This window comes from Stenella coeruleoalba (assembly GCF_951394435.1).
Source record: "Stenella coeruleoalba genome assembly, chromosome: 1".
Taxonomy (NCBI): domain Eukaryota; kingdom Metazoa; phylum Chordata; class Mammalia; order Artiodactyla; family Delphinidae; genus Stenella; species Stenella coeruleoalba.
The window spans coordinates 158,949,088-159,093,266 of NC_137169.1; the positions used below are offsets into that span (position 1 = coordinate 158,949,088).

The following is a 144,179-nucleotide window of genomic DNA, read 5'->3' on the forward strand; positions in this document are numbered from 1 at the left end:
TACCAACATCACTGACCTGACCTTGTCTCAGGTATCTATCAGGATCTACTAGAATCATTCTAGTGAAAGGTAACTAGACGTCCAAAGGACTTAAAAGATACACTATAACCTTTGTATACTTTATATACCTGGTGAAACAAAAATGTCACCTGAGTGGTCCCCTTCCCTAGAAATACCAGTATGTTTTTCCAGTGCATGGCAGAACTTTGCAGGTAAAACTGGGATAAAGGTGAAGAACAGTCTTAAAATTCTAGTCCTTGAACAGCACCTAACACACAACAGGTTTTCAATAATCTTAGCAACAGTATTCACAAATAATGACCATCAGCGTAACTGCTCTTTTGTGCCAAAATACATTACCATATTACTTTTTTTCCTTCAGCTTTACAACTTGGGTTCTATTATTGTTTCCATTTTACAGATTAGGAAAGTGAGGCTCAGAGATGCTAAGTCACTTGGGCAAGGTCACAGAGCTTGTAGGAGATAAACTGCACCCTTACTGTTGGATCCTACAAACCAGACCATAATTTAAGTCCTTCAAAATATACCTCAGAACATTTGAGTAAATTAATGAATAAATCCTTCTAGTCAGACTGACCAGATTATTATATCAGCTATAAGTGGAGGAAAGTCATAATCATAGTTAGACAGTTAATACAGTAATTTACTTGCTTTGAATTTTCTAAATGATGTTTAGCTGGTAGTTTCATGATGATAACCATCGAATAAAAACAGGCATATTTTGGTGTTTGGAATAAGATCTCATATTGAGTAAAATACATATTGATTCCTAGACCTATATGATGTGAGTAACAGATGACATTGAGATGCCATCTAGAAGTACTCCTGTGCAGTTCATCATGTCAGCCCAGCTAATAATTTTAGAATGTTCAGAGTGAATAATATATGCAGCCATAAAGCATATTTCTAATCAATGCAAATAATATTTTTCCTATGCTAAACCCAGAGTTAAGTTATAACACGCATCATAAGATTAATGGGCCATTTTTTCTTCATCACTTTGCTAAATTACTTAGTCTGGAAACCATTCAGAAGGTTGCGAATTGGAGCTGAGCAGTGGTAGTGAGACTGTGCCTCTGATGAGGAAACTATTTCCACCCCGACCCCTACCACTCCCTTCTTGGGAAAGAAGGCAACATTTCTCCTAGAAAAAGTCACAGGTTCATAAGCTGGCTTGTATAACACGTTTGGAGGAATAGTGTGTCTTTTAAGCAGAGCCTATCTCGGCATATAAAATAATTTTTACCTACCATTTAATGAAATTAACTCTCACTTTGAGGCTAGGTCTTTGGCCATTTGACTCCTGGATCACGTCTATGGATATATTTTTTTCTTGAGATGAAGTGTGAACCCAAAATAGTATCCATCATTCAGTCTATCTAGCTGATGTACATCATCTGAAGCACAAGCTCCCTGAGGCCAGGCACTTTATCTGCTCTATCAGTGTAGCCCTGATGCCTAGTGTCTAGCTTTTGGAGATTCTTAATAAACATTTGTACTGAATAAGGTATGTATATGGTGAGCAAAAGTTGGCTTCCCATTTTACAGTCAAGAGTATCCCACTCATGTTCTGTGAACACTGGATAGCAGAATCTTACTATGTTATTTTTCTGTTCCCTTTGCAAGTTTCCTGAAAGGGCATTCCTGTCCTTAGAATGTCCATCTCCTCCTGTCTTCCTGGAGAATAACTCTTCTTTCTTAAATACTTAGTCCCATTATAGACTCTTTAAGATTGAATGTATTACCTCCTTACAAACAGAAAAATGCAGTGCTTTTTTTTTTGGACATTTATCACCAGAAAATTATTCTAACACCTGAAATTCTGGACCTAAAATGCCTGGACTAGTGGTTCTCAAAGTCTGGTACCCAGGCCAGCACATCAGCTGCACGTAGGAATTTTTAGAAATGAAAGTCTTGGGCCCTGCTCCAGACCTACAGACTCAGACTCTCTGGGGGTGGGGCCCACTACCTGTTTCAGCAAGCTCTCTTGGTGATGCTGATGCATACCCAAGTTGGAGACCCACTGCTTAGACCTAGAGCTTAAGGTTTAGGCTTTGGACAGATCTGAGTCCTAAACACTACTGAGACACTGGAGTGACCATGAGCAAGTTACTTCTGGGAACCTCTTACCATCTGTGTGCCTTGCTTAGCTAATAGTGATTTTAATTAATTAGAATAATGCACACGGTGTACTCAAGAGAGTAACCAAAGCATACTTTATGTTCCATAAATTCTAGTTGTTTACCATTATCATCAATCAGAGCTTACTGACACATCCTGAAGACATTCTTCTAATAAGTGTAATAATGTGGTTTATAAAATTAACAGCTTAGAAGAGCATATTACGAAGTTCATCAGACAGGGTCTCAGCAGGAAATCAGGGGTACATCAGTAAGGATAAATTGAGCCCAATGTAGAGAATCAAGAGAGAGTGTAGTGCCCTGGGTTCAGTAAAAGTGTGGCTACTTTATAGGAGATGAAAGAGAAAGGAAGCCTTGCTGGAGAGAGAGTCCTGCCCAAAGATGCTGTGACGCCCCACAGAGAAGCACTATACGTTAGTTGGGGGATGCAGCCAACTCCCAGCAATTTGGCAAGAATTAATACCCTAACTTCACTCCCCTCCTTCGTTCCCTACAATCTTCTATTGGTACTCTTCATTGGTGAGCCAAAAGGAAGCCAGAGCAAGGACACTTACTAAGATAGGCCATGCAAGCCATCCATATAGAGTTGGGTGGAGAAAGGATGTGGAAGGGCAAAGAGGACATATTTCCCACAGGTGGTGAGCGAGCTGTAAAATCACTCGCCCTTCTAACATCATTGCCATTGCAGGAGCACGGAGGAGCAAGTGGTTAGTTCTGACTTGGCAGATCCAGGAGACTTCAGGACAGAACTGGTATATGAGTTGGGCTTTAAAGGTAGATTTGAATTTTAATGGAGAGTATGGAGTAAGAAATGGTGAAGAACCAAGGGAAAGGGAGATTCATTGCAAATGGAGAAAAGAAAAGTGGCATAAAGATAAGAAAAGTCAAGACTTATGGAAGAGATAGCAAATACTCTGCGTGTGACTGGAGCAGAGAATGGGTAGACGAAGGCTGGAAGTTAAGATGAAGTCATCCTTGAATAACATTAAAGTTTCCTCCTTTAACCTCAATTTCCACCTTCTACTCCCTTCACTAACATTGGAAAATTAAAAGTGAATTTGACTGGGTTGGTGACAATGGCAGTATGAAGCAAAGAGAGGAGAATAAGAGTGAAAATTTTAGTAGTACCTTGGTGAAGCTGGGTAAATGATGGGTGGTGGTGTCACGTCAAAGCATGGGCAAGTGATTGTGACAAATATAGGCTTACTTCTTGACTATATGACTTCAGTTAAGGTACTTAAGCCCTCTAGGCTGCAGTCTCCCAACCTGTAAAATGGGGATAAAACCTCACTTCCTCCAAGGTTTCTGTGAGGATCTAATGAGAAATGGAAGTAAGAGTTGAGTCCAGTAATCAGTTTTTAATACATATAAACTAATGTGAGGATAAGGGTAAGAATACTTGCTATCATTTATTGAATACTTATTATGTGTCCAATATTGTGCTAGTCTATTTACATATCTTTTCTCACTTAGCTTTCTTTTCTCTTATCTGCCTTTCTATAGGCAAGAGATAACTGATGGCTCAGTTATGAGGAAACCCAGTTGTGAGGAAAATGTCAGAGGGAAAATGTACCAGAAAGTTAATTCCTAATGGATCTGTCAGCCTTAAACAGAGCATGTCTGTGCTAAAATGTGTAAAATATCTGTGCTAAAACTACTCAGTTGGACAAGTTTTGATAAAGTATTAACTTAATGAATAGGCATAAACAGCTTGGAGCTTTCTGGAGGGTATGTGGTAATATTAGTATTGGTGTGATGACTTTTGAAAGTTCTATGGCGTATAGAAGTCAAAAAGAAGACCCGGAAAGGGGGAAAACTCTCTCTGAAAGTTATTGGGGAAGTCTGGCTAGTAAGACTCCGAAAGGGAGAATCAGTAAGAGGCCAGGTTATTCATAGGCCTTCTAAGAATGTGTCCATGAGAAATATTTACAATGATTGGATGCCGGAATAAAGGAGAACACTGGCTCCATAAATGGTAACTTATTTTATACAAACAGGCTAATGATAAAAATAATGAAAATCTGATGGATTTTTGAGAGTTTCATTGACCAAACTGAGACAAAAGTGCATAACAGCTAGATGCTCATAGTTTTAATCAGTTCACTTTGGAGTCAAGCAAAGAGAGCACCTGAAATGATAAGGGACGTTTATGCAAGGTCACAAAGATTTTTGGTGGTGCATTTGGGATATAAACCCATTTCCGTAAGAATTCTTTCAGAAGTCAAATGTTTGCTTGTCAAAAATAGCATGAACTTACTTCCAGGAAAAGTTCCTAAGAAAAAATAATTTGAGTAATGAAGAACACTGATGTAACAGTTAATTTAAGAACCCAGAAATAGAGGTAAAGAGTAAAGCAATTATGGGTTAAGAGTCTGCATAAATTCCCCTGGAAGGGGGATATGGTCAGAGATGGCAATTTGAAAACAGTGAGTCACCAAAAGTAAAAGTTTAAATTACAAGCTGTTTTGGGGGTCTTCAAGAGAGATTTTATAGATTGAACAACAACAGCAGCGAGGATAAGATATAACGCTCTCACGTAGACTGCAGCCTGAAAAGAAAGCATTGCAGAAAAGCCACATCATCCTGAATTTACATTTCCGTGCATTTGAATAGATTGGAGAGCAGTAAAGTTGTTTTAAGAGCGAGTGATTTAAGTCAGCCAGCTTGTGAATAATACGAGATATTTTTGCATTTACATTAACTTATGTCCATAAATAACGAATTTTAACAATGAACAAAATCCATAATCCTGATAATGCTGAGAAAACTGGAAAGATACCTTTACCTTGAAAAGACAGGATAAAGAAGACAGCATAGAAATTTAGGGAGATTGCAGTTTTGGAAAAATCATATTAACATTTATTAGCTGCTACAGCTTTGAAATGTGATGATTTAAAGAAAGAAGTAGACTCTTGATTTCTAAAAGGTAATGTGTTGGCTGAAAGAGAAGAGAATCTTGTTGAGACCTAAAGTGTTCTTTTAAGGATATATTTCAATGTCATTTCAAAAAATAAACACATTTCCCATAACAAAATAGTGAGGTTACTGGAATAATGCAGGTGAAAGCTTTTTGGCCCGAAGGAGTTCCATCCTTTGGAACAAAGTTTTATTGTTGAACACACCATGACCCAGGCCTGTGAGTGCCAGCACAGTGGCTGTTTTTACAAGATCTGGTACAATATTCACAGTAGTTCTGGCCTTAGCACTAGGCAAGGATCATTCTTTTTGTATCTTCCTGATTGCTTCCTCTACAGAAATGGGATAATGCCTCCTCTTCTAAACTGGAAAGTAGTTTCTTCCCTCAATAAAACTAGTTTCTTCTCCAGGTTGAGCTTTTCCAACTCTTAGAGGTCTAAAATGAATGATATGAAACATACTATATTTGCATCTATTTTTATTTAAGAGTTATCTAAGGAGATTTATCTAATTAAATAGGAATTTCCTAACAGATGCCAAAATAAACAATCAACAAGTTTTCTTTAGAGATCATATATATTATATAACAAGATCCACCTAAGAGTTAAAATATAAATAGGTATAAAATTTAACTATTTGAAGATAATTTTTCTTCTTACCACTGAAGCAATAAGCAGGTAGTAGTACAATTTGGGGAAAACAATATTTCTGGCTTTTGTTTGTTTTATTTTAATTTGTGATATTCATGAGATCTTTTATGAAGCCTTTGGGTATATAGTAAAATTAATGGGTTTTTAACTTTGTATTGACTCGTATTTTTGTAGGTTTTAAATTTTTCTTCTGGCTTTAATTTATACTATCTCCTTTTACTTTTTCATTTAGAAATAATGTATTTTTCTCAGGATTGCAATCTCAGTGCAGTCCTCTACTTTTCTGTTTGTTGGACGTTCTCTTAGACGTCTACATTTTTGTCTAGTTAGTACATTTCTAGTTTTTTATACAATTGATAAGAACTCTTTAATCTTATGAATTCTTTATATTTTCTCTTTGGAGACAAGACTTATAGGGATTTCCTTGGGCTTAAACTAGAAATAAAAACGAATTTGCACATGAAATGTTGAAGGCTTTGTTACAAAGTGGGTTAACATTATATGTATGTTTGAAATAAACTACTTCAACCAGAGCACCTAGCTGTTAACCTCCAGATTAATATCTATCATAAAATATGTGCATGCCTCCAACACATGGCATTGCCTCCTATTACTGTATGTCCAGGAGAAATTGTTTTGTCTTGTAGCAAAAGACATTAGCTCTTTGCACATTTTTTTTTTTTTTAATGACAGCTATCCAAAAATCAAGCTGAACCCTTGTATGTGAGGACAGAAAAGGACAATGTTTAGACAGGTCTAATATCCAGTTGTACCTTTCAGTCACTTAGAGAGAAGGCTTAGACCCCTGAAGCCCAAAGTCACAGGTTTTTTAGGATTATGGTGGTATATACCTCCAGTTTATAGAAAAGAAATGCGTTGTAGAAAATCCAAGTTAAATTAGGACTAAAATCCAAGTTAAATCTAGAACTAAAGTTTTACTGCCCCAAATACTTGTAAACTCTAGGTTACTGCTCTGTTGTCCATTTCATCAGTTGCAGAATATTCAAGTTCATCTTTCAATGCTAACAAGAACATAAAAATGCATTATGTCTAAAAGCAGAACATGATTGCCAAGCCAGATCTGCGCATTACCTGAGAGTCTGGGGGGCCACCCAAGCGGCATCTACTTGTTTGCTACTGACCTTCAGTTAGACTTGCTCAAGAATTGTTACAATGTAATAACATACACCCTTAGGTACTCGTGAGTTTATTGAAAACACACAGCAAATGTGCGGCACACACACACACATACCCACCAGCACACCAGCATGCACCTACTCTAGAGCCTAGAATTTTAAGAGTCAGAACTTTTTATTTGCTTCTGGATTAAGATGGACCCTGTATTTCCTCAGCATGCTAATTAGAAACTCTATAAACAATTCAAAACCAGCTTCTTAAAATTCTGTTTTAAAAAAATTGATGTTAAATATTATCCTCAGAGAGTTCTACTCTGACTTTTCAAATTGTTTTTTTCTCCCTTCATGGGATAAACAGTTAGGGTTTCTTTTTGTTTGTTTTTTTATCTCTCATTGTAAAAAATTCTATCTTAAAAGCTGATTTATTATTTCTTCCTTAGCATGGATGACATGGGAACAAAGATGATATTTCATCAGTCTTGTTTTTATTTAAGTTGAAAGGTTATATATTTCTACTATCTACTGCAATAATGCTAAATATTTTTATAGTGCTTGTAAATCTTATGACAGTATTTTTTTAGCTTGTATTTAAGGCGTTTACTCAAAAGGGACCATGTGCCTCAGTTCATGTCACCCTATCATCAGTGTGTATGGTCACTCTATTTTCTAATACTTTTAAGATTGGTTTTGGCCCCGACGTTCCTCTGCCAGATTTATTTCCTTTATTTTCCCCTATATAGCACCATTTGGACCATTTAATATGTAATTTCCCAACTCACCTTTCATAGTTATTTTAAACATGTGTATATATTTGAAATACCGAATTGTTTTGTATTTTCTAATTTTTGCAAAAGTAGTATCGACTAAAAATCACATCCTATTCTTTTATTTTTTCTACACAAAATTATTGTTTTAAAATGTGTCTGTGTTGCTCCATAGAAATTATTGCTTCTGGCCACTGTCTAATATTCCACCATACGTTAATACCATGTTTTGCTTATCCATTACCCTGGTGATACATACTTAGGCTATTTTCAACATTTTATGTCCACCATAAAGCATTAATACACTCTTTCCACATGTCCCCTTGAGTAACAGTGCAGAGTAGCAGGGCAGCCGTGGAATGGCTGAGGTAGAAGTCATATATATGCCTTATTTCACAGATTCCTCCCCAGAATAGCTGTACCATTTTCCCGCACAAGCAATACTTGGAATTTCTCTCTTGCCATATCCTTTGTCACCACATGCTGTTAATCTGCATTTTTTAAAATTAATTAAGTTATTTATTTTTGGCTGCACTGGGTCTTCGTTGCTACACTCAGGCTCTCTCTAGTTGCAATGAGAGGGGTCTACTCTTCGTTGCGGTGCGCAGGCTTCTCATTGCAGTGGCTTCTCTTGTTGCGGAGCACAGGCTCTAGGCGCGCGGGCTCAGTAGTTGTGGCTCCCAGGCTCTAGAGCGCAGGCTCAGTAGTTGTGATGCGCAGGCGTAGTTGCTCCACGGCATAATTTGCATTTTAACTTCTGGAAAATTGGCATGTGTGGATTCATAGGAAGTAAGGTGTTTTAATTCTGCATTGCTCTGATTCTAGAAAAGTTAGGTCTTCATATACTTTCTTGCTATTCATGTTTTCCATTCTATGAATTGCCTATCATGACCTTTGCTCATTTTTCTATTGAGTATTCTGTGTCTTTAGAGATGTAGAAGTTTTTGTATTCAGATGTTGAGTCCTTTATTGGGTTTTAGATAATGTATATGTCTTCTACCCATCAACTGTTTTTCAGTCTGACTTTGGTATCCTTTATTGTACATAAAATTCTAATTTTTTATTAAAGTATAATTGATTTACAATATTATGTTAATTTCAGGTGTACAACATGGTGATTCAATATTTTTATAGATTATGCTCCATTGAAAGTTATTATAAAATATTGGCTATAAATTCCCCATGCCCTACAATATATCCTTGTATCTCGTTTATTTTATACATAGTTGTCTGCACTTCCTAATTCCCAGTCTGTCTCTTGCCCCTCTCGCTTCCCTCTCCCCACTGGTAACCACGAGATTGTTTTCTATATCTGTGAATCTGTTTCTGTTTTGTTGTATTCTTTCGTCTTATTTTTTAGATTCTACTTATAAGTGATATCATTACAGTATTTGTCTTTGTCTGACTTATTTCACCAAGCATAATACCCTCCAGGTCCATCTATGTTGTTGCAAATGGCAAAATTTAATCATTTTTTATGGCTGAGCAGTGTTCCATTGTGTATATATGGCACGTATTCTTTATTCATTTATCTGTTGATGGACACTTAGGTTGCTTCCATATCTTGGCTATTGTAACCAATGCTGTTATAAACACTGGATGTGGGTGCATGCATCTTTTCAAATCAGTGTTTCTGTTTTCTTCAGATATATACCCAGGAGTGGAATTACTGGATTATATGGTTGTTCTGTTTTGTTTTTGTTTTTATTAACATCTTTATTGGAGTATAGTTGCTTTACAATGGTGTGTTAGTTTCTGCTTTATAACACAGTGAGTCAGCTATACATATACATATGTCCCCATAACTTCTTCCTCTTGTGTCTCCCTCCCACCCTCCCTATCCCACCCCTCTAGTGGCTACATCAGTTAACATTCCCACCAACAGTGTACCAGGGTTCCCTTTTCTCCACATCCTCGCCAAGGCTTGTTAGTTTTGTTCTTTTTTATGATAGCCATTCTGACATGTGTGAGGTGATCTCTCATTGTGGTTTTGATTTGCATTTCCCTGATGGCTAGTGATGTTGAGCATCTTTTCATGTGCCTGTTGGCCATCTGTATGTTTTCTTTGGAAAAATGTCTATTCAGCTCTTCTGCCCATTTTTTTAAATCAGATTTTTTATATTAATAAATTTATAATTTTAATATAGTTAAATTCATCACTCTTGCTTCATACAATGTATGCTTCTTTATTTTTCAAAGATCTAGTTCATCTCTTACCCTGAAATCACAAATATATTACCTTGCAATTTCTTTTATTCTCTCTAGATTTTATTTTTCACATTTAGATATTAAAACTATTGTATTTTAGTTTTGTACATTAGGTGGAATTATATAACATAATGGTTAATAGAATGATTTCTGTGGGGTTTGAGTTCCAGCTCCACCATGTACTTCTTAGGCTAGTCATTTTATCTCTCATACCTCAGTTTCTCCACCTGTAAAATGAGGATAATAGTTTATGCCTTGTGGATTTTTTTGTGAAGATTAGGTGAGCTATATAGGACTGGGTACAACATAAGTGATATCACTAGGTTAAGATCCAGTCTCATATCTCTTTTTAAAATGAGACTGTTTCCCCAAAAGCTGTAATTCAACTTCCTCCATTGGACTATGATTCCATCTCTTTCATGTGCCAACTTCCTATCTGTGTATAGCTCTATTTCTAGGCCACCTGTTTGATTTGTTTTCTTGTTTACCGTTTCCTCCAAGGGCATCACACAGTTCTTATCTATCATGACTTCTCAATATATCTTAATGTATAGGGCACATCCTCCATTTTGAGCTTATTTTTCAAAACTACCTTAGCTGTATGGAGAACTTTATTCTTCCAGATACATTTTATTTTATTTTATTTTAATTTTTTTATAGAAGGTAGAGCAATCTGCTCTTTTTTTTTTTTGGCTGCATTGGGTCTTCATTGCTGCGTGAGCTTTGTCTAGTTGCAGCGAGGGGTGGGGCAGGAGGCTACTCTTTGTTGTGGTGCACAGGCTTCTCATTGCAGCGGCTTCCCTTGTTGCGGAGCACAGGATCCAGGCTCGTGGGCCTCAGTAGTTGTGGCTCGTGGGCTCTAGAGTGCAGGCTCAGCAGTTGTGATGCACCATCTTAGTTGCTCCGTGGCATGTGGGATCTTCCTGGACCAGGGATTGAACCCATGTTCCCTCCATTGGCAGGCGGATTCTCAACCACTGCACCACCAAGGAATTCCCCCAGATACATTTTAGAATCACTTTTTTACGTTGTCCCTCAAAAAAAAATAAAAGAGCTTGGCCTTTTATTACAGTTGCATTTAATTTTATAGATTAATATAAGGACATTTATATTATTATAGTAAGTCATCTTATCCATACCTGTGATATATATTTCTTTTACTCATGTGTCCTCTAGTAAAGTTTTCATTATGAAGATTTTCTGCATAATTTATTAGGTGAAACCCCATACTCTCTATAGGTTTTGTTACTATGGTAAATTCATCTTGTATTGTATCTGGATATTGATGCTATGGAGGAACACAATTGATTTTGGTGTATTAATTTTTTTCCAGCCCCTATGTTGAGCTCTTTTCTTAGAGTTAATAGCTTATTGATTTTCCTGTGTTTCCCATTAAATACATAATCAGAACAATCTATAAATATGACATTTTTATCTATATTCTTCTAAACCTTCTCTCTCTTTCTATTTCTCTCAATACACAGCTCCAAAAAGGTCAGTTCCAATAGACCGGTAATGTTAGAAATCTTTATCTCAATTCTCTCCTTAAAGGAAATGCTAATTTTTTAAAAAAATTAGTAGTATAATAATTTTTGTTAGTGTATACATGTGCCATGTATTTTTGGTATATAGCCTTTATCGAGGAAAGATAGTTATTATTTGGATCTAGTTTTATAAAATTTACCCTACCCAATAGATTTTGAACCTCATGGGATGCTTTTTATCTCCTCTATCTAAAAAGAATGACGATATGATTTTCTCCTTTTATTTAACTAATACAGTGAATCACATGAATTGATTGGCTGATACTGAACCAACCTTGCATTCTCAAGGATAAACCCACTTGACCAAATCGTATTATAGTATAGATCGTAATATAGTATAGTGTAGTATAGTATAGTATAGTATAGTATAGTATAGATTATAGTATAGATACAGCCTTTGCTGTATTACAAACCACCTCAAAACTTAGTGGCGGGGACTTCCCTGGTAGTCCAGTGGTTAAGACTCTGCGCTCCCAATGCAGGGGGCATGGGTTCGATCCCTGGTGGGGGAACTAAGATCCCACATGCTGCACGGTGCAGCCAGACCAAAATAAAAATAAAAAAAAAAAAAAAAAAAAAAAAAAAACTTAGTGGCTTAGGGAGATCAGCTTGGTGCTTTGTGACCACCTAGAGGGGTGGGATAGGAAGGGAGGGAGACACAAGAGGGAAGAGATATGGGAACATATGTATATGTATAACTGATTCACTTTGTTATAAAGCAGAAACTAACACACCATTGTAAAGAAATTATACTCCAATAAAGATAAAAAACGAAACAACGACAGCAAAAAACTTAGTGGCTTAAAATAGCAATTACTTGGCCATTTGGGACTGGATTCATCTGGGTAGTGTTTTACTTTTGGTTTTATCTGGGCTCCTTCATGCAGTTTTTGTCAACTGATGGATCAGCTGAGTGAGAGCTGGTCTGAGACAGCCTCCCTCACAGGTTTGGTGGTTGGCATGGACAGTGGGAGCACCTGGTCCACTTGTCTTCAGAACCTAGTGGGCTAGTCCTCGGCAACTGAGCCATCAAGCTCTTTTGCTATTGTCTCATCATGTAGGTTGAGTATGCCAAAGCCCAGTCCTGCTGAAGTGGTGACTCAGGAATGAGGGTGTCAGAAGGGGATTGTACCATAATTTTTGAAACATCCTATCACAGTGTTTTTAATATACATTAAAACTCTGTGGAATAATATCGTATTTAGGCTTTTGACTTATATTTTTAATAAGGAAAATTTGATTGTAATGTTTTTTTTATATTGCCCCTGTTTGGTATAATATTCTTCTTGCACCTCTAGCCCCATTATTCTAGCTTGGGTTACTTAAAATGTATTGAAGGGGAGAGAAATGAGTATTGCATCTTAAATAAAATAGTCTTGGACAAGTGGTTCCCACTTATCACTGAGGTTGTTCAAAAGGCTGCACTCTCACAGTGGACTGTTGAACCCTTATGCACACCAAGCATTACATCTCACTTATACCTTACTAGCATTCTTGTGCTGGTTCCTTGATTTTAATTTAAAAAGTAATAAGTCCTTGAAAAAATACAAAGTAAGAAGCAAAAACCCTCCATCACCCTAGTCTCTTTCCCTCACAGGGGAAGCAACTATAAAGTTAAGATGTCAATTTAAAAATATATTTACAAGATGAAAATTATTCTTAAAAGTCCTTGGGGGCATTTAATCATTGAAGGGTATGCTGAAGAAGATAAGTAACAGTTTGACCTCCAATCCAGAGACTATTGGCAATAAGTGTAAACAGTGCTCTAACAACATGGCCTGATAGAACTATAGAACTAAAGAAAAAGCTAGGATTGGGATTATTGGGCCCGAATTCACATTGTTCCTAATGAAGAACCTTAAAATCATGAAATATTGACTGATCTCTAATTCTAAGTCATTTCAGAATGCTATTTTCTATGTCGAAGAGTGGAGTTTGAGAGAGAAATAAGAAGGAATAAAGTCCAATTTGGTTTTAAAGAATCATGGAGAAATGAAGATTATTTCTTTCACAATTTCCCTGTAGATAGAGCTCTTCTATGACTGACTGTTTCACTAAAGCAGGGAAATACAGGGTGTTATCCAGAAAATCATATCAGTTTACTTCAAGTCAGTCCTCTTCTGGGCAAACACATCTTTAACTTCATTTGTATTATATAGTATTTTAAATTATGAATTGTTTTGTCTTCTCAGGTCAGTTTCTTTTAGCCACGTGGGTTTGTTCTCTGTTTATTCCTTCCTCCTTCCCTCTGTTCCTTCTTCTCTCCTGTACTCCCTTTTTTATTAGTGAATTGGAAAGACGATTTCCTTATATATGCTCAACTATGCAATAGCAAAACCCCAAAATATAACTAACATTTTATGAAGAAGACAATAACGAAAAAAATTATAGTGGAAAAATCTTAGGAAACTGGAAGGAATTTGGGGGTCTTTTCTGTCTCGAAGTAGATTTGGAATGTGAATTTCAGGTTCTCTTTTTTAATGCAGGGTTGCTAGTTGAGCCTTTATTTTGTTTCCAGAAAAGCAATCAGCTTACATATTTTTTTTAACAAGGTTTTCTTCACCTTTGGAAATTAGTAATGATCAAAAAGAATATTATATAGTTAAGTGATGTCTAATTTTTTCCTCATGAGTTCACCGTACTTCAGGTTATAGCCCTGATCTGTTTAATCCTCCAACAATCCTGAGAGGGAGCCAAGGGGCAGATATGTTCTTTCCTCATTTCACAGATGAGAAAACTGAGGTTCAAAGATTCAAAGTGAGGTTAAGTGCTTCTGCCAAGGTCATTCTCTGAGGTGAAGCCGGAGCCGGGAATAGCACCTCATCCTCTTGTTTTCTCTCATGTGATTCTCCATCCGCTGACCCACTCTGACTATAAAAATGCACTGTACCAGGCCTCACACAGTCCCTGAAACGTCCTTTTAGTAGGACACCATGGTAGTGACAAGATTGAACAGATATAAAGAATGCTGTAAAAGAGGACCTGTCTTTTTTGTTGACTCCATTCCATAAAATTCCACAGCCACACTGCATGAGAAACATGAGACATCCATTAAGATCATGTACCCATTAGTTCCCAAAATCTAGCTAGAACTAGATTTTGCCGAAATTGAAGACACATCTTGTGGCCTGACTGCTGAAAATGAGTGTCTCAGGAGTCAGAGAGGCATTGCTGCTCAACGAAGTCAAGAATGCCCTTTGCTAATTGTTTCTCCTCCATTTCTGAGGGAATTTAAATTCATGATCGGCACCATATATTATACTTCAATACTATTCACCATCCATCTTGTACGTATTTGCAGGAAAGAATGTTGCCCAAGTCATTATATCCCGCCATGATTCACAGTCGTATGACCTTAGGTGGCAGCTCAGCAGGAGCTTACCGGTGCCTTAAATCATCCCTGTTGTGGACATACAAGAGCGTGACCTCTGACTTCCCAAGCTGTCTCTTCATGAAATGAAAATGGAACTGCGAGTTTAGGGGAAAGTTTTGAAAGTGCCTGGCTCTTGTAGTCATCTAATGAGGTCCTCATTTCTAGCTGCTAAACATGCCCTTTAATTGGTGGTCACTCGAAAATCAATGATAATATAACTGTCCAACTCTTTGGAGCTATTTTTCTCTCTGCTTTCTATCCTGCAAGTGCACGATAAAAGAAACCACCCATTCAGCCATTATCTTGTGTCACTTACTATTCAGAGATCAGTCTTCCTTTATGTGCTCCTTCAGGAAAGACCTGGGTTGTATTTTTCACTTGCCTCTCAGGCAGAGAGTAGAGTCCTTGGCACAGATTAAGTCCTCAGAAATGTTAGATGGGTGGATGGGTGGGCAGTGGATTGCAGCACATGAGCAACTACAGTAACATTGTGATTTTTTACTGTACATGACAAGGAAATGACCTCAGTTGGGGAAATAAATGCCTAGCACATATGCCACCACTTTCCCCTTCCATCTTCATTACAGTCCTTACTAATCTATTATGACATTTTTTCCCATTGGGTCTAGACATGACCTCAGGATGCTTGTAGAATATAAACAGTCCTGTGCAATGTAAACCTTGTATAATGTAAACAATGCTTTACTGTTTGATTTGAGTTGGGACACGAGAATAGTCCTATTTTCCGTCCATAACATAGACGTTGGAAATAATAGCTAATGCTTATGTAAACATATAGATTCATAGGATAGAAAAAATAATTTTTAAGAAATGACCTAGTACAGACTCAGGGGGAAAATATATGTTACCTTGATTATAGAAATTTGGTTCAGCCACTCAGCTTCAACCTTCAAAAATCATGTCACTTTTTATTTTAAACCAACATATGAATCCAAGGTATAGCAAAATAAACCATAAACCTTGCAGAACAGGGCCCTTCTAGATACGATCTCGTTAGGACCTGATCCTCCATGGTTGTATCTACACAGAGGGGTAATGCCAGGTCCCCTACTGGGAAGTTGAATTGGAGGAAGAGATAGACATAGAGGTACTATGGGTAATTATAGACTGACATGGTCATCAAGAAGTCCTATGAAAAATAATTTCTGGTGAGTATAGAGTAAATCAGCAATGAGAAATGGAGAGGATTGGAATTAAGTAGACTCATCACTAGTCCGTGGTTATTACCAGTGTACCAGTTTAGCAATGAATTACTCAAGGTAATTGATGCTAGGTAGTCTAACAAACACTCCTGAAAGCCAAGTGTCTTAACTTAATAAATGTTTATTTCTCTTGTCAGAGACCAGTGTGAATTAGGTGGTTCATTCTTAGCAGATTGCTTTCAAATAGTGAATCAGGAACCCATGCCCCCTCCACCTTGAGGTGTTGTCTTAAATGCATGACTACCTAAAACTACAGCAGAAGGGAACATGGGCAATCATGCATAATATCTCCTGGCCAGGCCTGAAAGTGGTAGACCCATGCCCTTTCAACAAGAATGCAAAAACTTGACCTCTGCCTGGCTCCAAGGGAGGTTAGAAAAGGTCATTGTTCCGTGTGTCCAGGAAGAGGAGAATGAAATGCATCTCACTGTCTCATCCATAGCTAAAGGCAGGTAATCTGTGAGAGAGAGCAATGTTTGCAGATGGTGATACATGAAGATTGAGGAAGATTGATTTCTCAATCATTGAGGAGTACTGTTCCATCTAACTGAGTTCTGAATGGTAATAAAGTCATCCACTGAAAACTTACCAATCTAGTTTGTGTGCAAGATATTATGAATTATAGTCTTACCGTTAATTTAGCAGACCCACAAATATTTACATCTACCAAGCACCGTGCTGGCAACTGCAGCTTACCAGTACTTCTTTCCTGGGCCCTGGATAATTTCCAGTAGTTGGTGTCAGGATCTAAGCTATCCACTTGATGTGGACACTAGTCCCCTCGTAGCCCTCTCACAGGAGCCTTTAACCATTCGTGGCCAAAAACAAAGGAAATGGGAAGAGTTACTGCTCTGCTTATCAGAAAGTGTCTCCTAAGGTCTTGTCTCCTAAATCATTTTTCTGGCCCCTTTATAGTAATTCTTTCTTTATTCACATTTCTTGGCCTACTGAACACTATAATCAAATCCTCCCTCGATTTTCTTTTTTCTGAAGTATATAAAACTACATTTTCTTCAGCCTTTTTTAAAAAAATGGTAATTATCTTGTTTATTTGTATTTGGAAAATCTAATGAGATCACATATTTAAAAATCACATACTATCAAAAGATAAATAGTAGTAGTAATTCCTTCTGGAATATTTTTCCCCCTCATCCAACCAACGTTAGGTCCCTTACCCCCTTTCTTAGCAACTTTTATTAATTTCTTAAGTGTCTATCAGAAGTCTTTTGTGGCAAAGGTACACGTGTATGTTTCAGAGGTTACTGTTGTCATGAATTCACAGAAGCCGGAGCCTGGAAAGCATTAAGTGGTCCTGAGCACCCCATTCCAATGAGAGAGCGTAGCAGTGCTCAAACGGCTGGGTGTCCTATAATTCAACTCAATTCTGGCACTATCTACCTGTAGATAGCATCAGATCTCTCATGTTAAGGGCTCAGTGCAGCAGGAATGCACACACACACTTCAGGTGCCAGTCACCAAGTATATGTTGTCACCTGTGCTTCTGACCCTTGTACCACAGATCAGAGGTTCCCACGACCCCCTTCTTAGCTTTAATTAATTTGCTCAAGTGACTCATAGAACTCACAGAAATATTCTATTAACTAGATTAACCGGTGTATTATAAAATGATAAAACTCAGCAACAGCCAGATAGAGAACATGTATAGGACGAGGTATGGGGAGAAAGCATGGAGCCCACTCTCCCCAAATCTCCACGTGCTCACCAACTGGGAAGCTCCCTGAACCCTGTCCTTGGGGGTTTATGGAGGCTTCAGTACACAGGTGTGACTGAATGACTCATTGGCAATGGGCGATTGAGCTCAATCTTAAGTGGCTCTTCCCTGCCCTGAGGGCAAGGGGGTGGGACTGAAAGTTCCAACCTCTAATCACAAGGTTGGCTCCACAGGCTGCCTGCTCCCATCCTTAGATGCTTTCCAAAGATCACCTTGTTAACATAACAAAAGACACCATTATCATCTCATCACTTAGGAAATCCCAAGGGTTTTAGAAACTCTGTGGCAGAAACTGGGACAGAGACCAAAAATATAATTCTTATTACTCCTAAAGCACAGTTATCTAGGTAAATGTATCACCCCAAACAGGCAGTAGTCACCAGGGAAAATAAGTTAATTGCCAGTCTTTTCTATTACTTTTTAAAAATCAGATTTAAGAAGAGAATTTTTTTAATGGCCAGTGAAAATGTCTCTTACTTTCTAGCTCTTGCCTTTTTCTACTTATTATTTATTTTTTCAATTTTTAGTTTAGTTTTGAAAAGTGTCTTTAAGTTATTTTAAGGCTAGAACCGAACCTTCCAGGGTTAAAAAAGTATTGCGTCACTTGAAAGAGATTATTTTAGACTTAGTGAAATGGATTTGATGCTAGAGAACATGTGACATCATACATTTGACCTTTTTGAAATGATTTACATTATATCAGCTACATTTTAAGTCCAGCAACTGCAACCCAAAAAAAGAAAAAAAAAAAAAACCCTACTAATTAAGGAAACTTTGCAGATTGATGGCATTAGATTATCAATTAAGATCTCAGTTTTAAACCAGATTTTTCCTCTAAATAGGGATCCAAAGAACACTAACTAGTTTTAGGGTCAGTCTAATTAGTCAGACAGCCTTCTGATTGTTTAGTGCCTTCACTTGAAGTTTGTTAAATATTTTTGAATATCACCTATGCTCCCATGGGATATTAGTGAATGCGAAGTCAACAAAAAAGAAAAAGTAAGAAAAAGCATTTTGTAGTAAAATAAACTTGAGAAATCCTGGGTTCAGGAAATTTAAACATGTTTCGTGACTGGAGGACTTATGAGATGTGGAATGAGCTATAATGTGCTCTGTGAATTTCACTGTTAAGTAGAGTTTGGTCTGAAGTGTTTTTAAACTTTATTTGGCTCTACAACCCTTTGTCAGTGGAACATTTTAAAGGACTCTTTGTTTCTAGCAACTTTGGAAAATGCTGTTCTGGTCTCAGTTAAGCCCTTGAAATCTTAGCATTTGGAAGGAGATCCACATACAAGCTCATCCAATTTCTGGTACAGAAATCTACCATGTATCCATGCTGTAGGCTCACTCAGCTGTGGATGAGTATTTTGATAACAAAATGCTCACTACCCATAAATCAGCTGATTCTATAGTCGGAATGCTGGTCTGTTAGGAGGTTTTAACTTTTTAAGTGCCTTTTACTATTAGAAAATTTTAAGTTTTAAAATTTTGTCTATTGGACCTAGATCTGATCTCTGGATTAAGAGAAGTCCTACTCAAGTAAAAGAATCCTTATTTTTCAAGGATGATTTGTACATGAAAAAAAAAATCCATATACTTAAAATCATCTGTAAATAGTGACTGAAGAGTAATTGAAAATACATTTGAAAATAATTTTCATTTGAAATTTATGTCAAAATATGTTATTATATAAACGAATCCAGTATATTTTCTCTTATAGCCAGTAAAATTTAGGTTAAATTTTAATTAAGCACAAGTGCTACAATTAAAAACAAGAATTACATTCTGTTTCGAGTGATTATTTCAGCAAAACTGGTTTATGGGACAGTAAACTGTCCTTCACTGCATGTTCAATGTTAGCAGCTGAAACAGGCTAATTCTGGTAAAAATTCAACAGTTTTCCAAGGCCTTCTCTTAATTATTTGATACTCAATTGTTTTTTCTTTTACTTCTATTGTATCTCTTTTTTAAATTGTTAACTACACATCCTCATTTATCAATGGCTTTGTATGTTTAACCCAGCAGATCTCTGGTATTATTTACAATGGCTTCATGATATTATATCTTTAAAATTCAGAATTTCACTTTAAAGTTGATTTGAATTTTATTTCTATTATACGGTATTATGTTTATGTTATGAATCCATCAGTGAGTAGTTTTCTGAAACAGGATGAGCAGTTTGCTGACTTAGAAGGGCTGGAATCTATAGACACCTTAAAATTAGGATGTAGATAACGAATAGTTGGATGACAAGAAACCCTGTTATATGAAAACAGGAATAATAATGAGTGTTCCAAATCTTATCTTTTCTGTTCTTACTTTTCTCCAAAGGTTAGTTCTAGAGTCCTTAATTCTCTATTCAGTATTAAATGATTGACTATTTGCAGCCTTCCCACCATTCTCCCCACTTCTAGGTCTGAGTTTGATACACCTTTTGGTTTCATCCTTTCTTTGTGAAGTAGTGTTCCTAGTCAAGCCAGAAGGCTGTTCCATTAACGGTTTAGCATTTTAGTGATTTTAGTAGTAAGGGTAAGGATAAGTGGTCTTCAGCCCGTCACAGTCTTCCACCCAACCTTTCTTCAGATGAATTTCCTGCAGTAGAAAAATTAGACAACCAGGCTGAATGATTGAGTCCCTGACCATGACTAGCAATGAACTACTCAGCCCTGGCTTCCTGGGCATGCCATCCTTCGAAAACAGCCTGCCAGATGGAATCTCAGTCCCCTAGCTTGGCATTCAAGATACTCATACTCTAATCCACCAAAATCCACTTCCAGTAGTTCTCCCCACTTCTTTCATACAGCAAATATCCATTCACCCAACTGCATTCACTTATCTGGAGTACAAGTTCTTTTCCTTATGTTCCAATATATCCCTATTTCATCTGCCTAGGAAGTCTTTCAACTTCTTCACAAGCCTAAATCCTACATGGTCTTTACTTTCCTACCTTTACAACTTGACCTTAAGAAAATTTTTGCTTTCCAAGATCTATAAGTCAATCAATCAATAAACCATTAATAAGTTCATAGGCTGCTTCAATACAGTTCTCCTCAATACAAATATAGTTGTCAATCCTTAATAATAACAGCTTACATTTGATCACATAGAAATCTATTTTAACTCACATATTTGTTATCTAAAATGATAGTATAGCACTCTTCATTTTGTTGGTTATTTTCACGTGTTTTAATGTCAGTATCACCTCTTTGAAGACTTAAAGTATATGTTGTCCATTTTTCCAGTATTTTAGTATCCTGCCCTGTTTTACACTTAGTGGGTGTTCAATAAATGACTTCGACACTTCACAGAATGGAGAAAATTTTCCCAAATCCTACAAGCGTTGAGCCTCTCTGACTTTGCACGTCACTTGTTAATGGCAGCTGGGTAGTTGTGTTTGATAGAAATTCAAGAAAAAATTTCTACGTGTTTCAAGACCAAAGCCACAGTCATATGAGGACCTTAGTCAGCATGATGAATATATTCTTAAACATATACAATGGAGAATTGCACTTTTATGATTTTGTGATGAATCACATGTAAAACAGTCATTCACATTTTATTTATTTATTTATTTATTTTATTTTTAAATATCTTTATTGGAGTATAATTGCTTTACAATGGTGTGTTAGTTTCTGCTTTATAACAAAGTGAATCAGCTATACATATACATATATCCCCACATCTCCTCCCTCTTGCATCTCCCTCCCACCCTCCCTATCCCACCCCTCTAGGTGGTCACAAGGCACTGAGCTGATCTCCCTGTGCTATGTGGCTACTTCCCACTAGCTGTGTATTTTACATTTGGTAGTGTATATATGTCCATGCCACTCTCTCTTTGTCCCAGCTTACCCTTCCCCCTTCCTATGTCCTCAAGTCCATTCTCTATGTCTGCGTATTTATTCCTGTCCTGCCCCTAGGTTCTTCAGAAGCATTTTTTCTTTCTTTCTTTCTTTTTTTTTTAGATTCCATATATATGTGTTAGCATATGGGATTTGTGTTTCTCTTTCTGACTTACTTCACTTTGTATGACAGACTCTAGGTCAATCCACCTCACTATGAATAACTCAATTTCGTTTCTCTTTACAGCTGAGTAATATTCCATTGTATATATGTGCCACATCTTCATTATCCATTCATCTGTCGCTGGACACTTTGGATGCTTCCGTGTCCTGGCTATTGTAAATAGAGCTTCAGAGAACATTGTGGTACATGTCTCGTTTTGAATGATGATTTTCTCAGGGTATATGCCCAGCAGTGGGATTGCTGGGTCTTATGGTAGTTCTATTTTTAGTTTTTTAAGGACCCTACATACGGTTCTCCATGGTGACTGTATCAATTTACATTCCCACCAACAGTACAAGAGTGTTCCCTTTTCTCCACACCCTCTCCAGCATTTATTTTTGGTAGATTTTTATGATGATGGCCATTCTGACCGGTGTGAGGTGATACCTCATTGCACTTTTGGTTTGCATTTCTCTAATGATTAGTGATGTTGAACATCCTTTCATGGGTTTGTTGTCAATCTGTATATTTTCTTTGGAGAAATGTCTGTTTAGGGCTTCTGCCCATTTTGGGATTGGCTTGTTTGTTTTTTTGATGTTGAGCTGCATGAGCTGCTTGTATATTTTGAGATTAATCCTTTGTCAGTTTCTTCATTTGCAAATATTTTCTCCCATTCTCAGGATTGTCTTTTCATCTTGTTTATGGTTTCCTTTGCTGTGCAAAAGCTTTGAAGTTTCATTAGGTCCCATTTGTTTATTTTTGTTTTTATTTCCATTTCTCTAGGAGGTGGGTCAAAAAGGATCTTGCTGTGATTTATGTCATAGAGTATTCTGCCTATGTTTTCCTCTAAGAGTTTTATAGCGTCTGGTCTTACATTTAGGTCTTTAATCCATTTTGAGTTTATTTTTGTGTATGGTGTTAGGGAGTGTTCTAATTTCATTCTTTTAAATGTAGCTGTCCAGTTTTCCCAGCACCATTATTGAAGAGGCTGTCTTTTCTCCATTGTATATTCTTGCCTCCTTTATGAAAAATAAGGTGACCATATTTGCGTGAGTTTCCCTCTGGGCTTTCTATCCTGATCCATTGATGTATATTTCTGTTTTTGTGCCAGTACCATACTGTCTTGGTTACTGTACCTTTGTAATATAGTCTGAGGCCTGGGAGCGTAATTCCTCTAGCTCTGTTTTTCTTTCTCAAGATTGCTTTTGGTATTCAGGGTCTTTTGTGTTTCCATACAAATTCTGAAATTTTTTGTTCTAATTCTGTGAAAAATGCCATTGGTAGTTGGATGGGTATTGCATTGAATCTGTAGATTGCTGTGGGTAGTAGTGTCATTTTCACAATGTTGATTCTTCCAATCCAAGAACATGGTATATCTCTCCATCTGTTTGTATCATGTTTAATTTCTTTCCTCAGTGTCTTACCGTTTTCTGCATAAAGGTCTTTTGTCTCCTTAGGTAAGTTTATTCCTAGGTATTTTATTCTTTTTGTTGCAGTGGTAAATGGGAGTGTTTCCTTAATTTGTGCTTCAGATTTTTTATTATTAGTGTATAGGAATGCAAGAGATTTCTGTTCATTTATTTTGTATCCTGCTATATAACCAAATTCATTGATTAGCTCTAGTAGTGTTCTGGTAGCATCTTTAGGATTCTCTATGTATAGTATCATGTCACCTGCAAACAGTGACAGCTTTACTTCTTCTTTTCCAATTCGGATTCCTTTTATTTCTTTTTCTTCTTTGATTTCTGTGGTTAGAACTTCGAAAACTATGTTGAATAATAGTGGTGAGAGTGAACAACCTTGTCTTGTTCCTCATCTTAGAGGAAATGGTTTCAGTTTTTCACCATTAAAAACGGTGTTGGATGTGGGTTTGTCATATATGGCCTTTATTATGTTGAGGCAAGTTCCCTCTGTGCCTACTTTCTGCAGGGTTTTTATCGTAAATGGGTGTTGAATTTTGTGGAAAGCTTTTCCTGCATCTATTGAGATGATCATATGGTTTTTCTCCTTCTGTTTGTTAATATGGTTTAATCACATTGATTGATTTGCATATATTGAAGAATGCTTTCATTCCTGGGATAAACCCCACTTGATCATGGTGTAGGATCCTTTTAATGTGCTGTTGGATTCTGTTTGCTAGTATTTTGTTGAGGATTTTTGCATCTATGTTCATCAGTGATATTGGCCTGTAGTTTTCTTTCTTTGTGACATCTTTGTCTGGTTTTGGTATCAGCGTGACGGTGGCCTCGTAGAATGAGTTTGGGAATGTTTCTCCCTCTGCTATATTTTGCAAGAGTTTGAGCAGGATAGGTGTTAGCTGTTCTGTAAATGTTTGCTAGAACTCGCCTGTGAAACCATCTGGTCCTGGGCTTTTGTTTGTTGGAAGATTTTTAATCATGGTCTCTATTTCAGTGCTTCTGATTGGTGTCTTTATATTTTATATTTCTTCCTGGTTCAGTCTCAGAAGGTTGTGCATTTCTAAGAATTTGTGTGTTTCTTCCAGGTTATCCATTTTATTGGCATAGAGTTGCTTGTAGTGATCTTTCATGATCCATTGTATTTCTGCAGTGTCTGTTGTTACTTCTCCTTTTTCATTTCTAATTCTGTTGATTTGAGTCTTCTTCCTTTTTTTCTTAATGAGTCTGGCTAATGGTTTATCAATTTTGTTTATCTTCTCAAAGAACCAACTTTTAGTTTTATTGATTTTTGCTCTCGTTTCCTTCATTTGTTTTTCATTTATTTCTGATCTGATTTTTATGATTTCTTTCCTTCTGCTAACTTTGGGGTTTTTTTTTTCTTCTTTCCCTATTTGCTTTAAGTGTAAGGTTAGATTGTTTGAGTTGTTTCTTCCTTCTTGAGGTAGGCTTGTATTGCTATAAACTGCCCTCTTACAACTGCTTTTGCAGCATCCCGTAGGTTTTGCGTCATCGTGTTTTCATTGTCATTCGTTTCTAGGTATTTTTTTATTTCTTCAGTGATCTCTTGGTAATTTAGTAACATATTGTTTAGCCTCCATGTTTTTGTATTTTTTACAGTTTTTTTCCTGTAATTTATATCTAGTCTTGTAGCATTATGGTCAGAATAGATACTTGATACGATTTTAATTTTCTTACATTTACCAGGGCTTGACTTGTGACAAGTCAATATATGATCTATCCTGGAGAATGTTCCATGAGCACTTGAGAAGGAAGTGTATTCTGTTCTTTATGGATGGAATGTTCTATACATATCAATTAAGTCCATCTTGTTTAATGTGTCATTTAAAGCTCTTGTTTCCTTATTTATTTTCATTTTGGATGATCTGTCCTTTGGTGAAAGTGGGGTGTTAAAGTCCCCTCCTATGCTTGTGTTACTGTTGATTTCCCCTTCTATGGCTGTTAGCATTTGCCTTATGTATTGAGGTGCTCCTATCTTAGGTGCATAAATATTTACAATTGTTATATCTCTTCTTGGATCGATCCCTTGATCATTGTGTAGTGTCCTGCTTTGTCTCTTGTAATAGTCTTTATTTTAAAGTCTGTTTTGTCTGATATGAGAATTGCTATTCCAGCTTTCTTTTGATATCCATTTACATGGAATATCTTTTTCCATGCCCCCACTTTCAATCTGTATGTGTCCCTAGTATGTGTCTGAAGTGGTTCCTTTGTAGACAGCATATATAGGGGTCTTGTTTTTGTGTCCATTCAGCCAGTCTATGTCCTTTGGTTGGAGCATTTAATTCATTTACATTTAAGGTAGTTATTGATATGTATGTTCCTATTCCCATTTTCTTAATTCTTTTAGGTTTGTTATTGGAGGTTTTTTCCTTCTCTTGTGTTTCCTATCTAGAGAATTTCCTTTAGCATTTGTAGTAAAGCTGTTTTTGTGGTGCTGAATTCTCTTAGCCTTGGCTTGTCTGTAAAGGTTTTAATTTCTCTGTCAAATCTGAATGAGATCCTTGCTGGGTAGAATTATCTTGGTTGTAGATTTTTCCCTTTCATCACTTTGAATATGTCTTGCCACTCCCTTCTGGTTTGCAGAGTTTCTGCTGAAAGGTCAGTTGTTAACCTTATGGGGATTCCCTTGTATGTTATTTGTTGTTTTCCCTTGCTGCTTTTAATATTTTTTCTTTGTATTTAATTTTTGATAGTTTGATTAATATGTGTCTTGGCATGTTTCTCCTTGGATATTTCCTGTATGGCACTGTCTGCGCTTCCTGGACTTGATTGCCTATTTCCTTTCCCATATAAGGGAAGTTTTCAACTGTATTCTCCTCAAATATTTTCTCAGTCCCTTTCTTCTTCTCTTCTTCTTCTGCGACCCCTATAATTCGAATGTTGGTGTGTTTAATGTTGTCTCAGAGGTCTCTGAGACTGTCCTCAATTCTTTTTATTCTTTTCTCTTTATTCTGCTCTGCAGTAGTTATTTCTACTATTTTATCTTCCAGGTCACTTTTCTGTTCTTCTGCCTCAGTTATTCTGCTATTGATTCCTTACAGAGAATTTTTAATTTCATTTATTGTGTTCTTCATCATTGTTTGTTTGCTCTTTAGTTCTTCTAGGTCCTTGTTAAACGTTTATTGTATTTTCTCCATTCTATTTCCAAGCTTTTGGCTCATCTTTACTATGATTACTCTGAGTTCTTTTTCAGGTGGACTGCCTATTTCCTCCTCATTCGCTTGGTCTGGTGGGTTTTTTCTTTTTCCTTCATCTGCTGTGTATTTCTCTGTATTCTCATTTTGTTTAACTTACTGTGTTTGGGGTCTCCTTTTTGCAGGCTGCAGGTTCGTAGTTCCTGCTGTTTTTGGTGTCTGCCCCCATGGCTAAGGTAGGTTCAGTGGGTTGTGTAGGCTTCCTGGTGGATGGGAGTGGTGCCTGTGTTCTGGTGGATGAGGCTGCATCTTGTCTTTCAGGTGGGCAGGACCGCATCCTGTGGTGTGTTTTGGGGTGTCTGTGACCTTATTATGATTTTAGGCAGCCTGTGTGCTAATGGGTGGGTTTATGTTCCTCTCTTGCTAGTTGTTTGGCATAGGGTTTCCAGCACTGTAGCTTGCTGGTCGTTGAGTGGAGCTGGGTGTTAGCGTTTAGATGGAGATCTCTGGGAGAGCTTTCGCCTTTGATATTACGTGGTGCCGGGGCGGGGGGGGGGGGGTCTCTCGTGGACCAATGTCCTGAACTTGGCTCTCCTGCCTCAGAGGCACAGGCCTGACACCCTTCAGAGCACCAAGACCCTGTCAGCCACATGGCTCAGAACAAAAGGGAGAAAAAAAGAAAGAAAGTAAGTAAAAAATAAATAAAATAAAGTTATTAAAATAAAAAATATTAAAAATTTTATTTAAAATATTAAAAATTTTATTTAAAATATTAAAAATTTTATTAAAAATTAAAAAGTAATTTCAAAAAAGAAAGAAAGAAAGAATAGAGCAACCAAACCAAAAAAGAAATCCACCAATGATAACAAGCACTATAAACTATACTACAGAGCAAAAAAACAAAAGATGTACAGACAGAACCATAGGACAAATGGTATAAGCAAAGCTATACAGACAAAATCACAGAAAGTCCACCGCCTCAATTTTGGGATGATTCATTGTCTATTCAGGTATTCCACTGCTGGGATAGATTTCCCTTTTTCTTCTTTGTTTGCACAGCTCCTGGCGCTCAGCTTTGGATTTGGCCCCACCTCTGCGTGTAGGTCACCTGAGGGTGTGTTTTCTTCACCCAGGCAATACAGGGTTAAAGGAGCAGCTGCTTTGGGGGCTCTGGCTCACTCAGGCCGGGGGGAGGGTGGGGTATGGAGTGCGGGGCGAGCCTGCCGCAGCAGAGGCCAGCGTGATGTTGCACCAGCCTGAGGCGTGCCGTGCGTTCTCCCGCGGAAGTTGTCCCTGGAATTCGGGACCCTGGCAATGGTGGGCTGCAAAGGCTCCCGGGAGGGGAAGTGTGGACAGTGGCTTGTGCTTTCACACAGGATTCTTGGTGGCTGCAGCAGCAGCCTTAGCATCTTATGCCTGTCTCTGGGGTCCGCGCTGATAGCCGCGGCTCGCGCCCGTCTCTGGAGCTCGTTTCGGCAGTGCTTTATTAATCCCCGCTCCTTGCGCACCCCGAAACAGTGGTGTCTTGCCTCTTAGGCAGATCCAGACATTTTCCTGGACTCCCTCCCAGCTAGCTGTGGCACACTAGCCCCCTTCAGGCTGTGTTCACGCAGCCAACCCCGGTGCTCTCCCTGGGACCTCACCTCTGAAGCCCGAGCCTCAGCTCCCAGCCCCCACCTGCCCTGGCAGGTGAGCAGAGAAGCCTCTGAGGCTGGTGAGTGCTGCTCGGCACCGATCTGTGCGGGATGCTCTCCGCTTTGCCCTTCGCACCCCTGTTGCTGTGCTCTCCTCCGTGTCTCCAAAGCTCCCCCCACCTCCCCCAATGCTCCCTGTCTCTACCAGTGAAGGGGCTTCATAGTGTGTGGAAACTTTTCCTCCTTCACAGCTCCCTCCCAGAGGTGCAGGTCCCATCCGTATTCTTTTGTCTCTGTTTTTTCTTTTGCCCTACCCAAGTACGTGGGGGAGTTTCTTGCCTTTTGGGAAGTCTGAGGTCTTCTGCCAGCGTTCAGTAGGTGTTCTGTAGTTGTTCCGCCTGTAGATGTATTTCTGATGTATTTGTGGGGAGGAAGGTGACCTCCACGTCTCACTCCTCTGCCATCTTGAAGGTTCATTCATATTTTAAATACTCTTCAGAGCACAATTTTTAAACTTTTATTTCTCTAAACATAATTATTTAATAATTAAGAGGTGTCAAAATATTACAGTTGGTTTTTCTTGTCATTCTCTTTGTTTGATCCCATATTGTATCTTGGAGATTTGGGGGCAACTTACATTCTGTAGTAGTATACAGTATATATGCACAGTGTTTTAAAAATCTGATGTATAAATATTGAGTTTTACTGTCACCTAGATGGCAGATATGTAAAAAATAAATTCATTAAAATATTTCTAATGTCCTGGTTTTAAAATAGGGAGCACTTTCTCAATGTTCATCTCTTCACATAGTCATAAAGTTTCCTACTTTAACAAAAGTCACTTGGTTCTCTGCGCACCAATGAACTTGAATTTACAAGTTCATGCTAATGTGTTCTCTGCTAAAGTTGGGAAATTTTCTTTCTGTGTATCCATTGATATTTCACTATTTATCATGGTGGTGTAAATGCTTGGGTTAGCCTGACCTAAAGGCATCCAAATTCATGGAAATGGGACAATATAATTAAATATCACAATTAATGGGCTTGATGCTCCTATTTCATTCTTCACACAAACATATTAAAAGTAGATTTTTTTTTATTACGTAAGATTTGGTTCTATATATAGTTCAGCCAGAAGTAAAATTATTCCTAAATCACCCTGTCTCCCAACCTAATGCGTCAGCTTCAGCCTGTACACATAATGACAGTCAGACCTTGATTGGCTTTTTTCTCTTCCAACTGGCAGTGTAGACAGCAAACAGGAACCCTGTCTGAGAAGAGTTTGTGTATAGACCCAGAGAAAAATTTTAACATGGCACTGTTGTTTATGTTATGATCAACCAAATTTATTGATCCAGTCATTTATTTATTTGTTCTTACAAAGTCCTGTATTCATCCATCCAGCACATTTCCTGAATACTTACCATGCACCAAATACTGAAACTACAGTAATAAGCAAAACAGACATAGCCCACGTAGTCCCGGATTTCATAATTTGGAAAGCACAGCTGGACTAGAGTTACCCTTAGGAAAAATACGTTCAAATATAATTAGATAATCACACAAATATGTGAAATGAATAATAAACATATGATGCTGTAAAAGCAACGAGACCCAGTATTTTCAGGAGGTCAAAGAAAGGCTTTTTTGTGTCAGTGCCATTTGAACTGAGATGGGAAGGACGCATTAACTAAACAATGGCGGTGATGGGGAAAGTAATCACTAGCTATCTGACCTCAGACAGGTTACTTAACCAGTTTATGCGTCAGTTTTCTCATCTATCAAATGACAAGGTTAATAGTACCTACTTTATAGGATCTGGTGAGGATTTGGTAAGAGTTTAGGACTATGTTCACTACATGGGCTCTATGTAAATATTACATATTGTTGTTACATGGCATTTTTACCCATAGCTTGCTAAGTTAGAAACATACTGAAGAAAATAAAAATAATTAAATAATACTGAATGTTGATTTCAGATTTATTCAAAGTAAGATGCAAGTGATAAATAAAACTTTCCACACAAAAAGTCACAATTCAGGTAGGGAGAGAACATGGAAAATGTTGAAAGCGATGAAAATGATGATGTGAACTGCTTACAATAGATGCATTATGAAATGACACCTAGGAAAACTGGAAATCAATGAAGTTGTGTTAATTGCTATTTTTTTTGGAAAGGGAAGATGGATGCTTGCAATAAACTTAAATGAAAGATTTTTAAAAATGGTGCCCTGGGAAGAGAGAGGCACAAAAGCATGCTCATAATTTTGTGGCTTGGGCTGAAGCATTTCTCAAATGTCCTTGAAAGTTTCCAAAGACAGTCTTTCCTCAGGAAAGTATTTCTCTTGTGAGTAAATAATGTTCTTGCCTAGAAATGAAATGCAGTAATATATTACATTGCAAGTGAACTGTTAGCAAGACTGGCAGCAGAAATTCAGAAACAAATGTCGCATTGCAATCTAGAGTTTGAGGCTCTGTACCTGAACTTCCATAACTTCTAAAGGGATGCCCTTTGTATGAAATCAAAATAGTCCAGAGAAGAATTTTGACTTCTCTTTACTTAACTATTAGAAGGATTTATTTGGAATTATTATTGTGTCATGCATGTTCTGCCTTAAATTTTCTGTGGTTGAGTTGCACAATTGATAAGCTAAGGTTTCTTTCCACCATAAAAAGGCTCCTTTTAAGGAGTCCTATAATAATGACATTTAAAATACTTGCTTGCTTTTGAAGAAAGCTTCATGCTTTCCAAAGTGCTTTATAAACGCATTTCTACGAGGCAGGTGGAACATGTCCTGTCAACAGTATTTTACAGAAAAGAAAATGGAGGCTGTGAAGGAAAGCTGCTTGGTCAAGGTCATTCAGTGCGTTAGGCGAGTTTTCATCACAGGAGTACTCACAGTTGAGCAGGGAATCCAGCAGGGAAAGCTTAAGGCTTTAGTCTATCTTTACACAAGTATTTTTGCATAAATGAAAAATTTACCCAAAGTGAAGTGCATTAGGTACCTAGTACTGCCTTCTTGTTCCTTAGAGTCCAGTGAGGGATACAGACTGAGCATATTCTATCCCAATGAAGATAACTTAGATTATTCTGAGGATGATCACTTGGGCTTCAGAATCTGAATTCCAGCTTGACCCCTTACATGAAGGAAGGCTCTTTCAGAGCCTGTTTCTCCATCCCTTAAATGGCAATTTTAATTTTAATGCTCTCTTATATGTTTATTAACTCATTCACTTAACAAAGCCCCTGCTAGATCTCAAGTACTCTGCTAAGAATGGTGAAGCTTTTCTAGGAAGCCAGAAGGCATCCTTCAGTGGATAGCGGAGGTCAAGAGAGGTTAGAGTTAACACTTGAATTTGACAGTGGGAGAAGATGAAAGGTTCACACGGCAAGGGAAAGAGAAAAAGACTATTATACAGGTTAAAGAGCTAGACCTGGAGATATTTGGAGTGACAAAATTTCTGAATTTTGATGTACCATACTTCCTGCCTCAGCTTCCACATCTTGGAAATGGGAATAATGATTAAACATGTTTCACAGTATTCATTTGGTAGAGATTAAATGAGGATTAAATAAGCATGGAAAGTGGCATAGGACAAATTTGATAATTATGTATGAAAGTGTGTATAAATAAAATCAATTGCCATGACCCCTCTTCGTACCAAGTGATCACAGCACGCTTTAATTTTCTAGCTGAGTCTGGATATGGATTCGTAACTTTATTCAAACAGTGTATCAGGCACCACTTAACCTTTGGATTGGCTGGAAATTTTTGCTCCTCTGCTCTAATACAATTTAATTTTAATTTTGGTTTTTAAGTTACATGGGTATAAATAAGAAGAGTGTTAAAGAAATGTATTTCAGATTTTAAATTCAAAAATGTAGAAAAACTTTCTTTTACTATTTTTCATTTTACGTTTGGACCAGCTACTTTTTCTTCTGCACCCAGGCAAAAGGGATTCTGAAGAAAACACTTTAAAATTTTGATTTCATATATAAGATAGTGGGAGCCTCTGCCTGCTTGATTTACATTTGTGCTCACCTTCCACTTTATGCGGGAGGGGGCATACGAATAAAGGAAATTTTTATATGATTTCAAGTTATTTAATTCCTGATATTATATTTATCCATGATAGAGTGTTATGATTTGCCTACAACATCCATCCTTCCTTTTCTTGTACCTTACCTTGTTCAGAGAGGACTTGTGCCTGTTCTGCTTTGAATTTCTCAACCAGTTCAGCTGCTAAAATCACAGGTGAAGCTTAGTTTCTGCTGATTTAATCCACCCAATCGAGATAGAGTTTCTCATTTTATTCAGCAAATATTTACTATGCCTTAAAAAAAGATTTTTAAAAAAATGCATGGTCTTATTTGCTGATGCTGCTGGGAATTAATTAATTAACTAAGTTTTAGGTTCACAGTAAAATTGAGCACAAGGTACAGAGATTTCCCACATATTCCTCTTGTGGGAATGCAATAAATTGGTACAGCCACTGTGGAAAGCAGTACGGAGGTCCCTCAAAAGTTAAAAATAGAATTACCATATGATCCAGTAATCCCACTCCTGGGCATATATCCAGACAAAACTATAATTCAAAAAGATACATGCACCCCAATGTTCGTAGCATCATAGCGGCGTTATTTACGATTGCCAAGACGTGGAAACAACCTGAGTGTCCATCAACAGATCAATGGATAAAGAAGATTATATATATATATATATATATATATAATTTAAATTTATATATATATATATTTACATACATATATATATAAATACTACTCAGCCATAAAAAAGAATGAAATTAATTTTGCCATTTGCAGCAACGTGGATGGAGTTGGAGGGCATTATTCTAAGAGAAACAAGTCAGACAGAGAAAGATAAATACTGTATGATATCGCTTATATGTGGAATCTAAGAAATAAACTAGTGAATATAACATAAAAGAAGCAGACTCACAGATATAGAGAACAAACTAGTAATTGCCAGTGGGGGAGGGGGGAAAGGCAATTTAAGAGTTGGAATTGGGGAGTGGGAAGTACAAACTATTGGGTGTAAAGTAGGCTCCAGGATGTATTATACAACGGGGAATATAGCCAATATTTTGTAATACATGGAAAGTAGTCTTTAAAATTGTATAAAAATTTTTTTTTTAAAAAAGATACTTCTTAGCTGATAGAAGCTTTAGAAGTCTACAGAGGCAGATAATTTTAAAATTGCAGCATATAACTTCTGGAGCCTGGCTGACATTCTCATAGGAAGCCGCATGAAAATTACTTTCAAAGGCATTCATCACCTTAGCTTAAAGGAGTCTGTTCCTTCAGTGTGTATTAGTCCATGGTGCATCCTTACTTTGACTTATCTGTGAGGTTCACTTCTCGCCCCCAGGAACAAAACCTGCAGAGGGGCAACTTGTTTGGCTTGGGAGCCTGCCCAATATGAAAAGTTTGCAGGCAAAATCAGAAAGAACAGCTGCAGGAGGAGAGATGAGGGTTGCCGACAGCTAATGATTCAGAAAGCAATTTTCATGAGAGCCTTCTGTTTAACAGGAGGCAGCATGTGCTGGGCAATGGTTTACCATCCACTGCCAAGCTGGTTTCTACACCCTGAGTCCTCATTCCATCAAAACACATGTCCTGAGGGAACGCCCAGCCACCAGCTTCCACTTACCTGAGTTAGCATGACCTGCCATCTAGAATTTCAGAGAGCTTTTCATTTATTAACTCACATGAATCTACTTTATCCTGAGGCTCTGGATACTAGTCCCATGCAAACTGATTTAATAACAAACATTTAAGTGCAAATCCAAGGTCATCTAGATACCATTCTTTGACAGCTTATTGCATATGAGGCACTGCACTGTGCACTTTTTTATACCATATTGGACTTCATAACAGACCTCTGAAGTGGGTGGTTAAGTTTCCTGCCAAGGGATCCATACACAAGAAACAATAATCAGAAAAGACCAAAGTATTATTTATTACTAGTGAGCTAGCCGCTGTTACTTCATTTTGGAATTCTAATTGAGGCTTTCCTTCTCTCTTTCTCTTGCCCCCAAATCACAGATGACTAGGTCATGGGACAAGCTTAAGCTAACATGCCTTGTTCTGTGAATCATAAGCTGAGCTACTGGGACAGAACCTTGTGACACGTTTGTCACTTTCAAATGTAATAATTCTACCCATTACTCCATAAGTGTTCTGGTTACTGACCAATAACATTAACAATTCCTCTTCCAAGAATAGGATGGAGGGGAAAGGCACTGGATCTCCTATGCCTCCCAAACATGTGAAGGCCAAAGCATGGTGGGAGGAGAAGCATATCTCTTTGTAATATGTTTTATTCCCTGTTTTATAGATGTGCATATAGAAGATTAGAAAGGCTGAGTAACTTGTCCATGTCATGTAGCCCATGCTTTTAACTTTTTTATTATACCACTTATCCTTCTCACCTATCAATTTGCCTTTTATACTGATGTCCTGAGAAACAGACCACTGTATGGTATAGAAACGAACAACCATAAATAAGCTGGAAATGCATTTCTATTTACATTAACTAAGATAGTCACTTGTTTCTTTTACGTGAGGTCCTCCACCTTTTTAGGGACCTGAGTAAACTAACGATGTGCTTCCATTGATTAAACAAGAATTCTCCAATATTCCATAGAAGAATCATACATTTCTTTAAGCCCTATGTATGCTTCTAGGGTTTAGATTCTAAATCAAATAGGTTTCTGTTTTTCATTAAAAAAAAATGAACACAGGATTTCACTTGTAAATTTATTAACTTTTTTTTTTCTGTCTAGCAACAAGCACTGGCTATTGTTGCGTTGGTGGACATAGTAGAGATGGCCATTCAGAAAATCACAAATTTTAGGAACTCTAGCATTCATGTAGCTCAGAACTGTAAGAAGAGACCAGAGGAAGATCAACATGCTTTAAAGTATATTACAAATCAATACTGAAATAGAGCTTAACATATAATTCATCTGGAAAGAAGCTCAGAACATGATTGCCAGTTATTTAATATTCTGGTCAAAGACAATGGAAGCACTATTAAAGTATGGCATTTTGACTGCCATTGGAAAGGTCAGGTTTCAAACAGCAGTGCACTAGTTGTGCTCAAAATGACTAAAGAATGATGAATAATTAAGTGAAGAGGAAATGGGAGACCTGCATTCTAATCTTGTTTTGGCCACTGATGGGAATCATGTGGACTTTAAGCCCATCACACAGTCATTTACCACCTTGGTTTTCTCACCTGTAAAAGGAGGGCGTGACTATAGTTATTTAATAATCCTTGATGATCTTTAGCTGTATGATTCTAGAAGCATCTTGATTTAATACAGTTTGACGATTTATGTCTAAAACTCTAGCAAGCAGAAAAATGTTCTTTTATTTCTAAAATGGACTTGACATTGTGTTAACAGAGCAAATGAAATCTTTTGAGGATTGTTCAAAGAATCACCAACTTAAAATTCATCTCCATTGTTGGTTTTTATTGTCTGTTTAACTTTTACTAGATCTATAATAGTTTTATTTATTTTCCTTTGCACCTGGACTGGCAGCCTGTGTGGTTGGAGAAACACATCACCACTTATTTTAGATACATTGTTATCAGAACCAACTCTGTAATCTTTGCTCTGCCTGTGAATTATTTATTTAATTTGATGTGTTTTTTCCTGGATTCATAGAATTTCCTTTTGTCATGATGCTTCTTTCCATTTATGGGACTGTAAATACAGCTGACTAAACCTCTCTAGTGGCCGAATACATATCAGGTCTTTTGTGTGAAGGATGCTAGCTAATCTTCCCATTCATAGGCTGACTACATTTTTATTCATTTGCTTTTTTTCTACTCACCCCTGACAGTAGTATCTGTGGAATAAATAAAATAATGATACCTACTACTTATTTAAATCGGATCAGAAAACTTGACCTTTTCCTAATTTTTTACATTCGCTAGCTTTTTGGCAATATGCACCCCTATTTTTCTGTGAATCTCAGTTTACCCTCTACATGGGAATAATTATGCCTACCATACAACGTGGTGATCATAAAAGAAATTCTACCCGTCTACCACCATATTGGGGAAAAATATTTGGATTGACTTTTACCAGACTTGGAGGCACATGTTTGCAGTGGCCTGTTTGAAAATACTGACTACATGGGGTACAGTGGGATACTCTGAAGGCACCTTACAGAGGTAGATAATATCTCTCCCAGGGCATCAACACTAAAAGTGAGAAGCATTTTGATTTCTCATCAGGAAAGAAATGTTCTATGATGTTAATGGTTCTTAACTTTTGGTGATTCATTAAAATCTCCTGGGGAGCTTTTGATAATCTTAAAGCCCAGCCTGTAATTTATACCAATTAAATATAAATTTCTGGGGGTTGGACTGAGGCATTGGTATATTTTAAGGTTTGCAGAATGTAATGGTTAATTTTAACTGTCAACTCAACTATATCCTGAGATACACAGATATTTTGCTAAACATTATTTCTGGGTGGGTCTGTGAGGGTGTTCCCAGATGAGATTAGCATTTGAATTGGTAGATGGAGTAAAGCAGATTTCCCTCCCCAGTGTAGGTGGGCCTCATCCAATCTCTTGAGGGCCCCAAAAGAATAAAAAGTCAGAGGAAAGGAGAATTTGCTCTCTCTGCCTGAGTGTTTGATCTGATCCCCTGCCCTCCGACTGTGGCTTACGTCAGTTCTGAAAACTACAGCCCTGGATTTCCTAGTTTCCAGCTTATATTTAATATACAATATATTTAATATTTAATATGTTTAATATCAATTACATATGTTAAAGTAATTACATATATTACATTATATTTATTATATATCTCCTATTGGTTCTGTTTCTCTGGAGTATCCTGACTAATATGGTGCTTCCAATACACTGTAAATATTGAGAACTACTATATATGTTAAAATACTATGGCTAAGGTATTACAAAAGTGGATGCTCTGATAGTGTAGTTCTGCTTCTTAAATGGGCAACTCGATGAGGATAAGCAGCAATGTAAATTATTTTTTTCATTTTAAATGGTGGCCAGTCATATATATATAAACACTTTGGGAGGCTATAAGACACTAATGAAAAGAACTTATAGGATATAAGCACTAAAACCACATCGACTCGCCACTCAGAAGGAATTCTAGGCCCAAGATATAGAAACCTCCATACCTGAATCATTGGAAAAGATGTAGAAAAGACTCTAAAACTATTGAAATTTTCAGAGATCCCTTGTGACCCTTTCGGAGGTCATATCAGGACTCACTGGCCCCTGGGTCTTGTTTTGTAATACAGAGAGGGACCCACAGTTACATAGTAAATTGACACCTGAGACTTGGTTTTTTTTCAGCTAGAAGTGGAAAGGAGAAATATCTTTCACTGAAGCAGAGAGTAGAGGTATAAGTGGGGAAGACAAGGTAAAGAAAGAGAAAAGAAAATAATCCACTTAGAGAAGACTTGCTCTTGGGGCAAGCCCTGGACATATAGTCATTTATATATCCTATTTCAGGATACATTGCATGCTTTACTGTAAGTAATCATTTAATGATTTGTCTTCCACATACTTTGTTTCATTAAAGAGATCCACTTCTGCTGGCATTTTGTTTCATGGGATCCCAGGCCCTTAGCCTAGTCCGTTAGTAAAGTATTTGTGGAATGAATCAGTCAATATGTCCTCAAACTCAGTACCCTTCTCAAATCAGTTACCTGCTTTATACCATAACTGAGATTATATTATCATAGTGTTAGGACTCAAAGGGAAATATGATCTCGATTTTAGAAGTTGATGTCATCTGTTTTATCACCTCATCCAATGTAAGAATTCATGCTATAAAAGTACTGGTAATCTGGCCTCTGTTTGAGCACTCCTCGTATCTTGAATGCTCTACTTGGTGAGTTAAGTCATGCAGCATACGAACAGCTATAATTTCTACAAAGTACTTCCTTATAGTTGCCTTCCTGAAGCATGTCACCCATTGGTCTTAGCTTGACCTGATGGAACTACAGAGAAAAATATTTGAGTTTCAAATACCCATGTTTGCACTTCACATCTTTGTAGTCCATTATCACACAACTGAAGTCTACTTTTCTTCAGGAAAACATCTAATGTTTTTTCCTAAAAATCCTGTGAAAGTATGTCTAGGCCCTTCCCCATCTTGTTTATTGATGTTTGTACTTGCTTTTGTTTTCTAAAATACTCCCAAAAAGGCAATGCTCAGAACTGGATCTAGTGCTTCTGACATGGTCCTTTTGAGACAGAATGAGACAACATATGCAAAAAAGGAAATCTATATTTCTACTAAGTATAATTGTCTAATTCTTATATCATAAAATCTGCATGTGTTTGTTTCAAAAATAAAAATACAGAATAGTATAAATATACAATATTTTATATAATAGAATATAGATATAGAGTAGTATGGAAAAAAAGCCCTGAAGTCATTCAAAATAACCCATTACCCAAAGAAAAGTACTTTCAGATCCATTCATCTCTGCTTTTTATCTCACTATATTGTGTGTATGTTCGTTTGTGTGAACATCACACAAACATACTAACATATACACGTAGTTAACCTAAAAAAAAACTAATGTTTTAAACCCATTTTAAAATTTAATGTAAGCATTGGACATTATTACATAGTTATAAATTTAATTCTGCATCAAAGTTTGCAAACTCTTGGCTGACTAGTTAAATTCAGCCTATAGACATTTTATTTCCTACCCCCCAGTCCCACCCCCGGGCCTGCACAACATCTGAAAAGCCTAGGCATGTTGCAACTTCTCCTGAAAAGTGGACAGTCTGGTGATACTTGGTGTGCAGCCTTACCTGGATGTGAGGGAAGTTGAAGCGCAGGTACATCTGATGCCCTGGGAGGTTTTCTCCAATGAGAGCTTCATCGTCAGGGTTTCCTGTTTGATGCAAACAGCCTTCAAGAACAGCCCCTCCTGGGTGAATTTGTGTTCCCGGAACATGATCATTTTAATAGCTGTAGCTCTAGGCAGTGGCTGTACCACCATTCATTTCATAAACCCCCTTTCGGTAGACCTTAATGTTGGTTCCTTGTTTCTCCTATTATAAATAGTGTTGCAGCAAATATCTTTTTCACCCAGTTGCTTGATAGTCTTATGATGAGCTCCCAGACTAGATGTGGAATTGTGTGGCCAAAGTAGACTTCGAGGTCTCAGAACTTGTTTTAGTCTTTTAAACATCATGAGAACCGCAAAAACAGCCTTTATTTTTCACTTGCACTCTGTTAAGCAAACACGTGACCACTCTATATGTAAAAACAATTTTTAAAAATAGAGTTGTTCAAAAATATATAGTAATTAAATTAATATTTTAGGGTAGAAAAATTATAAAATACAGAAAAATGTAAAGGAAAAATATAAATACACTTGCAGAACTCTGAGATAAATATTATCTTTTCCATTTTTGCATTTTCCCACATATATAAGCATATATATTTATATAAACATATATATTTACATATATTTTATACATTATTTAATAAGGCTAAGATATACTGTTTATATAATTTTAATGTCTAGTACCTTTTCACCTAATGTTATCATGACAATTTCCCACATGATCTAATATTCCTCATTTAGAAAATTTTAAAATTATTTAATATTTCAACATATGATATCACTTATTTAAACAATGCCTTATTGTTGGAAACAAATTATTTCCAAGTTTTTCTTTTTTACAAATAGTATTCCAATTAGTGCCATGGTACCTAGATTTCTGTGAAATCCTTAGAATAAATTTCTACACATGTACTCACTAGGTCAAATATCCAACTCGTACAATTTTTTAAAACTATATTCAGACCTTTACATTCACAACTCTATTAAGTATATTGATTTCATTTGTTTTGCTCTTTTGTTTTCACCCTGTTGATAGGTAGGCAGATAGAGAGAGATAGGCATTTCTTTTAATTTAATACGTCTCTCATTGATCTTGTTGCCTCATGTCTCTGCCTCTTCTAAATATTTTTGCACAGTTTTGGCGTTAACTGGGTGTTTTGCCAAAAAGTCAGTTCAGTGCTCCTCAGATAGTTGTTCAATACTGCCCGCCTCTTCAGGTGCTGAAAAAGGAAATTCTAATGATTTGTTAACACTTGTAAATATAGATAAGATTAAGGCCCCAATTTTCTTATGAAAGCTTACTACTTGGGGCTGGTTTCACAGAAATATCATAACATTATATGCAGTCAAGTTGCACCGATATTCCATATGAGGAAACAAAATCTGTGAAAGGATTTAAATATGAAATTATGTAAGTGATAAGTATTATTTATTATTAAGTATAATTAGTAGTTGTCAAGCAGATCCTTTTCTCCCAAAGAGCCACAAATCTTTCAAAATGAATGCTTGCAATTAATAATATTTAGATAGGGGAAAAATGAGTTTTTCTCAGCTTTTCCATCATAGCCTAGATACTGCCAGGCAAACAACTTGATAGAATCAGTGGAAGCTTAAACAGGTGATAGTCTCCTCTTGCTCTCCAATTTATCACTAAATGGCTTTTCTATGGATTGCAATCATTGAAAGGTTTTAATTGTAGCCTTCTGCTATATTTACCATTAGAAAATTTCTTTTTACATGGAGTGTGCTGTTCTAATAAGCAGTGGGTTTTTCACAAACTTGTTTATCATTCACAATGATTAGGTTCCCCCTTATTTGAACTGGTGCATAAAATGCCACTTACGGTTTTTTTTTAATTTTTTAAAATTTATTTAATTTATTATTTTATACAGCAGGTTCTCATTAGTTATCCATTTTATACATAGTAGTGTATATACGTCAATCCCAATCTCCCAGTTCATCCCACCACCACCCTCCCCTCGCCACTTTCCCCCCTCGGTGTCCATACATTTGTTCTCTACATCATGTTTTTTAAATGATTTTTTCTCTCTGCCTTTCCTGTTAGTGTAACCGGAAGTGGGGTCTAGCTGCTCGCCGCTCAAAAGCAAGTAAAGAGGCAAGGTTGGTGGAAAGGAAAGTTTACTTTGTTTTGGGTGCCAGCGACCAGGGGGTGTGGGAGGGAGGACGCCTGTCCGAAGGCCAACTCCCCGCACCCACCCAATCAGGGGGCAAGAGCTTTTATAGGCGGAGGGAGGGGGGCTACATGCAGAAACAGCACAGTCAGCTCTGACCGTCATCTTGAAATTGGTCATCGGTGGTCTGACCAGTGTCATCTTGATTGTTTTAAGTACAGTTAGTCTTCAGTTCCAGGGTCGGTTGGTTCTCATTTCTTTGAGGCCAGTTCTCAGAATTGTGAATTGTGGCAGCTTATGTCATGCCTACAGTCTGGTCATCAGGTACTTAACTTCTTCACCTAGTGGGGTTTCACACAGCTCACAGGATATGGCTCAGAATATTATCTATAGCCACTGAGGAGGAACTAAAGGTCCTTAACTTTGCTTACTGATTATTATTGTTTTGTCCTGTTTGACTGCTTTTATTTTTTGCTTCTGCATTTTCTCACTTCTCTGATTAAACTTAATTTTTGGCTAAAGTTTTTCCACAGACAAAAAGCAGGCAGAGGACATGGTTAGGGGAAAGGATCATAGGGTCCTGCTCTGTCTCATTAGGAGTCTCATTTAGGTGCATAGTTAATGTCTGCATCGCTTGGCCTCTGCTAGAAAAGGAGTGAGGTGCACAGGACGCCCACGGCCTGCTCAGAAAGCCTACACACATTGGAAAGGGATGGCGGTATCTGCCACACTGTCAACCTGTTCTACTCGGTGTGCTACTGCTGTTATAGCACATGCTGAGCTGTCAATAAAAATCAGTCAAAGCATTCTGTGTAGCCTAGGGAGGTGTGGGAAGAGGGGACATTCCAGTTGCATAAAGATGATGCATCTGGTTGGCAAGAGGGCCCATATTCATGTTAAATCATGTATGGAGCCTCTGTCCTCCTTCCTGGTCCCCGTTACTCATCTGTTCAGGTCTCCCTGCCTCCCTGACCACCTCCCCCATCTTCCCAGCTGCTCATCTCTGTACTTGATTCAGAGTATCTATGAGAGTCGGCCCTGAGCTGCAGGGCCTGATCTCTGCAAAAATGGATTGGTCTGTCATGAGCTGCACAAAACAAAACGAAAATCAGGAAACGAGTGAAAGCATCTGTGAGCTAAAGTGGAATAATTATACCTCGGTACCCTGTTTATAAAGATATATAGCAGGCTTCCTGCCATATTATCACCCAGTAAGTGTACTTTTTTTTTTTTTTCCTTTTAGTGAAGAGAGAATGCTTTTATGTCAATCTATTCATGCTTAAGACTCGCAGTGCCTACTGTCTATAGCTGTGAGATACAACTCGGGAAGGATATAGATGGAGTATTTGGCTTCAATAAAGTGGGTGGAGCAGGAAATGGGCCCTACACCTGGCCCTGTTTACGAGTGACTTGTTAAAATGAGCATCTATACCAGGAAAAATTAATCAGCATATGTAACCATAAGGAAGGTGGAAAGTGTTGATCACATACATTGCTCAGGTGCTGTCAGCATATGTAACCATAAGGAAGGTGGAAAGTGTTGATCACATACATTGCTCAGGTGCTGTCAGAGAGATTCCGGGGCTGATGGAGGCTATACAAGCCCTAGCATCAGATGGGAACAACTCTCTCCCCCACAAGCTAGCCCGCTTTCCCCCTTCCTAAAGGCAGGCCCTTACAAATGTGGTGTCTGGGGTGGTCCTCTAATTTTCCCTAATCTGTGTGTGGCTGTGGAATGGGTAACGTGCGAACAAAGTGCAACAAAGGGTAGTGAAAATGACATGAGCTCTGGAGTGAGACAGAACTGCATCCAAATCCCATCCCTATCATTGATTTAGTTACGTAAATTGAACAAGTTCCTTAAATTCTCTGAACTGCAGTTGCCTTGTCTGTGAGGTAGAAATCATGTCAGTCTTTACTGGGTTATTGTATGCATTATAAATAATATATATAAAAGGCCTAGCACAGCACTGACATAAAACAGACACTCAAAGTGGTAACTATTACTATAACTCAGGCAAACTACTCTGCCCAACGTAGGCAGTTCTAAAGTGAAACAATATATAATAAAATCTTATTCAGAAGAACTTATAAGTAGGCAGTGGATTGGGTAGCTATATCCTATGGCTAGGTCTCAGTGTATCAATTCATATCCAAGGAGATTCTCAACATGTAGTAGATGCAATGTATTTCCAATTAATATCATCATAAGAACTAAACCTCTGTATTTCTTTGGTTTCTAAGAAATTTTCAACCTTAATAATATGTTAGAGTACTTCTGGGTTTAGCTCTTACTAAATTATAAATGCTATCATTTTATACCTAAGATGCATGGTTCACTCAGTGCAGGTGGGGGAAAACTGAATGTTTTAGACTGGCTAACTCTGGCTTGCTGAAGTTCTGGTACACGGACTAAGTGGTGAAGTCAGTAAAGCTGATGAGGTTTCATTTCTAATTATACTAGGACTAGGTCAAGATGCTAGTTTCCAACTGCATATATCCTTTCTGATGATGATCTTTTTTTTTTTTTTTTTTTTTTTTGCTTGAGTGTAAAGATATTCTTTTCTCTGTATTTTTGAGAAAATATTAGCTTGGCTGTCCCAAGCTAACATATGACGTTATGAAAGAGTGACTTCAGTGACTCAGTGCTTCCCACTTGGTAATTTCTCTCACCCTCAGGAGTAGCCTCAAATGCTAGCTCCCATCAATTACTGGATGCCCCATATTTTCCCAGCATCATTATAATCACTCCTATCAATTCAGCACCTGTAATGAGCCAGGCTGCTTATCCATTTACAACCTTCACTGTTTTATATATATTAGCTCAGTTTGCTACCTCTTGTCCCCCTCAAGCCAATATCAAATGTTTATTGATTAGGTAAAAATGGTATTAACCGCTTACATCAGGAAGGGCAAAAGGGTATCATCTTGAGTGCCCATTTTGAATGAGTGGTAATGTTTGGCAGAAGCACTGAATTAAGAAAAAAATTTAAGCTCTGTCCAGCCTTAGGGGGGAAGAATGCCGTGATTGATTAGCAGTGTCTGCCTTGGTTAAAAGAAAAAAGAATAGAAATAAGTTGAGTGACTTGCAGGACGGAAAGGATGGGGATTCTCGGGCTCAATTTCCTTGCTGCTTATAAGCTTCTTAGAGACACAGGTAATGTTTCAACTTTCCATCATGTTGCCACAGTGTTCATTTCCAAATCATTTATTTCTTCATTCCTCCATTTATTCCTGCTGAGTTCTCCTGGACTCAGAAACTTCACACACTCTATTCCCTTATGTTGAGCCTCACATACTTCCAAGTGGCTTCCAAGTGGCCTCCAAGGGTGGCCTTGTCCTGTTTATCCCGAGAAATTCCCCCAGGTTAATATGTGTCGCAACGTCTTTGTCTTTTATATTCTAGAACTTGTATGAATTTGTAATTATTTGTTAGAATGTTTTCTTGTTAATTTACTGTTTCCCTCACTGAACTCTAAATTCCATGAGCCCAAGAACCGCATCTCTCTTTTTGACAAGCCACCTTATTTATACCCAGCACACACCTCTGGGAAAGAGTAGACATTTAATAAATATTTGTTGAAACAGCAAATCCACTAAACTTTGGAGATTCAAACTTAATAAAACATGGATCCTGGCTTCACAGAACTCATATTGTAGTGAAGCAGAAAGTTGATTAAGTAAATGATTATGATGCAATGTGATAAAAGAAACATAGATGTAAGGAAATATCACTGCCTGCCTGGATCAGGGGGCAGGTGTTGGGGACGCATTCTAAAAGTAATGTCAAGATTGAAGAGTAAGGAGTAAAAATGGACCTTTTAAGAAAAATCAGGCGCTGCAACTCGTGCGATTTGAATTTGATATGTTCCACCATTAAAGTTTTTTTTAAATCAAGCAGGGTATATTAACATGCATCTGTAGTATTGCCCTAAAAGCATTTTAAAAGAAATATGGATGTCTTACCTACAGAGGCACACAATTAGGCTTTTCCCTCAAGGTATTCTTAGTGTTAACCCTTTATATTGCTTTTTACTTGATGTACCCACTAATTGTTCTGATCCAGTGGCCTTTATGAAATTTTTGGTCATTTGCAGAAGTGTCAGTGGGGATTATGTGAGCACGAGTCTTTCAGAATTTTAAGTAGAAAATGGCTCAAGCATCTCCTACAGTTAGGGTACATGTGGTTACAGTAGAATAATTTAGAGAAGTGAAATTGGGTTTGTCTCTTTAGGTTTAAATATATGACTTGGGGATAATAAAGGAAAATCATTACTAGCACAACAAGGGATATTTAAAATAAAAGATGGTTTTAGGTACACCACTAACTTTCTTACAGCGTCAATGATAAATTGTTAGGTATTATATTGATGGTAGCAGGCAGTAACATGTCCCTTTGTAGTTGAAGCTTTTTTAAAAAGCTTATTTTTATTTTTTTAACAACTTTATTGGAGTATAATTGCTTTACAATGGTGTGTTAGTTTCTGCTTTATAACAAAGTGAATCAGCTATACACATACATATATCCCCATATCTCCTCCCTCTTGCATCTTCCTCCCTCCCACCCTCCCTATCCCACCCCTCTAAGTGGTCACAGAGCACCGAGCTGATCTCCCTGTGCTATGCAGCTGCTTCCCACTAGCTATCTATTTTACATTTGGTAGTGTATATATGTCCATGCCACTCTCTCACTACGTCCCAGCTTACCCTTCCCCCTCCCCGTGTCCTCAAGTCCATTCTCTACATCTGCGTCTTTATTCCTGTCCTGCCCCTAGGTTCTTCAGAGCCTTTTTTCTTTTTTTAGATTCCATATATATGTGTTAGCGTACAGTATTTGTTTTTCTCTCTCTGACTTACTTCAGTCTGTATGACAGACTCTAGGTCCATCCACCTCACTACAAGTAAAGCAACTTCATTTCTTTTTATGGCTGAGTAATATTCCATTGCATATATGTGCCACATCTTTATCCATTCATCCGTCGATGGACACTTAGGTTGCTAGTTGAAGCTTCTTTTACAAATAAGCTGGGGGGTTTTTTTTGGCTCGATTATATATTTATTCTTTTATAAGGCAGAGAGGAAGAAAGGGAGGGATAGACTAAGAAAGTATGGAGCAAAACATTTCCTTAAATCACATTTAAAATAAGGTAGAGTGTAGTAAAATACAGGAAGGTAGACTGAAAGGCAACAGTAAATTTTTTTAAAGAGCTTTTATAATTATATTACATCACTTGACAGAGCTGTAGTGCTTTGTGTAGACCTTTAAAACTTCCCCCAAACATGTTCATTCACCTTGATTTAATCATGTGCACAGAAGAAATTCCTTGTTGGGTTGGTAAAGCAGAATCATATCCAGGCTCTAGCTAGATCCAAACACTATTGCAGTTCTGTACAAACCTGTGTGGTATGTACAGATAGAAACAATGATATGTAAACCTGTTCCCCTTTGGTACATTGATCATTTCCTAAACTTATTTCACCTGTACCCACCACCCCTCCACACACACACACACACACAAAGCACTAATACCCCTGTAAGATATATTAAATGTGTTGATTTGGATAACTAGAATTTGATCGACAGAATTCCTCCAGCAAGAGGGAGTTTTAGGTAGAATGGAAGAGAAACTCATGGAAACGCTTGAATGGTCCTTTCCTTGATTCCACAAAATGAGTAAAACTGATCGAGGCCCTTTAATATGCAGCATCCATATTGCATTTGTTCTTACATTTTATGCTGTAATTAAATACAGAGTAAAAGTTATTGAGTGAATATTAAGTTTATTGGGTAGCTGAGTTGATAATTGTATTTTATTTTTGTGCATTGGAAATCTATGTACATTTATATTGTAGGAATATGGCAATGCCCCAAGAAAAATGAGAAATTCACTGGTAATTTCCCACCCAAAGAGAGCCATTGTTAACGTTTTAATATTATATACTCTGTGTGTCAGTTTGTTTTTTAGTCAAAAATGGCATCTTATTGCTTGAATTTGCATTTCACTGATTATGTGATAAAAACTCCTTTTTAGGGCTTCCCTGGTGGTGCAGTGGTTGAGAGTCTGCCTGCCGATGGAGGGGACGTGGGTACGTGCCCCGGTCCGGGAAGATCCCACATGCCACATGCCGCGGAAGGGCTGGGCCCGTGAGCCATGGCCGCTGAGCCTGCGCGTCCGCAGCCTTTGCTCCGCAACGGGAGAGTCCACAACAGTGAGAGGCCCGCGTACCGCCAAAAAAAAAAAAAAACCTCCGGTTTAATTTAATTTTTCTTGAGGTAACATTGGTTACCGCCTCTCAGCTCGAAATTCACTCTTTTGTTACTTGCTCTGTGAAAAGTGCTATGGGTCCTTTAAATAGTTTTTCCTTGGCCAGCTCGTGTGATGTTAGGCTTTCCTAATTGATGGCACCTGAGGAAGGTGTTGCTTCGTGATGCCCCGGTGCTTGCTGGGAAGGTTCTTGGTGGCATCTTCAGCACCCACTCACTCCTGCAGCACCGAGGGCGTCCTCAGCCCTGCTCCCGGGGCTCACAACTTCTCCAGTAGTCGGCTTCAGCAGTGCGCAGAGAGAGCAGTGGACAACAGCTTCCGTCAGCATCTTCTATCACGCAGTTTTGGAGTAGCGCCTCAGGTGAGAAATCTCCCCATGCATAGTTTTACTGGAACCCTAGAATGTGGATTTCCAGCAACTTACAGAGGGCATATTTCCAGAAAGTTCCACCGTGAGACACCACAGCAGCTTCTTTACCATCCAGTGAGCCACAGTCATGCCCTTTTCAACCGGGTCTGGACCTCAGTCCTGTGGGCAGGGAGGAGGAGGTCTTCTTTTCAACTGGAGGGTTAGCGGCTTTCCTTATTTCTGCTAACTGTGTGTTTTGGCGTTCTCTTGACTTGTCGCTGGCCATTCCTTCCTTACTCTAATCCTCTTTCATAAATTAATAGTTTTTTCATTACACTTTCCATGCTCAAATTACTGTTTGTTTTTCTTCTGGTTGGACCCAGAATAATAACTAAATAATCTAATATTAGTGTGTTATTGTTTTATTTTAAACCCGTTTTTCACATTTTTTTGTTTCTACATCATTATTTTAATGGTTTCATAGTAGTCCATGTAGTAGTAAATACTTCATGCCTATTGTTATATAGTTTATAATATATGTTTTCATTTTCACAATTGTAGACAATGCTTTAGTGAAAATCTTGGTACATATCCTTTGCTCCTATCCATAATGATTTTCATTAATTCTCAGTCATTTGGACATTTTAGTCGGAGGCAAATGATGAACACACCACGTAAAGTGCTTTATATATTTCCAGGGGAATACTGAACATATTATTTAGTGCCATAGCAAAACATCAGAAAAAAGTGAGGAAATCATGATTTTTATTGTCTTCTGCCAAACTCTCATAGCAAGAATCTGAAAAATCTCTGGTGAAACACAACTGAAACTAGATTTGAGATTGAGCCATTAAATCCCAGTTATCACCAATCACTTCTGGCTGCTTCTGATTAAACACTTTCTTTGTGTTTACGATTGGGGAATCCACCTCATGAAAAGAATGGCAAATGGGAAAGAAGTAAATGATTCAGAATATCTTGGTCGTTCCTGGGAGAGAGTGCTCTGACCAAGCAAACGGTTTACCTGAATGTCTTAAGCAAACTGAGCTTGGCTGATTTCCTGTGCTTACAGAAAAGAACCGCTGTAGCTTCAGCTGGAAACCCTAAGCCAGTGGCTCAGTGGTTGTTTTTTTGACGTGCCTGCATCACAGGTATAAACAATCTGCGATGTTGAGCTAAACATACCTAAACTGCTGACGATCTTTCAGGTTAATTTAAACCAACAGGGAATGATCCTGACTGGCAACAATAGAAGATTCTCTCCCAGCAGGAAGTGCATGGGGGCATCCCTTCTAGATCAGACATGCTTCAGAGACTGCTTCTGGAAGCGGTCATCTTAATTGAATGTTTGTGTCTGAATGTTTGTTGCTCACAGATGTTTCTCACCAATACTGTTGAGCCTTTTGGTGGTCTCTAAAAGAGGCTATGTTAATCTCAGAACAAGGAGATACAACATATATGACGTGTAATCACACTATAATGATAAAAATAGACACATGCCATCATTATTGTCATGGGCATTATCAACAACACAACACAATCACTGTAACTTATTGGGTACCTGTTATGCAGACAACATGTCTCTTGTCCATGGATTAGTGTAGTTAATCCTCACAAAGCTCTTAAGAAGTAAGTACCAATAATATCCCCATTTTACAGATGAAGACACTGAGGAAGAGAAAAGTTAAGAATTTGCCTATGATCTGTTCAGCCAGTACACAAATTACACTGCCCAACTCCAAGATCAGGTGAGTACAATGGCCTGAGCACCATGCTTTACTGCTTCCCACATATTTAGGAGCTAAAAGAAATCAAGTAGTGGACCTTAAAGAAAATCTTCCTCTACCTTCGTTCAACTCTTTTCGCTTTCATTTTGGTGGAGTCTGTGAGAGACTTAATGTATCATGTAGAATTATCAAGTTAAATTACTGCATTTTCCCCCTTAATTGACCATTTTGAACGGAATTGCTTGGATTTATCAGATTTTTTGTAATGCAGTATTACCAGCCTCTTTCCCACCATCACTACACCTGAAAAATAAAATTCACACATATGACATTCTATCATGTGCTTATCCAGAATTAATGCACAAAGCTGCATAAGTAAAAATCTGTGGTTTATGCACAGTTTCTTCCAGGCCAGCTGCTGTGTCTCCCAGTCACCCTAGGGTCTGCAGTTAAGGACCTGCAAGTCTAGAGAAACTGAGAGAGACGTGTTGGCTTGGCCAGTAGATCTTGAGCACCTATAAAGTGCAAGGAGCTGGATCACTGTGGTGGACTTGTCGGGGATTTAAAAATAATAAGACAGCCTAGGAGACAGGCTTTGACACCACTGACAAAAAAACACTTCAATTACCAGGCAGTGAGAAAAGGAGGGACGTGGGTAGACGACCATGTCAGCAGGGTGTGCTGCGTGTGGCCCATCTTCAAGTCTCAGTTGAATTCCGCTGTTCAAATGTGGGCCACTTGTGGGAAATTCTGTACCATGAGGGTTTTGCTTAATGTTTAAAAAGTCTTACAAAAAGATGAATAGGAGACATAGCAGGTGGCAAATCAGAAAGTTGTGTCTTGTAAACAGGGGGAGGTCAATCCAACCTCCAAATCCCAAAATATGTCAATATCCCATAATAGAGAATCACTATCAGGGAACTTGCTGTTTGTTTATTAGTGGCAGCATGGCATAAAATCAGGATAATTCAGCGTTTAAAATCCCTACTTTGTTTGAATTTATAACTAGTATAAATACTTCTAAGATTATATACATCTAAATTTTTTCTGCAACAAGTTAGACAGGATCACAAATTCACATGATGCTCAAAAGAACACTCAGAAATATTTAATGAAAACCTTCATTCTAGTGATGAGGAAACTCTAGCTCAAATAAGAAGCAAAAAACCATACTCAAGCAAACAAATCTGTAAAAGAGTTGTAATCAGAAATATCCAGTTGTCCTACCTCCTAATTTTGTGATCCATCTGCTTTCACCATCAGTCAAAAAATCTGATTCTTCGAATAAAGAACTTTGGCTTGGCTTTATAGAGTAAGATTAAAAAAAAAGAAAAAACCAAACACTTAGGCAAAGGAACAAACAGCCAAAATTAAGTAAATCTGGGATTTTTTTTAAACCAGCGTTGTCTGCATTGTTATTTTGGGCTCAGAGCGATAGCTTGATGCCAAATTTAAATGGAAAGCATTATCTACTCCATATTTATAAATCTTTAGATTCCGCATGTGTCATGAAAAATGTAAGTAAATTTTATAATAGTAAGGTGTGTGGGATTAATTTGTATTCTATGTTGAAAAGCTCCACGGTAGGCAATTAATTCATGAAACACCAGCGATTGCTGCCTTAAGGGCTACATTGCTAGATAAAATTATAGACCTCAAATCTTATTATTACACTGGTATCTATTTTTTGTGTGGTCTAGGGAATATATCATCTTAAATTGAATATTTACCTAATCAGTAGGCTAAGGGTATCTTCTGGGTTCTGCCCCCTTCGACTCTAGAACACATTGTCTAGTTATGAATATTAATATGCTGCTTATATAGTTAGATACTACTGCTTACTGTTTTCACTTCATGGCACACTTATTAAATGATACGTGTATGCTATACTAGAATAAACTAGAGGGGATCTAAATGGAGCTTGGTAAAAATTTTATAGCCTTTATATTAAACAATGATAAAGTAAAGCAACTAATATAAATAAAAATTTAAAATAACAAGCCATAATAAAGTATAAAGTATTGGGGAAGATATCAAATACTTAATTTACATAATTTTCAAGTAATGCTTTTCAGGATTTTTACTGAGAAACTTGTAGTTGCTTCCACAAACATAAGTGTTTTTTGGTTTTTTTTGTTTGTTTTGTTTTGTTTACCAGGTCTCATTCTTGAAGTTGTGACTGTAATTCTAATCAGTGTTTTAATAACATCTATTTTTGATCGTCACATTAGACAAGAAAATTTTAATCATTTTTACGATCAAAAATTTTCAAGCCAGTGTTTTTAAAAGAATCTAGTTTCTTCTTTCTTTGGCACACAAAAACTCATTGCAGTATCATCTGATGATGTGTATGAGACTGATTTCGTTCCAAGTTGGTGGTTGCTTTTATAAGGTATGTCCCAATAATGATGGTAGAAGGCACAGACTGTGGTAGAGCCTTCACATCCACTAGGCGGTCATATCATCTTTACATGAAGACAGAGATGGGCGGGTAACCACCTAAAGCCACGCTGACAAGGTCTCCTGGGACTCCCGCCCCTGACCTGCTGTATCTTTGCTCTGGATCATTAGTTCTTGTAGCAGTCCTAGCAATCTCTTGTTCACCATGAGCATTGGCATACTCGCCGCTGGCTGTTGCACAAGTTGATGCCCGCTGGTTGAACGGCGAGAGAACTTTGATGGACCCATGGGTGTGGCGTTTCTCACTGTGTCTGCCATCCGAGACCACTTTTGACCTTTTGTCTGACTCACTCTCTCGGGTAACCTTCCTGGGAGACCCTAGAGAGGCTATTTGTGGCTGAATGTGAATAGTTCCAGGGTTCTGGGTAACCCAGGCTGTACCAGGCAGCCCCAAGGGTTGAGGGGATCATTATCTCATGTCCCACTTACAAACATTAGATTCAGAACTGTATACCTAAGCAGACTGCTTGGTACCCTCTGATTCAGGTATGTGACTTAAAACAGCCTTGAAGAACTTTGAAAGTAATACAAAAAAATGGCAAACTTCTCTATTTTACGCTTTCTTTACCTAGACTAAACGTGCAGCCTCACAGGAGCTGAGAACATATTTATTCTTTATCTTTTACTTGAGACACTCAGCAGGAAGGTAACACACTTTGAATGAAAAAGGACAATTCAAGTTAGGTTGGTGCTTTGCCTAAGCCAGAAAGGTTTAGGGAGAGAAATTGAGGATGAAGAACAAAAGAGACAAGCTTTTTTCTTTTCTTTTTTTTAACCTCTGATGGTTTGACTTAATTCTATTATTTGAATGATTTTGAATTGATTTTGACACACCCACATTTAAATATAAGTTCAAAAATGCATTCTAAAGTCAAATGGAAAGTAATTTGTGTGGTCTTGTTATGAAAATAATTGTTTTATTCTCTGTATACTCCAGTCTCTCCACTCATTTATTCATACTTGTATTCATCTATTTACACATCATTCATATATTCACAAAATATTTGTTACTGTGGATACTATACCTGGTATTGATCTAGGTGCTGAGCTGGAAAGGTGAAAAAGTCATTATCATTACATTGGAGGGTCTCCCAGTCTTGAGGGGAGTCATAGAGGTTAACACATAATTATTGTACAGTTGGACAAGTATTATTATAGTCTTATGAACAGAATATCAGGAGAAAAATATTTTATTTAGTCTTATTATGTATTTGAGTATTCACCTGCCCAAGATGGAAATCTATCTAATAGAGTTTGTGCTTTTAAGGACATAATCCAACATGATATTTTTTATTTGCTGAGATCTTTTCTCCATGAAGTGAATTAGGAGCCCAGGCTTCTTCTGTGTCCTGACTCTATTTCCTAGGGCCTCAAAGCCTTTGGAATGTAATTGGAAGACAGAGGAGAAAAGGGTGTAGAGGCTCTGCTCTTAATCACTCCATCCCAGAAGTGACATTCATTACCTTTGCTCACATTCCATTGACAGGGTATACATGCAGGAGGTGCTGGGTCCTGCAGCCCCGGCAAGTTAACATCTAGCAACAGTTTTACACAGAGGAAGGCTAGTGAGCTCTTTGCTGAATTGCTCACATTCTCTGGACAAAAGTAAGGAAGTCTGTGGCTGTTTATCCCCTTCTCAAATATATGCTTCATTTTTTTCCATCTCTCTAACTCTAATCATGGGCAGCAATATTTCTTCAATATTTTATCCACTCACACTGTCCAGGGAGGTTTCTTCGGCACAACAAGCAAGGCACACTGGGTTTATTTTTATAGCACATTTCCCACAGTCGTATCAGATAAATGCATTGCATCTCACCAGGTGACTGCTGAATAATCTCACAACTGTGGCTTCCATGTGAAAGGCAGAGATGATTAGCTTCCAAGGTGTTTGTGGGCCAGAATTGCTCTGCTTCCCTTAACTAGGTAGGTTAGTACCTGTTCGAGTTCTTTGAGCTTTGTATACTGTTCCCTTGATTCACAGGAAGAAATCATAGACTTAATAGTCTGGTTGTGAGGATTAAATGAGATATTTTATATAAATTGCTAAGCATGGCTTTAGGCACATATAGAAAGCAATCCATAATTGAGGCTCTTGTCATTGCTAATTAAGGATAGGATATTAAGCGAAAATGGAAGTGTCCTTTTTGTGGAGGAGGATGATATACTGAAACATTTAAACGTATTACTTCCTGTAACTAATTTCTAATGAGATTTCAATGTGTGCTTGCTGTCTGATTCCCCAAGAGAATGGATTTTCTCCCTCACCTTATCACATAGATATTGCCTGAATAAGGTCCAAATACCTGTAGCTGAATTCACTTTTAGGATTGCACTATCCTTTAAGAGGCAGCAAAATATATTAATAAAGAGTGTTAGTTCTAAACTCAGATTTCAAGTTCTAGCTGGGTTGCTTATCAGCTGTGTGACCTTGATCAACCTGTTTCTGAATCTGTGAATGTTAGCCAGTGATATTCCTTTCTAGGGACATTATGCTGGGAATGAGATGACTTATATAAAACACTTAGCAGAGAAGATGGCATAGAGCAAGTACCTAATACATGTTACTTTAATCATGATGATTACACAGAATATTGGGATTGGGGTCAGATGACCTGAGTTTGTACCTGTGTTCTGTTGCTTTTAATCTTACTGAGCCTCGGTCTCCTCATCCATAAAATGGGGCTAATAATATTCTCTTCACTCAGTTGTTATGGTGATTTTAACGTATGTGAAATTTCATAGAATTTTGCCTAGAACCTGTAAAATATTAAATATGTGTTAAAATTATTGTCTTTTATTTGTGGTATCTGTGGCCCTAGGCAAGTTGATCTTCCTCTCATATTGGTTATGCCTCCTACTTGGCCTGTTACAGTTAACATCAAAAAAAAAAAAAAAAAAACAGGGCTTCTCTGGTGGCACAGTGGTTGAGAGTCCGCCTGCCGATGCAGGGGACACGGGTTCGTGCCCCGGTCCGGGAAGATCCCACATGCCGTGGAGCGGCTGGGCCCGTGAGCCATGGCCGCTGAGACTGCGCGTCCGGAGCCTGTGCTCCGCAATGGGAGAGGCCACAACAGTGAGACGCCCGCGTACCGCAAAAAAAAAAAAAAAAACCAAGAAAACAATCCCTCAAGCAACTCTAAAAAATAGTACTATATCTAACATTATTATTTAAGAAGAGGATGGCATTCTGTTCCTGAAAGATTTGGCCATTGGAATTGTGGAGGAAGACCATCTTGGGATTTGAGTGGTGACATTTCTTAAATGCATGGTATAGCATGGGTTGCTTTCATCACACAGTAGGGAAATACTAATATCAATAATTTTATAATCCCTAACCCAGATTAACTTTAAAGCCATTAGTAAAGACGAATTCCATTTTGATATTTAGTACCCTGCTAGAGTATCTCTCACTACAGAAGTTTAAAATAAGCATAAAAATAAATCCAGAAACGGATAAAACTAGCCTGTGCTGTGGAACACCATATTCCCAGGCAGTCCAATCTGAGGTCCACAGTCAAAAAGGATTTTAATCTATGAACTATGTCTACAGTGGGTGTTGATGGGAGACAATGAGAAATTGACGTCTTTTTACCCTCCCTCTGTCCTGAGGTGGTTTCTAATTCAGGTTCGATCATTACAGCATTATAGAGAAGCCCTGCTATGCTAATATTTTTCTTAGACTTTGAACAAATTCAGACACCATAAGATTTTTTTTTTTTAACAAGGAGGGAAACCTGAGAGCTTTCTGTGGTATCTCTCTTGTACGCCTCCTGTTCTCCTATGTGGATGCCCTTCTGTATCTTATATCACTTCCCCAGTTCAAGAATCCTTCAAGAGTAGCCTCAAAGCCCATCTCTTCTTTGCAAAGTTACTTGTTCCATATTGCTTACATAGATCTCTCTTCTTCCAACCCCCTTGAAACACTGTTCTTATCTTTCAGTTGAGTGTTGAATCACAGAATTTCTATCATAGTATTTAAGTATTATTTAAGTAGCGCAGGGAGAGGCTAATCCTTGAAATCAGGAAATAATTATATCTTAAATTATAATTTACAGCTCCGTGGCAGTGAACACAGTGGCTAAATAAATAAAAATTTAATTAAAATGGTATGCAATGAGGGCCTTACAAAAATGCCGTTAAGAATAACATCGTTTTTAAAAAAAAAAAAAAAAGAATAACATCGTTTGCATAAAACTGAATATCTAAAAACAGCTAGATAACTATTTAACTTTCCAATTGTATGTATAGATAAAGCACAAGGATTTGCCCCTTAGGATTTTATTTTCCATGGTAGGTCATTTCAGATGCTTTAAGTGACCCTACAGGCATCTTTTTAAGATTACCTTTGGACCCTGGTTTTTCATCTTGGGACTGCCGCCATGTACAATCCTAAAATGTTCCATAAAGGCTCAATCTTGCTTTTATTTCATGAGCCGTTTCCATTTAGTTAAAATTAAACTCTCAGCTACAGGACTATCTCCGAGGACTCAAAGCTTTCCCTTCTCAGTTAAAGCGTCTAACCTGCTAGCTTCCTGAGGGCAGTGAGCTCAGAGTGAAGCTGAATGACAGTGAAACCCCAAAGTGACGTGACATCGCTTCATTCCAGAATGGGTGTTCCCTGACGGCTGCATCTAACATATGCACAAAATCTCTCTCTCGATTTGCACTTCCAACACCATTCCTAAAATGTAAGCATTGTTCTTTGGTGTCTCACAGGTAGCATAAATTAAATGGGATAGTTTTTATATTGTGTTCCACCTCCATGTAGATTTTTCTTTACTGGTTTCTACATGTGTCTCAAGTTAAAGCACTGTTTCCTAACTATCTCACTCCCTCTCCTGTTTACCCTCCTGTCCCTCACTTGCATACCAGAGCACAGTAAGCAGACACCTTTCCTAGTATCCACCATTGATCCATCCCCTATTGCCCTGTCCTCATAGGACCTGATTTGATAGGAAAAGATGTTCATTCTCAGATATTTACCAGCATGAGTGAGACTACCAATGCTTCATCCTTTCATTCACTGTGTTAGGTTTGTAAGAGACACTTAATCTCTTTTGGCGCCCAGCTGGAAATCCATAGGGAGAGAAGGAGCAAACAGGTATGCTGCTAATTATCAAATAGGTTGTTATGATGGGACACAGAACAGGGAATGAGAGCTCACCTGGTTGGAAGCAGGTGATCAGGGGTTTGACTTTTTAATAACTTAATTATTGAGGTACAATTTACACACAATACATTGTTCATATTTAAAGTATACTAAATAGTGTGAGTTTTAATATATGTGTAGACCCACAAACCCAGCATCCCAAACAAAATACCAAATATATTATAATTCCCAGTGTTTTCTTGTGCAGCTTTGCAATGCTTTCTTCTCTCTATGCTTTACTCATTATATATTAGTTTACATTTTCTAGAATTTTATAAAAATGGCATTATGCTTTTTTTTCTTGGTCTGGGTTATTTTACTCAGCATAATGATTTTGAGATTCATTCATGTCGTTGAACATATCAATAGCTTACTCCATTTATTCACTTACTTATTTATGGCTGAATAGTATTCCACTACAAGAATATACCACAATTTAACTCTGCACTTCCTGATGGGCATTTGGGTTGTTTCCCGTCTCGTCTTTTATAACTAAATCTGTTAGGAATATTTGTCTACAAGTCTTTGTGTGGATGATATACTTTCATTTCCTCTTGGTAAAAATTTAGAAGTGGCCTTGCTGGGACATACTATCAGGACTTCTGACTGATGGAACAGCATAAGAGGTTGGAATACACACAGTAATGAATTTTTGAAGGAGGAGAGTTGGGGCACCTTTTGGTCCCTTCCCAGGGGATAAGTATATACTTCAAAGGTACCTCAAATTTGCCAAGTTTTGAGTCTCAATTCTCGACCTTCTTTTTCAAATGTGGTCCTTTGTCAGTATTCCTTTGTTCAGTAAATTGTACCACCATCTGTGAAGTAAATAATGGCTGCACATAACTAATCAATAATCAGCCATTTTGTCCATATTTTCAAATGTGTTGGTATAAAGCTACCACAGTATTCTTTTGTAATTAAAAAAAAATTCTCTCTGTTTTATAGCTAGTCTCATCACTATCATATTTGCCAAGTATTGCTTATTTTATTGGTCTTTCTAAAGAAAAAGCTTTTGGTTTTATTTGTCAAGTTTACTGCTTTTCTTCTCGATTTTTGACTTTTCTCTTGATTAATTTTGTCCTTCCACTCTTTGGGATTTACCTTGTTCTTTTTCTATGTCTACTGTCCATTTCCTGTAGCTTCAAGAGCCATTTTCAACAACTCAACGAGCTCTGCCGGCTATGTCATGGCCACTTCATCATATGCCATTAAAACTTAATCTCATACACTGGGTGAAGACTCAGCAGTCTTATTTTGCTTTCAAAATTGTTCTATGGCCTTGGATTCTTCTTCTCCTAAATTAGTACTATCATCATGGAAAATTCTAGTGGGCCTAGAATTCTAGGCTTGCCTTTCCTGCAGTTTCATAATAAAAGAAAAAACATTTCCACTCTTTTTTGATGTTGATCGAAAATTTAGCAACACTTCTTTGCACTATATTCAAATCCCAAAGTATAAGCAAGCCTTCATGCACACAGGCTCACTGAAATGTCATAATCTTAAACTACGTATGCCCTTGAACAATGACCTTTCCAAATACTCCACACTCTTCCTAGGTGTTCAGACTTTTTCATTCCTACAACATCTTTTACACATGGTCGATTTGTGTCGTAAGTTCTTCCTCACTCCCACTTCTGAGTATATATCCAAAGGAGACATCATCATTATTTGAAGATATCTGTACTCCCATGTTCATTGTAGCATTATTCACAAGAGCCCAAGTATGGAAACAACCTAAGTGTCCATAGTAGATTAATGGATAAAGGAAATATGGTATATATATACAATGGAATATTATTCAACCTTAAAAAAGAAGAAAATCCTATCATTTAAGTCAACATGGATAAAACTGGAGGACACTATGCTAAGTGAAATAAGACAAAGACAAATAGTGCATGATGTCACTTATAATGTGGACTCTAAAAAAATAATGAAATAAATCAACTCTTCCCTCCCTGTACATTTTCCTCAGCAGAATCTAGCAGCCTCTACTATGAGTCTTATCTTTTTTTTTTTATTGTTTGTACCAGATCACAACCTCAGGGAACCTATGTATTTACCGATGTATATCTAGATTATAGTTTACCATTGTTCTTTTTCTTTGCAATTCATTCCGTCCACTTCTGGCATCAGAACCTCATTTTTCCTTTGGAGAAGTCCTTGTGATTCAGGTAGGCTGTGTGTCTCCTCCCTAGGCTGTGTGACTTGGGGCTGGCTAGACACAGTGTTTTATATATACTCTATATGTCTTAAGTACTTATTTCTCTGTTTTCCATCATTTTTCCTCCAAATTTTAGTGTAGTTATTTTTTAATTGACATTTGTAATCCTTTTTTTTGTTTGACTAAGGTACTGTTCAACCGATCTTCTGAGTGCTTAATTTCAGCATTTTTAATTCTAGAAGTTTCTTTTGGTTGCATTTCACAGATAATTTTTGCTTAAATTGTACATGTTGTCCTTTTTTTAATACATTAATCATAATTTTAAATAATAGTTTCATTGAGATATAATTTACTTTCCATATTATTTAACGTGTACAATTTAATGTGTTATGCATCTACCACCACAATCAATTTTAGAACTTTCATCCACCCCCAAAAGAAAAAGAATCTATTATAGGTCACTCACTCCCCCATTTCTCCAAACCCTAGGCAGCCACTAATATACTTTGTCTGTACAGATTTGTCTAGACTGGACATTGCATACAAATGGAATCATACAATTACTTAGCATGTTTTCAAGGTTCATCCATGTTGTAGCATGCATCAGTACTTGATTTGTTTTTATGGCTGAATAATATTCCATGGTGTAGATATTACTATGTTTCATTTATCCATTCACAGTAAATGGCCATTTGGGGTATTTCCACTTTGGGGCTCTTATGAATAATGCTGCTGTGGTTGGATTTACGTGCAAGTTTTGTATGCAGGTCTAGATTTGTTTTTTAAATTAACAGACTATTTCGGAGCAGTTTCTGGTTTACAGAAAAATTAAGCAGAAAGGACAGAATTCTCATACCTCCTTACCTCTCTACCCAGTTTCCCCTATTATTAACATCTTACATTAGCGTAATACATTTGTTATAGTTAATGAATCAGTATTGATACATTATTACTAACTAATGTCCATGCTTTACTTGAGACTTCACTCTTTGTTTTGTACATTATATGATTTTTGACAAATGTGCAATAACCTGTATCCACCATTACAGAACCATACACAGGAGTTTCTCTGCCTATAAAATTCCGGGCTTCACCCATCCTTTTCTCCCTCCCCACAACCTCTGGCAACCACTGATCTTTTGACTGTCACCACAGTTTTGCCTTTTCCTAAATTTCAAATACCTGCAATCATATAATATGCATGTAGCCTTTGCAGATTGGCTTTTTTTCACTTAGCAATATGCATTTAAGCTTCTTCCATGTCTTTTCATGGCTACATAGCCTTTTCTCTTTATTGCTGAATGCTATTCCTTTGTACCGATACACCATAGTTTGTTTATGCATTCACCTATTGAAAAACATCTTGGTTGATTTCAAGTTTTGGCAATTATGAAAGAAACTGTTATAAACATCCATGTGCAGGTTTTTATGTGGATGTAACTTTTCAGTTCCTATGGGTAAATACGAAAGAGCATGATTACTAGATCACTGTATGGTAAAAGTATGTTTAGTTTTGTAAGAAACTACCAAGTATCCTCCTAGCAACAAATGAGAATCCCAGTTGTTCTGCATCGTCAACAACTTTGGTATTTCAGTATTTGGATTTTAGACATTTGAACAGGTGTGTAGTGGTATCTCATTATTGTTCTAATTTAAAATTCACTGATGACATGGAATGTGTAGCATCTTTTCATATGCTTATTTGCCATGTGTATATTTTCTTTGTTTAATCATAGTTGTTTTGTTTTTTAACCAACCTCTATTAACTCTTGTCCTCCTGTGTCTATTTATATTGTCTTCTTTCTTTCTTTCTTTTTTTCTTTTTTGAGCTTTTGATCATTTAGTCTTTTTCCTGGTATGTACAATTATTTTTTATATTAAAATGGGGCTTAACTTATTTTAGGAAACTGTATAAATACCTCCACATTCCGGATGTTGTTATTGTTCTCTTGAAAAGATTTACTTTTGCCCATGGCAGACAGTTACTATAGGGCCTGGAAACCTTAGTCCATTCTCAGTTTGAGCTCATTCAAAGCCGTTTTTCAGTCTGTGTGACGGTTGCTCTATGTCTGTCTTGTTCTTCCTCTACGGATGTTGCCCTTTGGGATTACCATGTGAACGTTTGGATTCTCCCTATTCCCAACTACCCTTGTATTTGTTAGGCTTTAAATGTAATGGTTCCCCCAGCCCTGTGAGACTAAGGATACGTGTAGCTTGTCATTCCATTAGTTGTTGCCTTTAGCTTGAGCTCTTGCCGTTTGGCTTCTGTGGTTAGAGTCTTTTGAACTCCTTGGCTTTTCAGCTCCTAGGCTGTATGAGTTGCATCAGCAAATGCCCCAAGGAGAAAAGCTGCAACAAATGTCAAGCTTCCGTCTGTGTTTCCCTTCTGTCCAGAACTTGGCCCACATGTCTCGGTGTCTCTCTAACATTCGGATGCTGGTGAAGAGATGTTTTCTTACTTTATCCAGGTTTTCTAAAATTTCTTTAGACTTCACCTGATCTTATGTTATTATTGAAGTATCATCTCAATTATCCCTAGAAAGAAAATTTGCAATTTTATGTTTTATTATTTTATTTTCTATATTACCTCAGTTTCTGTAGAGACCTTTTACCTGATTCTTCAGTCTAGTTCCTGTGTTATCAGTAAGATGGAGATAGGTGGAGGCTAAGAATATTGGGGGGAAAATCACTGATGAATGATATGTCTTGTTCTTTTTGTTTTTCCTCTCCTTATTTACTCTGGCAGCCTACATTTGCCCTTCTTGATTTAACCCAATTGTGCAAATAAGCAACCCTCTCTGGCAAAGACCTGACTTAACTCTCATAAATGTCTGCGTGTTAGGATTAGCTAGATGATGAACACCATGCCAGAGTTCTTTGTGTGACCAGTCAGAATGGCCATCATTAAAAAATCTACAAACAATAAATGCTGGAGAGGGTGTGGAGAAAAGGGAACCCTCTTGCACTGTTGGTGGGAATGTACATTGATACAGCCACTATGGAGTACAGTATGGAGGTTCCCTAAAAAACTAAAAATAAAACTACTGTACAACCCAGCAATCCCACTGCTGGGCATATACCCTAAAAAAACCGTAATTCGAAGAGAGACATGTACCACCATGTTCATTGCAGCACTATTTACAATCGCCAGGACATGGAAGCAACCTAAGTGTCCATTGACAGATTAATGATAAAGAAGATTTGGCACATATATACAATGGAATATTACTCAGCCATAAAAAGAAATGAAATTGAATTATTTGCAGTGAGGTGGATGGACCTAGAGACTGTCATACAGAGTGAAATAAGTCAGAAAGAGAAAAACAAATACCATATGCTACCACAGATATATGGAATGTAAAGAAAAAAAATTTTGTTCTGAAGAACCTAGGGCCAGGACAGGAATAAAGACGTAGAGAATGGACTTGAGGACACAGGGTGGGGGAAGGGTAAGCTGGGATGAAGTGACAGAGTGGCTTGGACATATATACAGTACCAAATGTAAAATAGATACTAGTGGGAAGCAGCCACATAGCACAGGGTGATCAGCTCCATGCTCTGTGACCACCTAGAGGGGTGGGATAGGGAGGGTGGGAGGGAGGGAGATGCAAGAGGGAAGAGATATGGGGATATATGTATACGTATAGCTGATTCACTTTGTTATAAGCAAAAGTTAACACACCATTGTAAAGCAATTATACTCCAATAAAGATGTTAAAAAAGCCAAAAAGTTAGAGAGTAAAAAATTCAAAAGAATTGCCCACACTTCTCCAACAGACTCTCTAACATTTAGCAGAACAGAATTCACACTGAATCTGGTTTATGAGTAAAAGAAAAGTCAAGTTTAAAGTGGATCACAGATGACAACATTTCTTTTCCATGTGCCTGCTTTGGAGCCATATTTCTGCTGACCGCTGCAAACCTTCCTCTTGAGTATTCTGTGATATATTAGAACCAGGAATAAGGGATGTTAGTGCTGGAAGGGTCAGCCAGTGGTCTGCGATTTAATTCACATATCCTTTCTGCACCAGGCTCTTTAAGATCATTGAGTTAGCCTAAGAATTTTGAAGCTGTAGAATTCAAGACAGTACATTACAATATGCCAATATTACTATTCTCCTGCTCTGACATTCTCCACTGATGGACAGATGAAGGAGAAGGAAGGGAAGTCACCAGTAGCTGAGAGCAAATAAAACTGGAATATTATAATTCAGTATCATTTGAGTGACTGAATTGGCTGGCAGAGTGTTCTCCAGTTAAAGGTGAGGAAAGATTAATTCTGCACATGACACCATTACTGTATTTATACAAGTCTACTGGGACAGTTGTTTGCCTTGAATTGTTTTCTTCATTCATTTCAGTCAGACAGTTGTGTTGACTGATTTTCCTTTTTGATGTATGAAATGACTGACTGAATTTACCATTTAATTTCCACTTAATGCACTGTAAAAACAATACATTAGTCAAATTGGATTGGCAGGTATGAAAATGTTTACCCCAGAACTAGACAGAAATATAATATTGCCTTCTACAGAAATGTAAGTCATATGTCCTGGATTTGGGGGAAATGTTCCAATTTTAACTATTTTGCCACGTTTCAAAAATGTAGGGTCACTGATCCCATAGTAAAAATAAGAAGATCTGTGAAGTCCAGAAAAACATAGTTTTATGTGACACTGACAATCACATAACACAAAAGAAAAAACTATTACGAGATAAATTTTACTGAGTTTCATACTTATCAAAACAAGTTTCACACTTGTTTCTATGTTAAACTTTTGAGTCTTATTCTAGAAGTTCTTTAGGAACAAACACTTCAAATATATTCATAGAAAACCCTCTTGATTTATAATTCCATTCTTCCAATATTTATACTTACTACGACAGGCCATTTCTCCATGTCCCATCCCATGATTCTCTGCTCCTACTGAACATTTGGAAATTGGTGGCATGAGCAGGAAAGTGAAGCAGTTTTTGAGATTACTGAATAATGCTGATTTTATAAAGACTGCTTTCTTCCATAGTTGACAAACTTATGATGGTACCGATGGTTGGATACTACTCTTAGAGATGAAAAAGGTCTTAAGGAATCTTCCGTATTCCATTCACCAATCTGTGTTCTTGTTCAAAGCAAAATTAATTCCTTTCAAAATTAACATATTAGCTTAATAATAATTTTTAATCTTAAAATAACCTATCTGTGAGAATGGGAATTTTTGGTAGGAAAAAGTGACAGAAGATGGGACAAAAAGAGAATTCATAGAAAGACAAAACAGAATTTTTTAAACGGTGGGTACGAACTTCTGTTTCCAACTCTATCAGTTTACCTTAGGAAAACATACTAGAAAGGCCAGATAAATCATAAGCAACATTTGACTGTGAGCGTTAGAAAGCTACTGAGGTAGCCATGACCTAGAAAAGTAAAATAGAGAAAGAAACTCACTGAAGTGAGAACAATATTCTGCACATGCTTTTCTAGCCCAGTCACTTAGAAACTACTGATGAAGAGCAAAAGTCTGAGAAACCAAATGTGACTCCTAAGAGGTAGAAAAGCCAGTAGATCTTAGGACAATGTCATAGGACTAAGGAAACCAGAGTTGGAATTGAGAAATAACAAGGCAGCTAGAATTTTAAGGACCAAAATCACAGAGAGAGTAAAGATTCAGAGAATTGAGCTGGATTCAGCAACAGTGTTCCCTTGCAGTATTTTCCATGTATAATAGGTAGACAAGACAAGATGCGAAGAAGTCAAAGAAAAGCTAACTGAAGTCAAAGCATAGACTTAGTTGGCTGATGATGCTGAAGAGACAAAATTGGGGTTCAGAACCTATGAAAGATTTGTGACCCAATGGAAAACTAATGATATGAATTAGGACATTGGAAGTCTCTACGGGTGTGTGTGTGTGTCTGTGTCTGTGTCTGTGTGTCTGTGTGTTAGGAAGGTTGATGCAACATCTACATTGAACCTTATAAAGAAGGAAAATGACTATGAAGTTGGTCCAGTGACTGAGGTGATCTTCCCCTCTCCTCCCTACCTAAGAATAGGAAATTCTCTCCTCAAGAAAATACAGTTGACCCTTGAACAATGTAGGGTTTAGAGACGCTGACTCCCTGTGCAGTCAAAAATCCACATATAACTTTATGGTCGGCCCTTCTTATCTGTGGTTCTGAATCTGAGGATTCAACCAACCACAGATCATGTAGTACTGTATTACATATTGAAAAAAAATCCATGTATAAGTGGATCTGTGCAGTTCAAACCCAGGTTGTTCAAAGGGCAACTGTAATGTCATTCAGATTCTCTACAACTTGTCATATCCCAAGTCTGGTATTCACTGAAGAACCACCAAGACTACCAAGAAAAGGAGAATTAGAATAAAAAACAAAACAGAATCAGAATCATAGATGACCTAAACATTAAAGTTCATACATATTTTGGTAAATATTATCAAGTTCAAGAAAATAGATGACAGGTGGAGAATTTAACTTGACAACTAGAAAACATAAACTGATTGAAGTTGAACTGATAGAATTAAAAATTATATGAAATTTAAAACCCGGTAGTGGATTGGACACAGGTAAAGAGAGGTAAGTGGACTGGAAGATAGAGTAGTAACAATATTAAGACTAAAGCACGGGAAACAAAAAGAATAAAAAGTACACAAAAGCGCATTTGAGACATATGGGCCACAGTAAACTTTTTTATCATATGTGTAAACTGGAATCCAAAGAAAAAAGGAGAGAGAGATTGGGATGAAAATAATATTTCAGAAATATTAACAGCTGAGAGTGCTCTAAAACTAAAAAGAATATATGGAGCCATAAATTCAATAAGCACTAAAAACATGCAACAAAAACAAATACAAAGAAAACCACACCTAAGATCACCACAGTACAATTCATGAATAGCAAAGAAAACATGACATCTTAAAAGCAGCCCAAGGAAAAAGAGATAGATTACTTTGAAAGGAACAATAGGATTAAGATTACAGCTTACTTCTGAGCAAAACTGACTGGATACTAGAAAATAATGGAATAACATTTTTAAGTGCTAAAGAAAAGAACTGCCCATTGGGAATTCTAGAGGCAGAGAAAATGTTGTTCGGAAGGAAAGATGAAATAAGGAAATTTGCAGACAAAATTTAGAAAATATTTTCTCATCAGAACTGAATTAAATTATAAAGGGAGACCTGCTGGCAGAAGGAAGATTATCACAGATGAAAATACGGACTTTATAAAGAATTATGTATAACAGAAAGGATAAATAAGTGGATAAACCTAAATAAAATCTAACTGCACAGAAAAGTAATAATAAAATATATCAAAAATGAGAATGCATTAAAACAAATGGAAGAGGAAAAAGTAGTAAAAGAAATTTAAAATCTCAGCATTGCTTGAGAAGCAGTAAAAGACCTAATAAGTCATGGTACATGTGTAACTGCTACTTATGTAAAAACAACAAGCTAATACAAGGGAAAATGGAATTTGAAGAAATCTCGAAGAAAGAAGAGCAAAAGGAACATAACAAGGTGGGACAAATAGTAAACAAGGAGTAAACGGTCTATAAGAAAATACATTAACTGTAAATACTCAAATTAAAGGACAAGGATTATTGAAACAAACAAAAAACCTAATTCTATGCCACCTACAAGAGACAAGAGTCAGATTGAAAATGAAAGGATTCAAAAATTATGTCATAACAACAATAAGTAAAATTGAAGAAGATTTTTTAAGGTTAACATAGATTTGAAAGCAAAAAGTATCACTGTTGATAAGGCAGGATAATAAAATCCACTGTTACTTTACAAGGAATACATTATAAATCTAAACTTCAATGCAATATATGAAGGGAAATTCCAAAAATCTAAGTAGAAATAGAAACATCTAAATTACCTAGATCAGTAACATAGAACCACAACAATAAATCAGCAGATTAGAGAAGATCTGAATACCATCATTAAAAACTTTGGCCTAAATTTACATAAAACACTGCACCAACAATGATGGAATATATATATTACACAGAAATTTTTAGGTGCACACGGCACATTTATAAAATTGACTATATTCTGGTTATAAAACAAGACTCTGAATAAGCAAGAAATTTAAAAATATATAACCAATATTTCACCGAAGAGTTGGATATTAAAAACATACTTCTGATCATTACGTAGGTCAAAGATAAAGTCACGATGGGAATTAGAATTTTATTAATTGAATGATAATGAAAATATGCCATAACAAAACCTGGGGGTTGCAAACAAAGCTGTGGTCACAGAGAAGTTTATGTATTCAAATTATATTCTCTAAATGTAAAAGGGAAAGGAATAAAGCAACTAGAAGATAACCCATCACCCTGAGGTGGGCAGCTTCTGAACTGTACCTGGTGGGGAAGGCAGGGCAGAACTTCAGGAGGCCAGCGGAGAGCACGGTGAACACCTTGTCAGGAGCAGTCTCCAAGAAAGAGCATTTAATGTACAAAGGGATGACTAAAGTATATTTAAAAGCTAGCACCCTGACTCCTCTTAAGGATGACTTACGTTGCTGGGGAAAATATAAAAAGTGCTCGATGTAGAAGGTGAATAGCTTTATAATTCCCAGGAGAATCTTCGTACCAGAACCACACAATGAAGAACTTGGAGTCCCCGTGGCTAATCCAGCAAAGAGAAAAGGAGAAACAGAGATGCGAGAGAAAATAAATGGAACTCTTGGTGCTGCTGCAGGCCCAAGTCCAGGTATGTGCTCTCTATCTCCACATCTTAAATAAAAGCCACCATGTTCCTCAGTCTTTCAGGTACTTAGAATTTCTCTTTAGAACCTGAAAATGGGGTCAGGTTTCCTGTCTGCATTGCTACAGTACAAAATAGAGGCAGGATGTTTGAAATAGTTCTCCATCTGGCAGAAGAGGCCTTAAAGCTGTGAGCCACTCACTGCAAACCAGCAGGACATGAAGGATTCTTGCGCAGATCTGAAGCTACTGGGAGGCCTTTGAGGAGTTAAATCCCATAGTAAATACTGTACCTTCAATGGCCCCTTCTCCCTCTCTGTCCAGCCTTCCTCCACTCCCGTGGGGGCCCAAAGGGGTTAAATGAGCACTCTTTGACTTGCACTTGGTGGTCCCAGAACTTGACGTGGGCTTGGAGACTTAAATGAAATGTCTGCCTTCCATCTACTGGCTTGGGTTTCTTGGTCTCTCTGCTCCAGGCTAATCCCTTCAACCTACTTTTTCCATTTCTGCCAATAATCCCCCTCTCCAGACCTTCCTAATGCTCTTCTGGGGCGGGAGGAGACTTACTGAGGGCAATGTTTATTTCTAGAGGGAGAGGTGACCACATGACTTCATAGTGGTCGTCCCGTTGATTATTCAGTTTCTGTCTAGATTAGTCGTGGGTGTTTGTGCACCCCAGCCTCACCCCCAGGAGGCTTTAGAACACTGTCCTTATCTCAGCACTGAACCTCTCTCTAGCCTCCTTCCCTCTCTCTCCTTACCCATCTTTACCCCCAGAATCACAGGCTTTCTGCACCTCTGAGGAAGATAAGCACTTCACAGAACCTCTGCTACAGAACCAAACATATTGAAATGACTCTTTACGAAGATACTGAAACAACAGAAAAAGAATACATGACGATTGTTTCTCCTGAGGGTTCAGTTACCTAGGGGGCCTTTAGCAAACTTTGATTGATAAATCTAACCTTTCCTTCCTTGGCAATAGTTGATCACACTGTGAGGAAAACAAGTTAGAGAATGGAAAAATAATATTTGGATTTCAACGAAATAATAAAGATGCAGGGACTATCTTTGACTTTTGCAAGGTGAGAAGAGTTTTTACATTTTGATCATTTGATGGCAGGAATCCCTTTTAAAACAGGGCCAGTCTGCATGATGCATTTAAAAATCAACCTTTTCAAATATAGCCATAACCCCCACGAGATTTCTTGATTTCTCTGGGGTCAGATAAACCATCACATTTCACAGTGGTGCCCTGTACATGAAAGTGATAAACATAATCTGGAAGCGCGGCAGTGGCTAAAAATATGCAGCTGGTAGCCATTCGCTGAAATGATTTTTTGCTTTTAATTCATTGCATAAAATGCTAATGTCCAAATTCAGGCAGGTAGATCTTACCAACCATCAAGAGCTTCAACCCGGCTAACAATTAAGTATGCACTTTTAAACCCTAGTTTGACTGCTCCAGAAACTTACTGGGTTTCTTTAATGCCTCTGTTACTATTTCCTTTGTGTCATTTTGTTTTTCTTTAAACACATAGCTGTGTGATCTTGGGGAAGTTATATTATTTCCTTGAGACTTGGTTGCCTTCTCTGTGAATATCTGGGTATAATTTTAGTATTGCTCAATAGAATTTTTGGTGATAATGAAAATATTCTATATCTGTACCATGCATTGCAGTATTCAATAGCTACATGGAGCTAATAAACATCTTTGAAATATGGCAAATGCAACTGAGGAACTGATTTTTTAATCTTATTTTTAAATGTGTTTAAATATAAATAATGCCACGTGGCTAGCATCTGTTGACAGTACAGATCTACGTAATATTTTAAGTACACTCTCCACTCAAAAACTCTACCATTCATTAACTCAACCTAAATATTTTTGCCCTCTGACAAACAGAAAATAATTTATGCTTCCCTTGAAATTATCTGTCAAGACCTTTGTCAGTTTGGGGACATTATATTCTTAAAATTGACTTTGCTTTATGAAACTTTAATAATGTTGGAGTTTCCTGCCCTTGCTACCACCTTTGTGATGATGGGAAATATTGTGGATGATCAAGGACCATTTCAAGAGATCATGGAGAGAAATCTCCTTTTGGATTTAATTTCATTATGAGGATGTCAAAATGCTAAATTACTTAAAATAAAACCCGTACTGTTTTTATGCTAAGTTATATTCTACCTGTAGCTGGAAAAATGTGAAAAAGACTTTTAAAGAACTGCACATCTATTTTTGAAGCTGATTTGGCTGTTCAAGGCTTGCTAGCACTTTATCCATCTCAGTACTATTTCACTTAGTAAACAAATGCAGTTGCCATAATTGCTGCATATGTGTCTGTGTTCCCTTCTAGGCTATATGTGTTTGAAGTTAGAAACTATATTTATATCACAGCCCCTATGTATAGCACAATATCCATTGCTAATTCAGATTGTGTTTTAAGATATGAGACAAAATTTAAGATTTTTATTATAGTCATAAACATCTAGCAAACCAACCAGAAAATAAAAGCTAATTTTCAGTTGGTTGGCCAAGAACAGAAAAGCGAAGAATTCCTAGTGCAAAACCATATTTCTAATAACTACTGTTGGATTTAGAGCACACACATGCTAAACTTATTTTAAAATATCTTCTTCTCAAAGATTTGAGGTTGGACCTGAAAAGATATCAGAAGTGAAAATAGTCATGTGGTCTGACCAGCGTGGATCACACAAAGTAAGTGTATGCTATATATAAAGTAGATAAATTACGAGGTCCTACTGTATAGCACAGGCAACTATATTCAATACCTTGTAATAACCTATAATGGAAAAGGTTCTGAAAAAGAAAGATATATATCTGAATCACTTGGCTGTACACCTGAAACACAACATTGTTAATCAACTAGACTTCAAGTAAAACAAAACAAAACAAAAAAGTAAGTGTAAAGGGAAGTATAGTTTTATAAATTCACCTCTGATATCCAGTGGACCAACTGAAAGACAACAGAAACTACAACTTTCTAGGAGACAGGACATGGCCAGCAAACTAGGCCGTCACCCTCGGTAACGGTCATACCTGCCAAGAAATATACAGACTAGCCTGCATTCATGAATACATAGGAATTCTTCATTTATCTGGCATTATTAGGCAATGAGGTATTGTATGTTAGGAGAAGTTTTTTTTAAATGACAAATTTAAGAGGAGTTATTTTAACCTTCACTCTGTAATTTTTTTCTAAAATTAAGAAATGTATCTACTGGTGTATCTAATGTTTCCTTGATAACTCGGGGTCATCAGTTCCATCAACTTTTGCATGAATAATGTGAATGGAAACAAGACCGGCATGCTTACTGAAACTGAAAATGACATGGCACTGGCTGGAGTAACTGATGAGAGAGCAAGAAAAAAACAAAAATGAAAACAAACCGTGATCAAGAAACAATCAGTCAAGTTCTGACTTTCTGTACCTAGTTTCAAAAAGAGATACCACAAATCCCAGCGAGAGACTCCAGCATTATTAGCTGTCTTTGTCCTTTGTTTCCACCTTCCTTTCCTTTTCCTTCTACCGTGGATTGTTCCAGGAAGTGTTTATAGCTCCTTGCAAGACAAATTCTAATACTTGCTTTCTCTCACACAAACTTCACAATATGTCCATGTGATAAATGGTGTGGAGGTAAAAGACAATTCATCACAGGGACATCTCCTATGAAAATAAAATTAGAAACCAGCTTCTAAACATGCAGAGAGAAGGGCATGGTGTCAGGCACTAATTTCCTTGAGAATTCCTCTCCATTTCTAATAGATGTTCTTCTTTACCAAGATCCCTTTTTATTGGTGTCCTATTCCAGACTGCTCCACTCCGCCCATCCTCATTCTGCAAAATACATTCACACTCTTTTGTGACCCTACTTATTTGCCCATTAAATAATCAATCATAGAACTGTCGGAATTATTTACAGAGTGAAATTAAAATGCTGGAGTCACTTGAAGGGTTTAAGCAACTCCACCAGAAAATACTGGGCATGGATTTAAAAGAGGCTGCGTGGGACTTGCTCTTGTCCAAGTTCTTTCTCAAGAAGTATCTGAAATAAGCCTAAATTCAGAGTTAATCAGACTGGCCTGCTTTCTCAGGTGGACTGGAACTCATTGCTCTTTCCCCTCAACTCCCTGATGTCAGTGGCACTTTCCGGAGACGAGGTGGACTTCTCTGCCTACTGCAGAAGCTCAGTTTCCCCCCGGGCCCACTCCCTGTCTGAATCCCACACTGGAGCCCCGATGCCAGCCTTCCCAGAACATTCGTGGTCTCCTTTCAGTTTTTGACCTGCTCAGATTGAGTCCCTGTAGACTCTTCCTCAGCCTGAAACCTGATCTTCCACACCTTCCCTGACCTCGATGCTTACCTTCCTACTTTAGGCCTCAGGTGCTTTAGCTATAAATTGATATAGTTGCCCTTAATTCTAAAGTCTTCTTTCTAAAGCTCTACAATGTGTGGCTCCTTGAAAATGTTTCTCTTTGCTGGTTTTAATTTTGTAGAGAATTAAAACCCCAGCTACTCTAAAAGACAGTAAGTTACATTGGATAAGGAAAGTGTGCTTTTGTAGTTAGATTAACAGTGATGGAAGACGACTTAGTATGTTTTAAGATACTCATGGTCCGTTCTCGTGAGAGTCGGGGGAAGAAGGGGAAGAGAGTTAATAAAATACCAAACGATTGTGACAAATTCAGTTCACCAAGATGTAGCTGATTAGTTACTACTTGAATAAGCCACACAAATCCAATTCAAGTTGTCCTTTATTTTTCTAAGAAGGGATCCCAGTGAACTGAGTCCCATGTTCAGTGACTCCACGTTCAATGGCTTAGTCTTTAAAAACTGTTATGTTACTGGAAGAAGAAATATTGTTCATCAGTCCTAATTGATGTTTAGTTGGTCATTGTGAGTATGCCGGCTGGGTCCATTGTTTACTACACATATGTAACTCCAGAGCTTCTTATACCCCAGAGAGGAGACATACTCTTGTGTGTCTAGGACAAGGGAAACATGTGTTGTTATTCAGAAACTGGAAGCTACAGCATGACAGGAAAGAATTGAAAAATCCTGGTCTTGGTCTACACATCACTTTACCTTGTTTGAATCTTGTTTCTGTGGCTTGCTTCATTGGAGTGTTTTCTCTCTCCTGGGACTGACATTGTGTGTTATATATCAGGCATGTAACATGTAGAAGTTTCAGAACCCAGAATCGTATAGATCAGTAAAAATTTATATATTGTAGTTTAAAATCTATTTAAAATAACACTGGGCATAATTCATATATTCCAAAAGTAGTTTGACCCTCTGCTCTTGAGATTCTTTTTATGGTATGTCAAAGCAAATTTGGACTTCCATCCCCAATAAACTTTGAGGTTGGAGGGCACAAAAGCTTTTGCTCAGACCTAAATTCTGTCTGAAAAAAAAGGGTAACTATTATAAGCCCTTTCTAACCTCTCCAGGAGCAGAAATGATTTACAGCTATGGCATTGAACCATAATTTCTTGATCTCATTTGAGAAGAGTTCAGTAAGAAACAGTGTCTTGATTTTTGTTTGTTGGTTCCCTGTTTTCTTGTCTTGCTTACCAACAATCCACTGTACTACATGAGTGCGTATGGCAGCAGGCTGAGTGTTCCCTAGAGCTCATTAAATGAACTTTTTTTCCTAAGATGACTTTTGTCTCCTTGTTTTCAGCCCCTCTTCTTTTCTCTGCCCTTTACTATAACCAGAGCTCAGCAAAAGCTGACTGGCTTTGTGCAGACCCTACTTAGGGTAGTCTTTTCTTCATTATTTTATTCATGGCCCCTCCGTTTCATTGTTTGCCTTCTCGAAATGTGTTGAAATCTTTCTGTGGTTGATGACTTCCACAATGTCTTGGCTTTTATTGGTTGATTGATTTTGGTATTTCTACAGTTTTATTTAAACATGGTTTCCGGAGGACCAGAAAGTAAATATATTTCCTAGTCTGCCATCTTGAGCTGAAAATCCCTGTGGATTTTAGCATCCAATGTTCCCATGGGAAAAAATCCCAACCTTGGCATTAATAGATGTACACTAAAGATTTCAGCTTTTCTTGAGCAATCACTAAGGATTTAATATGCGGTCATTTCTAATGGGAAAATAATAACTATCTCATGGCGTTGATTTGAGGATTAAATTAGATAATGGACAAGAAAATGCTTTGTAAGGTTTAAAAATCTATAAAAATGTTTTTTGTTATTATTTGATTTGTTGCTATTTCAACTTTAGCTGACAGTTGATTATGACCTTGCTTATGTGAGAAAATGCCTTCTGGTTTATTGTTTCGAAAGCCAGATTATATTTTTCAATAGCTCAATGGAAATGGCATCATTTGTGAAGTTTAAGGGTGAAGGCATAAATGTTTCTTGACATTTGAATCAACTATTGGTCTTCTGGGGCTTGTCCTTATTCTCCTGCAGTCTCTAATCAACATGGCATCCAGAGAGATCCTGTTAAAACATAAGTCAGATCATGTCACTCAAGTCTCTTCAATGGCTCCTTCACAGGAAAAGCAAAGTCCTCAAAGTGCCTCCACAGCCCTAGAAATCTGGGCTTCTGTTTCCTCTCTGACTGTTTCCTTTTCGTCTCCACTTTGCTCCCTCTGTTTTCCACACACTGACATCCTTCCTGCTCCTTGGATACTCCAAGCCCACTCTTGCCTCATTGCCTTTCCATCTGACTGTTCCCTCTGCTTGTACTATTCACTTCCCAGATATGCACCTTGCTCCCTCTCACAACCTTAGGTTCCCTCTTAAATTTTATCTTCCGCAGAAAGCTCTCAGTGATCACTTAGTTTCAGATCGCAGCCTCCTCCTACCAGCTAACAATCTCCATCTCCCTTCCATTCTTGCTGTTTTTCTCCAGCACTTACCTGATATACTAGTTATTCTACCCATTCATTTATTCAATTTTTATTTACGTATTTACACTTATGATTTTATGCTTGCTTCTTTACTTTTGTCTCTCCCCTCAGCTCGAGAGAGGCTATATTCATCTGTGGTAATTACTGCTGTGTTTCCTGAACATGCCTATAAAACATACTGAAGAAGGGTGCCTGAAATTTGGTAAGGGATCCATCAATTTTCTTGGCTGAATGGAGAAATATGTTCATAAATTAATGAACAAATCTCTGGGGTTTCTGAATTAAGGACTAATGGGAAGAGGAAGGCAAATGGTTGGGACAGGGTACTGCAAGAAGTAGTATTTGGAGTACTCTGATAGCTATCCTAATAGATAACATTTTGTTCATTAAAATAGTTTTAATGAGAGAGCTGGGAACTAGGGACACACAGCATCAAGGTTTTATAATGCATTCCACAGAGTTCTTTTTAAGTGTGTTCAAATATCATTGAAAATATATGTATGCATATAAACCTCTGTTAGTTTATTTAGTGCTTTACAAGAGCCCCTCAAGGATGGGGTAGTAGCAACTATCAGTATCCTTCCTTTATGATGAGCTTAATTTACTCAAAATTACATCAAAATTTATTAGTAAGTGTGAAACTAGACTTAGTTATTTAGTAGACCCTCCCTAGAAACCTATGACTTTAATAAAACCAACAAAAATGTGTTCAGTTTCCAATGATACACACACTACAGTCTCAATTATGTGTCATCCATTTTAATGAAGGGAAGAAGTGATTTAACAAACACAGAGCAAACAGAATATGAAGTTTTGTCCTCCATTAATATTAGTAATGGATAAAGTGGGCTCCAATGCCTTCAAGGTAGCTTGAGACCATCATCTCTGTGTCATGGGCAGGGGGATGCTCGGCCAGGATGTCTTTCTCTGTCACTGAGAAAAATGTCCATAATATATAATGATACCTACTGAAACTGATATGGGGCATTTGGGTAATAAGGAATCCATTAGCATATTTTTCCGGAAGCCTTGACTACAAAATGAAGACAGTAGATTTGGACACTTTCAGCCATGAAGAAGTTGTTTGGATATTCATCTTTATGCCTAATGAAATAAGCTTATTTCATCTCTGCAGCTTCCCATATACCATTTTCCCACCTCTGTTTTATGTTTGGAAAGACTTTTAGAAATTGAAAGTCAAGTTAAAAAGTGAGTGACGGGCTTCCCTGGTGGCTCAGTGGTTGAGAGTCCGCCTGCCGATGCAAGGGACACGGGTTCGTGCCCCGGTCCGGGAAGGTCCCACATGCCGCGGAGCGGCTAGGCCCGTGAGCCATGGCCACTGAGCCTGCGCGTGCAGAGCCTGTACTCCGCAACGGGAGAGGCCACAGCAGTGAGAGGCCCGTGTACCACAAAAAAAAAAAAGAAAAAGAAAAACAAGTGAGTGACAACTTAAATGATATATGGAATATTTTGCTGACTTACAAGAGCATGCAGAATTAAATATGACCCAGTTGAAATGTTAATTTTATTTTAATGTGTATATTGGAGTGGAGTCTTAAAGGTGCCAGAAAACAAGCATTCACCCATCCTGTTTGGAACTGCAGCACACAGGCACCTTCAGTTACCAGTTCTGTTCATTCCACAGAATCATCTTGGGAAAACATACTGTTTTTTATGTACCTGGTATATAAATTAGTTTGAAGAATTTCCCAAATACCTGTTAATATGTAGTTCTCCAATTCCAATCTTGCCACGTCCTGTACACAGCACATAGGAGTGTTATTTCTCTTTCTTTCTCTGGGTTGTTGAGAACCCAACAAAAGAACAATGGAATGGCATCAAAGAGATCAGGGTTCTTGACTCAGATTTACCATAAAATAACAGTGTCCTCTTGGGAAAATTATAGTTATTCTAGGCCCCTTTCCTTTTCTTTACTTTGACAGAGCTGTACTAGATGACCCCAAGTAACACTGCACTCTTTGCAGTAGTAGCTTAGACGTTATTGGTTTTCTGAAACAAATGAAGACAATGACACAGGAAACTGTGCAACATCTCTGTAACTATGTTTTCTTAGAGTTGCCTCCATTTTACAGATGATAAGATGGCTGAGCACAGAAGTAGATGTTTTGACCAGAGGTTCCAGAGTAGATGGAACTGAACCACAAGCTTCCTTCTTTCCTGAAGCTCATTTAGCCAAAACATAGGCTTCTGAATATTAAGCTGTAAAGCATATTATCAGTATGCTTTAAAAGAAGCGGTTCTTCTAGGATTTCTAATTAATAGCAGGCGGTTTTGAAATTCTTGAAAGATCGTCTGATTTTGTGAGATTTACAGCTCTATTTTCCTGTCAAGCAAGTTGTATTAGTGCCAGACAATCATCTGAGCTTCTGGATGCTTCTTTGAACCTCTTGAATTTTTCTTCTTGCTATCTGAAATTCATGCCGATAAGCCTTTTTGTAGAGAGTATGTACAGACTTGTCTATTTTCATATAAGAAAGAGATGCAGTGAGCCAGGTTGGGCGTTAAGCCCTCATTCTCAGAGTGGTATTGAGCTCCTGGTGAAATATTATCATCATTTCCTCAGAATAGAAAAGCAGTTATCTCAAGTTTTTAATGCCATTAACTATTTATACATTTATATATAATACATATATTTATTGTACCTACAAGGTGTGCTCTCTTTGGGAAGTACAAAGCTATTTAAGACATAGGTTGTTCATTTTTTTTGTTTTCCCACAAATACTGTGACCCTTTGAGCAGGAAGGTCTATATTTTACTAACATCTAGAACAAGCAGCTAACACAGTGTCTAAGATATAGTCAATAGATATGAAATAGATAAATGAACACATTTTTAAGGAAGGGCCAGGACACGAACAAATAGAAAATTTTCATTTTCAGTCACAAAGCCACAACAGACATAAAAATGATACAGACAACAAGTGCTACAATCATTCAAAGAAGGCATAGAATTGATACAACAAGGATCTCCTCTATGGCACAGGGAACTATACTTAATATTTTGTAATAACTTATAAGGGAAAAGAATCTGAAAACGGAACCACTGTGCTGTACACCTGAAACTGACACGACATTGTAAATCAACTATATTTCAATTAAAATCAAACAAACAGACAACAACAACAAAAAAAACCCAAAGAGGTCATAGAAGTTCTTATGAGATTCTAGAAGAGAAGAGAAGCCAAATGAGGACGGGAGAGAAGGCTTTTGAATCAGTTCAGAGGAGAAGTCACAGAGGAACTAGTCTTTGACCTGAATTTGAGATTAAGATTAAGGTGAATTAATCTGAATTAATTAAGGTTGCAACACAGGGATATTACAGATGAAGGTAATCACATAAACTTACTATACTGAAACTTGCAGAGGTTATGAGTGTTGTTCAAGATCCCAAAGCAAGTGCATTGTGGAATCAGAATTTTAAGTGAGGCCTAATGAACTAAAAACAAAGAAACACAGAAACAAGCTCTTCCTGTGACACCACGTTGCCTTTGAAGTCGTTTTTTTGGTTGGTTGGTAGAAACTGGTTCCAATGTTTCTTGCAGGAATGACTAGTTCTGTCCCCCTGCGGCCCCCCAGCCCCGAGTTGATCCTCAAAGTTGATCCTCAAAGACTTTGGATTTTTAACCCACAGTAACAAGGAAACTTGATTTCAAAATTGGGCTTTAATACTTTGGGACCTTAATTCATAAGAGCGTTTAATGTGTGCCCTTTTAATTTCTCTGTGAAGAATTTGATACTGGTGGAGGTGTACTTTCAAATTTGCAACATTTCTATGATTTCTGAATTGTATTACTGGATGCTTTTATGTATTTAATCTTAGTTTGTCATTTAACCTCATCAACTTTCTATGGTTAGCTGTGCTGTGGATGGCTGGTAAACAAAAAGTTGTTTCTGATCATTGGATATGAGTAGCCCTGGAGTTAATTTAAATTAAAGCAATTTCTCACCCATATCAGAGACTTCTGGGATGAAACTCTAAGTCGACCACCAGTAGTTCCCAGAGGCCACTAAAATGAGTAACCCCATAAAAGTGTGAGCAGGACTGTCCTGATAAAGGTCTTTTCTTTGTCCTGAAGGGAGAGCCATATTCCGTTAATTACAGGCTTAAAGGCATAGTTGAGTGGGTTAAGAGATTGAAAAAAACAGGGAAACATTAGTGAAACAGGAAAGCATTAGTGACAATTTCCCTTCTCGTTCCTAATGGTACCAGCATGTGAAGGGAATTTGAGTAGTATAACTTTTAACCTCCCTGCTCTTATATTCACTGACACTGGCTAGGTGAGGTGACCTACTTGACTGGCAAAGTTGGGAAGAATAACTGGCCATGCTTTGCTAAGCTCTTCTTTCCTTCATCTTGGGAGTGAGTCTGGTGATAGAGAGACAAAAGTTCTCTGCTCCATTGTGGACATGCCCCTTTCACATGGGTTTGCCTGGAACCAACTTGCTGCAACAAAGTGGGTAAGTCTGGATAATTCTAGAATTCACTTGACAGACTCACTTGGCTGTCTCATGAAACCCCATTTTCCAACATGGGCTCTAAAAGTAAAGAGTGACATAATGTGTGGGCTCCAGTGCAAAATGAAAATATAGTGCCTCTTGTTCAAACTGCAAAGAAAAAGTGTTGTTGAAAGTATTTGCACTGGGGTGCATAGTGTCCTCCCCAAATTCACGTTCACCTGGAACCTGTGAATGTGCCCAAGTAAATTCTTTTTTCAGATAGAATCGAGATAAGATGACATCATACTAGATTAGGGTGAGCCCTAAATGGGTTCTATGGGTTGTTCTCTCTTCTCTTTTTCATATATGTCATCTTTTTCAGCAGAAGTGTTTGGCTAATATTGGGAAGTAACACGAGTAAGAAAGGATATGATAAGATTCCTTGGACATTCTTGTTTTTTAGAAAACAACTGCTTTCTTTCTGAACTTACTTCAAGCTGGAAGTAAGTTCAGATTCAAATGGAAAGCATGGCCTCCTGGAGCTGTTAACACCTTCATTTAGTCTTGGATGTGAGCAGTAGCACAGAATTCTGGTGGAACTCAGTAAGACTCCAAATGGGTACCAAATAAGCGTGTCATGGAAAGCACACCATAAGCAGGGTGAAATCTAGATGTGAATGGGGCCGCAGGAATGGTGGAGACACACATATTGCACATGTCTTCTCTGCTCATGCGTATATTTTATTGTCCTATAAATTTTACTTACAGAACGTAAGTTCAAAGATAGAATCATTAAGAATTTCAAGACAGCAATAGCACAGATTGAAACCAAGCAAGCGTGGGGCCCTTCTGAGCATGGTTCATGCGGGACTTGATCGGTAAAAGAGCCAAGGCTCTGGGATACCCACACCATGTCAGTGACAGAAGTTCAAGCTACAAATATTGAAGCAGCCCTCACTGCCACTCAGGCACAGAAAGGCCTGTCACTGAGAATGAACCAAAATGTAAATTTAGGAGGATAATTTATGGACTTTTAGGACTTTGGATTTATAACCCACAATAACAAGAAAACTTCATTTCAAAAGAGAGTGTGAGGTCTTCATGTTTGCTTTGGTTGTTGAGGGTCCTTTGTGGTTACATACCAATTTTGGAGTCGTTTCTTCTACTTCTGCAAAAATAGGGGATTTTGATAGGCATTGCTTTAAATCTGTAGGTAGCTTTGTGTAATATGGACATTTTAACAATAGTTCATGAGCGTGGGATGTCTTCCCATTTATTTATGTTTTCCTTAGTTTCTTTCAATGATGCTGTAGTTTTCAGTGTACAATCTTTCATGTCTTTGGTTAAGCTTATTCCTAAGTATTTTATTCTTTTTGATGCTATTGTAAATGGAATTATTCTCCTAATTTCTTTCTCAGATTGTTCATTGTTAATGTGCAGAAATGCAAGTGATGTGTATATGTTGATTTCATATTCTGCAAACAAACTTTGCTAAGTTGTTTTATTAGTTCTAATAATTTTTTTTTGAAATATTTAGGATTTTCTACATCTTTTTCAATAGTTTCCCTTTCAGCCTAAGTGTATCCTTAAATCTAGGGGACATTTTGACCTCCATCTTAGGCTTTCATCTTAATTCTCAACTTCTTCAGAGTCTTAGCTGGTTAGTGTTCTCCTCATTGTTTGCCACTTTGGAGAATCCAACAAAATGTTCTACTCAAGGGGAGCCCTCTTTTCTCTTCCACCTCTGAACCTGAATATCACTTATTACTTACTTCATTCTCTTAGAACTTAGCATTCGAAGTTTAAATGGTGATCTTTCTTAAAGGAGGTCAATATGCTCACCGAATTCAAGACCTCTGGTGAGTTGTGACAAGTGTGTAGGAATCATATTAACTTCTTGACTGTTACCCCCCTGGAAACATTTCTAAAGTGGCATTTGAGCTTGATATTCAGGTTTATTGGACACCGCATTAAAGAGTTTAACAGAATAAGAGTAAGCTGGTCTTTCCTAAAGCAGACTTTATCCAAGGGCGACCTTGTACCCACCTGCATCAGGCTCATCCTCGTTGAGTCACTGAGTGCCCTCAACCCCCCTAAACTGTAAACTCCTTATAGACAAGACTTATGTTTTACAGCTTTTGTTCCCCTTCCCTATACCTAAACATGCCTGGAATAGAAGGTGCCTCTACGAACAGGTGTTGCTTTATTATAAACTACAGTTAGTACATGTGTATGTTCATTTCCCTCTGGGAAAGGAGGCTACATTCCACAGGATTCAAATATCAAGCCTTTAAACTTTCTTGAACCCACAGATATATAAATGGTTGTATAACTATCCTCCCTCTATACAACTGTAAGATGATTATATCAAAGTATGGTCATTAATTGTTTTTTTTTTGTTTTTGTGGTACGCAGGCCTCTCACTGTTGTGGCCTCTCCCGTAGCGGAGCACAGGCTCCGGACGCTCAGTCTCAGCAGCCATGGCTCACGGGCCCAGCAGCTCCGCGGCATGTGTGATCTTCCCGGACCGGGGCACAAACCTACGTCCCCTGCATCGGCAGGCTGACTCTCAACAACTGCACCACCAGGGAAGCCCCCCATTCATTGTTTTTAATTGCAAACAGATAATAAGCAAAGTGAAAGGAACTTCTTCCACCAAAGTAAAGGCCAAAGTTCAAAAAGTCAAATTAATATGGGGTTTGTTACTATTCTAAATACTAAAGAACAATGGCAAGAAATGTCACAGTGTTGGTTGCTATTAACATCTTTTCGTTTTCCATTACAGTTGTTTATATTATCTTCATGGGATATCACTGAAGTTATCAAGTTATCTTAATAGTCAAATTAAAAAACAAAATCCCTTGAAATGCCAATACAAAGAAAAATGAGTCAGAACATGAAAAAATGTTTTAGACAAGTTGACAGCATGTATTCTTTGTTCATATCTCTTTTTGAGAGAACTTCCATCTTATTCACACCCACATGTACAATAGACGGAATAAAATACAACCCCATCACTCAATGGTGATAACAAAAGGAAAGTCAAGCTGGTTCCAGAAAATTCCTCTATTTATTCCTAGTATCTGGTTGCATCTGGCAAAAAAGAGCATTTTGAAATATTCTCTAAATTTTTGTATTTTATTTTATAATAATTTGCTTATTTATCTCAATGTAAATATTAAAAACGCATGAGAAATATTTTAACGTTTGGCATTTGACGATTCCTGTCTATTTCATTAATGTTTCCTTTGCGTCCTATGATGATCTTTTGGGATAGACAGCACACACCACTCTCATACTCCCCAGAGTCTATAGCCGCATACATGTGCAAAATAGCTTGTGGGTCTGCTTAACATACTCTTGGTTGAGGCAGGAAGGCTGTAGAGTACATAGTTTTTACACCTGAACATTTTAAGTGTTTTTGGAAAGTAACCCTAGTTTGAGTGCAAGTTCCATCGATTTATCAAATGCATCTCAGGTATACCTAGGTATGTCCAGTAAAATGGTAAGGCTATATTACTGGGAGACTATTTACATGAGCAAGTGGAAAAACATCCGTGAAAGAATATATTATAACCAAGAGTCACATATAATATGTCAATCAAATAGAATGTAGATCCCAGAAACATATCCACACATATAAGGACATCTGATTATTCAACAGAGCTGCAAAGCCAATTTCGAGGAGAAAGGATAGTCTTCTTGACCAATGGTGCCAGAAGCATATAGCACACGGATACTGTGCATGGATAGCCATATGCAAAAGTATGACCTTTGATCCCTACTTCACACCACATGAAGAATTAACTAAATGTAGATCAAAACATAAATCTCTAAAACGTGGACAAAATCCTTTTGACCTTGAGTTAAGCAAAGATTTCCTAGAGATGACACCAAAAACAAGATCCATAAAAGAAAAAAAGTGATAAATTGGGTTTCATCTTTGGAAGCCATTATTAATAAAAGAAAAGCCACAGGTTGGAAGAAAATATTTACAAATTATATACCTGAAAAGACTTGTGTCTCTAACACGTATAGAACTCTCAAAACTCAGTAATTAGAAATTTTTTTTAAATTAACAACATGGGTAAAAATATTTAAAAAGAGATCCTGCCAAGGAGGTGTACAGATGCAAATAAGCACATGAAGTTGCTCAATGTAATCAATTATTAGCTAAATGAAAATGAAAGCCCCAGGAGATACCACTACACACGTATTGAATGGCTAAAATTAGAAAAGTCCAACCACACCAAGTATTGGTGAGGCAGTGTAGGAACTGCAAGTCTTTTACACTGCTAGTGGGAAGGAAAATGGTACAGTCACTTCAGTCAACAGTTTGGCTGTTTCCTTATAAGTCGAACATACACCTGCGGTATGATCCAGGCTTTCTGCACCTATATATTTATGCAAGAAAAATCAAAGCATATGTTCATACAAAGACTTGTACATGGATCGTCACAGCATCTTTATTTTTAATAGAATTGTAACAACCTCGAGCCCCCATTAACAGGCAAATGAATAAACATACTGTGGTATACTCATACAGTGAAACACTACTCAGCAAAGTGATTGACTATTGATACCCACAAAAATATGAATTACTCTCAAAAACATTACATTGTGTGAAAGAAACTAGATAAAAGAGTCCTCACTGTGTGAATCCATTTATGTAAATTTCTAGAAAATTGCAAACACGTGTCTAACGATAGAGTGATATAGCATATCAGTGGTCACTTGGGGATGTGGAGGGGTGGAATGTGAGGGGGAAAAGGGGCTTTATGAATGAGGCATAAAAACACTTGCAAGTGATGGATATGTTCCTTCTCTTGATTGTGTTGGCAGGTCCATGGGTATATGCATGTTTCAGAACTTAAATTGTGTTCTTTAAGTATGTGCAGTGTACTGTGTGTCCATTCTATTTAACAGAGCCATTAAAAAAAGGCTAAGAACAGACGTTTGTCTCAACAAACAAATGTAGCAAAGAACAGAAAAGTCAAGTACAGTATGATCTCTGTCAGTTGAATTTTCCTACAGTTTATTTCCCTCAAAAAATATATCCCAGTTCTTAAAAGAGATGGGACTCTTAATAAAAGGTAAAAAAAAAAAAAAAAAACCGGCAAAGCCGTCAGCAGGGTGAGCTCCAGCTACTTTTCAATTGTGGGACACTAGGTGCACGGTGCAGACATGCTAGGATGTTTGTTCTTCCTGCCCAATATTTTAGAGAGGATATTAAACACCCCTGTTAAATGCCTGCAAGTGATGGCCAGAGTGGAGTTTGGAGAATGATGTCTGTGATCTTTAATATGGTTGTGCCTTTGTAAAAGTCTCACTCAGAATTTCCAGGGTAATTGTGGAGTCAACTTCTTTTTGTTTTTTGGATGATACATATGTCTAACTCACCTCAAGAATATATCCACGTAGACTTGAAGTTAGGGACCAGCTGGTGTAAATTTGTGTGGTTATCTCCTGACCTAACCATTTAGCTTCTTCTTTTTCCTTGATTGTAGTTAAGCTTCATCTTGCCTCAGGGCCTTTGTATTTGCTATTCCCAAGTTTTGGAAATATTATTTCCAGAAAATTTTTCCATAAATGATTCCTTTCTATTCTTTGGCACTCATCTCTTAAAGATAGTTTTTCCTTGATTGTCCTACCAGCCTAACTTAGTCCCAATTTATCAGATTACTTACTTCTTTCACAGAATAATAATAAAAACAAATATTATCTTTGGTGTCTCTTTGTATTTAGATGAACTTCTTCCCAAAGAACTCAAGCCCCACAGTGACAGAGGTTGTTACCTTTCTTATCCCTTATTCTGTGTCTTAGAACTGTGTCTGGCATGTAGTAATCACTCGAGGTCTGTTGACTGTGTAAAGAATATGTGAGTAGATGAACAGATTTGGAGTTATTTAAGGTCGCTCTTAATGATGGCTGGTGTTGGTGATTAAATTAACATTGTAGGTTTTAGAGTTGGAAGTGATCTTGCTGAGTCTCAGAGCTACGGCAAAACTCTCCCTACTGTAGCATCCCTGACAGATGATCAAGTCTGAGCTTGAATAACTGTATATGAAAGACCCTAACCAGGGCAACCTCGTAGCTTTCTTCAAGCAGATCACAGCCTTCCATGGGAGTTTGCTCCCTATTAGTCAGCTGTAATTCAGAGAAAACGGTTTGATTTACCCAGAATCATCTTCTCTGTCTCCTTGTTCTAGTTCCTAGAGAATAGACAGGACAGAGTTTCCTCTAAATTACATCCTTAGGGTTTGCACTCCTGCTTGTAATAAAATAAACACCACGCAATGGCAAAATTCCCCTTGATTGTCTGCCACTTGTTGCTACATTCCTTGTTAGTGTTTAGAAATAATTTGTCGTAATGTTCCACATTATAATTGATGGAGTACAGAAATAAAAGAGATCTCGGGTTTATGTCAGAAGCAATCAGACAGATATTTTAACTTACCCTTTTAATGTATTTAATGCTGACACTGTGAGGAATTGAGGAGTGTAGTCACCGCGTTATTGCCATTGCTGAAAAAATGTATTTATGGTGAAATTTATGGTCACTTTGAAAGCATTAGTGATGGGGGAATTGTCAGCTACATCTTAGAGCTGTGAGCATTTCTCAAAAAGTTGTGATACGAAACACCTCTGCCTTTTCTTGTATTTCTGTTACATTCAACTACTTCACAAAAAGCATTCGTCATATTCCTGAAACAATGATGGGCTTAGTTGAGATTCTTTTGGGTCCTAAGGGACCAACGTGTGTGCATAATAGTGTCGAGTAACACAGAGCCTGGATGTTTGGCTCCAGACTGAAAGCCCCATGGAGTCGTTTTTTTCACATCTGTTCACCAATGTGTATGAATGGGAGAAAACCAAAGTTCTGGTTTGTTTGATCAAGGGGAGCCACACTCCTTTTACTTTTGCTGTGACAAACAAGTAAAGAGGTGTAAAATATCTGAAAAGAGCGTCTTAAGTTTTGGTAGAATGCTTAAGTGGGATGTAGAGAATATACGACAAAAAGAAAAGCAAGTGAGTACTGCTGGCAAACTTTTTCAAGGACAGCTAACAAATTAATAATAGTAGTAACAACAATAGTAAGATTGATTTTAAAAGACTTAAGAGTGGCATGGATTCTGAACCACTCTACAAGTATTAACTCCACGCCACAGCCCTGTAAAATGGGTGAGGTTATTAAGCCCTTGATTTTCAAAGAGGAAGTGAAACACAAAGAAGTACCACTCCTGAACTCCCACCACTAATAAGTGGTGGAGCTGGGGAAAAAAGATCCAGGCAAATTAATTTTAGAGTTAGTGCTCTTCACCCGTAGGTTATATCCCACAGGTAATATTTGCACATTTTGAAATCACTTTACAAATACTATTTTTACCCCTAAAGTACACAGGGAATACCCAGGGAAATTGGCATTCTAATTATTTTTATATCTTTGCCAATAATCTGTTAACTTTTGGCAGTTCAGTATCCTTCCCCAACTTCTTAAAAATTCAGCCTACAATCCAAAAAAATAAGGGCTAGTGAAAATAAATGTCTTGTAAATCCAGTTCAAGAGAGCAACTAAAAACTAAGGCCCCCAAGGATGTAAAAGAGAAAGCAAAGGAAAAGAAGAGACAAGAAGCCCAAACCCTATGATTAAGCTCCAGGTTGTTAGGTAAAGGGGCATTTAATTAATGCTTCTTTAATACCGTGTGCACAGAGGCATGGCTCTACAGAAGCCAAGGAGTCTCCCTTTCATCACTGATTCATGGTATGCACCTGGCAGGGTCACTTCCTTCTTTGAGCCTCAAAGCTTTTCATGAAGACACTGAGGGAAATGGAACAAGGTTAGCTCTCACAAGCCAGCTCTCATGTTCTCTCATGTTACCTGTGAGTCTAGGTAAGTGCCGAATGTCTTTAACATGACAGATTATATTTTTTCTTAACCATTTCTCTTCTCCTGATTTTTACGTAATTTCTAATACATAGTAGAATAGTAGAGAAGAAAACACCACACTGAAAAGTAACCGACACACTAACTTTCCATTCTCATTTCACTGCCAATTCAGCCAAACGCCTTCTGTAGAATTCTGATGCAGACCATGAAAACACACTGTAAGTGTTCCAAAGTCTTTTCCATATTTGGTAGTCCTGTGATTTCCATTGGCAGAACTATCTTGGACTGTCATCTGAAAATTTATCAAAAAGAAATTAAGTAATAGGAATTCATATCAATGGTACTGGAGAAAGAAATCCTTGAACTTATCTTACTGTGTGAACCTTCATCCATGTACAAAATCAACAAGAAAGTTTAAACTTTAAAGGCAACATATTCTCATGAATATAAGGGAGAACATAAATAATATACAATGCTAACATTATGTACATACACATATATACAAGTGGTCTTGAAATACATTCCCAGATATTAATTGGATTAAAGTTTGGGGCATTAAAGCATTTTTTCTCATAGAGAGCATTATTCTTTAAGGCACATAGAGACACACATATCTGCCCTGCTGGCCTCTCACAGTTTCAGTTGATTCCACTCATGTCCCCAGTTCATTTCCCCATATATTTATTCTCGGATTAGTGATTTTTGAACAGGTGTTCCTCTCTTTAGAAATACCTGTGCCATGACCGCAGAGTACTCAGATTTCTTTTTGGCATTTGGCGGCAGATGGTGGGGAAAGTGATGAGTTGTATGACAGGAGAGGTACAAGGTGAACCTTAGAGTAACTAAGACTTTATGCGTAGTTCTTAATCCCAAAGGGAAAAGAGAAGGATAGCAGCGAAAGTCATTGGAATAAAGGACCTCTGAGATGAATCAGCATTAGGATAATTCATTGGTTACTGACTGTCCAGTCGGTTTAGGTTATAAAGTATTCCTGAGTGACTGCATCACTTTATGAAAGGTTCTACCTAACTATAGCATTCTTTTGCTGGAATTAGTTTATATGGCAATAATACGCATAGAGAATGGCAATTGTGAAATCATGTCTTCCCCAAATTGAAGACACTTGTTAAGGTACAAGTTTACCCAAGACTGCAAATGATTTATCCATACTATACTAACTGAGACTGTGTCTTACCATTCTTGTTTGTTAAAGGAGATAACAAGGCTAACTTTGAGTAATAGCAGGATACTTAGAAAATACTTTCAGGTTAAGTTTTGTGAACAAAGTTCAGTGTTTACCCACCAAAAGCAAATCAGCTCATTTAGTATTGCAGGAAATGCCTTCATACTTTTTCACTGCCACTAAAGGAACTTAAAACACCTGTTGGATATATTCCCTCCTAGAATGCCATTTGTACACTTATTCCTAATAGGGCCTGTTATTTTAAATGCAAACTCGTATTATAAGGCTCAGAATTGATACTCAGTATTTTTAGTGATCATATGGTTTAAGGTTCTCAGATTTGGGCTCAGACTTGCATTTCAAGCATTGCAATGTGGGCCTGTTAAATGATTTCCATGCAACCAGGAAAAATTGTTTATCTGAATCTGAAGTCCATTTAAAGAAATGTGATAGTGGTTGATGAAGCCGACTAGCATAGCAGCTAGGGCAGTTATAGACAAGTTACATTTAACCTCTCTGTGTCTCAGTGTCTTCCTCTGAATCTGAGTTTCTTCTCAATGGGGATAGATACTGGTACCAATCTGACAGAGTTACTGTAAGAAATGAAGGAGTTCACAAATTTCCTAAAGGCTTAATGTTTGGCTTGTCGTTACTAAATGCTGGTAATTATTAGTAAAACAATATCCCTCTATTATTTATTATATCAAAATAATAATGATAAGAGCCTGTTATTTTAGTAGTTCGATTTTTTGGTCATGTAATTTAGACTAACTCATATTGTTTAAATGTGAAACCAAGAAGAAAACCAGTTTTGTTTTGTTTTTTTTAACCTGGTCAAGGAACCCAAATCACCTAATTCAGAAATGTTTCTAACTTGGCATCTGCTTTTAATCTGTCACAGCCAGAGAAAGTTTAATGTCTCAGAAAGTGACAGCCTTGTATTTGTGTAGCATAAAAAAGAAGATATATGCTAGATAACATATATACCCCTTATCTTAGTCATGTCACATATAATGCAACACTATTCCTGCTGGGTTCAAACATTGTGTTCCAGAGCCTACCATTGCCTATTATCAGGAGCAAGAAAGCGTAAGAACCGCATGTGTTTGCCCTTAAGTTGGTCTACAACACAGATACTGTCAATCAGCCTCTGATAGTACCCTCCCCGTGGACAACCTTCTGTGCCCTTTTGAGCATGCTCAGATGGAGTCTACCATCAGTGTGGTGGGACTTCACTTCGCTTCAAGTGTGTCCAAGTTGAAGGGTGAAATTAACAAATACTAACCAAATTTGTGGCTGTCCAAACTAGGAAAATAGTTAAAGAATCAGGACATGAAGAATCAAGCAAATACTCATTCGGCGTCAACCCAATAAAAAAGCTTGGTGAGAAAAAAGTTGCCAAAGATGAAAGCCCAGAATAGTGCTACTTTAGCCTAACCACAGTGTCAAAGCAAATGACACACATACACACAAACGCAAAAGGAAGCCCTCTTCACACTAATGCCCCCAAATCCTTTATGGGGCTTCAAACTGAGCAGATTAGGTAGGTTGATGGTTGTCATTTACGGACTGGGTCCACCTAACAAGACTGGTTACTAACAGAATATCTCTGTTTTGTCATTTAATAGACATCCCAAACTTAATATAGCTTGCAATCAAATACACATAGTCACTCATGCTTTTCCTGTAGACTTTCCAAAACAGAAAAGCGCTGCTCCATTCTTCCTGGTGCTCAGTTACAAAATGTGATTCATGTTTGAAGTTTTTCTTTCTCTCTCCTTTCACATCCAATACACAAGCAAAATGTGTCAGCCCTATCTTTGAGATAGAACCAGAATTTGACAGTTTCTCGATTTTTCCACTGTTACCACTCAGGATTAAGATTTCGTTATCTGTCATCTTAATTATTATCCCTCTCAACTGTGTACTTAACACAGTGGCCGGAGAACCCTTTGAGAATCTAAGTCAGAAGAATTATGTGGCTTCAGTGTCTTCCCCTTCATCATAGTTGAAGCTGAAGTTCTTAAAATGCTGGAAAGTTGCTACATGATTACCCTCCACATTATATATTTGATCTCATCTCCTCCACCTCTACTCCTTGCCCACTCTTTTCCAAACACCTTATACTCTTCAATCCTTGATGTTCAACAAGTATAGTAGGAAGATATTTTCACTTGCTGTTCCCTTTACCTGAATTGCTGTTGTCTTTACTATCTACAGTACCCATCCACTTACTTTTTTAGGTCTTTTCTTAAATATCACCGTCTCTATTTTGAGGCCTTGCTTGCATTCCCTGTAATAACCTGCAGCCCCACTAATACACCCTACCTCCTTAGGAGCCTCCCTTCTGCTGTAGAATCTGTTGAATGAATGAATGGAGTGAGCTATGTCTAATTTCCAAAAAAATAAACATCAACCGTGAACACTTGTTGAGAGACGGATTCAAGGTATAAAGAATAAAAGAAGTGTAAATTCAGGCCTTACCATTCACCATCCATTTCCTCAGGGTTCTGTTATGGTGTATCTTTGAATAAAAAGCACAATTTGATAAGACCAATTAATAGCTTAAATTCGTTAGAATCCCAAAACTTTTATAGTAGAAATGTGATAAAAATTGTGTCAGAGAGTCTCAACAAAATGTTAGCGAATTGAAGCAAAAAAGGATAAACACAATTGTATACCATGACCAAACGGGATTTGTGTCAGGTACGTAAGGCTCGTTCAACACTTGAAAATTAATTAATATAATCCAACCAAGACAAATAAAGGAAAAAAGACATATAAATACATGTGGAAGAAGCATTTGACAAAATCCAGCGTGCACTCATGAGAAAAACTCTCAGTGAACTAGGAATAGAGAGGGACTTTCTTAACTTGATAAATACGACCTACAAAAAAACCAATAGCTAACATCATACTTACTGGAGAGAAACTCAATGCTTTCCCACTAAGATTAAGCACAAGGCAAGGATGTCCTCCTTTATTATAACTTTTCAATATTGTGCTGCAAGTCCTTGCTAATGCAATAAGGCAAGAAAAGGAAATAAAAGGTGTACAGATTGAGAATGAAGACATAAACCTGTCTTTGTTCACAGGTGACATGATCATCTATGTAGAAAATCTTAAAGAGTTGACCCAAAACTCCTGTAACTAATAAGTGATTATAGCAAGGGTGCAGGATCTAAGGTTAATATACAAAAGGCAATTGCTTTCCTATATACCAATAATGAACAAGTGGAATAGGTTTAAAAATAAACCGACACTATTTACATTAGCATTGCCAAAACTGTAATACTTCTGTATAAATCTAATAAAATATGTACAACCTCTATAGGAGGAAAACTACAAAACCGTGATGAATGAAGTCAAAGAATAACTAAATAAATGGAGAGATATTGCATGTTCATGAATAGGAAGACTCGGTATTCTCAAAATGTCAGTTCTTTCTAAGTTAATCTATAGAAATTCAGTGCAATCCCAATCAAAATCCCAGCAAGTTATTTTATGGATATTGGCAAACTGATCCTAAAGTCCATATGAAGAGGCAAGAGACCCAGAATAGCTATCACCTCATTGAAGGACACAGTTGAAGGAATGACACTACCCAGCTTGAAGACTTATTATGAAGGTGCAGTAATCAAGACAGGGTGGTATTGGTGAAACAACAAGTAGATCAATGGAACAGAATAAAGAGCCCCAAAATAGACCCACATAAATACAATCAACTGGTCTTTGGCAAAAGAACAAAGACAATACAATGGAGCAAAGATAGTCTTTTCATCAAATAGTGCTGAAACAACTGGATATCCATAGTTAAAAAAAAAAAAAATCGAGACACACAGATATATAAATATACACTGTATACATACATACATACAGTGTACATATACTGTATATATACACACCCATATATCAATATATATATACAGCATGTTCACATTTATAATATGTATACTATATATACACATACATACATGTATACAATATGTACACACAAATATATAGGCTTCTATGTATACTGTATATAGTACTTACACATATACTACAAACGCACGCACATATAAACATGTGTATACATATATATAATATGTATACACACATATAGAAAGTAACAGGCTTGTATATATTCAGTATTTTTACATATATAGTTTTGTTTTAAGGAGTTGACTCGTGACCATGAGGCGGGCAAGTCAGGGCAGGACTCTGGGCAGGAGACACAGGGAAGAGCTGATGTCCCAAGGCCATTGGAGGAACAGTTCCCTCTTTCTAGGGAACCTCATTTTTCTCTCCAGTCCTTCAAGTGATGGACGAGGCCCACGCACGCCGCGGCATTGACAATCTCCTTTACGCAAAGTGGACCAATTTCAGTGTTAATCTCTTCTGAAAAATACCTTCCTGGCCACATCTGGAATAATGTTTGTGGTTGCCGGGGCCCCACGCAGTGCGCACATGAGATTAACCATCCCTGTGGCGATGATGACACTTTATTTTCTCCCTTGACCATTGTCACTACTATTCCAATTAAAATGGCAGTGCTATGAGGGCAGGGCATTTCCTTTTTTGCCAGTACTGAGCGTCCGCGGTCTGGTGCCTAGCATAGGCTAAATACACGGGAACAGAAGCCGGGATTCCGGCTGTCGTATTTAATGAGGAATTACAGTCTTATTATTGGCAGGGGGGGGGGGGGTGGCGGCGGCGGCGGCGGCGGTGTGTGTCACGGTACGTCAAGGGCAGGAGTCGAACCTGCCACACCAGGCCCCGAGGGGTCTCGCCGGGTCTCCAGTTCGGGCTGGTGGGGGTGGCCGTGGGCAGTGGAAGACGCGCGTGCGTGCGTGAGAGCGGGCGAGTCCACGGGGTGGGCTGCGCTCGCCGGGACTGTTTCAGCCCGGCCGCCGGCTAGTTGCTCGCCTCACGCCGGCCCGAGTTGGCGGCAGCGCTGGAGGCCCCGGGCCTGTGACCCCAAAGAGGGAGCCGGGGGCCGGACGGGAGTGCGTCGGCGGCGGCTTAGACCCAGGCCAGGCCCTCTCCCCTCAGCCTCCCGCCTGCCTGTCTGCCCCGCCCCCGCCGGCGGCGCCGCGCCCCTCCGCCAACCGCCAGACTAGTACGTTGCGGGGGCCGTGCGCGAAGACATCCGGGAGAAGCTGGAGCTGAGGCTGGAGTCGCCCGTGGGGACCGAGCCCGCCGTCTACCCGTGGCCGCTGACGGTCTACGTGAGTGCCGCCCGTCTCCTCCTCCCGGACCCCCGCCTCTCTTCCCCCACGGCGCGTGCTGAGCCCACCGAGAAACGGAGCTCGAGTCGCCAGACCCTGTTTGGAGCCCCCCTTCCCGCCCCGCCGTGATTCTCCGCGGCAGTTTCCAGCCCCCGCCCGCAGGGTGGGCAGAGGGGAGCCGGCGCCGGCCGGGGCCCGAACTCGGCCGCGCGAGGGGCGCCCGAGCCGGTCTGCGGTTGGCTCTGCAGGGCTGGGGACCCCGGTCACCCCGGGCCTGGACTGCCGGCGTTCTTGCCCGTACTTTAGGATCTGACATGTAGGGTTCCTTTTTTTTTCGGTACGCGGGCCTCTCATTGTTGTGGCCTCTCCCGTTGCGGAGCACAGGCTCCGGACGCGCAGACTCAGTGGCCATGGCTCACGGGCCCAGCCGCTCCGCGGCATGTGGGATCTTCCCGGACCGGGGCACGAACCCGAGTCCCATGTATGGGCAGGTGGACTGTCAACCACTGCGCCACCAGGGAAGCCCATGTAGGGTTTCTTTTTCCTGGTAGTTTATTCTTAGTGCTGTCTACGTGCTTAGTTTTTTTTATTTTTGAGGACACCCTTTCCTCCCACTCACCAGTTTTTTGTGTTTTTGTTTTGTTTTGTTTTAGTTAGGCATTTTGTCCCTCTGATCTTGAGTGGGTGGGCTGGCAGGACACTTGGAGAGGAGGCATTCTGTCCCCTGATCTTGAGTGGCCTTTGGAAAATGACACGCCAGACGGAAATTTACACAGGCGTCCGGTGATTCCAGAAATGCAGGGTGTCCGGCTAGGTGGGCGCCCGGCCTCTCGTCCCCCGTGGCGGCGTGGTGCGCGTGTTCCTTGTCTCAGGGTTTACGCTTGGGCCCCGCAGCCCACCTTCTGGAGGGAAAGCGCAGCGGGCGCCTTGTGCTGGCGCCTTTGGGGCGCCCTTCCGTGCGCTCGGCTTGCGGGGGGACTGGCCTCCACGGGACCCAGCAGGGAAGCCCGCGCGACCCGCCCTCCTCGCGGGCTCCGTGTGTGTCCGTTTGTGGAAACTGTCGCGGCCGGGGACGGAGTCGGAAAGCTGGGACCGCCCGGGGGCCTAAGTTGGCTCTGGACCCCGGTTCTCCGCAGTTATCTGAGGTCCGAGGGTTTCCAGCCCGCCACTGGGCACTGGCGCTGCACTGGCGCTTTCTATTTTTGCTCTTCCTGTGCTCGGAGGCGCGGCAGAGCCTGGGCTCTGGCTTTTCCGGTTGGGTAACTCCGGGTGGCCGGGGTGGGCGGCCTGAGCAGTGGGGAGGGCGGGGAGACAGCCCAGGGGAGGGAAACTGAAAGTGGGGAGAACTCCAGGTGATACATTTCCCTTGCCTCCCCGCCCCTCTTACTGCACTTGTCCTGTACGGGTTGGCTGGCCCTGGCCAGCGCATTTTTCAAAATGTAATAATTGGTTTATCCTTAGTAGCCGTGAAACATAGTTCACCCCTCCCCTCTCCCCTCATCACCTTGCTTTACTCTTCTCCCGTGGGGTTTGGTGTGACCTTTGGGTTTGGGCCACTATTCCCTCTGTGAGCCTGCCCCGTGCTGTGCAGAGGAGGCCGGGTGCCTGGGAGGCTCACCCGGGTGAGATCTGGGAGGAGGGCCGCCTGCTGTGTTCTAGCGGGCTGTCTCCTCACGTGGGACTTGAGGGTCTGCGACGGCCTCCAGAGTGCCCTCGGGGGCCCATGTGCAGAATCCTGCGACCGCTCTTGGCTTTAGAATGTTCCACGTGTGTGACCGTGGCCCTGGCATCTCGCTGCATTGTGCCTTAAAATCCTTAGCTGTGTAGCCACTGCCTGGGCCACACGCCATTATATCTGCTTGGACCTGGGGCGGCCGGGCTGGCAGCAGCACAAAAGGCTGTTTGATACATAGGGGTGGTGCTCCCCGCTCTCCGTCCTGTCCTTCCTGCGAGAGGCGAGCATGTATCATTTTCTTCTGTATTGTTTCAGATTATATGTATGTATATATTACTGTAGTGTATTAGTATAAAATCTATCGTAGGGTTCTACAGAGAAACAGACCCAGTGATGTCTGTGTATATGAGATTAATTTAAGCAGCTGAGTCACACGACTTCAGGCTGGCAAGTCTGAAATATGCAGGACAGGCCAAGAGAGGCAGACCCAGGGAAGAGTTGATGTTGTAGCTCAAGTCTAAAGGCAGTCTGGAGGCAGAATTTTATATATACACATACAGATTAACTCCATATAATATAGTACAGAGGGGTCCTGTGTAGTTTACCCAACTTTCTCCAATGGTGACATCGCACGTAACTGTAATAGCAAAACCAGAAAATGGACATCGGCATAATCTACAGACTTTATTCACTGTGAATGTATGGTCACGTGTATGGACACATGCATTCTTGTAACCTCCACCTCAGACAAGACATAGATCGGTTTCATCACGACAATATTTTTATCCCTCTTAAATACATAAATACAGATATCCTGGAGATGGCAAGTGTTGTGAACTTAGGGAAGTAGTGTACTAAGGTATTCATCAGAGAAGAGCTGGAGTCCAGTCTAGGTTGTCATCATCACTTCCTGATGTGAATCCCAATTACTACTTTGGTTTTTTTTCTAGTATTAACAAATTCCTGACATGAGGTGGATCTTTGACTTACTCTAGTGCACAGACATGTGCCGGGCCAGCTCCTGGGTCTCTCTTTGTTTTGAGGTTGGTGGGACATCAACACCAGACTGAAGGTTGCCCAGATCTCCCCCAAACCGAGATTACCCCCCAACCCCTGTTTTGAACCACATCAAATGTATTTATTTAATACTTTGACTCATGCTTTTGGTTTTGATCTTCTTTTGAAAGATTGTTTTTCTCTTTTTCCCTTCTCTTCACATAGGAGGAAAAGACACGTAGAGTTACATCCAGAGAACAGTAAGAATAATAAACCTTTTTGTTCTGTGCAATATGTAATCTTGATGACTGAAATTACTTTTCTGAAATCTTTTAAAAAGAAGAACTTTAGGGCTTCCCTGGTGGCGCAGTGGTTGAGAGTCCAACTGCCGATGCAGGGGACACGGGTTCGTGCCCCGGTCCGGGAAGATCCCACATGCCGCGGAGCGGCTAGGCCCGTGAGCCATGGCCGCTGGGCCTGCACGTCCGGAGCCTGTGCTCCGCAGTGGGAGAGGCCACAGCAGTGAGAGGCCCGGGTACCACAAACACACACACACACACACACACACACACACACACACACACACAAGAACTTTATAGTGAGTTGTCAGCGTGACCATAGATAGCTTAAGGATGCTGGGTTTGCAGTCAGGTTATTAACCTTGTGATTCAGGTAAAATTGTCTTACAAAGAGTGAATTGGGGGCAACTGGCAGTTATCAGAACTAGATCTAAAGGTTGTATTAAATATTAAATGTTGAGGTAATATGTGCCTTTCAGGGCTCCTGAGATGAAGATTGATTTTTTGGGGGGGAGGGGGTGGGTAGGAAGGAAGACCTTTTGAAAACTGCCTGTATGGGAGGAGTCTATGAAAGTCATCCTTAGGGTGTGTGATTTTGCTTGACAGAGTTGCTGGACCGCTCCCTGCAGAAGAACCGGGAAGAGTAAGACCAGGAACACACGTGGAAGAAGAAGAAAGAGATGATAAAGTAAAGCCTGGTCACCTCCAGGTTTGTCACTTCCACCTTAATCTCAGAACCCATTTGGTTTTAGGAAGGGGGGTCAGGGTGTGGGCAGCATGTAGGAACAGAATGACGTTCACTAATGATCAGAATGACCTTGGATTTAGCTAAAATGCTCTTCAAACTCATTTTTCTGCTGGTTCTCTATGTGGAAGGTGTGTTATGTGGCTCTGGTGATAGTAAATCAGCGGTAGGCCTGGAAGCCAGCTGGAGCTCTGCTACTTGATCAGTCAGTCACAGAGCTTCAGTCTGTCCCGTCTCCTGCCTGTCTCCTGCCCATGAGGTCTTTGTGAAGATCTCTTTTCAAACACATGAGGTGCTAAAGTGCTCTAGTATCGTCCAGGTATAAAGTTGCATTCTTAACTGAGATCAGACCAGTTCCTTCTCCAGACCTCCAGCTCCTTTGTAAAATCAGAGTTTCAGGTTCTATGAAATACAGATGTACCCACTGAACCCCCATGGGAGGGGGTAGGAGAAGGGATTGGGAATCTGATGCTGGAAGATTTACCATTAGACAGCACTGCCCCATATGACAAAGGGCTAACATTGGTCGGGCACAGGTGGTAGAACAGTATCACGTCCCTTTTGTTTTTATTAAAACGTTGATTAGAAGTTTCAGCTCAGCAGAGGGGCAGCACCCTGGGCAGGCACTGGGCCTCCACCATCTATGGCTCCTCCCCTCCAGCACCCAGGCTAGGTACTCAGTTCCCAGCAGCCCAGAGGGCAGGAACAGAGCTCTGCCAGGCTGGCCTTCCAAGAGGGCAAGTGTAAGCAGCACAGCCAGGAATATGAGCGACAGGCTTTGCTGGGTTGTCGAGAAGGAGGGCGACATCTGGCTCGGCATGGCTGGAGTCAGCTCTGGCCTCCTCCCCTCGAAAACGGGCACTGGGCCCCTGGTCTCAGGCTCACACAGGCCTCCAAAGCCCTTACCTCAGGATGGCCCTCAGACCCTACATCCAGCCATCCTGCCGCCCCAAACACCAGCAGGTCGAGCACCACTCAGAGAAGGGGGCCTTTAAAGGGCTTTAGGAAATCTTAGAATCCAGATATGGAAGCTACTGTGTTTCACTTGTAGCTGAGAACTCTGCTCCCAGAGCACAGGATGGCCGAGGGGGGTGAGATGGGAGGGTCTCGCTGTGACCCCCAGGCACTGCTGGTCTTTTCAGCCACATGCCTGCATTCCTTAGAAATACATTTCATTAACAGCGAAACGGAACACCCTGAGAAACAGGAGGAATTATTGGTTCATTTCAACCCTTAGCAACACGGAGTTTTCACCACCGTGTGTGTATTTCCTCTGCTCTCTGCCATGCGCTGGAACTTACCTTTGGGCGAAACGTTCCTCAGCTGTCCACGGCACCCGACACACTTGGCGACTCCTCCTGACCCGGGAGCGCCCTGGGCCCCAGGGACAGGGTCCCTCCTTCCTAACCACCCCCTTGTGCTCAGGCGGGTCAGCCCCCAGCCCTGGGGACTCAGCGTCCCGTCGGAAGTGACTGCGAGTCAGGCTCCCCACCGACCCCTCCCCCTTGGTCTCCCTTCCGCCAGGGTCGCTTCGTGCGCGGTGCCAGTCGGCCCCTCGTCAGGGGGGAGGAGACGCGGGCAGACTCTGCTCCACTGACCTGCAGGTGCCTGTCCGGGACGTGGTCGGAACAGCCGGTAGGTGTCAGGGAAGACCCTAGGGCGGCGCCATCCCGCACCCTCACGACGCCCTGCTGCTCCGTGTGGAGCCCGCGGCCCGGGGGGCAAGAGGCGCGACGGGGGTGGGAAAGAGACGGGGCCACGGGAAGCCCACCCCGGGCCGGGGCGCAGAGGCAGGAGGCAGCGAGGAGGGCCGGCCCAGCCGCGAAGCCCGTGCCTCCGTCCCACCCGTGCCCGAGGGTCCCTCAGACCTCCCTGCTGGCCCCTGGGCTCGGGGTGGGTGACGGGTGCGCGGAAGAAGCTGTCCCGCTCGAGCCGGTCGGAGAGGCCAGCCAAGGGGTTGTGCCTGTTCCCGGCGTGGGATGAGCACCAGGGCGTGAGGGTGTGGAGCCGTCCGGCCGCAGGTCACAGGCTTTGCCTGTTGGAAGGGAGGGCTGCGATGGGACTGTGCCGACGGAAGGGGAGGATGGAGCCGCCAACAGTCCCCGTTTGCCAGGCAGAGCTTCATTGCGGACCTTGTTCTCAGCAGCTGTGCGCAACAGGGACACCCAGGCCTGGCGAGTCTGCGCCCCACCCAGGGCCTCTGGGTTCCTGCGCCGCAGCCCTGGCATCTCCTGCTGAGAAACCCCAGAGACCGTGCGCCTTCCCCCGAGCCCACCGCCCCGATGTAGAGCCCAAGGGGGTTGGGGGCTTCACCCCAAACTTGAGAAAGCCACACCTGGGGGCCGGGGCACAAGCGGGGGTCCCACCTTCCCCGCAGGAGCAGACCCCGCGGAGGGTCTATCTTTTGGAAATAAATTTAGACTAACAGGTTTTACACACAGAATCTTAGAGCTGGGAAAAGTCCTTTGTGTCATTCATGTAGCTCCTTAAGATTTTTTTTTAATGAGAGGATGGATTTCCTTGAGCACGAATGAATTTCTAGAAATGGGTCCCTGGATCCCAAGGACTGTTTTGGGGAAGAAAGATGAATCTATTCTGTGAACGCCTTATAGAACTTATTCTATATTGTAGTTGTCTCTGGAAACACATGTACCGTTGATCTTCGTAGCAGCCCTTAACATCCTCAAGAGAAGCTCTCATTTCCCCATTAGTACTTGTTATAGGCTGAATATTTGGGTCCCCCAAGCATTCACATGTTGACACCCTACCTCCAATGTGAAGGTATTAGAAGGTGGGTCTTTTGGGAGATGATTAGGATTTGATGAGGTCATCGGGATGGAGCCCTCGTGATGAGATTCTTAGCCTTGTGAGAATCATGAGAGAGCTGGATTTTTCTCTCTGCTCTCTGCCCTGTGAGCACACAATGAAAAGTGGACAGTCTGCCACCCGGAAGAGAGTCCTCACCAGAAGGCGATGATCCCGGCACCTAGATCTCAGACTTCCAGCCTCCAGGACTGAGAATTACATTTTTGTTGTTTATAAGCCCCCACCCCGCCCCATTTATGGAACTTTGTGACAAGAGCCCAAACTGACTTAGCACTCTTTTCTTCAGATAAATGGAAGAATTTGTGCAGCCATCGATTTTATGATACAATTTCCCAAATAACCAATATTCTCTCTGTACACTCTGATTTCTCAACTTTTTTATTTATCAAAATTGTTATTAAAAAAGCTTCCATATTTTTTCCTAATAAATTGTTTCCAGTCCAAGTTATCACTATAATGGTTCTATGATATTAATAATTTGAGCCCTAATACCCTGCTTAAAATAATCATTCATTTGTCTTATGAATAAGTTCAGGGTTCAAATGCAAAAGTTTTAAAAGGATATACTGTGTAAAACATCTATGTCATCCCTCTGAAGGCAAGAAGGAGGGAAGAAAGGAAGGAGGGAAGAAGGAAGGAAGGAAGGTAGGAAGGAAGGAAAAAACAATGAAATTGCCCTCAGTTTAGCTGCCACTTCCTAAGGGAAGCCCTTTCCAACTCCAGACCCCCAGGCATCACAAATAAGCTCTCATGGGACACTGTCCATACTGTTTGTTGCACGTCATGTTTCCTGAAAAGCTGATTCTGAGACAAGGAGAGACTTTCAGGAAGTTTCTTGGGGTGTGTTTTTTGGGATAAAACATAGAATTACCGTATGACTCAGCAATTTCACTCCTAAATCATTAAAAACAAACACTCAAACAAATCTGCGTACACACGTGTTTATAGCAGCACTATTCACAATAGAAGAATCATGGAAATAACCCAAATGTCCATCATTGGATGAATGAATAAACAAATTGTGGCATATACCTACAGTGCAATAGTAATTCAGTCATAAAAAGGAATGGAGCAATTAAATATCAAACATGACCAAAAACATTTTTTTAAGGAATGGAATACTAATACATATTACAGTGTGGATGACTCTCAGAAACATCATGCTAAAATGAAAGATGGGAGACACAAAGATCATACGTTGTATGATTCCATTTATCTAAAATATCCAGAATAAGTAAATCCATAGAGAAAGAAAGCAGATTGGTGGTCTCCAGGGCCTGGTAGAGAGAGCGAAGTAGTATCTTCTCAATGGGTACAGAGTTTCCTTTTTGGGGTGATAAAAATGTCTGGGGGGGAAAAGTTTTTAATTGGAAAATGATTGATTAAAAACAAGTCTGTGCGGTATTTCTTGATACTGCCTTTCCCAGTTTTGACAGTAAATGGTCAAGTACACAGTAAATGGTCAAGTACAACAGCCATGGTTTGAGAAAGAAATGATGACCAGGGCTCAGAACACTCATTCGGGGACGAGCGTGAGGGTCACCCCACGAAGTAAGCCATCCATTTTCGCAGAGATATTATCCAAGGATGAGGGAATTGAGAATGGATAGCACAGGAGGGAGACAATGACTATCAGTTGTGGCCTTGAGGCCACCTACAGTAACACAGGCTATAGTTCGACCCATTGACCCTCCTTTCCCTAGTAGTTCATCTCAATTCACCCTCTCCCCTAAAAAACGATCCATGGAAACTGTGAAAGAGTTGTTTCCAGAACTTATGCAAAGACGTTGATCCAAGTAAAGGCAACAAAAGCAAAAATAAACAAGGAGGCTACATCCAACTAAAAAGCACAACAAAGGAAACCAACAACAAAATGAAAAGGCAGCCTACCAAATGGGAGAAAATTTTTATAAATCATATATCCTATAAGGGGTTAGTATTCAAATTATATGAAGAACTCATAGAAAAAATATCCAACTAAGAAATGGACAGAGGTTCTGAATGGACATTTTTACCGAGAAGATACAGAGATGGCCAGCAGATAGTTAAAAAGGCACCCAAAATCACTAATCAGCAGAGAAATCAAACCACAAAGAGATGTCACCTCATACCTGTTAGACTGGCTAATATCAAAAAGACATGAACTAACAAGTGTTGGCAAGGGTTTGGAGAAAAGGGAAGCCTTGTGCACTGTTGGTAGGAATGTGAATTGTTGCAGCCACTATGGAAAACAGTATGGAGGTCCTCAAAAAATTAAAAATAGAACTGTCATATGATCCAGCAATTCCACTACTTGGTATTTGTATGAAGGAAAGAGAAACTCTTAATTCAAAATGAAATCTGTACTCCCATATTCACTGCAGAATTATTTACAGTAGCCAAGACTTGGAAACCCCTGTGTTCATCAATGTATAAATGGATAAAGGACATTAGGCATAATATGCCAAATTATTTATATATATATATAATTCAGCCATGAGAAAGAAGCAAATCATGCCATTTGTGGCAACATGAATGGACCATGAGGGCGTTATGCTAGGTAAAATATGTCAGACAGAGAAAGAAAAAACCTGTAAGATCTCACTTTATATGGAATTTTAAAAAAAGCTCATAGATACATAGACTGGTGTTTACCATAGGCAGGGGGTGGAGGGTGGGTGAAATGGGTAAAGGTGGTCAATATGTACAAACTGCCAGTGATAAAATAAATAAGTCCTGGGGATGTGACTATAGTTAATAAGACCGTATTGCATATTTAAAAGTTATTATAAAACACTGGCTATCCTTATAGCTTATTTATTTTATTCATAGTAGTTTGTGCCTCTTAATTCCCTCCCCTACCCCTATCTTGCCCCTCCCCCCTTTCCTCTACCCACTGGTAACCACTGCTTTGATGTCTATATCTGTGAGTTCATTTCCTTTCTGTTACATTTATTTATTTTTTAGATTCCACATATGAATGATAACATACTGTATTTGTCTTTCTCTGTTTGACTTATTTCACTAAGCATAATAGTGTTGCAGCAAAAATAGAAATGAAGTTTTTCCTCTCCTGAAAATAAGGAAAGTAAAGGGGACAGTGAACAGGCTAGAGAAGACACATAAACTGGCCTGAAAGGGTTAATCGATCCTAGTTTTATTTAAACTGTTACTAATCTGTAGTGTCTGTAACTAGATTTATCTTTCATAAAGCTAAATTACATTCTGTTCCTATCACTCCCTAGCTGTCTATGTAAATTACATCCTGAATCTGGTGCTTAAGCTCCCTGCACTCTCTTGTAGCAAATCACCCTGTGTAGCTGTTTGCATTTCAGGAAGCAGATGGCAGGCAGGTAACACAGAGGCAAATGAGCCCAATTACTGTTCCCCCGGACCCAATTACCGGACTGCCTGACGCCAGCGATGCCGGTTTTGATATAATTCAAGAAGAAGAAGAATGCAGGACCTTTACCACTTTGATCCTTATTACCACTCCCTGGACTGCGGTGGCCGCCCGAGGGGCCCGGAGGCCAGCGGGGGCCTCCAGGCGTGTGTGGGCATCTTGTCTACAGCCAGCGTCCCCAAGGCCTCGCTCGGCCCATAATCACTCAGTGAAGCTGCGCCGCGACAGCGTGGCCGACTTCTTCTGGCACTGTGAGGACCTCTGTGCGCTGCAGGACTCGGTGCCTCTGCCCGCCCGTTCGCGCCTCCCTGCGGGAGGGCCTGCTGAACTTCAATGCTGACCGCCTCCGCGGGGTGGACTGGGTGCCGCCCCTGAGCACCCTCTGTCCCCGATCTGTATCTGGAGCTTCTTCCAGCCATGGCTTGGCAAGATGGGTTTGTACTTCCGGCTTCCAGAGGCCCTCATGTCGGCGCTGTGAATCAGGGTTTTAGATGGTGCAAGGTGGAGGGTGGGCACTAGAACTGGTGCCCAGTGCCCGGGTGTGCGTGTGCTAGACGGGCATGTTCTAGGTCTCAGTGTTTTCATCTGTAGAATGGGCTGAACAGGACTCACTCTCTGTGGCCGTTACAGGGTTGCACCGTGTTAATGCTTGTAGACTCTACAACGTAGAACACTTAGCACAGTTTGGAGCATCGTTAATTGTTGCACAGATGTTACATGGTCTGTTGAACGACTTTGCCTGATACACGCCAAAGCGATTAGGAAACTGGTGTATCCCAGCTTCATTTCCTTTCCATTAAAACAGGGCTCAGCGAAAAAAAATCTTTTTTTCAATAGTCGTATCATATAGCAAAAAGAGCACCGGTGTGAAGGCAGCTTAGGGTTTGAATTCCAGGGCTTATGCTCTCTGTGGCCTGGGCAGGTTACTTTTGAACTGCAATCCCCACACTTGTAAAATGACTTTAAAAACCACTCTTTCTGTGGGTTCTTAGAATTAATTAAGCAGGTTATGTGTGTAAAGTATCCTGGCACTTGAATGAGTTGTCAGAACGAAGGGCTGCTGGAGACGATGCTTCTGCCCTAGGTAAGCTCCCCTTCTACTGGGCGACAGGTAAACACAAGCACAGTAGTCAGTGCTCTAGAAGAAGTGAGTTCTGGTGCTACAGAGCACAGAATCTTTTTTTTTAATTTAATTATTATTTTATATTGGAGGATAGTTGATTTACAATATTGTGTTAGTTTCAGGTGTACAGCAAAGTGATTCAGTTTTACATATACCCATTCTTTTTCAGATTCTTTTCCCATACAGGTTGTTAGAGGATATGGAGTAGAGTTCCCTGTGCTATGCAGTAGGTCCTTGTTGATTGATTACCTTTTTTATATATAGTCGTGTGTATATGTTAATGCCAAACTCGTAATGTATCCCTCCCCGCCATCTTTCCCCTTTGCAGAGCACAGAAACTTGGAAGGGAAAGTTCAGGGTAGGATTCTAGGGGAAGTGCCGTCCTTTCTAAGGATATGTAGAAGCTCCTGGGGTGGCAGGAGAAAGCAGTGTGTGTTGAAGTTTGAAAAATGTAAGAAAATATGGCAAAACTAATGTACAGGACTGGAACTCAGGGTTTGGGAAAGAAATGAGAGTTGATACTGAAAACCTAGTGGGGCCCAACAGAAAGGCGCCTTGTTTGTCCTGTCAGAAGTTTGGATGTTTATCCTGAAGGCTGCGGGAAACACCAAAGAACAGTGAAATGGAATTCTGGTTTAGAGGCTCACTTGGACCTCCATGTGGAAGGCAGTTGATTGGGTGCAGGGTGAATTGGAATCTAAGGGTCCCCCTTAAGTTATAAAAGGTGGGACCGGGTTTTGCAGATCTGAGAATGGGTGGGGCCTGGTGACCAGTTAGAAAAGGCAGGGCAGCAAGCGTGGGTGACAGTTTACAGCTGCATCTTTTTGTGAGATACAGAGCACAGTAGAAAGGGATTTGGGGTGGCGAGAGGATCTTACTTTATCTTCAGTGCTTTAGAGGGGCCTGGTAGACAGGTCTGGGCCCAAGGTTCAGATCTGTGCTCTTTGGGAGGACAGGTGTTTGAAGGCATGGTAGAGACTTAGGTTATCCACAAGAATATCCAAAGAATCATAGGTCTGAGGGTTTTTTAAGTGGGTATATTGAGGATGTTTATAAGCTGAAAGAAAGTAGCTAGCAGAGGAAGGGTGTGAAGATCTAGGAGAGGAAATGATTGTTCATTTGCTTTCAAAAAGCTGAATACTTATCGTGTGCCTGGCCGTTTTCTAGCGTCTGTGGTTCTCACCATGTGTTACCTCTCCTGCAAGGACAGTTCAACTCATCCTCTGGTGAAGAGAAGTCAGATTATTCTTTGCATCCCATTCAGGTGTAGGAACTCTTCTGTACCTCTGAATGGACTTTACTTAACCAGTGTAATAAGTTAGAAATCAAAAGGGGACCTTAAAGACCACAGTACTTAATTTTGCCTAATATTTTACATTGACTGTAAGAAAAATTTATTGTAGAGCCCATTCTCTTCAGAGTTCCTTCACTGAACTTTCTTTATGTCTTGCATCCAGTGGGTCTAGCTTGTAGATTTTGGCCTCCTCCTAAATTTGCTTCTTCATCCATATTACATTTTGCCCGGACTATGGCAGAAGCTCCTGGGTGGTTTCGCGGCCTCTGGACTCAGTTCCTCTAAGGTCATCTGCCTACTCGGGTTGAGTGATCTTCTAATATGAAAAGCTATGTGTAAAATAATGCTGCTAATGGCTTGCCCACACAGAGTTAGTGCATACTAGCCGCCCAGCGTGTGCTCTGCACAGAGGCGTGTAGTCTGAACTGTGCTTTGCCAAGCCTCCTGGGGCTCTTTGGCCCTGAGGAAGGGGAGCTTTTTGGGGTCACTCCCTTTACCTAATCGGTCCTTCAGCCTCGGGGCACCTTTTTCTAGTCAGCGGAGGCACCGTTACTCAGCCAGTGGTAGTCCCAGGCCTCATCACCTGTGGGATACAAGCCTTGCTCTCTCCCAGGCTTGATTCGACCAACATCTCTATTTTCTCTCCCTTCTCACACTTGGACCCCTGGCGTTTAGTTATCCCCACCTGCAGTATTTACAGTGCCCAGCAGGTGTCAGGCTTGAGTGTCTTTGCACAGGTGCTCCCCGTGCAGTTAATGCACCTCCTACTCCAACTCTGCATAGCCTCATTTTTCTTGATTTTACTTCAGGGTTATCATGAAGCCCTCACTTAGATATAAGTTTTGGCCTCCATAGGAAACTCTGTGCATAAAGGTTATGGTTCTTTATCTCATGTGATTGAAATTTTGAGTTTATATATCTTCCTCCTTAATGAGGCTTTAAGGGCAGGAGTCATTTCTAATCAGCACAGAATAGATGCTTTTTTTTTCTTTTTAGATGCTTTTTACGGTGATAAAATGTATGGTTTAAATGACTCATTTTACAATAATTTTGCTTTAGGTTCTGATAGAAATAAAGTTTCCAGAAGTTGTGTTCCTGCAATAAGAAATAAAGATGTGACCTTCCAGTTGTGTAAAGCTCTTAAATGCTGTGTAAGTGCATCGGGTGCCTACGGAACCTGGAGCTAAATGGGCTAGTTCTGAGAGAGACTTAACTACGTTAACAAAGGTAAGCCTTCATTGTGTCCTGCCAACATTTGATAGCTGCTTTTGGGCAAACTAAACGGGTAAAATTTTAAACTGTTCCTCCCCATTAAAGGGATTGAATAAATCGGCCACTTTGGGGCACCTGTGTCTTGCAAATTGTCCAATTGGAGATGGAGGTTTAGAAAGTGAGTTTCAGTCTTGTTTAAGTCTCTTCCCCTCAGACTGGTCTCGTGATTTCCTACACACCATGTCTGTCTACATTTTCCTGTCTGCCTTTTCTTGGTGTTGTTCATGCCTGGATTGTCTCTTGTACCTGCTCAAACCTTGGTCCATTCTCATTTGTACCATGGAATTTTGTCATGCCGGATACTGTCAGAACTAATTTTACTTAAGTTTGTGTTAAGGTGCAAAGCACACATTTTATATATTTTCTGTTTTTTGTGTTTGTTTATATTTTTATGGTTTCTCTTCAAAAATATTATGAGAAGGGAAATAACAAGATGTAAAGAGCAAAAAAGTCATCATTCTCTTTAAGTTGTTAGAACATCTATCTGCAATCATAATGCACTGTGGTATGTGTTAAAATAGGAAATATATGTCATGTCCCGTAGGAGCAGCAAATTCAGTGGTATTAGTGGGGGTGTGTCATGGAAGTAATCACAAAGCAGGTGACTGTTGGTTGGGGTCCTGAAACATTAGTGTGTGTTCCCTGTGTCCAGTAGTGGTCTGGAGGGGTCAGGAAGCCTGCCTTTCAATTTGAGGGAACAGAGGGTTTGAGGTCCTCTCTGTTCTGTTGCTCTAGTATACTGCATAGCAGCTAATAAAATACTGGATTTATAGTTGACATTTACATCGCTGATTTATCATCAAGATTGGTATGTATCATTGGAAATGAAAATAGGAAGAGTCTTATGCTTTTTAGGTTTTTCCTTTTTTTCCTATGTCTCAGAATGCTCTTTGACGGGGAACTTTTTATTCTCCCATACAATTCCATAAATACTTATACCCTGGCACTTATTTTAATGGCATTTTCAATTTATAAATGTCTTTGAAACACATACTGTAAACTATTTGAGGGTAATGACCATGGCCATTGATGGCACACCTTAAATGTGCATCGTGTTAATTTTTGAGTGTCATCTGGTCTACCATCAGTGCTTCCCTCTTTCACCCAGTTTTATTCCTCATTTCCTTCTCCAAATTTGTCTCATTTTTCTACTTTCCCTTTTGCTTCTCTATTCTTGCTTTCTCTTTCCCATTGCATGTGTCATTCTTCTTTTTCTCCTTCTGACTTCATTATTATGGACAACCAAAACCTTTCCTAGGATTGTCTCTATCTTCCTTTCCTCTTCATTGCCATCCACAAACTCTTACAGAATATTCTTGGTTGACTCCCTTACTTCCTAGCATACCCATGTACTTCATGATCACTTTAGAACATTGAAAAGGGTTGGAATTTTTAAAAATAGGTGATTATAATCAGTCTTCTTTCACCTCTGGCATAAGACTCTTCTTCCTCAATCTGACCATTCTTAAATCTAGAAGTACTCCAGCTCATTGGTCTCCCTTACCCCCATGTTTAGGCCAAAGAACTTGTGAAACCTTAGCCCTGTTTAATACTTGAATTTCTCAAAACATAAGACAGCTAATTCTGCCTGAGGGCACCAAAGAAGAATAAAGATGCCACAAATAAACGTTTAGTCCAGATTTATAATGGTCTTTTAGGTGCCTAGTTGAGTGCTAACCATTAACTCACTTGAACAACAGGGAGCTCATGACACAAACTAACATGTTAATTGTATAGACACTTCACTTCACCATTCCTCAATGTAGCTGGTAAACTGCATCCAGTTAGCTTAAATAACATGAATGATGAATTTCCCTGTGTATATAAATTGGGAGTTTCTAAAGTTTTCTTTTTCCCTTTGTACAACTAGTGACTGCCACCTCGCTTGGTCACTGCAATAGAAAATGATGACGAAGAAACACATTGTCTCAATATCAGTGGACATAATGTCCTAGTATTCTATAAAAATCTCAAAATTCTTAATCTAAAAGGTAGATCTGCCAATATCTTATATCCTTTACCTTTTTTAACATAAATATCCAATCTATGAAGGTCTCAGTTTCCTTACTTAGAATATGAGGTGGATAGATTTGCTAATATCTAGGGACCTTTCCAATTTTAATATTCCCTAGTTATAAGGAAAATAACTAGGGAATTTAGTAAATTAGTAATTTAGCCAAATACAATGGCTCCCTTAATCATTAACCTCGCTCATGATGAAAGTTATCTGCAGGTTCTACTTGTAAGAGATCAAACATTCGTATCCATATATATTGTAGCACATTGACTTTTACAGAACTCAAAGTAACACAACATAGTTACATTCATAGACTTAAGGTCACTGTGGTATACTTTACAAATTTTCTTTTCCCTAGGAAGGAAATGTAGATCCCTAGGAAGGGATTTCTTTCTCTGCCTTTCAGTAATGTAAGCCTTTTATTATCTCTTGGATCCTAAAAATGCGTAGGGCAGGTGGAACTTAGGACAGACATTCCAGGTGGCAGAGGGACAACGTGAGAAAGGGCAGAAGTAAGAATGGATTTTCAGAAGGACTTGGATATCTTACATGATGAGAGCAGCGTTTCACCATCTCTGTCCTGCAGAACACTGGTTTTAGATGATGTTAATGTAGTTACAAGACAGAAGCATTTTGGAAGAGCCGTACTCTACATACTGACATGAAATTCAAGTTTCACTTTGTTACATTACATACTCTGAAAAGTTTTGGAGGAAGGAATTGATTTATTTTTGTTTAATTCAGTCTTACAGTTACTTGAGAAACCTATATTCAGCTGATGAGACTGTATTTTGTGAAAGGCCAATCGGAGAAATGGTGAGATGGGGCTTAGGATATTTCTCTGTTGGGACAGGCATGTGATTATTTTTCCTATAATTCTTTACTGTTTGTCCTAACAGTTGTTTCTTTGCAGGATTGTTTTTTTTTACATCTTTATTGGAGTATAATTGCTTTACAGTGTTGTGTTAGTTTCTGCTGTATAACAAAGTGAATCAGCTATATGTATACATATATCCCCAGGATTCAGTTTTAAGCCTTCTGTTTTTACCTGAGTCATTGGGACGCTTAGAAAGCTCAACAGTTCTGGGGTCTTCATCTCTTAAGTAGTTTCCAGAAGCTCCTGGCACTTACCACTATTTCCTCTTGATTCTTTTCCTCCGACTTCAGACTTCTTATGATTATTAGCTGATTGTTTTCTCAGCCTCTAGTGTCAAAACCAGCTACCTCACTCATCTTCATTGTCTCAGTTACAAGGTGCAATATTTCCCATGTTTATATGTGTCAAAATATAAGTCAGGGGTTGATACATAGCATATGCGTAATAAAAATTGTATTTCCTTGTTTTCTTTGTTCAAAGGTATCCAAACACTGGCCAAGTTCTTAAATTGAAAGTAGAGTGATCTAATTTATTCAGCTCATCCAACCATCAGTATTGAATATTTGTCTTTTTTCTTACACATATTTCTTATATTCCAGTTGTGACATTCTAGAGCACACTGAGCACATTTATAACTTATTACTACATTACTACCTTGGCTGTTCCTTGACCAAAATTTACTTCATACAACTGACAGCCTACTGAACCTACTAGAGTTTTTTTTTAATGTACGCATACAATAAAAAATACTCTAGTAGGTTAACTGCATTGCTAATAACCGAATTTTTACATTTCTATGCACCCATGTATCCAACACCAGATCAAGATATTATAAAATATTTCTAACACCCTACAAGGTTCTCTGTTACTTCTTTCTGTTCCATACTCCCCCAGGGCAACACCTAAGATGACCTCTATCACCATATATGACATACATGGAAACACACAGTGTGTATTCTTTGGTATCTGGCCTCTGGTTACATATCATTATATCAGCAGTTTATTCTTTTATTGTGTTTTCCTGATTTTTTAAACCTAGACATTCATAGAGTGTCAAAGTACCACTGAGTTTTTAACATTATTATGCTGACCTCCATCTTCAGCGGCTTTCTACAGTCGTCCATGTGTCCTTCCACCTACTTTCTCTTCCATCTAATTATGTTTCATTTAACCAACCTCAGTCAGCCTTCCCCCCATATTCCCCAACACGTAACACTCCTGTGTTCAGCCAGTTTTGTTCCCTATTCCATAAGCCCTTTGTGCCATTCCTGACACTGTGCCTGTTCCCTACCCTCTATATACTTGTTCAGGACTCAGTTTAAATGCTACCTGTTCTAAGAAGTCTTCTCAGAAGAAGCCAGTACTTTTTTGAATCCTTCTTTAATGAAATCCCATAACAAGTGTAATCTGTCCTCCCTGATCTGTAATTAATTATCCATTGTTCCTATCATATAGTGTTTGTTTTTCTTACGTGCTGTTATTATTTATTGAAGCAGATTATAGTGACTTGAACCAGGAACTGGGTCATTTTCCTCTCCTTTTTAGTGCCAGTTTCTGTGATATGAAGTTAAACTCTTTTTCCCTCACTTCCCATTCACCCTCAGCAGTTGTTAAACATAAAGTACAAGTGAAACTTATTGGTTAACAGGTTTTTGTGGTCCTTGGTTCTGGTCCCTAGGTCTAAGCTGCACTTCTGTATTGCTAATTTGACTGATTTCTTATTGTCACATAACTCAGGAATTAACTAAATCATTACAAATTTAGATACATATAAGATATTATAAAAAAAAACCCAGTGGATATCAAAAGTTTTGGCCTGGAGGAGAGTGTTGTATGAGTCCTAGTTTGGTGGGGCTCACACTTAATGGTCGAGCCTTCCAATATTCCATTGTAAGTAAGAAAGAGGTATACAAATATATGGTTATACAAATATATGGTTAATATATGGTATACAAATATATGGTTATTTGGTTATATATGGTATATGGTTAATATATGGTATATATATATACCATATATATATATATATATATATATGGTATATATATATACCAATATATATATATGGTTAATATATGGTATACAAATATATGGTTAATATATGGTAAGTAAGAAAGAGGTATACAAATATATGGTGTTGATAAAAAAGAGAAGAGAGAAAGGGACGACAGGTACTTTGAGGGCTTTTGGAATTCATGAACAATTATGATTGGATGGGAAAAAAGAAAAACCGAGGGCTAGCCTCCCACAAGTGAGCTCAGGACAGAGAAGGGCTCATCTGGTATGCAGGTAGAGAGGTTTGACCTACAGAATCTTAGAAAACCTCAACAATCTAAGCAGTGTTGGCAAGAGGCAAACTAAAGGGCTAACAGAAGTCTGCAAAAGTCTCACACAAAGAACTTTGGCATGGTGTTCGTCATCTAGCTAATCCTAACATGCAGACATTTATGAGAGTAAAGTCAGGTCTTTGCCAGAGTCAGTTTCCTGTTTGGGCAACTGGGTCAAATGAAGAAAGGCAGATGTAGGCTGCCAGAGTAAATAAGGAGAGAAAAAAAAAAAAATGAGACCTGTCATTCATCAGTGATTTCCCCCCAGTATTCTTAGCTTCCACCTTATCTCCATCTTACTGGTAACACAGGAACTAGACTGAAGAATCAGGTAAAAGGTCTCTACAGAAACTGAGGTAATATAGAAAATAAAATAATAAAACATAAAATTGTAAATTTTCTTCCTAGGGGTAATTGAGATGATAGTTCAATAATAACATAAGATCAGGTGAAGTCTAAAGAAATTTTAGAAAACCTGGATAAAGTAATAAAACATCTGTTTGCTGGCATCTGAATGTTAGAGAGACACCGAGACATGTGGGCCAAGTTCTGGAGAGAAGGGAAACACAGAGGCAAGCTTGACATTTGGTGCAGCCTTTCTCCTTGGGGCATTTGCTGATTCAAATCTTACAGCCTAGGAGCTGAAAAGCCAAGGAGTTCAAAAGACTCTAACCACAGAAGCCAAATGGCAAGAGCTCAAGCTAAAGGCAACAACTAATGGAATGACAAGCTAAGTGTATCTTTAGTCTCACAGGGCTGGGGGAACCATTACATTTAAAGCCTAACAAATACAAGGGTAGTTGGGAATAGGGAGAATCCAAACGTTCACATGGTAATCCCAAAGGGCAACACCCGTAGAGGAATGACAAAACAGAAATAGAGCAACCTTCACACAGACTGAAAAACGGCTTTGAATGAGCTCAAACTGAGAATGGACTAAGGTTACCAGGCCCTATAGTAACTGTCTGCCATGGGCAAAAGTAAATCTTTTTAAGAGAACGATAACAATATCCAGAATGTGGAGGTATCTTTATAGTTTCCTAAAATAAGTTAAGCCCAATTTTAATATAAAAAATAATTGGACATACCAGGAAAAAGACTACATGATCAAAAGCTAAAAAAAAAAAAAAAAGGAAGAAAGAAAGAAAAAAGACAATATAAATAGACACAGGAGGACAAGAGTTAGCAGGCCTTGGTTAAAAAAAAACAACAAAACTACTATGATTAAACAAAGAAAATATACACATGGCAAATAAGTGTATGAAAAGATGCTACACATTCCATGTCATCAGTGAATTTTAAATTAGAACAATAATGAGATACAACTACACACCTGTTCAAATGGCTAAAATCCCAAAACTGAAATACCGAAGTTGGTGATGATGCAGAGCAATTGGAGTTCTCTTTTGTGGCTAGCGGGATACTTAGCAGTTTCTTACAAAATAAACGTACTTTTACCATACAGTGATCTAGTAATCATGCTCTTTCTTATTTACCCATAGGAACTGAAAAGTTATGTCCACATAAAAACCTGCACATGGATGTTTATAACAGTTTCTTTCATAATTGCCAAAACCTGAAATCAACCAAGATGTTTTTCAATAGGTGATTGGATAAACAAACTATGGTATATCCGTACAAAGGAATAGCATTCAGCAATAAAAAGAAAAGGCTATGAAGCCATGAAAAGACATGGAAGAAGCTTAAATGCATATTGCTAAGTGAAAAAAAGCCAATCTGCAAAGGCTACATGCATATTATATGATTGCAGCTATATGAAATTTAGGAAAAGGCAAAAGTGTGGAGACAGTCAAAAGATCAGTGGTTGCCAGAGGTTGTGGGGAGGGAGAAAAGGATGGGTGAAGCTCGGAATTTTAATGGCAGAGAAACTCCTGTGTATGGTTCTGTAATGGTGGATACAGGTTATTGCACATTTGTCAAAAATCATATAATGTACAAAACAAAGAGTGAAGTCTCAAGTAAAGCATGGACATTAGTTAGTAATAATGTATCAATATTGGTTCATTAACTATAACAAATGTATTACGCTAATGTAAGATGTTAATAATAAGAGAAACTGGGTTGAGAGGTAAGGAAGTATGAGAACTATGTCCTTTCTGCTTAATTTTTCTGTAAACCAGAAACAGCTCCAAGATAGTCTGTTAATTTAAAAAACAAATCTAGACCTGCATACAAAACTTGCACATAAATCCAACCACAGCAGCATTATTCATAAGAGCCCCAAAGTGGAAATACCCCAAATGGCCATTTACTGTGAATGATCAATGAAACACAGTAATATCCACACCACAGAATATTATTCAGCCATAAAAACAAATCAAATACTGATACATGCTACAACATGGATGAACCTTGAAAACATGCTAAGTAATTGTAGGATTCCATTTGTATGCAATGTCCAGACCTGGCAAATCTGTAGAGACAAAGTATATTAGTGGCTGCCTAGGGTTTGGAGAAGTGGGGGAGTGAGTGACTTATAATAGATTCTTTTTCTTTTGGGGGTGGATGAAAGTTTTACAACTGATTGTGGTGGTAGATGCGTAACACATTAAATTGTACACGTTAAATAATATGGAAAGTAAATTATATCAATGAAAGTATTTAAAATTATGATTAATGTATTAAAAAAGGACAACCTATACAATTTAAGCAAAAATTATCTGTGAAATGCAACCAAAGGAAAACTCTAGAATTAAAAATGCTGAAATTAAGCACTCAGAAGATCAGTTTAAGAGTACCTTAGTCAAACAAAAGAAAGTATTACAAATGTCAATTAAAAAATAACTACACTGAAATTTTGAGGGAAAAGGATGGAAAACAGAGACAAATACATAAAACATATGGAGTATATGTAAAGCACTGTGTCTAGCCAGGCCCAAGTCACACAGCCTAGGGAGCAGACACACAGCCTACCTGAATCACAAGGACTTCTCCAAAGGAAAAATGAAGTTCTGATGCCAGAAGTGGAAGGAATGAATTATGAAGAAAACGAACAATTGTGCACTATAATCAAGATATACATCCATAAATACATAGGTTCCCTGAGGTTGTGATATGGTACAAACAATAAAAAAAATATGAGACTCATAGTAGAGGCTGCTAGATTCTGCTGAGGAAAATGTCCAGGGAAGGAAGAGTTGATTTATTTAGTTATTTTTTTAGACTCCACATATAAGTGACATCATGCGCTGTTTGTCTTTGTCTTATTTCAGTTATCATAGTGTCCTCCAGTTTTATCCATGTTGACTTAAATGATAGGATTTTCTTCTTTTTTCAGGTTGAATAATATTCCATTGTATATATATACCATATTTCCTTTATCCATTAATCTACTATGGACACTTAGGTTGTTTCCATACCTTGGCTCTTGTGAATAATGCTACAGTGAACATGGGAGTACAGATATCTCTTCAAATAATGATGATGTTTCCTTTGGATATATACTCAGAAGCGGGAGGGAGGAAGAGCTTATGACACAAATTGACCATGTGTAAAAGATGTTGTAGGAATGAAAAACTCTGAACACCTAGGAAGAAAGAGGGACCATGGAGTATTTGGAAAGGTCATTGTTCATGGTCATACATAGTTTAAAATTATGACATTTCAGTGAGACTGTATACATGCAGGCTTGCTTATATTTTGGGATTTGAATACAGTGCAAAGAAGTGTTGCTAAATTTTCGATCAACATCAAAAAAAGGGTGGAAGGATTCCCTGGTGGTGCAGTGGTTGAGAGTCCGCCTGCCGATGGGTTCGTGCCCCGGTCTGGAGAGATCCCACATGCAGCGGAGCGGCTGGGCCCATGAGCCATGGCCGCTGAGCCTGCACGTCCGGAGCCTGGGCTCCGCAATGGGAGAGGCCACAGCAGTGAGAGGCCGCGTACCGCAAAAAAAGAAAAAAGTAAAAAAAAAAAAAAACACTTATGAGACTTCTAGTTTTGAGTCCAGCATGGAAGGAGCTTGGAAGTTGCCACTCTGTCCTAACAGGTAAATATCTGAACACACTGAAAAATCAAAAATTCTTCTTAGATTCATTAGAGAAGTGAGGTCACAGGAAAAATCACCGTGCCCCAAATTGGAGAGGCAAATAGCAGATACAGAGAATAACAGCTTACCGGAACAGAAACGCAAGATCAGAAATCTCTGTGGAAAGCAATAGTGAGGTAGGAAAACCTGAACTGTATTTGACAGATTGCTGGAGGCTTGTATGGAAAAGTCTGTGAGGTAAAAACTCCAGGGAAACCCCCATCCTTTTGTGAGTTTTGTCTCTTGAGCTCTACCAGGTTGTGACCACCAGGTGAAGGTGAAAGGAAAATCCCCTTGGAATTCTGGCAGGGGGAGGGTGAAAGGAGCAATTTTGAAATACACCAGAGCATTCTGCTATGCTTCATAAGGCCTGCCCTCAGGAGAAACTGTTTTACCAGAGGCCTAACCTATGGGGATTTGTCAGAGGCTAACTGACCTGGGGGAAGGGAAATATCCTACCCTGACCCCTGCCAGCCTTTGTGTTTCACCTAAGGTGAGCGAAAATACTGAGAGGCACTTGTGACATTCACAGCTAAGGAGCACATGCTCATTACAAGATGGAGACCTAATCATAAGACTGTGCAATGCTTCTATAACACCACATCAATAAAGGACAGTGTACTGCAGTGAATTTCACCAGTACATTGTGTCTGGATTTTCAAGGAAGAGAAAAGTGAGTCATATAAAATGCTTGATTAAAACCAGAAATGGCAGAAAAAGAGTGGAATGTAAAAAAGGAACAAAGAACAATGGCAATAAATATGAAAGATACTAAGTCAATGATATCAAGAATCATTTTAAATACCAATGGTGTAAATACACCAATTAAAAGACAGAGATTGTCACAGAGCATTGATAAACAACATCCAAATATAAGAAATCTACTTTAAATATGAAGGAACATATAGCTTAAAAGTAAAGGGTTGGGGAGAGCTGCATCATGCTAACACTAATTAAAAGAAAGTTTGAGAAGCTGTATCAATTTCAGACAAAGCAGAGTTAAGAGCAAAGGAGATTATCAGGCACAAAGAGGGCATTATCATTCCATAGTGATAAAGGGGTCAATTCTCCAAGAAGACATAAGAGTTCTTCATGTTTATGTGCCTGGCACCGAAGCATCAAAATTCGTGACACAAAGGTGAATAGAACCGCAAGGAGAAAGAGATAAATCCACTATCATAGTTAGAGATTTTTATACCCCTCTATCATAAATGGACAAATCTATCAGGCAGAAAATCAGTACAGACAAAGCTGAATTCAACAACACCATCGACCAAATGGATATAATAAACATCTACAGACTACTTCATCCAACAACAGCAGAATACACATTGTCTCAAGCTCACATGAAGTATACACGAAGACAGACCACATTCTCGGCCGTAAAACACACTCTAATAAATTTGAAACATCAGAAATCATATAAAGTCTGTTCACAGACTGCAGTGAGGTCAAACTGGAAATCAATAACAAAAACAAAGCTGGAAAATTCCAAAATACTTGAAGAATAAATGGTTCTATTTGAAGCAGTACATGTATCCTGCTGTCTGTATGAGAACTGAATAACATGCTCAGTGGCCAAGCACCTACAGAGTTTGAAAGAAGGGACCTGATTGTTCATTGATCATGATACACATCTGTTATATCCCAGGTGATTTGTGGAGTTAAGAACTAGCTGTGAAGTTTGTACTTTATGCCCTTCCTCACAGTTAATATGGCAGTAACTGAAATTTGATGGTTTTGTTGGGGTCCTGGGATTATTTAACTAAATCATGGTAACTGAAATTCATGCATGGGCAAACTGTTCAGAGCGAGGACTGTATGTGCTGCATACATTTGGTAATATTCCATTGCAAGAAACAAATAGGATGAGATGTAAAATAGGATGAGAAATCAAATTCTTGTTATGAGAAAGTCTGTCCCTAAGCAGAACATGAAACAGATATCATAAAGTAAAGGCGAGTTGATTTGACTTCATAAAAATTAAAGAATTCTGCACGGCAAAAGGCAACCCAAACATAAAGATAACTGACAAACTGGGAAACATAATATAAATATTTGACCATGGATTTGGCCAACAATTCCTTTTCTTCACAATAGTATGAGGAGGGGAAATCTCAGTGAGCCAAACTTCATGAATCAATAGAGGAGAAGTTAGACTAAAGTTCTCATATGGTGTGGATTTAATTTTATGGAATGCATAGTACCTTCCAACAGAAAATGTGGAGTATTACCAGTCTTATCCAGATCCTTGGCAATGCAAGTAGAGAAACCTTGAGTAACTATATGATAGATGAATCTCTTTTCTGTTCTATAAGAGGAGGAGAACAATGAACAGAATGTCTGTTTCTCCAGGGCAGAAATCCAATATTGTCTCTGTAGCACTGAGCTTTGCAAAACATGGAAATGCACAGTCTTTAACAAATCACTCTTAAACAATCAAGGGGGGAAGAAGTGGAAAGGCTAATGAACGTGCCAATTACCTTTGTAGCCCTGACTGTTGAAAATAGCGGTGATAGGAAATATGTGATGCCACGTGTGTGAAACTTAAAGAGCACAGAGATTCAAATGGAGTAGAGTAGGGAAGAATGCCTCTCATAACCCACCCAAGTTGAATTATTTATAGTCTCAACTGGGAAATGTTGATTAAGAAATGAGAGGATACAGGCAAGAGCAGCTCCTGAAATTGTGCCTAAATACCTCCAATATTCCTAAGGAATCCCACAGGCAACTGTGTCACAGTGGAGCTGACAAAGGGAGTATAGTAAGCGCATAGATCATGCCCTTATCAGCCAGCATACGGAGAGCATTAGTGATTTTCAGCAAATCATTACTGATCCTCAGAAAAATGCACTGTGACTGGGTCTAAAACTTGACTGGAATTTTCCATAGATGTGTGATATTGGATTTGGGTTTGCAGCTGCACTTGCCAAATCACCTTTGCAAAGCACAGTTGTAGGTCACAGCCAGAGGAGCAAAGGCTGCTCTGCTCTTTCTCAAGCAGAAAAGGATTTTAGACATGCCCAGTTCTGTCCCACAAAGGATGGGGATAGCAGATTATGAATTAGTGATTAGTACAATATCTGTGATCCCTGGGCTAATTTCCGTCTTGAAGCTGGGATATAAAGACTCATGTGTTGGGTGATGAGCCACAAGCCCTCTCAACAGGTGCATAATCAGGACTGGATAGGATGAATTCAGGCCTGGGTATCTGGCATCTGGCACCAGCCCTTTTCTGGCAGGTTGCCTTTAGACATGTCCCTGACACCTTTGCATCTGTAGCTTTTCGTTCTTGCTGTCTGGTTGTTTAAATACTTAAAATGGTGATGACACTACTTGGTGGCATATTCTATTTTAAAAAAGCTTCCATTACTCCGTGCACATCAAACAGTAAATGCTTTCTCTTAGTAAACCTACATAACAATTTTCTGAACTGTTCTGCTCTGGGCAGGAGAGTCACAAATGCACCAGGCAAATAAAGTGAAAGATGAGACAGTACATAGTGTTTTATTCAATTGGGTCTTGATACCTAAGTGTGACTCTTAACCAAGGATTATGCAGTAGTTAAGGACACAGATGAAAGTTGTTTAGAGTGTGTCCTAAAGTCTCACTGGTAGAATTTAAATCTCTACGCTGGAAGTTGTAGACCCGAGACAGATTACTTCCCTAAACTTCATTTCCTGCATCTGAGAAAGATAATAGTATCTACTTTGTAGTAGACTGAATAATACCATTGCCCCCAAATGTCCACATTCTAATCCCCAGAACCTGTGAATGTCACCGTAAGTGGCAGAAGGGATTTTGCCAATGGGATGAAAGTAAGGGTCTTGGGATGGGGAGATTCTTCTGGACTACCTGGATGGACCCAGATGTAACCACTGGTGTTCTCGTAAGAGAGAGGCAGAGGGAGTTTTTACTCCAAAGAGAATGTGATGATGAAGTGGGGGTTGGATTGATGTGGCCAGAAGTCAAGGAATGCTGGCAAGGAAACAGATTCTCCCTTAGAGCCTCTGGAAGGAGGATGGACGGCCTTGTCAACTCCTGGTTTCAGCCTAAGGAAACTGGTTTTGGACCTCTGTCTTCCAGAACCATAAGAAAATAAGTGTGTTTTGTTTTACGCAAGCTTATTTGTAGTAATTTGTTACGGCAGCCATAGGGAACTAATGCGTACCTCATAGGAACTATTTCTCCAATTAAAATGTGTGACTGGAAACACACTTGGTGGCATGTCTGACACACGGTAGGTATGCTACCTTAGGTAGTTCTTGGAAACTGAAGCCGTGGTTTTGAGGGATCATCAAAACCAGTACAATGGTTGCCATGTTTCTCCTTGTTCATCCTGGTGACAAACCTTTAGAGAGAGCTCCATCCTTTCCCACAGGACCCCACCCCTAGTACTTAGAGGGAAGCAGTTTTGTCTCACTTAAGGCACCTTCTTCTTTTCCTTTCTACGTTTTTTTTTCATTAATCTTCATCCAAGTGGCCTTTCTAAATTTTAAAGAAAACAAAACCATTTCTCAATGGATTCAGATACTACCCCACATTAATATACCAACCAAGTTCTTGTTCTTCCGGGTCACATCACTAGAAATTTCTGAGCCTAAATCCTCTCTAGTTTCTAGGATGATTCATTTTCTCATTTCTCCCTTCTCCTTTTAGTTCAGAGTCTTGTCAATTTAGTCCCTTCCCTAAACACAACTTAAAATAAGGTGACGCAGCAAAGTGATGAAAGTCTAGACGGTCTGGTTTTAATCCTAGGTTTTTGCCACCTACTTACTGTGTGACATTATAAAAGCTATTCAACCTCTCTGGGCCTCAGTTTCCTCCAAAAAAGTGAATATTATGAATATTCCCTACCTATAGGGTTGCCATTATGAAGATTAAGTGAGTTAATATTTGCAAAGCACTTAGAATAGTACTTGTTATAGTCTAAGCACTACAGCTGTGCTTGTTAATAATAAATGCAATTCCAAGCATATAACTTACTCAACTTTCTGTCATAACTTTGAGATATTTATTTGGTGTAATCAATAAAATCGTGTTTCAGGGGAAACAGAAAAGTAGTTTTGAGCGATTGTCCACGTGGCTAGCTTAGATATTTCACCACAGTCAGCGTTTCCAAGCGTCTGTACAACAGCCTGGGCGAGTCCTGTAGCAAACTAGAAATTGATGGTGCTCGTGTTTTGAACCCTTTATCTCAATGTCCCCCCAACCCCAACGAATCCCCATATCTTTAGACATAAACTTTCATTTGTCCTCCGTCTTGTGAAAACCTACTTCTAAGAAAGTCTCTGATCTCCAACTTGGTGTGAATTCAAGACAAAAGTACTAGTTACCTCAGAGAGACAACTTTTCAAGAGTGGTTTTGTTTGGTTCGGTTTTTCTGTCTCTCCCAGTTCCTCAGCATTGGACAAATCCAGGAGATACGTATTATGGCTCTACCACTTAGCACCTGTGGGATTCTCCAAGCCTCGGTTTTCTTACCTGGGAGGGGCGTCTGAAAACCATCTGGATTTCAGCCAGTACTCCAGGTAATTCTGAGGCAGGTAGTCCTTATTCCATATTGAGCCAAATACTGGTTTAGGCCATCAGTGAGATCTCACCAAGGGCCTCATGTATCTTGTAAGATTAAAAATTTTGTATGGCTACTTCATGCTAAAACTCTGGTTAGTAATAAGCAGGGTATTTTCCCTGCATGTGTCTCTCAATAATTAGAGAAAGTTCCTGTCCTGGGACTGCTGAGAGGACCACGCCCAGGTCTGTCTCAGGTAAAGTATGAACTGCTGGTTAGGCAGCCTCACTACATCACATCAACCTGGGTTCACAGCAGTGACTGGGTCAGGGAGGGCCTGGGCAGTCTCATAACAGTCAAGGGCTGTTTCTAGATCTCTAAAAGGAAAATATTTAGGACAAGAAAGACATGCATCCGTGAGTCTGAAATTCTCAAATCTTCCCCAAGCCACCTTCTAATTCTTGAGAGACATATTCAGGGAAAATACCCTGCTTATTACTAATCAGAGTTTTAGCCTGAAGTGCCTTACAAAATTTTTAATCTTACAAGATACATGAGACCCCCTTGGTGAGATCTCACTGATGGCCTAGAGCAGTATTTGGCTCAGTATGGAATAAGGACTACCTGCCTCATAATAACCTGGTTGAAATCCAGATGGTTAGCTCTCCCACAAAGCAAGGAAATTAGGATGATAGGGCCAGAATTATGCATTTTCCATAATTAGTAATTAGTCATTATTTCTGGCCTAGCCTAAAAGCAAGTTGGTCCCCTTTCTTTTAAGATCTTATCCTTACTTTGGTCTTACAGCTTCCAAACTGAGTAGGGGAGGGACAAGCGTTCTGGCAAAGGATGGGACCCAGCCAAGGAAACAATATTGAATTTGAAAATTTAAAAATTAATTTATTATGGGCAAATAGTGCAGGGAGAAAAAAAGAAGAAGGTGGGTGAAATTTTAGGAGAAGTAATGAAATCTTGTGAGAAGATAATAGTTGAAGTAAAAAGCAAACTAAAATATAGCATGAGTTTAAATAATTGATAATGACAGAAGTAGGGGCGCCATACCTAGAGAGAAGAAAATACAGTCCTACCATTCTCTTGTCCCCAGGACTGAGCAAAACTTAAATAGTTAATATAACTTCCTGGTTTTCAACTCTTGTTGTCAACCTGTAGATAAAACACAGGACCCTTTGCTGTGATTGCATAAGAAAATGTAAATGTGATCAGCACAGACAAATGAAACAAACATGGTATTGACAGAAGGTGAGTTGTACAGGGGAGAGGAAAGACAGAGAGCTGTGGGTGCACAAATAGTCTCATGCAGAAAGAAAATGATGAGATTAGGGGGAAAGTTGATACCATAAGAAAGTTGATAGTATAGCTATATACTAGAGCTAATATTTCTGGAGAGCTTCTGCGTGTTGGATACTAAAGGCTGCAAATGCCTTATTATTATTTGCATTGTCATGAGAAACTCCGTGCAATGGGTATCATCCATTTCCTCGGTTTACAGGTGAGGAAACAGAGGCCCAGGAAGGTTATATAAATTACTCAGGATTGCAGAGCTAATTAACTGAGGAAGAAAGCTTCCAAGCCAAGTAGGTGGTCCATGTCCAGATCCAGTGCTTTTAGCTACTATGCTACCACTTCTCCCATCAGTAAAGCTAGGAAAACTACATGAAGTTACAAAAGAGAAGCAGTATGAGTAATGACATGAATATGATGTATTAGAAGAGTGATGAGTAGTAGTGGGGGTAGGAGTTTCTCTTCCTCCTTCATGTTAGGGTGTTAAAATTGATCTAAAATGGATATAGCAGGATAAACATAATGTTTAGAATTATGGGGGTGACATTGAAGTAGCAAAAACCTGTCTCTGGAGAGGGGAACTGGGGTTAGATGGGTTGAATTTCAGTATCATTTGAGTTGCTATCATGTTCATGTATTATTTTCATTAAAAAATACTTTTATTTATTTAGAAATAGCTTCAACTGTGTAAATGCATCAAAACATGAAATTCAAAATTATCTTTAAATCTCTCATACATTTGTTAAATGCTTGCCTTATCAGGATCATTCTTTTCAGCTTTGAAGTCCATTTTTTAAAAAATAAAAAGTCAAGAAGTATGAATTTTTAAAATTAAAAATTGTCCCTGGTTATATTGCCAGGCACCACAGATGGAAGGTGTGGAACTATTAGAAGTAACCTGGATGTCAACCCTGCTTCTGGGAGGCATTTCTGACTACAAGGGCAGGAGATTCTCTGAAGCCAGGTAGCAGGAGTTTTTTGTTTTTTGTTTTAACATCTTTATTGGAGTATAGTTGCTTTACAATGGTGTGTTAGAGTCTGCTTTATAACAAAGTGAATCAGCTATACATATACATATATCCCCATATCCCCTCCCTCTTGCGTCTCCTTCCCACCCTTCCTATCCCACCCCTCTAGGTGGTCAGAAAGCCCTGAGCTGATCTCCCTGTGCTGTGCGGCTGCTTCCCACTAGCTATCTCTTTTACATTTGGTAGCATATATATGTCCATGCCACTCTCTCGCTTTGTCCCAGCTTTCCCTTCCCCCTCCCCGTGTCCTCAAGTCCATTCTCTACATCTGCATCTTTATTCCTGTCCTGCCCCAGCAATCCCACTACTGGGCATATACCCTGAGAAAACCATAATTCAAAAAGAGTCATGTACCAATATGTTCATTGCAGCTCTATTTATGATAGCCAGGACATGGAAGCAACCTATGGACAGTTGCTTCCATGGACAACTGTCCATGGAAGTGTCCATGGACAGATGAATGGATAAAGAAGATGTGGCACATATATACAATGGAATATTACTGAACCTTAAAAAGAAATGAAATTGAGTTATTTGTAGTGAGGTGGATGGACCTAGAGTCTGTCATACAGAGTGAAGTAAGTCAGAAAGAGAGAAACAAATACTGTATGCTAACACGCATGTATGGAATCTAAAAAAACAAACAAAAAGGGTTCGGGAGCAGGAGTTTTGATCCTCTGGAACCATAACAAACAACTCAGAGTAAATGAATCAGGCGCCTGGGTGCCTGGAGGGGTCTGGAAGCCTCTCTGTGATGGTGTTCTTTGTTTTTACATGTCTAATCTCATAAATGTTGCACTAGGCTCAGTGCTGTGCATTTTTAGGCTGAGTTATATTTTCCATGTGTGTACTTCATAAAAGTAAGCACTTTTATGCTCCCTTTAAAAAGGGGATCTCCCAGTTGAATTGCCAAGTGAAAGCTTTCTAAGGAGTTCATTAAGCATACGTATATGTGCAGTATCTCCATCTGTCATTGAAGTGAGTATGAATGTATGTATGTATATCTATCTATCTATTTATCTTTCTATTTATCTATCATCTATCAATCATTATCTCCCTGTTTACCCATCTGTATCAGTATGCCTAGGCTGCTATAACAAAATATTATAGACTGAGTGGCTTAAACAACAGACGTTTCACACAGTTCTAGAGTCTGGGAAGTCCAAGATCAAGGCAAATCTAGTTCTGGTGAGTCCTCCTTTTTTGGCTTGTAGAGGGCCACGTTCTTGCTGTCTCTTCACATGGTGGAGAGGGAAAACTCTGGTGTGTCTTCCTCTTCTTATAAGAGCTAATTGCATCATGGCAGCTTCATCCTCATGACGTCTTCTAAACCTAATTACCTCCTAAAGGCCCCACCTCCTAATTGCATCATACATAAGGGGATAGGGTTTCAACATATGAATTTGGTGGGTGGGTGGGCACAGAAATTCAGTCCTTAACTCTATTAATCTATCTATCTATCTTATCTATGTATGTATCTATCTGTGTATCTATGTATCTATCTGTGTATCTATCTATCTATGTATCTATCTATCTATATCTACCTGTCTATCCATCTATCCTTATGTAAAGAAGAGTAACAATGGCTTATAAGTCACTTCCCTACATTATTTTATCCTTCCAAAACTCTTGAGAGGTCAGTAGGCCATAGGAAAAGCACTGAAGCACTTGAAGGTTGAATTAACTGTTTGTGATTACTTAATCAGTAAATGGTGTGCATGGAACTCCACACACATCTTCTCTGTCCTCCTTTCCTCCTTCCCTCCCTACTACTTGCTGACTCTATTCCAGCCACATTATTTACTAACTCTTCCCTGAGGACACTGGCATCCTTCCTCTGGGCCTTGCAGAGGTTATTCCCATGATCTGGAATGCTTTTCCCTCAGATGTCTGACTCATCTGAATCCCTCTAGACTGTTCAAATTCCACCTTCCCAGTAAGACTTATCCTGTCTACCATTTAAGTTGAAAGCCTTGCTTCTCCCTGCCCACAATCTCACCTCACCATATACTGCTTAATCTCCATAGCATTTATTACTGGCAAACCTACCAGATAATATACATGAGTTTCTGTTCTCCCCTCCAAGTGGAAGATAGGCTGCACAGACTCAGGAATTTTGCCATTATGAAACCTAGTGAAGGCCCAGCAGAACTCTAGGGTCAGCCATAACTGGGCACAATTATAACTCTTGTGATTTGATATTTTAGTGAGTTAGCTCAGAGCCAAGCCAGTTATTAAAGAGGATCTTTTCTGCTATTTTAAGCAGCATGGGACATTTGAGGTCAACTTAAATTTTCAATAATTACAGAGCAGGTATGAACTCTTCCTTTGTTTCTCCAGATACATGAACCTGGATGCCAAATCCATCCTCTCTGAGTGTAGTGGGAATGTATGAAGATGACTGGCCTAAGTCTCAATTGAATAAAAAGATGCCCCAAAAGACATTTTAACATTTTTGAAAAGTAGTTATAAAGTGTGGTTCCTTATCACACATCAGGGATTATCTAGCCTCCAGTGTGGTGTTTTGTTTTGTTTTGTTTTGTTTTTGCAAAAGACATTTCAACATTTTCGAAAAGTACAATCATAAAGTGTGGTTCCTTATCACACATCAGGGATTATATAGCCTCCAGTGTGGTTTGTTTTTTTTTTTTTTGCAGTAAAATTGTGTCATTTTATATTTGAAATTTGCATTATGAAAATAAGTCTGTACACGAAGTAATGCATATTTAATTAATATGAATCATATAAATTTGGTCATGGCATTTAAAGTTGGCTTTGACTTTGAATTATTTTTAAATTCATAGAAAATATTGAACTTCTCATAAAATAAAACATTTTAATAATTGATATTAATAATCAACTTCAAAATTTCTTTGTCTGCATTTTCTGTTCAATTTTGAAAGAGAAGTCACTTTCAGTAGTGTTCCAAAGTGAGTGATTGCACCTTCTATGATGTGAAAAAAGATCCGATTGCCATTAGCTGTTCTTAAGTGCTGAACATAACTGAGGAATTTTAACGAGATACTCTCTGTCACTGGCAGGAAATCCATCTCCGTCCTTTGCGGGGGCAGTCCTGAGCTCGTGTTTTAATGGACGCGAAGGCAAACCATGGTTCTCACGTGACTTTCTGAAGCACCCCCGCAGCAGGCCCAGGTACCTTGAGTGGACTAAGTCTCACTTTATGGCAGTGGCATCAGATGGTGGCTACAGAAGGTTGCCGACATCCCTGTGTGCTCTTACAGGCTCTGCAGACCGGGGGACGAAAGGACCAAGGAACTCTGCCCTCAGGAATCCCAAGTGACTAGAGGGACACAGCATCAGGGCCCCAGGCAGTGTCGCCCACTATTCAGGAGGTGGGCGGAGGCTCCGCAGCTTCATTTCATCCAGTCCCTTCCAGTATTTAAAATTGTTGTCAAGACGCTGCATTAACTCGGGCAGGTCTGCAAAGGCGTCCCAAGCAGCAAACATGTCTGTGATGAAATAGTCAATGAAAGAGATTTGGGATTTGGGGATGCTGCAGGTATTTCTGTCAAAAACTGACATCACTACAGGCAAGTCCTGTCGCTTCTCTTCTTCAGTCTGAGAAAAACATTCTTCTGAGATACGTGCACCAGATTCTGAGATACTGCACTTTCCCAGGGCTCAGCAGGGATTTGACACATCAGCACACTTAATCAGCATTCGTTTGATCAGACTGCGGTTGTCTGGAGTTCTGAGCATAGTGATTATGGCTTCTTGATTTTTACCAGTTTCTCCATCTTCCTCTGATGCTGCCAAGGGCTTGTTGATGCTATTGACAAATTTGTTGACGTGCTCAAAGTGCTTTGTCATTTCTGTGGCTAAGACCATGTCGATAATACTCTGGTGCAGAGTCGGGTAGTCATCCCTCTCCATGTTTTTAAAGATGTTGCATTTATCATCACGAGTGGTCAGTTGGAAGGCCAAGGCCGTGAGGTGGCTCTCGAGCACAGCAGTGTCGTTATACAGAATGGCCAGCTCGCTCCCAGCATTGCACAGGAAGGAGTTGGTTCTCCCGGGGTGGTCCAGGTCATGGACAGTGGCTGCAATGAGGGCAGCGATCTCATCAAGTGGATCTAAAGTTTGCATTATCCTCTCTTTGCAGAGAAAATAGGCAGTGGCGTGAAGCACATCGGCAGAATGTGTAGAATTGTGGTAGGGGTTAGAAGCATGATAATTGGCTTCGATAATTTGCAACCATGATCTCAGCGTTGTCTCAGAGCATTTTAAGACTTCACAGACTCCAAAGCGAGCGAATATTTTGAGACCAAGATAAATCAAAGGCCTTTTATGAGTGGCAGCCTCCAGTTCAAAACTATCAAAGTCCCAGAATTCCTCATTTTCCATGGCCCGAGTTATCTGTGATTGGACGTTGTGAAGGAAGGTGGAGGTGATTACACTGCTGGAAACCTGTTGAAGGTTTTTTGTTGAAAGAACATACTCATTCCTGGATGGTCTTCACAAAACATCAGACATTAAGTCCCCAACAAGGTCAATGGCATGAGGATCATTGTCCTTAGCATCAAATTGTGGTGAATATAATTCAGTGGTTCTTAGAATTTCCAGCACACGATCTAAGGCTTCTGTCACAGGCATGGGACTGCTTTCCTGGGCAGCACTGATGATATCGATTGCCTTGGTGATGGGCGCCTCAATCTACATGGAATGTATCCGGGCCATGGAGGAGCGTCGTCTCTGGCTGGAAACTTTTCTTGTTCGAGAGGCAGCAGTTCTGACATCTAGTGAGTTTTTTCTCCCGTCGTTATGTTTGCCTGACTGATTATCTGTATGAGTGTCAGACTGAACACATTCAGCTATTTTCTCAGCCTTATTGTTGCCATTGCACACTCTGACAATGGACACATAGTGTCTAATTGTTCCTCCCTGTCCAATGACAGGTATCATCTTCACATTTTGTTGTTGAGAGACATACAGAGAAGCCAGGGTGAGTCACCCCATCTATCCCTCCTCTGGACCTTAGTTCCTCCTGATTGTCACTCGTTACACTGAGAACAGATTTCAGGACTCAGCACATGCAGCCATAATGTGTGCCTAATTCCACATCCCAGTTACTGGGACACAAAATTTTGGTGTCTTCAAGTCTGGCTCCCACGTCACCACTCACATATGTCAGTTCTTCCTCTACAGCTGAGTCAGTGAGTAAAGACACATAAACAGAAGCAGATTAATATGAACAAGGTTTTATTGACATATATATATATGTACATAAAGCTGGGAAAGAGAAGGGCCCATTGAGGCAAATGCATAGGGGGAGAGGAAGCATCTGAAAACAGCAGTGGGCATCCTGCCAGTTCCAAGTCTAGGGAAACTGGCTGGGGGCTTGGGTCCACCAAGTTAACAGTCAAGCCAGGGATGGCACAGTGGATGATACAGGCAGCTCTCTTCCATTCTCCTAACTGGAACTTCTCAAGTCTGGTGTAGTTCTGAAGTGGGCTCATATGCCACATGCACACACACACTCACTCTTGCACAGCCCTGAGGTGTGGTCCTCCGGCTTGCTGTAGGAAGAGAGGAGGTTAAGTTTCACTTAAACGGGCTGAGCCACTTTCCAGTGAGGCAAAGTCCATTCATGGTTACACACAGTTTGCAGAATAAGATCTGCTCTTCATTTGTAGAGTTTCTTCGTAGAAGAAAGGAATTAGCTGATGGCTCCTATGAAGCCCTGGGCAAGTTATGAGGCTGCCAGGCTCCTATGAGCACAGGCACAGCTGCCCTGACCAGAAGCCTCCAAACACAATGCTGGCTCGTCTAAGTCAGAGGGGTGTCCTGACTTGGGTGCCCCAGTGTTCTTCCTGAGAGTAGAGGTTCCTCTCTAAATATGGATGGTGCTGTCCCCCGTGGCGCCACCTGGGTTTTGGCCGGGGGGGGGGGGCAGGTGCCTTGTATTAATGCGGCCCCAGAAGTGTATGCAGTCACAGCAGGTGTGGTGCTGTCCCCATGGCGCCCCCACCCCGTTCTCTGCACAGATGGGTTCCAAGTCTGATGGCAGTTAATACACAGGGCCTCCCAGCACCCGTGAGATGTTGTGCCCTCCATCCGCACCACCTGTGTATTGGCCAGGTGGGTCCCAGTTGTAAGCGGGAATACCAGGTCCTCCAATCATGGGCATGATGTTGTTCCCTCCGAGACGACCACCACCTAGTGGGCAGGTGGGCCCCTTGTGCTCGGAAATAAGGTAGAACTAGAAGTGTGTTGAAACCCACGGGTGGTAACCACACTTGCAACTCCAGCAGATGTGGTGTGCTCTGTTGGAAGGTGGAAACTGACATGTCCCTTGACACAGATTTCATCTCCTTGGTGATGGAACTTTTAAACGTAGATTCTCTACGTCCAGATGGGCCCTGTGTGCAGTGGTGGAAAGTGGAAAGAAACACTAGGGCCTCCCATCGTGGGGATGGTGTTGTCCCCTGCCATCACCGTACCACCTGTATTGAGCGCAGGTAGGCCCCAGGTATTTGGATTTAAGGTGGAATCAGGTATGTTCCCAAATGCTGGGATGGTGCCTGCCCCTCCTACTGCAGCAGCCTTGCCGTGGTAGGTAGATGGCAGGTTATCTGTCCCAAAGTAGGAACAGAAGTGGTGCTGGGTGCCCCACTTAGACCTGTCCCAAAGTTAAGTGGTCTGGATGCCTCTGAATGAGTGAGGCCTGGGGCTGACACACCAACTCCAAGGCTCCCACCGGCCGTAGGGGTTGCAGGTCACATGAACAGTGGGCCCGGTGTGGTGTCGGCAAAGAGCGAGCTACCGTCTCCAGTACTGGGCATCCTGGTGGCAACTCCAAACACAGTAGCAATGGACACAGACCTAGGGAGAATGCCTGGGTTGTCGCCAAAGGCTGGCTGCATGTTGCTGGTGGTGGCAAATATGGAAGAGGGCAAAGCTGACTGCATGATGCTGACTCGCGGTGGCTAGGCTGCAGGAGCGGCTAGGACTTTAACTTGTGCTGAGGCTACTGGGTTTCCCAATAGAAAACACTCGTTAGGCCTCGGCACATCGTTGGCCCCCAGTTTGGCCTGAGACGGGAGACCTGGGACTGAGGAAGCTTGAAGTGTTTGTCTATCTGTTGCCCGTGTCGCAGGTAAATGCGTGGAGGAATGGGCTGAGGCATTGTTACCACTGGGTGGTGTGTTCCCAGAACTAGGAACAGCCCTGTGAAATGGCTATTAGTTCTGCCTGGAGACAGGGGCAGACTGGAACATGACAGCCTGGGAAGGAGGTGTGGTGTCCATAGGTTCAGTGTCAGAGCTGCTACCTGCTGAAGTACCCTTGATGGCTGAAGTCGCAAATGGGCTGAGAAAAACAGGAGCCGAAGGGAAAATGACAGCATGGGAAGCAGCTGTGGTGTCCATAGGTTCAGTGTCAGAGCTTCTGCCTACTGAAACTGTAATGTGGGGCTGGGGAAAACAGGAACCAAATGGAAAAAAACAGCCTGGGAAGGAGGTGTGTTGTCTGTCCATAGGTTGAGTGTCAGAGATTCTGCCTGCTGAAGCCGTAAATGGGAGACTGGGGAAAACAGGAGCAGAATGGAAAATGACAGCCTGGGAAGAAGGTGTGGTGTCCATAGGTTCAGTGTCAGAGCATCTGCCTGCTGAAGCCATAAGTGTGAGACTTGGGAAACCAGGTTTAAAATAAAAAAAAGCACCCTGGGAAGGAGGTGTGGTGTCCATAGGTTCAGTGTCACAACTTCTGCCTGCTGAGGCCGTAAATTGGGGGGCTGGGGAAAACAGGAGCCGAATGGAAGATAACAGCCTGGGATGGAGGTGTTGTGTCCATAGGTTCAGAGTCAGAGCTGCTACGTGCTGAAATACCGATGACGGCTGAAGCCCTAAATGGGGGCTCAGGACCACAGTACCTGAATGGAAACTGACAGCCTGGGATGGAGGTGTTTTGTCCATAGATTCAGTGTCAGAGCTTCTGCCTGCTGAAGCCGTAAATGGGGCTGGGGAAAACAGGAACCGAATGGAAAATGACAGCCTGGGAACGAGGTGTGGTTTCCATTGATTCAGTGTCAGAGCTTCTGCCTGCTGAAGCCGTAAGTGTGAGCCTGGGGAAACCAGGTGTCAAATGAAAAATAACACCCTGGGAAGGAGGTGTGTTGTCTATAGGTTCAGTGTTGAGTTGCTACTTGCTGTAGTACCCATGGCGGCTGGAGCCCTAAATGGGGGTTGAGGAAAACAGGAACCGAATGGAAAATGAAAGCCTGGAAGGAGGTCGGTGTCCACAGGTTCGTTGTCACAGCTTCTGCCTGCTGAGGACGTAAATTGCGGTTCGGGAAAACAGGAACCGAATGGAGAATGTCAGCCTGGGAATGAAGTGTGTTGTCCACAGTTTCAGTGTCAGAGCTTCTGCCTCTGGAGGCCATAAATGGGGGCCTGGAAAAAAACAACAGCCGAATGGAAAATGACAGCCTGGGAAGGCGGTGTGATGTTCATAGGTTCAGTGTCAGAGCTTCTGCCGGCTGCAGCCGTAAATGGGGGGCTGGGGAAAACAGGAGCCGAATGGAAAGTGACAGCCTGGGAAGGAGGTATTGTGTCCATAGGTTCAGTGTCAGAGCTGCTACCTGCTGAATTACCGATGACGGCTGAAGCCCTAAATGGGGGGCTCAGGAAAACAGGAGCCGAAAGTAAAATGACAACCTAGGAAAGAAGTGTCGTGTCCTTAGGTTCAGTGTCAGAGCTTCTAACTGCTGAAGTCGTAAATGGGGTCTGGGGAAAACAGGAGCCGAATGGAAAGTGACAGCCTGGGAAGGAGGTGTTTCGTCCATAGGTTCAGTGTCAGAGCTTCAACATGTTGAAGTACCCATGATGGCTGAATCCGTAAAAGGGGGGCTGAGGAAAACAGGAGCAGAATGGAAAATGACAGCCTGCGAAGGAGGTGTGGTGTCCATAGGTTCAGCGTCAGACATTCTGCCTCTGAAGCCGTAAATGGGCGGCTGGGGAAAACAGGAGCCAAATGGAAAATGACAGCCTAGGAAGGAAGTGTGTTGTCCATAGTTTCAGTCTCAGAGCTTCTGCCACTTGAGGCCGTAAATGGGGGCCTGGAAAAAACAGGAGCCCAGTGGAAAATGACAGACTGGGAACGAGGTGTGGTGTCCATAGATTCAGTGTCATAGCTTCTGCCTGCTGAAGCCGTAAGTGTGAGTCTTGTGAAACCGGGTGTCAAATGAAAAATAACACCCTGGAAAGGAGGTGTGTTGTCCATAGGTTCCGTGACAGACCTTTTGCCTGCTGAAGCCATAAATGGGGGTTGGGAAAACAGGAGCCAAATCGAAAATGACTGCCTGACATGGAGGTGTGGTGTTCATATGTACAGTGTCAGAGTTGCTACCTGCTGTAGTACCATGACGGCTGCAGCCCTAAATGGGGGTTGAGGAAAACAGGAACCGAATGGAAAATGACAGCCTGGGAAGGCGGTGTGTTGCCCATAGGTTCAGTGTCAATGCTTCTGCCTGTTGAAGCTGTAAATGGGGGGCTGAGGACAACAGCAGTCGAATGGAAAATGACAGCCTGCGAAAGAGGTGTGGTGTCCATAGATTCAGTGTCAGAGCTTCTGCCTGTTGAAGTGGAAAATGGGGGGATGGAAAATTCAGGAGACGAATGGAAAATGACAGCCTGGGAAGGAGTTGTGCTGTCCACAGGTTCTGTCTCACACTTCTGCCTCTTTATGATGTAAAAGGTGGGCTGGGGAAAACAGGAGCCGAATGGAAAATGACAGCCTGGGAAGGAGATGTCATGTCCATAGTTTCAGTGTCAGAGCTTCTGCCTGCTTAGGCCATAAACGGGGGCCTGGAACAAACAGGAGCCCACTGGAAAATGACAGCCTGGGAAGGAGTTGTTTTGTCCCTATTTTCAGTGTCAGAGCTTCTGCATTCTGAAGCCGTAAATGGGGAGCTGGGGAAAACAGGAGCCGAATGGAAAATGACAACCTGGGAATGACGTGTGTTGTCCATAGGTTCAGTGTCACAGATTCCGCCTTCTTACCATGTAAATGGGTGGCTCGGAAATACAGGAGCCGAATGGAAAATGACAGCCTGGGAAGGATGTGTGTTGCCCATAGGTTCAGTGTCAGAGCTTCTGCCTGCTGAACACGAAAATGGGGGTCTGGGGAAAACAGGAGCGGAAGGGAAAGTGACAGCCTGGGAAGGAGGTGTTTTGTATATAGGTTCTGTGTCAGAGCTTCTTCCTGCTGAAGCCGTAAAGGGGGGCTGAGGAAAACAGGAACCGAATGGAAAATGTCAGCCTGGGAACGAGGTGTGGTGTCCATAGATTCAGTGTTAGAGCTTCTGCCTGCTGAAGCCGTAAGTGTGAGGCTTGGGAAACCAGGTGTCAAATGAAAAATAACACCCTACGAAGGAGCTGTGTTGTTCATAGCTTCAGTGACACAGTTGCTACGTGCTGTAGTACCCATGACGGCTGAAGCCCTAAATGGGGGTTGAGGCAAAGAGGAGTCGAATGGAAAATGACAGCCTGGGAAGGAGATGTGGTGTCCATAGGTTCAGTGTCAGATCTGCTACCTGCAAATTACTGATGACAGCTGAAGCCCTAAATGGGGGGCTCAGGAAAACAGGAGCCGAAAGTAAAATGACAACCTAGGAAAGAAGTGTGGTGTCCTTAGGTTCAGTGTCAGAGCTTCTAACTGCTGAAGCCGTAAATGGGGTCTGGGGAAAACAGGAGCCGAATGGAAAGTGACAGCCTGGGAAGGAGGTGTTTCGTCCATAGGTTCATTGTCAGAGCTTCAACATGTTGAAGTACCCATGATGGCTGAATCCGTAAAAGGGGGGCTGAGGAAAACAGGAGCAGAATGGAAAATGACAGCCTGCGAAGGAGGTGTGGTGTCCATAGGTTCAGCGTCAGACATTCTGCCTCTGAAGCCGTAAATGGGCGGCTGGGGAAAACAGGAGCCAAATGGAAAATGACAGCCTGGGAAGGACGTGTGTTGTCCATAGGTTCAGTGTCACAGATTCCGCCTTCTTACCATGTAAATGGGTGGCTCGGAAATACAGGAGCCGAATGGAAAAAGACAGCCTGGGAACGAGGTGTGGTTTCCATTGATTCAGTGTCAGAGCTTCTGCCTGCTGAAGCCCTAAGTGTGAGGCTTGGGAAACCAGGTGTCAAATGAAAAATAACACCCTAGGAAGGAGCTGTGTTGTCCATAGGTTCAGTGACACGGTTGCTACGTGCTGTAGTACCCATGACGGCTGAAGCCCTAAATGGGGGTTGAGGCAAAGAGGAGTCGAATGGAAAATGACAGCCTGGGAAGGAGATGTGGTGTCCATAGGTTCAGTGGCACAGCTTCGACCTGTTGAAGCCGACAATGGGGGGATGGGGACAACAGCACCCGAATGGAAGATGACAGCCTTGGATTGAGGCGCTGTGTCCATAGGTTCAGTGTTAGAGCTGCTACCTGCTGAAGCAGTAAATGGGTGGCTGTGGAAAACAGGAGCTGAATGGAAAATGACAACCTGGGAAGGAGGTGTTTTGTTCATAGGTTCAGTGTCAGAATTTCTGCCTGCTGAATCCGTAGAGAGGGGCTGGGGAAAACAGAAACCGAATGGAAAATGACAGCCTGGGAAGGAGGTTGGTTGTCCATAGGTTCAGTTTCAGACCTTCTTCTTGCTATAGCCGTAAATGGGGGGCTGGGGAAAACAGGGGCCCAATGGAAAGTGACAACCTGGGGTGGAGGTGTGTTGACCATAGGTTCATTAAGAGCGCTTCTGCCTGCTGAAGCTGTAAATGGGGAGCTGAGGAAAACAGGAGTCAAATAGAAAATGACAGCCTGCGAAAGAGGTGTGGTTTCCATAGATTCAGTATCAGAGCTTCTGCGTTCTGAATCTGTAAGTGTGGGGCTGGGGAAAACAGGCGTCAAATGAAAAATGACACCGTGGGAATGAGGTGTGTTGTCCACAGGTTCAGTGTCAGAGCTTCAACCTGTTGAAGTACCCATGACGGCTGAATCCATAAAAGGAGGGCTGAGGAAAACAGGAGCAGAATGGAAAATGACAGCCTGGGATGGAGTCGTGGTGTCCATAGGTTCAGTGGCACCGCTTCTGCCTGCTGAGGCCGTAAATCATGGTTTGGGAAAACAGCACCCGAATGGAAAATGACAGCCTGGAAATGAAGTGTGGCGTCCATAGTTACAGTGTCAGAGTTTCTGCCTCTTGAGGCCATAAATGGAGCCCTGGAAAAACAGATGAAACGAAAATGACAGCCTGGGAAGGCGGTGTGATGCTCATAGGTTCAGTGTCAGAGCTTCTGCCTGCTGAAGCCATAAATGGAGGGCTGGGAAAAACAGGAGCCGAATGGAAGATGACAGCCTGGGTTGTAGGTGTTGTGTCCATAGGTACAGTGTCAGAGCTGCTACCTGCTGAAGTACCGATGATGGCTGAAACCCTAAATGGGGGGCTCAGGAAAACAGGAGCTGAATGGAAAATGGCAACCTGGGAAAGAAGTGTGTTTTCCATAGTTTCAATGTCAGAGCTTCTGCCTGCTGAAGCTGTAAATGGGTGGCTGTGGAAAACAGGAGCCGAATGGCAAATGACAGCCTGGGTCGGAAGTGTGTTGTCTAGGTTCATTGTCAGAGCTTCGGCCTGCTGAAGTCGTACATTGGGGGCACAGGAAAACAGGAGGCGAATGGAAATTGACAGCCTGGAAAGAAGGTTGGTTGTCCATAGGTTCAGTGTCAGAGTTTCTGACTTATGAGGCCATAAATGGGGGCCTGGAAAAAACAGGAGTCGAATGGAAAGTGACAGCCTGGGAAGGAGTTGTTTTGTCCATAGGTTCAGTGTCAGAGCTTCTGCATTCTGAAGCCATAAATGGGGGCCTGGGGAAAACAGAAGCCGAATGGAAAGTGACAGCCTGGGAAGGAGGTGTGTTGTCCATAGGTTCAATGTCACAGATTCTGCCTTCTTACGATGTAAATAGGGGGCAGGGAAATACAGGAGCCGAATGGAAGATGACAGCCTGAGATGTAGGTGTTGTGTCCATAGGTACAGTGTCAGGGCTGCTACCTGCTGAGGTACCGATGACAGCTGAAACCCTAAATGGGTGGCTGTGGAAAACAGGAGCCAAATGCAAATGACAGCCCGGGAAAGAAGTGTGTTTTCCATAGGTTCAGTGTCAGAGCTTCTGACTGATGAGGCCATAAATGGGGGCCTGGAAAAAACAGGATCCGAATGGAAAGTGACATCCTGGGAAGGAGATGTTTTGTCCATAGGTTCAGTGTCAGAGTTTCTGCATTCTGAAGCCATAAATGGGGGGCTGGGGAAAACAGAAGCCGAATGGAAAATGACACCCTGGGAAGGATGTGTGTTGCCCATAGGTTCAGTGTCAGAGCTTCTGCCTGCTGAAACTGTAATGTGGGGCTGGGGAAAACAGGAACCGAATGGAAATTGACAGCCTGGGAAGGAGGTGTTTCGTCCATAGGTTCAATGTCACAGATTCTGCCTTCTTACGATGTAAATGGGGGGCTGGGAAATACAGGAGCCGAATGGAAAATGACAGCCTGGAAAGGATGTGTGTTGCCCATAGGTTCAGTGTCAGAGCTTCTGCCTGCTGAACACAAAAATGGGGGTCTGGGGAAAACAGGAGCCGAATGGAAAGTGATAACCTGCGAAGCAGTTGTTTTGTCTATAGGTTCAGTGTCAGGGATTCTTCCTGCTGAAGCCGTAAAGGGGGGCCGGGGAATACAGGAACCGAATGGAAAATGACAGCCTGGGTACGAGGTGTGGTGTCCATATATTCAGTGTCAGAGCTTCTGCCTGCTGAAGCCGTACGTGTGACTCTGGGGAAACCAGGTGTCAAATGAAAAATAACACCCTAGGAAGGAGGTGTGTTGTCCATAGGTTCAGTGTCACAGTTGCTACCTGCTGTAGTACCCATGACAGCTGAAGGCCTAAATGGGGATTGGGGCAAACAGGAGCCGAATGGAAAATGACAGCCTGGGAAGGAGGTGTGGTGTCCAAAGTTTCAGTGTCAGAGCTTCTACCTGTTGAATCCAACAATGGGGGGATGGAGAAAACAGGACCCGAATGGCAAATGAGAGCCTGAGAAGGCGGTGTGTTGTCCATAGGTTCAGTGTCAGAGCTTCAACCTGTTGAAGTACCCATGACGGCTGAATCTGTAAAAGGGGAGCTGAGGAAAACAGGAGCAGAATGGAAAATGACAGCCTGGGAATGAAGTGTGTTGTCCATAGTTTCAGTGTCAGAGCTTCTGTCTCTTGAGGCCATACAAGGGGGCCTGGAAAAAACAACAGCCGAATGGCAGATGACAGCCTGGGAAGGTGGTGTGATGATCATCGGTTCAGTGCCAGACCTTCTGCCTGCTGAAGCCTTAAATGGGGTCTGGGGAAAACAGGAGCCGAATGGAAAGTGACAGTCTGGGAAGGAGGTGTTTTGTCAATAGCTTCAGTGTCAGAGTTTCTGCCTGTTGAAGCCGTACATTGGGGGCTGCGGATTGCAGGAGCCCAGTGGAAAATGACAGCGTGGGAACGAGGTGTGGTTTCCATTGATTCAGTGTCATTGCTTCTGCATGCTGAAGCCCTAAATGGGGGTTGAGGAAAACAGGAGCCGAATTGAAAATGAAAGCCTGGGAAGGAGGTGTGGTGTCCATAGGTTCAGTGTCAGACCTTTTGCCTGCTGAAGCCATAAATGGGGGTTGGGAAAACAGGAGCCATATAGAAAATGACTGCCTGACATGGAGATGTGGTGTTCATATGTACAGTGTCAGAGTTGCTACCTGCTGTAGTACCCATGACGGCTGCAGCCCTAAATGGGGGTTGAGGAAAACAGGAACTGAATGGAAAATGACAGCCTGGGAAGGCGGTGTGTTGCCCATAGTTTCAGTGTCAATGCTTCTGCCTGCTGAAGCTGTAAATGGGGTGGTGGGGAAAACAGGAGCCTAATGGAAAATGACAGCCTGGGAAGGGAGTGTGGTGTCCATAGATTCAGTATCAGAGCTGCTGCCTACTGAAGCCATAAATGGGGGGCTGGGATAACAGGAGCCCAGTGGAACTTCACAACCTGGGAAGGAGGTGTGTTGTCAATAGATTCACTAAGAGAGTTTCTGCCTGCTGAAGCTGTAAATGGGGGGCTGAGGAAAACAGCAGTCGAATGGAAAATGACAGCCTGCGAAAGAGGTGTGGTGTCCATAGATTCAGTATCAGAGCTTCTGCCTGTTGAAGTGGAAAATGGGGGGATGGAAAATTCAGGAGACGAATGGAAAATGACAGCCTGGGAAGGAGTTGTACTGTCCACAGGTTCTGTGTCACACTTCTGCCTCTTTATGATGTAAAAGGTGGGCTGGGGAAAACAGGAGCCGAATGGAAAATGACAGCCTGGGAAGGAGATGTCGTGTCCCTAGGTTCAGTGTCAGAGCTTCTGCCTGCTTAGGCCATAAACGGGGGCCTGGAACAAACAGGAGCCCACTGGAAAATGACAGCCTGGGAAGGAGTTGTTTTGTCCATATTTTCAGTGTCAGAGCTTCTGCATTCTGAAGCCGTAAATGGGGAGCTGGGGAAAACAGGAGCCAAATGGAAAATGACAGCCTGGGAAGGACGTGTGTTGTCCATAGGTTCAGTGTCACAGATTCCGCCTTCTTACCATGTAAATGGGTGGCTCGGAAATACAGGAGCCGAATGGAAAAAGACAGCCTGGGAACGAGGTGTGGTTTCCATTGATTCAGTGTCAGAGCTTCTACCTGCTGAAGCCCTAAGTGTGAGGCTTGGGAAACCAGGTGTCAAATGAAAAATAACACCCTAGGAAGGAGCTGTGTTGTCCATAGGTTCAGTGACACAGTTGCTACGTGCTGTAGTACCCATGACGGCTGAAGCCCTAAATGGGGGTTGAGGCAAAGAGGAGTCGAATGGAAAATGACAGCCTGGGAAGGAGATGTGGTGTCCATAGGTTCGGTGTCAGAGCTGCTACCTGCTGAAGTAGAGATGACAGCTGAAGCCCTAAATGGGGGGCTCAGGAAAACAGGGGCCGATGGAAAATGACAGCCTGGTAAAGAATTGTGTTGTCCATAGGTTCAGTATCAGAGCTTCTACCTGCTGTAGCTGTAAATGGGTGGCTGTGGAAAACAGTAGCTGAATGGAAAATGACAGCCTGGAAAAGAGGGGTGTTGTCTATAGGTTCATTGTCAGAGCTTCTGCCTGCTGAACCCATAAATGGGGTCGGGGAAAACAGGAGCCGAATGGAAAGTGACAGCCTGGGAAGGAGGTGTTTTGTTCATAGGTTCAGTGTCAGAATTTCTGCCTGCTGAATCCGTAAAGGGGGGCTGGGGAAAACAGAAACCGAATGGAAAATGACAGCCTGGGAAGGAGGTTGGTTGTCCATAGGTTCAGTTTCAGAACTTCTTCCTGCTGTAGCCATAAATGGGGGGCTGGGGAAAACAGGGGCCCAATGGAAAGTGACAACCTGGGGTGGAGGTGTGTTGACCATAGGTTCATTAAGAGCGCTTCTGCCTGCTGAAGCTGTAAATGGGGAGCTGAGGAAAACAGGAGTCAAATAGAAAATGACAGCCTGCGAAAGAGGTGTGGTTTCCATAGATTCAGTATCAGAGCTTCTGCGTTCTGAATCTGTAAGTGTGGGGCTGGGGAAAACAGGCGTCAAATGAAAAATGACACCGTGGGAATGAGGTGTGTTGTCCACAGGTTCAGTCAGAGCTTCTGCCTTTTGTAGCCAAATTGGGGGGATGGGGAAAACAGGAGCCGAATTGAAAATGACAGCCTGTGAAGGAGGTGTATTGTCCATAGGTTCAGTGTCAGAGCTTCAACCTGTTGAAGTACCCATGACGGGTGAATCCATAAAAGGAGGGCTGAGGAAAACAGGAGCAGAATGGAAAATGACAGCCTTGTATGGAGTCGTGGTGTCCATAGGTTCAGTGGCACAGCTTCTGCCTGCTGAGGCTGTAAATCATGGTTCGGGAAAACAGGACGCGAATGGAAAATGACAGCCTGAATGAAGTGTGGTTTCCATAGTTACAGTGTCAGAGCTTCTGCCTCTTGAGGCCATAAATGGAGTCCTGGAAAAAACAACAGACCAAATGAAAATGACAGCCTGGGAAGGCGGTGTGATGTTCATAGGTTCAGTGTCAGAGCTTCTGCCTGCTGGAGCCGTAAATGGAGGGCTGGGAAAAACAGGAGCCGAATGGAAGATGACAGCCTGGGATGTAGGTGTTGTGTCCATAGGTACAGTGTCAGAGCTGCTACCTGCTGAAGTACCGATGATGGCTGAAACCCTAAATGGGGGGCTCAGGAAAACAGGAGCCGAATGGAAAATGACAACCTGGGAAAGAAGTGTGTTTTCCATAGGTTCAGTGTCAGAGCTTCTGCCTGCTGAAGCTGTAAATGGGTGACTGTGAAAAACAGGAGCCGAATGGCAAATGACAGCCTGGGTCGGAAGTGTGTTGTCTATAGGTTCATTGTCAGAGCTTCGGCCTGCTGAAGTCGTACATTGGGGGTGCAGGAAAACAGGAGGCGAATGGAAATTGACAGCCTGGGAAGAAGGTTGGTTGTCTATAGGTTCAGTGTCAGAGCTTCTGACTGATGAGGCCATAAATGGGGGCCTGGAAAAAACAGGAGTCGAATGGAAAGTGACAGCCTGGGAAGGAGTTGTTTTGTCCATAGGTTCAGTGTCAGAGATTCTGCATTCTGAGGCCGTAAATCAGGGGCTGGGGTAAGCAGGAGCCGAATGGAAAATGACAGCCTGGGAAGGAGGTGTGTTGCCCATAGGTTCAGTGTCAGAGCTTCTCCCTGCTTACCACGTAAATGGGGGGTCTGGGGAAAACAGGAGCTGAATGGAGAATGACAGCCTGGGAAGGATTTGTTTTGTCCATAGGTTCAGTGTCAGAGCTTCTGGCTGCTGAAGCCGTAAATGGGGGGCTGGGTAAAATAGGAACCGAATGTAAAATGCCAGACTGGGAAGGGGGTTTGTTGTCCATAGGTTCAGTGTCAGAGCTTCTGCCTGCTGACGACGTAAATTGGGGTCTGGGGAAAACAGGAGTCGAATTGATACTGACAGCTTGGGAAGGAGGTGTGTTGTCCATAGGATCATTGTTAGAGATTCTGCCTTCTGAAGGCGTAAATGAGGGGCTGGGGAAAACAGGAGCCAAGTGGAAAGTGAAAGCCTGGGAAAGAGGTGTTTTGTCTATAGGTTCAGTGTCAGAGCTTCTTCCTGCTGAAGCCGTAAAGTGGGGCTGGGGAAAACTGGAAGCGAATGGAAAATGACAGCCTGCGAACGAGGTGTGGTGTCCATAGATTCAGTGTCAGAGCTTCTGCCTGCTGAAGCCATAAGTGTGAGACTTGGGAAACCAGGTTTAAAATAAAAAAAAGCACCCTGGGAAGGAGGTGTGTTGTCCATAGTTTCAGTGTCAGAGCTTCTGCCTGCTGAAGCCGTAAATTAGGGTTCGGGAAAACAGGACCCGAATGAAAAATGACAGCCTGGGAAGGAAGTGTGTTGTCCAAAGTTTCAGTGTCAGAGCTTCTGACACTTGAGGCCATAAATGGCGGCCTGGGAAAAACAGGAGCCGAATGAGAAATGACAGCTTGGGAAGGAGGTGTGTTGTCCATAGGTTCAGTGTCAGAGCTTCTACCTGCTGAAGCCTTAAATGGGGGGCTGGAAAACAGGAGCCAAATAGAAAATGACAGCCTGAGAAGGAGGTGTGCTGTTCATATGTTCAGTGTCAGAATTGCTACCTGCTGATGTACCCATGATGGCTGAAGCCCTAAATGGTGGTTGAGGAAAACAGGAGCCGAATGGAAAATGACAGCCTGGGAAGGCGATGTGTTGTCCATAGGTTCTGTGTCAGAGCTTCTGCCTGCTGAAGCCGTAAATTGGGGGCTGAGGAATACAGGAACCGAGTGGAAAATGACACCTTGAGAAGGAGGTGTGTTGTCCATAGGTTCAGTGTCAGAGCTTCAACCTGTTGACGTACCCATGACGGCTGAAGCCCTAAATGGGGTGCTCAGGAAAACAGGAGCCAAATGGAAAATGACATCCTAGGAAGGAGTTGTTTTTTCCATAGGTTCAGTGTCAGAGCTTCTTCCTGCTGAAGCCGTAAATTGGGGCTCGGGACAACAGGACCCGAATGGAAAATGACAGCCTGGGATAGAGGTTTTCTGTCCATAGTTTCAGTTTTGGGGCTGCTACCTGCTGAAGTACCCATCACGGCTTAAGCCCTAAATGGTGAGCTCAGGAAAACAGGAGTCTAATGGAAAATAACACCTTGGGAAGGAAGTGTGTTGTTCATAGGTTCAGTGTCAGAGTTTCTGCCTGCTGAAGCTGTAAATGGGTGGCTGGGGAAAACATGAGCCGAGTGGAAAATGACATCCTTGGAAGGAGGTGTGTTGTCCATCAGTTCAGTGTCACAGCTTCTGCCTGATTAAGCCATAAATGAGGGGCTGGAGAAAACAGGGGCCGAATGGAAAATGACAGCCTGGGTAGGAGGTGTGTTGTCCATAGGTTCAGTGTCAGAGCTGCTGCCTGCTGAAGCACTGATGACGGCGAAGCCATAAATGGTGTTCTGGGGAAAACAGGAGCTGAAGCAGTAAATGCGCGGCTGGGGAAAACAGGAGCAGTAGGGGGAGAGGCTCTCTGCTTCCCATCAGAGGTCCCACTTATGGGCTGAAGGTTGGTTTGGAGTCCAAAGGGATGGTTAAAATTTGGGGTGTCGCAGGGGACCATCGGCACAGGTGGGGTGATAGACACTGGGACCTCCGCAGGGTGCCTCTTGTCCACCCTGAGACCTGGGGGAGACCTAAACATGGCAGCTTTGGAAGAGGCAGTAGTATCCATGTAGACATCAGTGTGTGCAGTAGACTGGAAGGTGAAACTTCCATATGCCGTGACCATTCTCGTGGAAGGGATTGCCATAGAAGTCATGGGCTTCCCAGTTAAAATAGGGGGATTGATGGTAGGGACTGGAAGAGGGGTAGGTAAGTATAAAGGAGGGGTAGGATCTGCAGAAATGCGTGTTGGGGGTTCCTTTTCGTGGGATGGTGGCTGGAAGGAGAA

At 40.3% G+C, this 144,179-nt stretch overlaps 2 protein-coding genes and 1 long non-coding RNA gene across 8 annotated transcripts; 2 read left to right on the forward strand and 1 right to left on the reverse strand.

Annotated features, from left to right (window-relative positions):
* Window positions 1-47,044: 47,044 nt before the first annotated feature.
* Window positions 47,045-82,284, forward strand: LOC307198445 (uncharacterized protein). Of its 6 annotated transcripts, none has more exons than XM_079945406.1 (5): window positions 47,045-47,560; window positions 49,208-49,296; window positions 67,650-67,783; window positions 74,786-74,876; window positions 81,547-82,284. In XM_079945406.1, exons 1-4 carry the CDS (start codon window positions 47,363-47,365, stop codon window positions 74,854-74,856), a joined length of 492 nt encoding a protein of 163 aa, XP_079801532.1. In that variant the 5' UTR covers window positions 47,045-47,362; the 3' UTR covers window positions 74,857-74,876; window positions 81,547-82,284. The 6 variants fall into 6 exon arrangements, with proteins under 6 accessions (XP_079801532.1, XP_079801533.1, XP_079801535.1 ...); XM_079945407.1 differs by lacking the exon at window positions 81,547-82,284 and adding an exon at window positions 78,973-80,050; XM_079945409.1 differs by lacking the exon at window positions 81,547-82,284 and adding an exon at window positions 70,426-70,498 and having other exon boundaries at window positions 74,786-75,196.
* A 10,720-nt stretch (window positions 82,285-93,004) lies between these two features.
* On the forward strand, window positions 93,005-107,358 carry LOC307198489. The gene is made up of 4 exons (XR_013831638.1): window positions 93,005-93,412; window positions 96,989-97,091; window positions 98,652-98,762; window positions 106,812-107,358. It is a non-coding gene; the product is annotated as an uncharacterized lncRNA (long non-coding RNA).
* A 19,645-nt stretch (window positions 107,359-127,003) lies between these two features.
* On the reverse strand, window positions 127,004-131,269 carry LOC307198369 (high affinity cAMP-specific and IBMX-insensitive 3',5'-cyclic phosphodiesterase 8A-like). The gene has a single exon (XM_079945232.1). The coding sequence runs from the start codon at window positions 128,495-128,497 to the stop codon at window positions 127,775-127,777; it is 723 nt and encodes a 240-aa protein (XP_079801358.1). The 5' UTR covers window positions 128,498-131,269; the 3' UTR covers window positions 127,004-127,774.
* Window positions 131,270-144,179: the final 12,910 nt, after the last annotated feature.

Excerpts from the sequence above, each read along its gene's own strand:
- LOC307198445 (XM_079945406.1), top strand. The coding sequence starts at position 47,363 with ATGCCCCGGTGCTTGCTGGGAAGGTTCTTGGTGGCATCTTCAGCACCC. Across the intron at positions 49,297-67,649 it reads CTGCCCAACTCCAAGATCAG|GAGAATCTTCGTACCAGAAC; the intron begins GTGAGTACAATG and ends TATAATTCCCAG. Across the intron at positions 67,784-74,785 it reads TGCTGCAGGCCCAAGTCCAG|CTCGAGAGAGGCTATATTCA; the intron begins GTATGTGCTCTC and ends CTCTCCCCTCAG.
- LOC307198369 (XM_079945232.1), bottom strand. The coding sequence starts at position 128,497 with ATGGAAAATGAGGAATTCTGGGACTTTGATAGTTTTGAACTGGAGGCT.